The sequence below is a fragment of the Enoplosus armatus genome, chromosome 13, assembly GCF_043641665.1.
Source record: "Enoplosus armatus isolate fEnoArm2 chromosome 13, fEnoArm2.hap1, whole genome shotgun sequence".
NCBI lineage: Eukaryota > Metazoa > Chordata > Actinopteri > Centrarchiformes > Enoplosidae > Enoplosus > Enoplosus armatus.
Window position 1 is genome coordinate 11,444,338 of NC_092192.1, and position 144,179 is coordinate 11,588,516.

Consider the following 144,179-nt stretch of genomic DNA (forward strand, 5'->3'; position numbering starts at 1 on the left):
TAACTAGATGTTACAGCTAATGTTCTACATACATACCTGCTTTACCAGCGGGGAATGTACAAACCTATCCAAAAGGTTATGCCGACTGTCAACGTTACTGCCAACCTTTTTATTTTGAGAAAAAAGGGGAGGGTTGACAGGTATATTGTTATACACCCTAAGGTTGTTGTAATAATTGTCTGTTTCTGCATTAATGTATCTAGTTCATTCCATAATCCACAATCTAACTATTACAAAAAAGTAAAACATGTCGTCATTAATGTGGCTTTACAGTTAAGAGTTTAAATGAAATTGTGATGTCATTCATTCCTATAGCACTTCTACTCCTTCCAGAAAGGGTATAGGAAGCTTAATATCCATAACCAACTCTCCAACTCAGACTTCTACTGTACGTCTCCTGCCATGCACTGAACATCGCGAGAGGCGTTCCTGCCGCTCCACATGGTTATAAATCTGTGAATTAATGTGAGGTTTGAGAGTAAGAATGTCTTTGTAAATGTATTTCACAGGTTCTCGGGAGCTCTCTGCCAGACCAGCCGGTGACATTTAAAATGGGGCCCGAAGTTTTAGCCCCTTTAAGAGAGAGGCACTCATAACAGATGTAATACGTCTACAGTATCTCTCTCACTGCCACCTCTGTTTTTGTCTCACAGCTATTATCCAAGTTTGGTATTATAATGCAAACTGCACGTGCACAAGCATTGGAAAAGATTAAATGATATTTAGTGGGAGTGATGAATGTTAGGTGGCATTTATGAACTGCAGTCATTATGGTTTAACCCCATGGTTTACACATATATGGCAGTAGTTGTAGGTGGTGCACTTGGCAGAGGCCATTTGTTTATTTCACTCTTGACCGCATCAAATGTTATTAAATGATCTTACTGTGAGTCCTGAGCCAAACTATATCCCACACTACAAATCCCTCTGGGAAGAAGGAACAGCTGCTGTTTGTGTTTGGCAGGGTCAGGCCAGTACTTGAAATATCCAAGTATAGTAGAGTTGTTTTTGTCGGGATAGGATTACTGTCCAAATACAGCTGAGCAATATCTTATTATGTACATCATTGTATTCTACTATAGCACCATCATTACACTTTCAAAAATGTTCAATCCACATGCAATTTTAACATAAAAAAACAGTGTGTGTTATAATAAGAGTAATACTCTCTTAATACGCCAAACTAGCGGCTCTGTGAGTGCATCGAGCTAATGCTAACATGCTCACAATGACAATTCTAGCATGCTAAGATTTGCTAATTATCATTAAACGTGCAGCTGAGACTGATGGGAATGTTGTGAATGGTGTTTGCCAATAAACAAAAAAGTTTTGGGCAAATTGAAACTTGGTTGTGGGGCTAAATGAAAAGTCAGGGGATCACGAAAGTTAATAAAATTCATCCTGAGGGGGGCATGAATGTGTCTACCAATTGATATAAAAATTACCCACTTCTGGTGAAAATTGGTGCAGTCCATGACCCAGTTCCCCTCTAAGCCCTCAGGCCTGAACCCTCACAGACTTTGACTAACGTTATCTGTGTGGTCTTTTATCAGCTTAACCGACCTTTCAACTCCAAGGAGACGCATACAGGCTGGTTTTGAGCAGAATAATTGTGTACTGCTGTAGAAATCCCCTGTATGAACATTATATGCCAACAAGCATTTATGATTATGTGTACACCTCAAAAAAAGATGACACACACAGTGAACAAGTATGTCCTATTTGGCAAATGTGTCTCATGGTCCATTGTTACTCTCATTACTCTGTAATTGTGTAATTTCCCCCCGGGATCAATAAACTATTTCTGATTCTGATTCCGATTTTACTTCCCCTCGCTTTATGAATCAGAGAACCTAAAAAGCAGAGAGCTTGTGAGTAGAGTGACATTTCCACTTCAGGCTACAAACATCCTTAATGTGTGAGGTAGCTGAGGTGTGTGATTCTGTAGAGGACTCAGTTCTGTCCTATCAAGACCTGAACTCTGCAGATCCTTCAAGCCTCAAGATATCAGAACTACTGAACACCTGGCAACGGCCTGGTCAGGCACTCATTAAGTGCAGTTGACTTATTTCTCTTCTTTCAGCTATGATTCGCTGCTCCTGCCTTCATTTGGGTTCCCAGGTAGAATTTGTTAATGGAGCCTCTCCCCCTCTGCAACAACCTCCATTTTTAATGTAAAGCACCTCATGGAACAAAATGGCCTCTAAACAAGTCAATTCAGCTGGCTGGAGAATATAATTTGTTAGCTTTTGAAACTTTGTAAATTAATGTGTCATTTATTTTCCTTTCTAAACGTCTATTAACATTGTGCTTTATGACGCACTGAATGTTCAGACAAGTGAAACCTGCCGTCTGTGATACCATCACTAAAAAAGTTTCCTCATTATGTTGACAAAACACAATTCATGTAGCATTATGTTTCTTTCAAAAACAAATCTTCTGTTGCAAATGAGTGGTGTATAACTGTAATTTTGAGGACTACTGGTTGGAGGAGGGAGGCGCACTTGCCGTGGGAGTTGTGAGGAAGTGAAGGACCGCTTAGGACCTTTTATTTTTAACCATGTAGTCTAAATATTTGTAAAACCTGAAGCCTAGAAAAGCTATTTTTTGTGTAAGGTCTATGATACGAGCCCATGGAAAAGGACTCTAATGCTCATGTATCGTGACTTATAGGCCACACTGCAGAGGAGCCAACCAGCAGAAAAAAAGGTTTTTGGGTTTATAGATGGGATTAGCAAGGTTAAAATGAATGGGTGGTCATTTTGCCATACCATATCCAATTCTGCTTATTACATCCATGTGGCATATATTCTCCCCGCAGGGCTGTTTGCAAGTCTGCCTGTAGCTATTAGAGAAGCTAAATGCAGTAATAAGAAATGGTTCAGCCTCCACAGTTTCCTTGCAGAGGAGCAGAAAGTCACATGAAGACAATGGGAAGACATGAGGGGATGCAGGCTGTTTCAAGGCCACATTTAGACGGAGATTAGCGTTGAGTGAAAAACCCAGCACCCTCATTCATTTCAATGAGATCTCTGCATTGGCAAACACAAAGGGCCACGGGCAAAAAAGTTGAACCTGCCTCAACTTTTGCCCCAACGTAATGTGAGGTCATCCAGTAACACCCTGTATTGGCTAATCTTATACATGTACGCACCAATTCCTGGTAGTTTACATTGTAATGTGACAGATGTATTCCTACAGTTAACTTTGCATTGAGGATAAAATGACTGTTGCTGTGATAACTTTACAGAGTTGTAAAATTATGTTTTATAGTATTATAAACTACTTTGCATCTGGATCTATTATTAAAACCAGGCTTCCTGGATTCCTGGAGGATACTCTCGGCGAACCTGTGCAGATGCAGGTGTTATAGGTAACTGTGGGTTACAGAGGCTCGCAGGAGAGCTCAGTGATTAATTCAACTGCAGGTGGGAGGCAGGTTCGAAACAGTGTACCAACAAACGTGTCAAAATATAACAACTAAAATGTGCCCATATGCACTAAATCAAAAATTGGTCACAGATGACCTAAATTAAGAAATTGGTCACAGATTACCTAAATGAAACAATACACCTCATGAGTCGATAGTAACACATAATATAGTAGTTGTATATTTATTCTGAATGAATATCTTACCAGTTTGATATTAATTGAAATTGTTTAATCAAATTCTTGTCACATTATGGGTGAAAGTTTGTCCCTTGAGCTAAACTGCCCCCAAAATTGTTCATGAAAATTGCCACTGGACTGCTACTGCTCCATACTAAACAGCTTTGAATTGATACGCTGCAGGGGAGAAGATCTGGCTGACCTTGAGAGTAGCGTGACATTGTTTCTGCTTCAGAGATTCTGTCCACTCAAGACCTAAACTCTGCAGATCTTTCAAGCCTCAAGATATCAGTACTGACCACCTCGCAACGGCCTGGTCAGGCATTCAATTTTCTTTCTTTCTTTTCGTTGAATGATTTTTCTTTGTTATTTTCTTTCTTTCTTTCATCTATGATGGGCTGCTCCTGCCTTCATTAGGGTTCCCAGGTAGAATTTGTTAATGGGGCCGCTCCCCCTCTGCAACAACAGCTAATATAAAGCACCACATGGAATAAAATGGCCTCAATTCAACCGGCTGAAGAATATCATTTGTTAGCTTTTGAAAATGTGTAAATCAGTGTATCATTTATTTTCCTTTCTAAACTTCTGTTAACCAGAGCATCTCAGGTAAAGTGGTAAGATACTGTGATAGGTAGCGCTTTTCCCTCCCCTTCCCGGTTTAGCCACACCTTTCAATCACCCTGATGCGCAACAACCAGGTGCGACTAATTGCCGGCTCCCTTTTTAAACGTGAGTGAGAGCAACCTGCAGCAGGCTTGCCTCACTCCCTCATGATTGTCTGGAGGATTGATGCTCAATAAGGTATGGGTTTCTGTGTGTATGTGTAGGTATATGTGCATCCTATACTCTTTAATGACATGTACCTCTTGTACTAGGAACAGGAAAAAGATGTCTTCCCCTGCCTGACCTAGATGCTGTGTGTGCAAAGGAGGAGTTTGGGCAATTGCTGTTTTTGTACCTTGTTTAATTTTCTTTGGATATTCTCAGTTACCTGATTTTGTTTTCTTTGTTTCCTTTTTATATGAATTTGTGATCTGTGGTTTTCCTTAGTTGACTTCCTGGATTGATTGATTTTCCCCCTGTATTTAAGTTAAGCAGGGGTTGTATGGTGCGAGGAGGTATTTGTTTTCTTTTGTTTCTTTCTTTATAAAAACCAATATCTGTGAGTTGTTTTTGTTGGGAATTTGTATCATTTTGGGGTTTGTTAGTTTCCAGTACAGGTTGGCTGTTTGGTGCCTACAGGTGGTGAGTCACTAGGTGGAGGGTTTCCCCTCTGGTTTCTTTTGGTTGCATGCTATCTCAAATTCCTGTCTTTTTTTTTTTTTTTTTTTTTTTTTTTTTTTTTTTTTTTTGTAATGCATTGTGTAGATATTTTTTGCATGATTAATTTGCTGTGTATTCTAACGTGTCCTTTTTTTTGTTGCTTTGCAGTGTGTGTGATCCTCTCCCCTCCGTGGTGGTGGTGGTGGTGGTGACTCTCCTTCCCCTCACTCCTGTAGGTTTCCCTGACACCCCTGCCTGTACTGGTACTGACTCTTAGTATGGTGGTATGTTTTAGAGGATTTTAAAATATCTTTTCCTTGTGTAATAAACTGTCTTTTAACTGACCACCCTTTTTGACCGGATTATTAACACCCCAACTAAATTGTCTAAATAAAGGACCATCAATTTTAAACTGGAAACTCATGTCTCTGCTTATCTTATAAGAATCTGTAAAATAAATGATTATTCTCTGGGTGAAATTCCCAGGGTGGTGTTGTCACAATACTTTTGTTTTTACAAAACCCAAAACATACATTTAAAAAAATTTATTATTTGGTACAATCTCATATATTATGTATTATGACACTATTCTGAATGCTCCAGCTGCTATGGAGCCCCGAATCCCACTAAATGTATCAGACAAGTCAAATGCATAAATCAATGAACGAAGCTATGTATTTTTATTTTAACCACCAATCAGTTAATAAAATCAATCAAAACTTTATCTTTCAGTGGCTCATTCTATTTTCTGAGTTGGCATGTATTTATAATTTATCTAGCTGCTCACAAACTCCTTATGAATAAACATTAGCTTACATGTTTTTTTACTTTTTATCTCTAACCAGGAGATTATTACACCTTTGTGGCGCTTTGAGTGCAATGAACCACTTTAGTCTGTGTTTGTGCACATTTGTCCTTCCAAAGATGCAGATGGCAAGGGTTGATCCCTGGTAAAAGTTTATTTGGCTGTTTTCAGAGTCTATGTTAATTCAGCCTTTCGTTGCTTCTCTGGTCTCTTTAGTGCTTCTGAGCCATCTGATGCTTTCACTGATACTGATCAAATACAATGGGTTTTCTAATTGATGAATTCCACCATCTGCTTTCTGCCACCCAGAGGTTTCACTCCATATCTCAAACTGAACGTAATGAAATGTGTGATGTTTTGATGTGTGGTCGAAAACTAAACTTGCGTTGTGATAATGAGTGGTGGGAGAAGTGTTAAGATCTTTTACTTACCACAAGTACCACAACGTAGAAATACTCTGGTAGAAGTAAAGCATCAAAACATACTTAAAGCATCAAAAGTACTTGTTATGCAGAATGTCCCATTTCAGAAAAAAACACATATATTATGTTATTATACTCTATTATAATTATTGCATTAATATGTAAGCATGACTAATCATGCAGCTGGTGAAAGTGGAGCTCATTTTAACTACTTTAAGAAGAGTGTGGGTGTGGACCTATTGTATGTTTGTTTTCATGGGGGCGGATGACGAGGTTAAAGTTCTTGAGCTCTATGATGAGTAAAGGTTTGTCTTTTGAATGTCGTGACTGAAAAAGAGACCGCTTTGTATAGCACTCTTAAATGTGGCTGATTGTCTTTTTAGGCCAGTTAATATGTGGGCAATACAAAACCCCCAAATTCCTTTTATTACACCTTCTGTTTATGTTGCTCTTACTGCTCACAGCTCAGTATTTTGCAGACTTTGTGAATGAGGGCATTCATCCAGTATACTTTCTGATTTGATCTAAAGGTCAGAGGATGTAACAGATGATGAAAGCCACTGATAAGAAGCAGGCCTGTTTAATATATAACCATATTATCCACATCTTTGACTTCAAAGTTCATGACTCATTCGGATTAAAGCTACACCAAGCCATATTTTTATATTAACAATGAGAAAATGGCTACGTGTTGTTTGAAAGGTGTCACTCAGAATGACAAAGCTCCACAGACCCAACCACTGTTACCATTTTACAACCCACAATTATACTGTTTTTATTCACTCTCACCAAAACTCTTAATAACTCCATTTCCAGCTGCAGCTGTTCAGATGTTTTTGGCAAAAAAGAAAAACCTTTGATAAACCCACTTTACACCTGCTCAGCACCACAGAGAGACGGACAACGTTAGCGACTAGTTGCTGAACGTAATGGAGCATTTTGCTGCTAAAGAGCCAAATATTTCCCTCAGGAGAAGCTGCAGACAAAAATGGAGCTGAAAGGAGAGAGAATATAACATTCATCCAAATGAATGTTGCTATGTGTCTGTTGGGTGTGTAAATAGGCAACTGTTTGCAAACATGCTCGCCCTGTCATATCACAAGGTGATAATATGACCATGTTGTGTTTAGAGCTTGTTCTTCTAAACACAAGTGGCCAAAAAAATCACGTCACGCAGGTTTAAGCCTCAAAGCTTAAAATCGTCTTTTGAATCTGATGATCAAATAACACGCGTTCATTTGAACTGTGTGTTGACTTCAGGGGGAAAACACAGATGTCATGGGGTATATATCCATATCCAGGCTGCTTGGTGAGACTGAAAAGAAAAACAGTTGCTCCACAGTATCATCTCAAGAGGAAATATGGAGGGAAATGCTGCACTATGCCAGCTCATTTCTTCCGTATTTGGTAGTACCGCAACACTGTCTCGCCTCCCAACATGCTGCAAGGCCAGCTCGTCTGCAGAACATTCAGACTCAAATTCATGCTTTGTTCTTAAATTGACAAAGTAAATGATAATGAATTAAGAAGAATTAAAAATAAGTCAGAATGAAACATGTTCTAATCCCTGCTTTACGTTTGAATCAAATAAAAATAAAAGGGCAAGTCTCTCTTCATTGTACTTGTATCAGATCCCATTGTCAAAGACCAGTATTTCTTGATGTTTCTTGACACACACACACACACACACACACACACACACACACACACACACACACACACACACACACACACTGATTAAATCAACTAACAAGTAACTTGAAGACTCTCTTTCAGGGACATTGAGTCTCTCATTCTCCTCCTCTACTTTCTGCATTTCTTTGGGACTCAGTTTTGCTTTGCTTACCTGTGCATCAAAGCAACAGCTGCAACTTAGATAACTGAAATGAGAATGACAATTAAAACAACATCACCATATGAGTTTAGAGTCTGCTGTGATATGTGATGAAACTACATAATGTATTCTGGGAAATCAAAGCCTCATCAGGTGATGTCTTTCAGATGAAACTGCCTTTGTGCCACAGAAGGTTGACATGTTTGCCCATCATCCCATCATAGCTTTTTCTATAATTGTGAAGTTTGTGAGTTACGTTTGGTCTGTAAGTTCTTTGAATCTTCCATCATATCTTCCATCATTTAAACTCTGAAACAAGATTGTTTCTGTAAAGCTGCCACTTTAAACAGTAAAGAAAGGTCCTGAAAATGTTTTCAACGTCATTGTGATGTTCTTGGACTCACAGCTGTCGGTTCAAATGGTCGGGGGTGCGGTCTATGAAATTTATAGCCGGGGCTGATTCGGAGGTTCAGTCAGTGTGTAACTTTGAAAAGAAATAAAAAGAAAATTAGGTCAAACACAGCATGCAGTTTTAAACTGAAAAGAGACTGATAGACTTTGTGTGAAGGATAAAGAGAGAAATCACAAAGAATACATCGACAAGGCCAAATACGCTTCTTCTATCTTCATCACAACATGCTGGGAGGCACTCTTGGTCGTGGCCAAATATTTAGACTTTACACTTATAACAAATAATGACTGGCAAGTATATTCATGAGGGACATTTTTTATTTTTTATCTCAAGTCAAGAGGAATATTAAGAGAAAGGAGAAGTCCTTATGTACCTGCATGCATGTCTTTGATTGTGGTCTTGCTTTTGTTGTAGTGATATGTATTTTTTATATATGTGGAGCTTTTTATGTCTAGATATTGTACATTTTCTGCGTGTTTTATTTACTGCCTGGTAACGTAGCACAATGTTGTTTGTTTAGCACAAATTTCTAATAACATTAATATTCTGCACTTGATTACTTTCTGTGCTGTGTGCTGTTTGCTTCTGTGTCGCAGGTTTTGATTAGTACCTGACAATATAGTAAATGACGTCCTTTATGAGATCTTTGCTAACATTAATATTCCCTTTTTATTATTCATCTACATGCGTATTGTCTATTTCAATAGCTGTTTTAATTTTAATTTTATATTCTTTTTAGGGGGACTTTTGTATCTGTCCAGGAACTGCAGGTGAAAAATGCGTAATTTTGGCTCATAAATAGCAATGTTTATTAATGTGCACCGTCCGTTAAATAAACAAAGACAGAAAGCTTGTGAACCATTCCCAGATGAGGCCACCTAGCCAGAGGTAGAGGGGATTTAAAGGGACATCTTAGCTACCAAAGTCCCTTATATATATGAGGAATACGGTGTATACAAAAAAGTATAGTCTTACATGTATCACAAATGGGCACGTTCCCTAAATGGCACGGATCGGATTCAGATTTCATTAGGGTCCCCAAAAGGCCAGCGACAACTGTGGGCCCTCTGGACTCCAAGCAAAACTATGAGCAGCACTGAAATATGTGATCAGTGTTTATACTGACTACAGTTACTGTAATAACTGCTGCTGCTGCTGTCAGACTAACTGCTACGTGTCTTACTTTGTCAGAGGACTCATGAAAACTTTTGGTGAGCACACTTTGCACCATAACACCCGCTCCTTTTGGATGCCTCTGTGCACGCACATCAGTAAATCACTTTTTACCCTCTCGTATGACCCTTTTACTATTTCAATTATTTCCTTTGTGGAACTGGAAATCTGCACACGATATCATCCAACACAGAAATGAAACTTTCTGTGAAACTTGCATTAACATCAGAAATAAAATCTTCAAATGAAATGGAACCAAGTACCTTTCTTTGTCCTTTTTACCCAAAAAGAAGCCAGTGTCAGATTTAGTAATTGCAGTGACATAAATGAGCACAAGTATTTAAAAGGCAAACGTCTCCAATTATATTCAATAAAGCTCAAAACTGGCAGGTTTTCAAAGCATTAATGGCTGAAATCCTCTTTAAAATGTTGTGCTTATGTGGCCAAACTTAACTGTGCTGAGGACGCAGTTATGGTGAAATGTAAGATGTTGTTAACGATCAACTTACAGCATTTTCTGTGTTTTTATTTCACCCAACATATTGTAATTCCCTCTGTGGGTGTGTGAATGTTGTTCTGTCTCCAAGTTCTTCACTGTGAATTAATGTGATCTGTGGCTGAAGTCCCTCTCTGTTTGTCTGAAAATAAGCAGAACTTCATGCTGTATAAGCTGCTTAATGAGTGACCTCTGAAAGGAAACACAACTCAGCGGAGATTTATAGGAATAGTTGGACATTTTGTTCCTAAAACTCCAAACTAAAAATAAAAAAAGCAGCCTACTGTCATATAAGATCACAATAAACTCAATGTAGAATATAAGAGGAATAAGACCAGGCTATTTCTGCTTTACCAGCTCTGGTCCTTTACTTGTAAAACAAAAACGTACTCATGCAGTTTAGCTCCTAGATTGGGAAATCCACCAGATATATAAATCACAGTGAGTGGCTTCCTCTCTGCTGCTGTCATCCCCTCAGACTGAACTCAACCCTCAGAGGAGCCAAACGGGGCTGCAGTCCAGCAGCTTCCGCAACTCCAGATCCACAGGAGCACAGGTGAGTGGGATCAGCACTTCCTTTTATTTCACACTGCTGGGGGCAAGTGCCTGAGCCTCTGCAGGTGTGTGGCACAGACACAATGAGCGAAAACTGAAGTATAAGGCACCAAGAGAGCAGAGGAGGTCTGCAATTAAACAAAGAGACAGACAGAGAGAGAGAGGAGGGGGTGGAAGCGTTTGCGCACAGTGAGACTGTGCGGGTGTTTGCGTGTTTGTGAGTGTGTGTGTGTGTGTGTGTGAGAGAGAGAGAGAGAGAGAGAGAGAGAGAGAGAGAGCATCGGGAGCACAGTGTGGAGAGGATGTGGCTGTGTTTACGCACCAGCTCGGTTTCCACTTTCCGCGCTGCTTCTTCAGCTGATTCATCCGGTGCCTGTAGTTCGTCTTTTCGGGCATTTTTGAATGTCGGGGCATGCTGTAACACATTGGACTGACCGGGACTTCTGCTGGCTTTACCTGTCGACTTTCAGGTTTTCACGGGGAGGGTTGGGTGGGGGGGGGGGACCTGAATTGGGGCATTGCAGCCGGAGCGACAGGAGCGAGCCTCAGGATGGAGGTACCTGTCATCATCTTGCTCATCCACTTGTCCCACACTGAGATCAGAGGTAAAGAAAAATGGAGTGATGAGCACTTGATGATGTGTTTTTGCATCACTGGAGGCTGTCTGTAATATTTGTCTTTATGTCATATTTTATGAATAGGATTATTACAGGTTGCAGCACGTTATTGTTACAGGTCATTTTCCCCTATTTTTACTACAATATATTTTTTGAAGTCGTTCAGGGTGCTTTTGTGAATGAACACATCCACGTTGGAAGAGACAGCTCCGCGGAACATTAGTTACACTCAACACTGTGTTATTGAATCAATATCACAGTAAGCTGATTCGTCTTCATGTTTTAAAGACCTCTGTGGGCAGGGAAACTATTTTGAAAACACTAAATAAGGCCTGCAGTCATTTGAGCTGGACAGAAATCCTGTTTCATTATTTTAAATGACTGCTGTCCTCACAAGGGTAGAAAAAGAAATCCTAAATGCGTTTTAAGGAGCTAATTAGAGATTAAGCATAATTAAGCAACAAGGTGAGAGTATTTAGGGGCCAGTCATTGTATTCAGTGCGTATGAATATATAATGCTTGACATTATGGTGGCATTTCTTTATTCTCTGGTAAAGTGTCACATCTTAATGTTTGTTTTTGATGTTGGCATTTTCCGGACAGTGGGGGGGTTGAGCTGGCAAATATCACAAAATTCAATATCATTCATGTTCTGTATTCATTCATGCCCACTCACACTTCCTCCATCTCCCAGCCAGTGACTCATGGTCAGATCTCCCATTGTGTCAAAATGTTGGGATGAGATTTTTTATGAGTATTTCTTTGACACACAAAGACTGAGGTGTTGTTTTGTTCTCAGCTGTGGTGCAATTTCTGCTGTTCTTCAGTTCATGCAGTGTTTCAAAAGGTGGAGGAAATTCTGTGAAATTAGTTGTGATTGGTGACAAATTGGGATGCACTCAGCACAGTCTTTGATTTTGTTCAGTTTGGTTATTTAAAATTACATTGTACACTTTGTTTATTGCTTCTTTAATAGCACTTGACAGTTACAATGATCATTCAGGATTGATAAGACTGAGAAATATCAAAAGGTTAACTACAGACAACTCACAGAAAGGGACAATAAAAAAGAATCAACGCTACAAATCAACATGCATCAGTCAGTAAACAGCAAACAATAGAGACACGTCAGTGCCTCCCAACTGCATCTCATTTCCTCAGTCAGGAACATTTTCAACTTATTTATATATTTTTCTGAATGAATTTGATGATGCTTTACACAATGAATGAAGTCCATCGTGGTGTCAGAGGACATCTTTAATTCAGCATCAGGGGTGTTTATGCGATTAATCTGAATCAGTCACAGAGAAATCAGAGAAACAATCAAACAACATTTTCTGTGACTCTGGGAGGAATGGCAATGAGGAAGAGGCGCCCTATACATTCAGCTTTTCCACAAACATTTGAGATAATGTATTCAGACAGTGTAATCCCCGTCAGATAACAACAGATGCACACGAGGTGTGCTGACATCTGTCAGACTAATCTTTTCTGTCTTCAGAGACGGGGCAGTTGGCTCAACCTACAGGACAACATGTCCAGGGATGAGACAGCAGATTCCAGTGAAGCAGAGACCATGGAGCAAAGATCAGGGTTCAGTCAACCATCATGTATTTATGAATTTGTGGTTGTACTGGAGACTGGTAGTCTCCAAAGGGATTCAGTATCTTGGGCTGATAATATCATGGCACAATAACAGACGGTAATGTTGATGTGATGACCGTCATTCACAGATGAGACGGCTATGAACATAAAAACCTACTTATTTCAATCTTGCTCATTTTTATCTTTACAGCGTCATACTGCAAAGGAAATTGTTTGATTAAGTTTATACTTTTATTGTCATTGGATTTGTGATTTAAATCAGTTTGACCCACCATCAGTGGGGAGTTGTGATACAAAGCCCAAACGTAAGAGCTGCAAACTGCAAATTCTACAAACAAAACCAATTTTTTAAAGATTTAGACTTTGGTGCATAATCAGCTTGTGTCATTGGTAGCTGAATAAATACAGTTGTGATGAGAACCCAGACGTCATGCAAGCGTCCTCCGGACTGGAGGGCCACAGAGGCTGGCATGATGTCGGTTTCTGTCATTTCTTGGTTTCAGTCTCCACGTGTGAGAGAGCTGCTGTGTCCAACTGAATCTGTTCTTCATGGCTGGGAAAAACTCTTGAGAGGCTTGTACACTGATAGAAAGAGTCTTTTCCATTATTGTCACAGTGTAGGTGGGTGGAAGATTTGCCAGATGATCTAAATAGTTGCCATGTTTCCTTTCATAGAATATGTAGTACCTGATGGACATGGTTATGACTCACAAACTCACAAACCCACCAATTTACATTTAGCAGGCAGCAGAGGGCGAGCCGTTCTGTCAAGACCTGCAGATGTAGATATGGTGATGATGCTGCCTACACACAAATAAAAGAATAGCAGCTGCAATGTTAACACTTGCACCACCTGCAAGCAATCAGTGTTACAGCTACATTTCTTCTTTTTATTAGTTGCTGTTTGCTGTTTGTTTTTCTGATGTCTTACATTCAACACATGTGCCTCCTGCTAGCTAATAAAATGAAAACAAAAGGAAATAATATTACGAAACAACACACAAACACTAACCTCCAGTGGATATTAAAGTAAATAAACAGAAGTTATGTCTACGTTTACCAAAACACATGGTGTGTGTGCAAATGTTTTGAGTGCATTTCCATCCTCATTAAACATTTCCAAAGCAATTAAAAATATATATTTGAAATTGTGCATCATTTACCTCCATGTTTTCTAGCTGGCAGTCTTCCTCACTGCCTTTGTTGGTGCATTGCTACGCTTTTTGGTGTGTTGCCGGCACCAGCTGTTGATCAGCAGAATAGCATGCAAACAATACGGGGACCCACTTGTAAAAACACTGCTCCATTGTGCTACTAGTGGTCAAAAACTCCACATTTGAAACACACAAACTGGGGCTGATAATTGAGAGATATCTCTCTGTCCAACAGAAGAAAACGTTTCCTTATGTGGATCTCTTCTCAATCTTTTTTATCTGTGTATCTGAGTGTGTTTGGACAGTTGGATAGTGAAGTTTTCTTTTTAGATGTTTGGTCTTGTTTCAGTTACGTTTCCTTTTGCATGTGTATGTAATTTGTCTGTTTATCTGAAGATCCATTTTAACCTTTTTATCAGGACTTTCTTTGTCTATCCAGCGTTAAGTGGTGGCCTGAATTTGCCAGACCGATTACCAAATGTGAACCTGCCAGAACAAATAAAACATGAGCTTGCAGATTCGTCTGGTTCCCAGGCTACAGAAGTGGCTCTTCCTGACACCGCTCATAACAACTAAGGAATTGTCACACATTTTCTGTTGTGCTTGCCCTGTTTTCCAGCACATTGGATTTGAAATACAATACTGACTATAGAGTGCTGACTCTCAGTTTTGAGGCTGTTGACCTCCATATTAGGTGAACAGTGTGGCCTACCATTCAAACTAAACGCCAGCACTTTCACCTTGTAGTTTTATTTCAAAACCAGGTGTGCTGGAGTACAGAGCCAAAAGAAAAATGTGTCACATTGTACTTTCAATCACAATTGCACGGTATGCATGAACCATTTCAGATTGACCAAACACCACACTGTTTCTTTGCTCTGGTTCACTGTGCTTTCCCAGTGTGCCTGTTTTCAGCCACGTCTCAGGTCAAATCTCAACACATCTACATTTGAGTGTGTGTTCTGGTCTGCCGTGGATGCCATACAACTGTGATCAATTACAATCTAGACAGTTGTCAGTCACCCCTGTTGTGTTTCTCAATGTGTGTAATTACGTTAGAATGTGTAAAGAATAAAACAAAAATGAACAAGACTGATAGGGAGTCGCTGAGGAAAGAGACTGATAAAAAAGACACAAATCACAGATCAAAGCAGAACATGGAGTCTTTCAAGGTGCTTGAATTAGATGCAGCAACTTATCAGAGGCCTGCTTTGATTCACCAAGAGTGTCCTTTTGAAATGTTATGAGGACTTTGTGTTCAGGGGAACACTGGCTGCGTACTGTGGTCAACACATTACAGAAGGTACTGTTATAACCACTGAGGTCACATAAATCGGAGACAGAAGCTTTTTTCACACATGAAAAAACTGACTTTAAATATCATTGTAATTGATTTTTGGCATTCACACCTACTGTATGTCTCCCATACATTTGATTATATGTTGGCTCTTCACACATGACAGTTCCATGATGGCAGCTCTGCCGGAGAACGATGGTGAGTTTGAAAATTAAATTAAAGGAACAAGTGCACTCTCAGGTCTTGATTAATTTTAAAACTTATTTTGTAGTTAAACGACTGTTTATCCACACAGCTTGATCCACCTGTGACTTATCTCTCCTCTGCCTGCCTTCCCAGCTCCTTCTCATTACCAATTAGTGTCTGACTGCATACAAAAGCATGTCATTCCTGCTAGAGCTGCCTTTTACTTACCTAAAAACATGTTGTCTGCCTCTATTGTGTTTTCCTTTCTTCGTCACCCTTCCTGGGGAGGCTTCAGTCAGGCCAACTGGTGGTTGTTGCCGGTATGAACAAGTGGTGCAGTGCTGATTGATCTGATGGTGATAGTTGCTGTGGATTCCCTAATTTGTTGTGGTTTGTTTGGCGCTGGTGGTGCAGGTTTATAGATACAAATTGCAGCGTTGCACATGCACAAATGGCAGCTTTAAAAGTGCATAAAGATGTGTACTTTCCACACAGTGGTTGTGATTTATAAAAACCAAAACATGACAGTTTGAGAACTTCTACGGGAATCTCAATGTGTTTGCGTTCATATTCTTGAAAGACTGACAAGTGAGACACTTAAAGGCAAAGTATGGCACTGAATTACGTTCTGAATCAACTCTTTATCCTTAATGTCACATTACAAAGAATTACAATAATTATATCCCAGAGAAACATCCAGGGCATAGTATACAAAGACATTCCTACAAATAAAGATAATAAACCATCTGGCCTCCATCCAATAACATTTAAAAATGTCACGCTTGGTCCTCTTTCATTTCTGCATGATTGAAATGAAACATGATTTTTTATTTTTTTTTAACTGGGAAAATGTTTGACGTCATTAGAGAACAGCTCAGTCACTGACGACACAATATTGTTGGCTGATTATAACAAATAAAAAAACAGTACAAGAAAATAGCTTTTAGGTCTGTTCATCAGTAGACGTCAGTAGAAAGGCTATAAGAGGAGAGTAATGCCAATGTTGTGGCCCTTGCAGATTTCAGTAGGACATTTTTGTGTTTGCTGGCAGTCAATAATGAGGGCTTCTCTTACAGGCCAGAGATGCACCAGGATGCAGTAAATGAACCGCAAGAATAAGTCTCTATGCCTGAAGAGTTTTGTGGCTGCTGACTCATGTTGTGGACATAAATTGTGAAGCAGTGGTAAATGTTTAATCTTAAAGGTTTATGTGAAACCTTATTGAAACCAAATGACTGAGAGATGAATTAATTCTCTGTTCAGCCACTTAAGTCAACGACAAGCTTAAGAATAAAAAAAAAAAAATTGACAACCAGTAATTTCTCATCTGGTTGGGAGAGATGGGCTGTGGGACTCAAACAGCACTCCCAAGTTAATATATGTTTATATACATATGCATATAAAGAAGAATATTGTTTCATGTTACTCAATCACTGATGCTTCACAATACAAACACACAAATACTTGTCATTAATCTACTGTATGACATAGGCCTTTTTTCCACTTTATTTTTTCTAAAAATCCCATCATATAGAGTCAGCTGTGGAGTGCCACAGGGCTCCATGCAAGGCCCATTCTTGTAGGCCATTTTCACAGCGGACATTTTGACTTGTTATAGTTGGAAAAGCACAGGTGTTACTAATAACATCAGTGACGGCTCTGCTCTATTCAAGAGTCCCAGTAAGCCATGACAGTGTGACAACACAGCAACATGACTTGCAAAATGTCACTGAGATTTGACACAGAAATAATAGGGAAAGGTGTGACGTGGCAACAAGCCAAACATGGAAAAAACGTTTGACTACTAAAATTTGGTATAATGGTAAGAATGGTCTACATAATCTCACCCTTTTTCCTGCATCTCTCCCTCAGCGCTGCTGGTCAGCAGGGCGGAAGTAGAGGCTGGATGCCCCCTTGGCCAGTTCCCGTGTGGGAACATGAGTGACTGCCTCCCACAGGCTTTGCAGTGTAACGGACACAAAGACTGTCCCAATGGAGCTGACGAGCGGCGCTGCGGTAAGTGTGTGTGTGTGTGTGTGTGTGTGTGTGTGTGTGTGCGTGTGTGAACAAGAGCAGTGGTGGTCAATAAACAAGGAGGCCTCAGAACGTTTGGCTGAGAAAAAAAAAAGATATATAATAACAAAGAAATGTTTTTACAGTAGGTAAAAGATGGAGAATTTGAAAAAAGGTAAATAAGAGTATTTTGAATAGCCTTCTGTTAAACTGGATGAACAACAGGTGAATGTTCACAGTCGTGAAACTTTAGAAATTAATAATAATTATCTACATCAAGTTTTGGATAAAACTGTGAATATAGTAACGTTGCCAAAGCCAGAGCCACAAATCCAAGGTTATTTACAGCCTTAAGTCATAAAAACAAAACAATTTTGACTTGAGAATTTTTTACAAATAAGAAACGATGGCAGAAGTTCTGCACATAGTGGCTTTATACATCAAATACAGTGACAAACACACATTTCAAAGATGCTGGAGACAGTTGCTGTACCTCCCTCCATTCACTAAGGAACAGGCTGCTCGTCAGTGGATTGGTGAGCGCTACACTGTCATCAAAACACAGCTTTCAGCCAATAGCCTAAACCAGCTCCTGCAAGAGCTCATAGACTTCCACCATTCTGACAGGTTATTATAAAGACGCACCACTGGAGTCATTCTGGTCCAAGTGTGAACTACAAAGAATGTCATGATGCAGCAGTGAAGGAGTCGGTACCTTTTAGAAATGCATGTTTGTGTGAAGCTGGCTTCTGAACCATGACAGCGCTGCAACTTCAGTGCTAAACAAGATTAAGACTGGAGGAGAATGACAGACTTGTTGCTTTGATGACATGGTTAGCTGGTGGAGGAAAGAAAAGTATAATACACCACATTCATTCATTTTGAAATGCAAAGACTGTTTGTTTCATTTTGGTATTGCTTGATAAAAGATTTTATTAAATCATTTTGAGACAGCTTTGAAAGTCACTTTGATTCGATCACATTTTGAAAGTCAAGTTAAGTAATATTTAATAACAGTAACAGTTTTATTGAGAGCAAACACAGTTCTTTTATTTTGGTGAAAACACCAGACCAAGGCCTCCGAGACCCTCTGGAGCCTCGCTCTCCTATAAACTCTCAGGATCCTTCTGTAGTATGAGCCACTGGAAGAACATCCTCACCACAATCTGTACTCTCTAAGCCCTGTGAACTAACCGAGCTGCCAATTCAAGAGCCATGTTGAGCATTTCAAAAAGACTACATGTCTTTGCTGATGCCCAGTTTCAGAGAACAGTTCTGTTTCATGTTATTATTCAAGACCAAGCTCCTCATCTATCGGTTGTTGACCACGATTCTAGTGTTGAAGTATCTACTAAACTTTCACATTTTGGGGGGCAAACTTTATTGCTTTCTTGCTGAGAGTTACACAGGAAGAATGGTACCACTCTCTGATTTTATTTGATTGATTTGCTAATGAAAATGTTTGTAACTACAAACTATTCTCAAAGATAGTCATAAATCACACAAGGAGCTTACAGTATTAGTCATGAGATGCAGTAAACATGTTTTTTTCTCCTTAAGTAACACATTAACAGTCAGTGTTCATCTCTCTGATAGAAAAACATTTTTCTAAATTCGTCTCAGTCTGGCGATGGAAAGCACCGCGCCTTCCTGCCAATAACCAGAAACCCATTGTGTGCTGTAGGCTATTACTTCTCCTCTTTCCCATCCTCCTAACCAGGCAGCCTTCTCTCTCTGCCATATTGCTCAACACTGCCGTAATAACAAGAATTTGAGAAAAAAAAAAGCCCAACTAACAATGGGCGCCAGGCCCTTCAGCAGTATGCAATACATCATCTTCACAGCCGTCCTGCTTCATCCTCATTCTCGAAGGTAAACGTTGGCCTGCTGAAAGTCTTGATCAGAGTTCTGCATGCAGCTTGAATGTATAAACACTGCAGCCCTTGTATCTTCTGGGTCTCTGACATGTGAAAATTGAATCCCTGTTTGGCAATTCCTGCAATTTCTACCACAGGGAATTTCATGAAATTGCATGCGTTGGATAAAAGCAACTTACTCAGCATGTTGCCCTCCCTGTCATCTGTAGAACTTCTGGGCAGCTACACCTGATAAATGCCTGTTTAAAGCCAAACTCCCTGCAGTGAGATACAGCTCTTATATTTTAGTCATAGGTGTAGATTTAGGTGCGAACATTTAGGCTTTTGTTGTTGGTTTGTTAAGTTCAGTCCTCCAGGCGCAGCCATGCTCTATAGTGAACAACGCTGTCAGTGGGAATTTAAAAGTAAAGGACAGGTATCGGACCATCAATGGACAATATGTAAGTTAGTGAATTGGTAACAGGCTCAAAGAAAGTCGAAGACTTATTCAGTCATTGCCATAGCATAACATGGTTTCTTTTACACCAATGTGCTGAGGTTGGATTTGTGTCATACAGTAGATCAGCACGCCAGTATCAATATCAGATGGTAAAGGGTGACACAGTTTCATAATTGACATTTATGATTAGCTGTTGAGGAGGAGGAGGTTGCTGTCTCTACTACAAGCCAATTAGTTGCTCAAGTAATAACTTCAGTCAGGAGATAATTCATTGAAAGAGAGGCTTAAAGAGTAATTCACTTGATTTATTTGTAATAGTGTGCATAACAGGAAGAGATTTTTTGAGTTTTTGGTGATTTGAACCCATTGTGACGTCATCATTTTTACATGGGTAGTCACGCCATGGATGTGATGTGGAGCAGGACTTCTGGTGAGTTCAGTGGAAGGACCCAGGGACGCTGGCTCTGATGAAACTGGAGTTGAATGGGGTGGAAGTATGTCGCATTGATCTGACACTGAACTGACAGCTGACAGCAGCAGAGAAAGGAACAGCTGTACAGCAAAAAGATGAATGGCTTACAAGAGGCCGTGGCAAAATCTGATTGACTGAAGTGAAAGTGGGGACATGCTCAGTCAGCTGATTGAGTTGGAAGCGGGAAAAAGAAGAGAGAGAAAGAGAAATGTTAATAGTAAGCATGAAGATAGTCTTCCTGAAGGAACTTTCGCTGAGCTTCATTAGCTGGAAGAATCTTTTATATTTCACCCACACGTTTCAGTGCATGGCCTTCGTCTGGAGGTTGATTAGCTGTTGCAACAGCAATGACAAAAAGTGGAACTAGATGAACAAGGATGGTGGCTGGACAACTGAGCGGGCCATGGCATGAAACTGCTTTGGGGCCAACCGATGCAGTTTAAGATATAAGAGTATCTGCTCTTTGCTTAGGTTAAGGTATCCCAATCCCTATGAATCCCTTTGAATGGTAGCTGACTGTAATCTGCAGTTGGTGCGCACACAGAATGTGCTGGCCTCCTTTCAGAGATGACATGTTCGATAGCAGACTAATACAAAGCCAATTAGTCTGAGATGGTCGTTATAAATCCTTTTCTCTGAGTAGAAAACGTGTGTGTTGCCTTGTTCGTAGTCGTTATAGGTTGCTAGGTTACAGGCATAAAAGGTAAATGATGGAGTGATACTCAAACCGATTATTGACGCTCATTAGAATATCAGTCAGCCAAGCACAATGCAAGGTTTATACAAAGCCCAACTGTGTTATTAAATGTTATTATGTGTGTCAGTTGCTTAGGCAAACAAAGTATAAAATATTTGTGTTTTGCAATAGACGAACCAATAGCCTGGGGCCAACTTGTGTTTTCATAAAACTGATCTCGCTAACACAACGGTTAGATTGTGAAGGTCCCAGTCCAAAACCTTGAGGAAGTCATCCAAGTTGCAAAGATTTGGGTTCCAACACCGCAATGATTTAACAAAAGAGAACGAATGATAATTTATGTTTTCCACTACTGTGCTGTCCACATTTCCTCAGCCAATCGTGTTTCCAGTTAAATCAACTGGTTCAACTGGAAACACAGCTGATTGCTCTTAACTGGATTTTATCTGACTGCACTGTACAGATAACTGTTGTTCCTTGTTTGGCTTTGCAGGGGACAACATCGGATGGGCGGACTTATTTGGACAAATACTACAGAATGCCAATCCCTTGGACCAGTACCTGAACGAGTGTTGTAAGTACGCGTGTATACAGTATTTGTCTCTATATGCATAAATGTGTGTAAGTATTTACATTTTCTGATACCTTAACACAAGATACCTGCCTTTACTGATACCAGTATACAATTCTTTGATAATGAAAATAACCATTAATTGTAGCCCTTATGGCCAACTGAGGTTTCATGTTGTGTCCCAAAGGACCTCTGCTTTCAATTCTAACCACTCTGTAATAATCTTCTGTGTGTGTGTGTGTGTGTGTGTGTGTGTGTGTGTGTGTGTGTGTGTGTGTAGTCTTGCAGGAGTATCCAGAGAGTTGTGACTGCATACAGACAGACGTCGAGTGTGTGGAGGTCAACCTGCAGGATGTTCCTCTACTCTCTCCTAATGTTACCTGGCTGTAAGTAATGACTGTGTGTGTGTGTGTGTGTGTGTGTGTGTGTGTGTGTGTGTGTGTGTGTGTGTGTGTGTGTGTGTTTTTACTTCTATTTTTGTGGCTATCAATTTGACTTCACAGTGAGAAGTCTTCAAAGTACCCATTCCCTCCTTTTTCAGTTCAGGCCAGCTTTAAGGTTTGAATAGATAACACGTGTTCAGGCTGTTGTTTCTATTCTGCCGTTAGCGGCAGAGGAATTGATCATCAAAACATTTGATCATGTTAGACAAACACATATTTTTAACACAAATCTGCATGAGTTGAAATCACCAATATGATTACTGTAATTGGTTAATTATATGTTGTGATTTTGAACAGAGAAATTACCCAAAATAAGCAACAATGTCCAATTACCATGACTGCTCTCGATGAGTAAAAATGTCCTTTTCCCTTTGTTGGATTTGAGCTATTTTTGCATTCTTAGCCAGTATATTACTTCTAGCCATCCTCCTGCTTTTTGACCTGTCTGTGGTACCCGGCATTGGCATCTCTATTTGCTATTTCAAGTCTAAGCCCCAGATTTGACATGCCTGGTCTTGTTTGTAATTTCTGCTCGGAATGAGTTGATTTGAGTGGGTTTCTTTTGTTATTAAAGGAAGGAAGCACATGTCTCTGTGCTGTTTGATCAGCCTGCACTCCCAGAGCTCACTTACAAACGTCTAGAGCCGATCACAACAAAGTTGTAGCTGATATTGACTTAGACACTCGCAAGCTAACAATAGGATGTTTGGGGACTTCAGAGGCATTTCGTTTTGTACTTTCTGCCAGATGTCATGCATACATTTGTCATCATTGTACGATATTTCAGTCTCTTTTAACGTGGTATTTAGATTTTTGTTTAAATTTACATATTCTCCTTAATATGCCAGTTTCCTCTCAAAGGGATACCTTAATTTTATTTTGTCTGGGATTGTCAAACGAAAGAAAGTAAGTCATTTTATTTGTGCTTTTCTTTGCTTTTATACAGGCGGTCAGACGACTTTCTCTATTCTCGCCTCAGCCAGAAATCAGTGTTCAAGCTCCAGTAAGTGCAGGACTGGACGCTGCTGACGGCATCACATTGCTCCTGTTTTATCTTCCCTGCAGGGGCTGCTTTGTAGTTGTAGAATCAATTCCACAGCTTTACTGATTACTTTGAAGGCACTGTCTGGCCTGGCTTTCGATTTCTATTTCAGATTGAAATGTGACTAAGCCCACCACAAGTCAGAGCATAGTTTGAGTTCCTATGGGAACCACCAACTGATTTTCTAAAGTCAGTGATTGCACCCACATCATAGCAAAGGCCCAGCACATATCACATTACTATTTCAAAAAACTGTATTTGTTGTAGTTTTCTTTTCTTCTTTTCCTCTTTCTGTTAGTTTCTTACATACAGTATACAAATGACATACTCTTTTTCTTCTGTTTCAGTAACCTTTCTTTCTTAGTTGGTACGCAATTTAATTTAGTCTTAACAGTCTTTTGTTCTCGGTGGTTGTGAAGCACTTTGTAAAGTTTCCCTATCACATGCTGATCATTATTATCATGAATCCTTCCATTTCTTTTTAGATTTATGTCTCACAAGTCCCCCAACTTTATGTAAGTGCAACATAAAATTGCTGGAGTGACAGTGATTAAAAGCGAAGTTATTGAGGATTTACAGCAGATCATTAAAGGTGGATCAAATTCTTTAATTTCAGCTCCATTAAAAGTTTTGCCAAAACCTGCTTACACTTGTCTGGGTCACAGGCCTTGATATTACGTCTCCCTTAAGCTTCCTATAATCCTAACAATACATAAAAATCTGCATTAGTAACCTTAATATACAATCTTAATAATAAGAAAACGGACTGACTTTGTTTTTGCAGTATATTACCCTTTTATCGCTCTTGATAATGGCTATTGCGTCATTTGCCTGAACTCAATCTGACCTTCAGCAACAACGTACGTTTGGAGACCCTATTTTGTGGAAATGCATCACAAGAAGGTACCTGTCTCCCTGGGACTTTATGTCTCCTCATTAATTCTTCTTTCAAATTTGGTATTCAGCAGGGCTCCATTTTCAGTCTCGTGGTGATGTTGGTTCATCTAGTGTCAGCAGTTTGGCAAATGATCAGCTTTTACACAACTAAAGCTACTGTTACATCTTAGTTTTCTTCAAACGAACGGAATCAAGAGTGAAATTTATATAATTCTTAACTCCAAGCCGCTGCAATCTGATTTGTAAAAATAATCAGAAATTCAAATCTGAACTTTGAGAGGAAGAAACAAAGGCACTTGAAATATGATTTCCCCACCTGGAAATACAGTAGATGGTGAGATGATGATAATGATCTAATTTAATTATCTACTCCTTTTTTTTCTGTTTGGTTTTATCTTTTGTAAAGGCCTTTGTAATGTTTCATTTGAGAAAGTGCTGTACGAATGTGATCCTGGACGTGTATTGAAATGCTCACAGGCTTGTGTCTGAATATGAAAGCCCATTGTTGGATATGAAGAACCTTGCTGCTGTATTTGTTGCCCTCTTCATCTGTCTTGTGCGTAATGAAAGGTTTTTAGATTTTGTTATTGTTCAGATCCATTATGTTGGGTATGTGTGTAACGCAGGCATTATAGCGCTCATTGTTTTTCCCTTTTGATGCTAATGGTGTGACCGGCTGCTGTTGTGTAACAGACACAGTTCAGTCTTCTTAGAGATTCAAACAAAGATGGTTTACTTGAATTCTAATGTGAATTTTGGGAGATCTGAGATGTCTGGTGCCAGCCTTGTATCTGCGTATGTGAGTGTGAAGATGGTTCGGTATATTTAACTTAATGCTAGGCCATTTTTCTTTTCCTGTCCCTGTAGTAACCTTTTCAGATTGCAAGACAGTGGACCTTTTTCAAGTTTTCAAGTCTTTACTGTGCCCACTCTGACAGATGGCACTTCTGTTATTGTTGAAATTTGACTCTGAATAAAATAGCCGTAGTTTGTGTCACTGTTTATTGTGCTTAATGCTTCAGATGTTTTGTCCTTTCTCTCTCTGCGTATCTTAGTGTCTCTGCACTTCAGGGTTTTTTTTAACTGTGGCGTTTCATGGGTTCTGTTATAGGTCGCTGAGGAGCAATAAGATCCGAGTGTTGTCTGACTTTGTTTTCTCAGAATACTCCTCCCTAGAAAGACTGTGAGTATCTTTTATGCTGCTTTCCACACACTCACAATATACACTTTTTGCTGGTTTTACTCATCATTCATGTGTTTCTACATTCAGTGTGCATAACTGTGGCTACTTCCTCAGAATCTGTTAGAGGAGATTGTGGAAGGTGGAAAACATGAATGAATGTTTGAGCAAAAAGCAAAACTATACAACAAATACTGAAAGAATCCCTGAAAGAAGATTCATAACAAGATAGAGGCCAGAAATGGTGTAATTTATTAATTTTAGTTATGAGGCTCAAATGGTAAACCATAGATGGATCAAAGAATTGAAGCTCCAGTCCGGCACCTCCTATTTGTGAGGGTTTTGTCCATGTGCTCTTGTGCTGCATGTGTTAGGGCAGTTTTGTTGTTAAAATAAATAAGTAGATTTCATCAAGCGGGTCTGTCTGCAGAATCCAGAATAACAATAGCTTCTAATTGATGGGACACACATTCACAAACATTTTCACTGTCTTAAACATTTCTAAACTTTAGTCACAGATCAAAGTTCAGTCATTTCTGGCTTGTTGTTCGTGTGTTTTTAAGTGTTATAATTTGTCCCCTGCAGATGACTGTTCTCTGCGTGTTCATGTGGAGTATATGTTGATGAGTGTATTATCCTGTCACTCTTACTGAAGAGATAAAAGGGAAATAAATGGTCGTGCAGTGGATGATAATGATGATATTAATCTAACAACAGGGTATTAATCACTTTTATGTGTATGTGTGCGTGAAATGTGTTTTTATGCATGAGAGAGATCAACGGTAAGTGGTAGAGTTTCAGATGAATTATGTTTTCTGTTCCCAGGTTTCTGCAAAACAACAGCCTCCAGTTCATATCCAAACACGCCTTCAGCGGCCTCCACAGTTTAAAGAGGTTGTAAGTAACCTGACGTTAATCTCTCCTGAAACAACTGCATGGATTTTATTTTCCTTCAGTCCACGTTTTTTTTTCTTACCCTCTTACGGTCATCTCTGACGAGTTTATCCTTCAGGTGTCAAATGTAGAATGGACTGGAAGCAATCAATTCATGGGTTTTGTTTGTTGTATTTATCAACTTAATTAGCATGTTTAATACAACAGAAGGAATTCAAGGAATTCAAGGAATTCAAGGAGCTTCACAGAGCGATTTAAAAGTAAATAATATATAAATCCGTGAGCTCGGGCTGGAATAGTTATTGATTGTTTAGATTATTTGAATTCATGTAGTGACCGTCTTCTACCGAGCAGTTCTCGGTTATCTCATATACAACATACAGAAATTGTGATCAGTTATTTTTTTTGACTCCAAACTGTCTCTGTGACACTGTACAAATTTGAGATAGCACACGCAGGTAATAACAAAAGTATCAAAAAATATCAGAGGTGAACTGCTGCTCATGTTGTCTACATATGCCAATCCAAAACCAGGTTACTTGAATAACTACGTAAAGGTCAGAAAACACAGCTGAGGACGTTTTACAGGTGTTAGCCACAGGGAGAAAATCTTAGATGTAGTTGTCTGTAACTGTGCACTTTCTTCATTAGCCTATCCATTAATCTCCTGGTTATTTCTTCAATGAATCGATTCATTATTTAGTCTATGACAGGTCAAAAAGTTTCAGTTTGCGAGGATTTATGAAGAAGCTGAAGAGAATACTTCTTTTTTTTTTTACCATTATTGCTTGAATTATGACTCAAACGATTAATCGATCATAAAAATACTAAAAATCATTTAAGCTCTTGTGTGTTTACTTTAAAACATTAGGACTGTAGGTAGGGTTTTGTGCACTGTATGGATCTTTGGGAGTCAGAGAAACCTCATCAGAAGATGTATTTTCATCCTCTTTCTCTGCTTCTCGCTCCATCTCTCAGGTTTCTCAGTGAGAACTTGATTTCCTCCCTCAGTCCTGGTGTGTTCAGGGATCTCCATCAGTTAGAGTGGCTGTGAGTAACACACATGCACCTGCGCATGCATGAATATGTGTGTGTGTGTGAGGAGGTTAAAGTGCTGTGTACTCTACTGTGGTTATATATGAATGTAGATGGAAGGACACTGTGTGACTGTTGAAATATACAAAGACACACATAGTATTTCTGGCAGTTATAATGTGTCTGATGCTCCTTTTTTTGTGTTTTCTGATTTTATCTTTAAAGTCTGAGATACAAATGTCTGTTTTATCCATACATGGGCATCCTTGTGTAATTTCCCCCCAGGGATCAATAAATAAAGTATTTCTTATTCTGATCTGGTTGGTTTAGGGGTCCCATCTGGGTTAGCAGAAGGATGGAAAGCTGGCAGAGTTGTATTTATTAGTACCCATAACAAGTCATAAATCGTGTACAGCTGTGTGTATTGAGTCTTATTTTCCCTGTGAAATCGAATTTGAGTCGTGTGCCATGCAACAAAAATGAATTTGTGTTCATCTCATGAGGTCAAGAGCTTAGGGGCTTAGGGAAGTGGATTAGAGTTTGAAACTGTGCCCTTTGCTTTAGGCCTGTAGCAGGCTAGAGGTCTTCTGCATTCAGCTCATCAGCTCTTTCTACCAATATGAAGGAACACATCCAACAACAATGACACTTTGATGCTACCAGCCTCCTTGGCTCCTCAGGGAAAATGCAAATATGTCTACCTATATAACTGAGAAACAGTCAGCTCTGTGTGATTTTTGTGAGGTCCATCTAGTGACATTAAGCGCCCAGCCAGAGAAGAAGTGATCACCAGAAAACATACGTTTGTGTATACTGTAGGTCTCCAGTGAATACATGGTGGCATTTGCATGTGCATGTGTATGTGTGCATGGTACAACTCAGATGAACTGTACTACTTTAAAGGAATAGTTTGACATTTTGTGAAGAACACTTATTTGCTTTCTTGCCGAGAGTTTGATACCACTCTCATGTCTGTCTGCTAAATGTTAAACTAGAGCCAGGAGACAATTTGCATAGCTTAGCCTAATGACTGGAAGCAAGGGGAAACTGCTAGCCTGCCTCTGTGAAATTGTAAAAAAGTATGCCTACCAGCACCTCTCACTTTTACTAACATGTTATATCTTGTTGGCTTGAAGTCTCATCATCACCGCGAAATAGCCAGGCAACAAGCGGAGACTCAAGGAAGTCAATGAGCCCGGCCAAGAAACAGTTACAGCACATAACGCCCCGTAAATCACAGCTTGTCATCTTTAAATATCAGACTGTGTTCAGATTACACAAACAAGATGCACATTTTGAGGTGCTGGTAGGAAGATTTTTTCAACCTTTGGGCAGAGCCAGGCTAGCTGTTTTCCTATTTCCAGTCTTTATGCTAAGCTAAGCTAATCACCTCTAACTTATTATAAATATTTATCGTACAGACATGAGAGTGATATTGATCTTCTCGTCTAATTATTGGTAAGAATGCAAATAAGTCTATTTCCCAAAATGTTGAACTATTCTTTTAATAACAATAAAACATATCTGAATAAAGTTTGGTCATATGATTAAGAATATAACAATTTAACATAATTTAAGAGGTTTGTTTTCTTTGTGCCAGGATATTGGATCATAACCCACTAAGCATCTTGTCCCAGGATACCTTCATTGGGCTCCAGTCTCTCATGTACCTGTGAGTTGCATCGTGTTTCTTAACAATCTTATGTTTTAGAGTTGACTGATCTAATCTAATCTCAGATTCCAAACATTTCTGAGTTCTCTAGGATGAGAAATATGAGGTTTCAGTTGTGCATTTATCTATATGTATTAAAAAAATCTGTATGTAGTTTGAACACCTACTCTTCAAGAATGATTGCTAAACTGAAGGTAATCAATATAGGAAAATAAACATTATAGTCAGTCCACGAAGATACGTTTTTTAGATGTCATTCATGTTTATCATTCAGTGTATTATCTGAGTTTTAAGGTGTGAAGCATGCAGGACCGTTTTCTCCGTTTTCTTTAATCAATTTTCCTGCAATCACTCACAGGAGATCAAGAGCTTTCATGCTTGTCAAATGTCTTTGGCTTTGCTAAGCTGTACTCTGTGAATACTGCACTGCTGAATTTCACTTTATTTCATGCTCAGTCATGAAACTGTGATATAATGGTGAACACTTATTGAGGGAGTCAGTGGAGTTTTGTTTATTTCATAAGTCAAGTCAAATCAAATTGACCAAAGTGTTTCATAGAGAAACAAACAAAACAAAATATTTAAAACAACAAACCCAGTGGATAATTTACATTAGATAATGCACTCAAAAGCTTTTGGTGCCCTTTGTGGTCTGTACTGTAACTCTTTGCTGTATTGAAAAGAGGCTTGAAAATGACCTGGGATAGGTGTTGTTTGGTATCACAGTTGTGAGCTGATATCATTTGATAACACTTTTTCATTAAAAAGTTTACAGATTGGCTGCCAACTTTGAACTCATATATGTTGGATACATCATTACAGAACAGTCCCTGCTGGGAAACTGTGTCATGCCAACATGGTAACCTCAAGCATGTTTAAAGTCTCTCAAAGTTGGTTTTCATTCTGTAGTGAAATTAAAGGAAACCAACTTCAAAAATTGGTTGAAATTTGCAATAATATTCATTCAACTAGTTTTTAAATGTTTTTTATGAAATCAGCTCAATTATGCACTACTGTTCTTAGATGCTTTTGTTCTATTTCTACAGGACAATGGTTGAATGACATTTGTGTATTTTCATTTGCAGCATCAGTGCTTGAAGTAAATAGAATTAGATATTAGTTCAATATGTTCTTGCAGAGAGATCAGCCATTTATACATGACTGAAATTTAATTTCCTGCTTTCTAACACATTAGTCATTGTGTTTCTGTTGCAGTAGTGTTCTAATTTTGGTCAATTATCGCCATATTATTTCTCTCTTTTTCCAAAACAAGTACCAGATCTTTTGTTTCCAGGTATACGAGTTAAAATGAGAGTACCTCTGCTCTGTAATGGTGGGAAATCCTGCTGTGTAGAGTTTAAACTCTGTTCTGTTTTTCCTTCTTTTGTCAGATCCATGGTGGACACCTCGCTGCAGCATCTTCCTCACCCGAGCTTCTGCCAACACATGCCTGCCTTGGACTGGCTGTGAGTCTGCTCTGACAATGTACTTGTGTGTGCGTGTGTGTATATGTGTGTGATTCAGTAGATGTCTGTGCTCTAATTAATTTACCAGACAGACGGATGTGTGTGTGTGTGTGTGTGTGTGTGTGTGTGTGTGTGTGTGTGTGTGTGTATATGTGTGTGATTCAGTAGATGTCTGTGCACTAATTAATTTACCAGACAGACGGATGTGTGTGTGTGTGTGTGTGTGTGTGTGTGTGTTTGCGTTTGTGCTTGTGTGCTATCTGTAGCTTTTATGACCCTCAAACACCAGACAAATGTTCTGTTTTATTCCTACTTTTACACTCATTTAGATTCTACTTTAGTAGACATAAAAGTTAATCAAATGGACTCACCAGCACTATTCACATATTTACATGTGAACACCACCCCTATCTCTTAAGTGTACACGCTATGTTCTGCCTCCCCTTTTCTTTCTGCTCTCAGAGATCTGGAGGGAAACCAGATTCAAACTCTCAACTACTCTATCTTGAAGACCTGCAGCAAGCTTGAGGTTCTGTGAGTATCCCACTTTAAAGCTTAATAGAAGCTAAAATGCTTGAAACACAACCCCTTTCAGGGGTTTACAAGAGTTATAAGGCATGTTTCTGTTCCATTTTCGGAGCAATTTTGGATGTTTCCCAAAAAGATACACAACTACAAATTAGGTGCATTTGCATCAGCTGGGTTTGAAGCACATGAATAGCTTTCACTAGCAAGGACCACACCACAACAATGTCATTTACGGGTTTAATGAACATTCTAGTATTGAATGTCATAGACTGATGAATGAATGTAAAGGGGAGGGGTGGAGGTGGAAGAAAGATGTCGTCTGTTAGGCTGGTCTGGGAGGTCGTAGTGAAGACCAGGACGGAGGGAGACTCAGGGTGGGGGTTCCGTCTCGATGTGTTTTCCACCCGAGCTGATTACAGCCCCCAGACGGTACCAAGAATGAGACGTGAGAGAAGTGTGCATCGGATTGAAAGGGAAGGGATGAGGGGAGGATGGAAGAGAGGATGAAGGGATGATTAAGTCAAAAAGTTTCCATTTACATTCAGCTTTATTCAATATAATACATTTTTTTCACTGTTTCCAACGGTTTAAATTTCAAATGAATCAATTTTTCAAAAAATCTAATTCAGGTAATTTGTTAAAGAGTTGGACAAGTCAGACATCTGGCAGACTGTGATTCTTCTTCTTTCATAATAAACCATTGCTTCTTTAGGACCATGACCCACACTAACTAACTAAAGTATTAGAATTAATAGAATTTGATTGTAGTTGCGTACTGACCCTGTGAAGCTTGTGCTTGTGCTAGTCCTGAAGACTCAGTGGTGCATAAAAACAATCTGGTTTTCATTTTCTCCTTTTCTAACTTTTCATCAACTCTACTTCATCGTGCGGAGTTTGGCCTGTTTGGTGTTCCATGCATTACTATCAGTTGGAGTAATAATGACTAAAACAAACTAATTAAATTTGAATTGTGAATTCTTAAGAGATTAGAAAGTTAATTTAACATTTTTTTCTGAATCCTTAAAAACGTCTTCTCCACTTTATTCCCAGTTCAGTTTTCCTCTCTCTCACACACACCAGACACACTTGTCCACTTTTATTAATTTCATTAATTAACATCAACAAAAACATGGCAGCGTGCCCTGTTCCATCACATTACTAAGAAGTGGGTCACACAGCGAATAGCAAATAGCTGCATCTGCTCAAAATGTGTTTACATCCATTAACTGCAGGCACAGAGATCTGCAAACTCTTTGGCACCAATCAATGATTAATATGATAATATTTATTCATGTAGGCACATTTCAAAACAAGGCTAAACAGTTTGCTTTGCAAGGACAGAGGTAAACTCTGATAAAAAAAGAAGTCACAACTGGGTGTTCATATTGAATTGAGTTTGATTGAAAAGAAGGCACTGACCTTACAAGCCTGAGGTGATGACCACCAGAAGGGTCCTGCCGCAGGAGCTCAAATAGTGATGAGGCTCAGACGGGGTTGAGATGTAGACAGGAGTATAATCACTTTTAAAGGCAGACAGAGAAGGGTAGCATGGGTTGGTGTACTGGCAGCAGCTTTTTGCACTATAGCAGACTGGAGATGTTTTTCCCCAAAGCCAGAGAGTAAGGAGAATAACAGTAATCAAAGTTTGTTACAAATAGATGCACCAGTGACATTTTCAAGCTCCTCAAATGACAAAGGAACCTGATTTTAACACCATGCCTTGACATGATTGCACAACCTTGTCACAATGAATATCAAAGGAAAAGTCAGAATGTAAAAGTTACAGACATCAGACCGAGGAAAAGGTATCCGTCATTCAACTGACAACATGCAAAGACATCCAGCTCTTGATGTCTGACAGACATGACAAGGTAGAGGACGAACTTTACCTCGACTGTCAAACATGAATACTGCCTCACTGCTTTGATGTCCAAGCAGTGTGACAGCATTAATAAGTGTAGGAGGAAGAATCTCTATCTGCTGTTTTCATGTCGTCCAGTGCTGTTTTTGTGCTGTGTCTCTTTATTGGAGACATTTCTAAGGTCAACAGTTTGACTCAATGAAGTAAAAGAAATGCGCTCATTGGTCCCACATTGGCACTGTTAAGATGAGCAAGGCATTTATCTGTCATCTGGGTGTGAATGTGTACAAGAGGAGGTTTAGAAAGTTCTATGTACAACACAGAAACTCCCGTTTGAGTCAGCATTAACAGAAGCAGCATTGTGGGAATCGGGAGCCATATGTTCAGATACTACAACAAATGAGGTTGCATCCAGTCCCAGCAGGGATCCACCACAGGGGATTGAAGCACCACTTTGCAGACTGTTTCTGACAGCAGCTCTGTCCTGTTCAGATTACTGATGGACAACAGGATCAGAAGACTTCCTGAAAACACCTTCCAGTCTCTGTGGAAACTGGCTGAACTGTGAGTCAATTTGTCTGTATCCTTATCTTTGTGTTCACATAATCAATTCACTTTATATCAGCTGACATTAGATAATAATAAGAGGTGGTTAGTGTGACCAGATACTGGGTTTATGTGGAGTCTGAAATGTCTATTTGAGAATATTTAAATGCTCTGGCGGTGATGGAGTTTCTTCACAGTCTGACTCAAATTTAAGTCATTTCTAACTCATCAGCAGATCTTTGTCAGCTCTTTTAAAAGACCCAATCATGAACACATGATACAATAAAACATTGCTTTAAGCCATTTATTTAAAATAGAATGGTGAACAATGAGAACAGCCATTCATTGTCACTTAGGTTGGTTCGGATGAAACAGTTTCAGAAATCTTAGTGAAATCTGAACACTCAGAATAATATGTTATTACAATAAGATCACATTATGTTTGAACTGGTGGATTATGTAAATAACATTTCACTGTTTGTTTTTTTAAATTCATGATTATGTTGATCCTTGGATGAATCTTCTAATGACTACCTATCTGTGTTCAGTGAAAAAAGCAGTTTGTTTAACTCACACCAAAAGTAGTATAATGTTCTGATGAACAACAATTAGGATGAATTAACCACAAGAGATGACATATAACTTCACAGTAATGTAAACACAATAAAGATCAATAAAATGATACACAAGAAGTAAAGGAGTAAGCATGCAAGAATTCACATAAAAGTCCTTAAAAACTGTCTTAAAATTAAGGTATAATGGATAGAGATTCAGTGGAAGCGGTGTTAGAAAATCAACAGTTTTGTAAAGAATTGCTCAATTGATTTTCAGTGGTCGGTATTTATTAATTATATTTTCTGCTAGTTATTTAAAAAAAGTAGTAATGCAGATCAAGAACTTCGGTTAATTTCATGTAAACATGAAATACATGTTGGTTTAAAGAGAGTTAAGTACGCTTTCAACTATCCATGTTTTGTAGTGAATGAGTAAATTACGAAAGGAGGTGAATCTGAATGTTTCTTAACGTACTTTTGTCCATAGAATTGACGTTTCCTTTTAATTTCCCCGTCTAATTTTTCTGTCTTTCACTGTGTTTAGGAATCTGTCCAGCAACAGGATAAGGGAGCTGCCGAAAAACACTTTCAAGAGCCTCTCCAAGTCCCTCCTTAAACTGTGAGTCGCTCATAGTCTCACTGCGAGGGCAGACATGCTTCTTTATGTGAATATTAAAGGAGGTGAAATATTAAGTATAAAAACACTTGATAACAATTAATAATAAAGAAACTCCAAAAATGAAAGGGAGTGTTATGCAGAGACAAAAGGTTTTAGTCTTGTGGTTGGTCCTGCTGTCCGGGATGTTATTGTAGTGCAAGAAGTTGGTGCACCAAGCAATATTTAAAAAGCCTTTGAGAATTGGCCTTCAGTGTCGTGTCACACTGGGATGAAATAATGAGTACAATTTGTTCCATTTTGGGGTCAGAGTCAGGTTAATAATTCTAGCTGTGTGCAAATTCTACATGCTCCATAAAAGCTGCAATGTTACAAATGTATCATGTGAAATTTACTCTAATACTGTAACTGTAACTATAAATTTGTGGTACTTTTACTCTACTTTATTTCCATTCTACTTCACTACATATTGGAGGGAAATTACTCCACCACTTATTTTAAGATATGATGCATTGTTATAGATTAAATTCACCAACCGTATATAAAGGTCTCCACCTTGACCTACGACAACAATAAAACGCTGCTTACACATCAGTAATAATTCAATAATATAATATATAATGTTATAACCATTTGTCTGCATAAAAAGTACTTTTACTTCTGAAAGCACCCATAAATAATGTTATTACATAACAGCGAGTTGCTGCAGTCAAATTTGTAAGTCATATGCCCATGTGACGTACTAATGACAATGGTACTTTCATATACACTACCATTATAATAGAAACAGCTGTAATACAATGAAGAGAAATTGCTGAACTCCACAAACACTAACAAATTGTTCTTTGTATTATGTTTGAGCTACTGGGCTGAAAAATAAATAAATTGATTAATTAATTAATTAATTAAGAGCTGTATCAGTATATTTGTGCTATTCATGTGTGTTACCAGCTCAGCCAGAAAAGGACTCTAATGCACATGTGCAAAGGAGTCGAAAACATTCAGAGGCATAAGGAACTCTTTTGACATACATGTTACTTACACTTGTGTTTTTACTGCTTATGACAAGTCAAAATGTCTTTTGTGTAAAATATGCTGGTTCTCTTATTCAGTATGTCCTCTGGAAATGACAAGGCACATGGGACAGTTATGGGACAGTTATGGTCTTTTAGTGATCATATACACACTTAAAATGTCCGACCACTTTGTATGCACATGCTAACCTTTCACCCATTAAAATCTTCCTGCAAAGTTCGCTGACAGCAACATTTCTGTACTGTTACTTTTCAGTATAAAGATTAAGACACAGCTGCTTGTGAACAGCTGTTGTTTCAGTGCAAGGGGGGGGGGGGGGGGGGGGGGGCAGGACCCGCGATACTGCCAGTCAGAGCACTGGCTGATGAATAATGCTAAAATAAAGTCTCTCTCTTTGGTGGTGAGCCTGATGCATTGAGAAATACAAATTAATCAGTTAATTAAATGTCAGAGATGTGTTTTATAGGGTAGTTACAGTAGTTTGTCATTAAAGTGGGAAAACTCTCACACTTAAAATCAAGCTGAAATCAGTTTCACACAAAGTTTGAAGTAGTTTTTTTTTAGTTTGTCATTATGTGTTTGCATGTGGTTTGTTCAGCTGATACATGGTGCTAAAGAGTGTTGGTGGATTGGATGTGTGCTTTCTGATTGGACGGTGGCCAGAGTTAACAACTGTGCCGCGGTCTGTTTCAGCCTACTCTAAAATTGCACTGTTACTCTTGCATTAAATTACATTTTTAAAATCAGGGATAGCGGGTAAATGTGTAGGATAAGTAAAATTATTCAGAAACTTACAGCAATGCCAACCAAAAGTATCCATACATACTGTATATTGTTGGTTAATGTAGGCATAGTTATACAGGTATAACTCCATCTCATGTAATGTAGAGTTTGAACATAGTGAAATTTGAGTGTGAAAATATGTAAATATGTAATGCATTCTGTATCCAGTGTGAAGTAGGATTAAACACAGGAAGTGGTCGGCCTGTTTTCCAGTTTAAAAAGGCATCTGGATTTTACTGCTATACGTTACATTTCACCCAGGCAGGCTTTATTGACCTTTTATTGAGTTGTCATCTGTTTCACGTTGCAGAAATATTTCCCACAATCCCCTTCTTCAAATTCACCCCAGCCACTTCAACCACCTGATCCAGCTTCAGTCTCTGTGAGTACACAAACACACACACACAAAGAAAGTGCTCCGCTGCAGCCTGAGCGGTGGTGAATCATGCTCTGTTTTCTACAGGGCGCTGGAGGGTATAGAGATCCCAGATATTCAAATGAAGATGTTCCTGCCTATGAAGAACCTCTCCCATATGTACGAGCAATCCTACACAACTATCACAATCCTCACACCTGTCTGTCACCACTGAATAACCAATGACGATGTCTCTTTATCTTTTTATCTCCTCTGTGTGTCATTGTTTGTCTCTTTCTCCCTTATTTATTCTGGTACCACCTTCCATTTCTATTTGTTCTTTCTCTCTGCCAGCTACTTTAAGAAGTTCCAGTACTGCTCCTATGCACCTCATGTCAGGTCCTGTAAGCCCAACACAGATGGCATCTCTTCCTTTGAGGACCTGCTGGCTAACATGGTGCTGCGGGTGTCTGTGTGGGTCATGGCCTTCATCACCTGCTTCGGTAACCTCTTAGTCATCGGCATGAGGTCACTGATACGAGCAGAGAACAACCTGCATGCTGTCTGCATCAAAGTCCTCTGTTGTGAGTAACCACACGCTACACTCTCACAAAACAAAGGTATACTATGTGCAGATGCAGAAATACATCCGACTGTGCACATAAGGGTAGCAAATACGTTTAAATTGAAGGGAGGGCTGTTTTAGAGTCATGAGTAGGTCAACTACAACTTCAAAAGCTAACAGAGGAACAGGAATCTAATGGATTTGCAAGGCAATAAAAGTGCTGTTGTCCAGACTGATGTAAGATCAAACAAATCATGTCCGTCTGAAACGAAACACATTGAAACCATTCTCAAGCTGTCGCGGCTGATAATCAGTTGTGAAATGAGGCACCAGGTGAAGCAAACTGTACCATTTTGCTGGATGTGTGCTGTAGCATTGCAATAATCGGGGCTAGAAAAAAGGACTAAGCCTAATGCTCGAGGACATCTAGACCCGGCTTTGTAAACAGTGGTCACACTACCGCCTGTTGACAAATTATTTCAAATGTGCAGCAGAGTGATCTGCTCATAGTGTGCTGTAAATGGAGGCCAATGGATCTCCTTTTTTGGGGAAAGATTTCATGCGTGATGTTATATGTGAAACATCCCGCAGTGAGACTTCAATTCTACATGTGAGAAATACCTCTGAAAAAACTGACCAGGTGAGATGATACCAGAAGGAGAAGATCATTTGAATAAAATAAAAACCTGAGGTTGTGAGCTTTTGCAGTGATTATCCCAAGTATGAATATTCCTCTTCTATTCTTAGCAGCAGTATTATGATTGAGACGAAGGCAGTGAACGTGTTCCTCATAGTTTCGGCTTCCTGCAGTTTATTTTTATGCTCTGTATTTGTATCCAGAGGCATCTTTTGGCTCAGTGAATCCTCTTAGTTTTATTTGGGTAAAAAAACACAGAACAACATGTCAGCCGGAGACATGCAGAGTTTAGTGGCTTTAGCGGCTCATACACCTTCCTCTGCTCTCTTTGACTGACTTTCCCTTCCAGACCAAATAGATTGTGTTATTGTTGTAGCTGCCCTGTTATTCTTGTAACCATTGTTATTATTACATGTTTAATTGAGTCACTGTCTGTCAAAATGGCTATACACATTGTTCTTCTATTTGGAGTAGCAGATGGAGTTCAGGCAAGAGCAACATGTCTCATGATAAAAACGGAGGGAATTATCAAACAAGATTAATTTAATTCCAATTTTGTTTCTCATGGATGTCGCCATGTCTTATCATTCAGGTGCAGACTGCCTCATGGGTGTGTACCTGTTCTTTGTTGGAGTGTTCGATGTAAAGTTTCGCGGGCAGTACAATCGTAACGCCCTGCTCTGGATGGAGAGCGTGGAGTGTCGGACCATTGGATTCCTGGCCATGCTCTCCTCGGAGGTAACTTAATATGGATTAATGTCCCACTCACAGACACACATACACAAATATGCATGCAGACAGACACACACACTCATCTGCTGTGTGAAATGGAGCCTGTGGCACACAATAAACTGTATTCACTGCAACACATATCCAAGATTTATCCATATTCTTTTGAAGCTGTCGATTGCACTTACACTCTCTTATTCTGCAGATGCTGCTTTTTCACTGATCCCATATCAGCCACTGTTGCTATTGCTGCTTCCAGCATTTTATTAGCACAGCATGCAGCTCTGACTTTTCCTGAGGGAGAACTGGATTATCATCCGTTTTTGCTCATAATGCTGTGATCTATGTCTGCAGGGAGAGGCACTTTCAGAGCTTATACTTGCTAAATCTAACCCTTTGCATACCACTATTTATTCAGTTTTACTGGTGTTGCTGTTTTCTGACTCACACTATGGATGAATCCATCTTATGTTTTCTCTCTGGACAACGATTCCAATACCTCAATTCAGGGTATCTGAGGACCTGATTCCAGCTCTCTCTTTTTCCTCACTGCATGGAGCTCACTGGAATCATATTTTTATGTAATGTGACATTAGGCATTGGTATGGCGCCACAAACTGAGTTGGCGGGCCGCCATGACTGTATTTAAAGGTGGCAGTAACATGCAAAGAATTGTAGCAACAAAGGCTGCGAGCGAGCAAACAACGGATGTAAACAGTGTGCAATTTAAAATGTAATAAATATTTTGTTGAAGGAAATGCACTCAACACGTTTGTTAGACTTTGATGATAAACACTGACTCTAAACTTTACTTTTGTAAATTTATTTTGTGACTATAAAACATGTAATAGTGAGTGTTTTCTCTCAGGTGTCTGTTCTCCTCCTGACCTACCTAACTCTGGAGAAGTTCCTGGTTATTGTCTTCCCCTTCAGCAATCTGCGGCCAGGAAAACTTCAGACTGGGGTGAGCTATAGTACTAATACAGGAAGTTGATTGTTGAATGTCTTTATTTTCATATGAATTTAATTGGATGTTTTTTGTTGTTTGTGATGTTTTATATAGGACATCTTTAAAGAAACAACACCAGAGTTTACTGCTCACTTCAGTTGTTTGGTGTGTAAAATAGTCATACATCCTTTTGCTGTGACAACATTGGATTTGCTCTGCTGTAGTTTTTTAATTTTTTTTTGCTTTTATGGTTTTAGTGTGCTGCTGAGCGCTCAGCCAGTGCACTTAGTACACTCTGTGTCCTTTGCTGTAGCTACGTGTAGAAATAGACAAATTGTATTGCAGAGCAGATCCTAATTACAGCAGGGTACAGCCAGAAAAGCTGTTTAAAGTGTGAAGGTGAAGCCTTTCAGCTTTGGGTCACAGAGGGTTCGCAGCACCAGCTTTATTGCAACTTCAAAAATCTATATAAATGACACAGCAATAATTTTGCTTTACAACTAAGCCACAGAAACATGCCGTCAGTTGACTCACCTTGTGTGTGTGAAAACGCCTAATTAGGAATTCTTTATCAACACTGAAATTCTCATTAAAACAGTTGTTAATTTTTGACACTTTTACCCTTCGGTAGTACTTCTTTAGTTTAGCTCAACTTCTTAAATGCTGAGTTGAAAAACTTAATGACCATGACATGAAGATTACAAATGATAAACTAAAAAAGTAAAACAAATTTTTAAAAAAAAAGACATATGAAGACAAAGTATGAATCCATGTTTAAAGCATAGCAATAGTTCAGGCAGAACAGCTGTGTATGCTTTTACAATCACTGCCTCATTCACAGCTGTGTCAGCTGACCAGAAACGTCCAATTATATTCATGCCGGTGCAGAATGTTGACATTATAATCTGACACTTCTGACTATTAGTCTACTGATATCCTCATGCCAAAGCATGACCCCAAGCTCCTCTTTATGTGCTATATTTTTGTTATAGTTGATTTAACTAAGATCTAATGTTCATGTTTGTTTTGAGGAATTACTTCTCTAGCAGAATCCCATTTGAGAGCTCCCTCAAAGAGCAGTGCACTTTCAGCCAAATGTAACTGTATAACTATTTACTATAAATGCTCCTGCATCCTTGATTTAAGTCAGACTGAGAGACGGTCTCTGTGCTCTGTGATAAAGCTCTGCCACCTACTGTTTTCTTTATCTAGAGTCTAGATGGAGGAAGAGCCTGAAACGACTTGTTAGTCAAGAGGAGATAAACTAGATTGAACTGAATGTTTGGAGTAAGCTCCGGTTAATTAAATGGCAGTGAAAGTGTGGAGATCCAATGAGTCATCAATTAGTTTAAATCATTTTTCATTGTGGGCTTGAAGAGTACCCAAGAGTATCAGAAATCCTAACAGCATGTTTGTCGTCCCGCTGTAAGGTGGTCCTGGCCTCTATCTGGCTACTGGGGTTCATTATTGCTGCCGTGCCCCTAATGAACGAGGACGTGTTTGGAAACTACTATGGACGTAATGGGGTCTGCTTTCCCCTGCACTCTGACAGGCAAGAAAAACCCACAGCCAGAGGATATTCCACAGGGATTTTTCTGGGTAAATTGAAGAAAATAATGTTTTTTTCCGCTATATATTACACTAAATGAAGGTTAAGAAATTGCACGATTTGTATGTAAGGATGTACAGGTGAATTTGATGCAACTTTGAAAGTTTCAAGAGCAATCTGATCCCATTTTAAGTTGCATCGTTGCACAACCAACTAACAGAACAGGGAACAGTGTTACACCTTAGATGGCTATTACACAGCAAACATCATGGCTCCATCAACAATGCATGATTAGTCTGGGTTCTTATTACTCAATGTTCTCACAGAGGACCAGTGGAGGTCTGGCAACAGTGATTAATAAATTACAGGGAAATTCTGTCTAAACGGGTGCCAGCATTTACATCACAAGGCTGTTAAAAGAGGAATCCTGTGAATTAATTCATGAGGTGCCACAGTTTGTTGTTCATCACTAGCTCTTCTTTCTGAGTGCATGCTCACATGAAAATCTGTGTATAAGTGCATGCGTGTGTATTTGAGGAAGTGTACTGTACATACTGTACCTGCCTATCTGTGTTGTATGCACGCTCATGCAGTGGTGGAAAGTAACTAAGGAGATTTATTCAGGTCTTTACTTAAGAACAATTTTGAGGTACTTGTAGTTCACTTCAATGTATTTATATATCATTATATCTCTACTTTAGATTCACATTTTACATTTAAAAAAACACACATTTAGTCTGACAGTCAGCAGTTCCACCAAAGAGACATTTCTCCTCTAAACCTCTCAGAAGGTTTCATATATACAATTGGCCCAAATTGGCCCAAAGAGGTACAATTATCCATTATGTCACAAAATGAATCAAAGATAAGAAAAAAAAGGCCTAAAAATGACTTTCCTGCCACATTAATCATCTCACAACCTCACAGATTTATCAGTATGTGCTCGACCTGTAGGTTGGGAACCACTGGACTAAACTTTCTAACTGTATAGGAAGTAATAAAAAGTAGCTCCACATCAACCAGCTACAACAGTAATGCTTTGATGCATCAGTATTAACAATTTAATAGTGTCATGTATAATAATATCAGTGTCAGTTTTAAGTACATTTTGCTACTAATACTTTTACTTTACTCTACTGCAGGATTTGGAATGCAGGACTTTTACTTGTCATGAAGTATTTTTGCATTGATGTATTGGTACTTTTACATAAATAAAGGATCTGAATACTTTTTCCACCACTGCATTTATGTGTGTGAATAGCATGTGCATTTCTTTAGGTCTAAACCTGGTGGCATTCCTGGTGATCGTCTTCTCCTACTCCAGCATGTTCTACTCCATCTATAAAACTGGCATCAATGCGACAGACTTGAGGAGCCGACTGCACAGAGACGTGGCTGTGGCCAACAGGTTTTTCTTCATAGTGTTCTCTGATGCCCTCTGCTGGATTCCCATATTTTTGGTGAAAGTCCTCTCACTATTGGAGGTGGAGATACCTGGTAAGAAATGAAACAGCCCTTGTCACCCTGCCACACATCAGTGTTCTACTGTTTGAACCCTTTACTTATGGAATAACATAAAAAGCATCCACAGACACGTATTGCTTAAAAATGTGGACATCTTTGCTCCTGTTCTCCTTTAGGCACCATCTCCAGCTGGGTCGTCATCTTCATCCTTCCCATCAACAGCGCCTTGAACCCCATCCTGTACACCTTGACCACCAGCTTCTTCAGAGAGCAGGTGGAACTCTTACTCTGTCGTTGGCAGAGAAGACACACCTTGAAAAAAGACAGCAAAAGCCTCACCTCCTCCACATTCTTCATGGAGACGCAAAGGGCTCATTGCTACCAGCTACCAGCCTACCTCCAGCGGGTGTCCCTAACCGCCGCAGATCCCCGCTACGCCTGAGGGAGGCAGGAACTTACCTGGCACTTTGTAAACTACGGGTCGAGGGCCTACTGCTGGTTATATCTTTAGTCTCCTACATGTACACTGCCGTGTTTTAACGAGAGTGACCTCCCGATGGAGCAAGATTAACCATCACTGAGCTGTCTCATCATGCTCTGATACATTTGATGACCACAATTAGGCGCTTTTGTCCAAAGCAGTTTACATTTTTTCCCCTCACGTATCCACACAGGGAGTGGATGACCCTGCGTACCACTTGAGCTACAGTGACCCCCATGCTTGCATGCATATGTGGCCATACATTTGATATTGTTCCAGATGAGGTAAAGTGAAAATAGGAGTAAAAAAGAAGAGGAGACGAATGAAAGGATAAATACCACCATATACTGTACAGCTCACAGGCACAGGACGATCACAGTGGATGTCTTAAGTCAAGCAAGAAAAGTGCTTATTGTCCCACATACACCCCTTGGTCAGATTTTGGAGCTGGAGCAGGCGAGGGCGCTGAGAGACAAGCAGCCAAATATATCTCTTATCTCACAGAAACTGTTTTTCTCCGGAGTGACTAAAGGATGATGCTCATCAGACGCTGAGCTGAGAAATGGATTCAAGGATAAATGATTTCAGTCTCAACAAAAACAAGGAATGAGTCATGAAACTGCATAAAATGTAGCACTCGAACATGGTTTATGGAATTATAATGCTGGCAAAATACAAATGAAAATGCAAATTCAGCTTATATTTGTTTTCATTTAATGTGCACAAAAACACATATTTGATATTCAAATGCCAAAATCCAGCTTGCATTTTTTATTTCATCTACCAATTAAAATGCAAATGCAAAATCAGTTTTACATGTAATTTTAATGTCTTCTATGACAATTTAAATCAGAGTTAATAAGACAATTTAAGCATTTATTATGCTATCCAAGCAATTCATGACATTTATCGTGCTCTCTGCTTCATCCCTCTGAATTTCTGCTCCCTGTTTTTGCTTTTACTGTCTTCTCCTGATTAGCTTTCTTGATCAGATTTCCTTATGTAATACCATTACATGATGTGTGATCATGCAAAATTATTATATAAATTCCACAAATGTTATTTAATTCATGTAACAAATCTGAAAATAAAATGTTTAATGGCACATTAAATGATCATTTTTGACACAAATCATGATATTACGACTTATAAAGTCATATTCCTTTAATTAACTTTTTGACAGGTTTATTGACTGGAACCTATATTAAATGTCATGTGGTGAACGTAAAATTGTCAACATAAACTGGGCTTTTGCATTTGAATTATGTGACAATGAAATGTAATTGCCAATGTGACCTTTATTAACTTAAGGTAGGAGTATGATTACATGTACAAGGCACTTAAAATATATGAGAGAAACCAGTAAATGGGAGAAAAACATGAGAGAAAGAGACGTGACCGTTGACAATCACTGAATGTCGAGCATCAGTTATGTGTAACAGCAGTTAACTTCCTGTTCCCCACTGACTGTAAACTGATGCCCATTTTTGCCATATTTTATATGTTGTTCTGCTATAATGGGTGTTATCAAAATGTTTTCCTTACTTGTTTGTTACATGCCATTTTCTACAGTACACCCCATCAGCATGTACAGTATGTGCTCTCACTAATCATGAATCTGAACTAATATGCTGCAGAATCTTGATACCGTTGAATCATACTTTTTGTTTTGTTTTGTGTTACTGACCTGGACTGGATTAAAACGTTTGGTTAAAGACTGCCACATTACATTTAATTCACTTATCCACACATGAGGAATTTAGTTTAATTCAGATCTGTTGTCACTGTGCTTGTCAGATGTCAGCCAGGACTGTTTAACTTTGGTTCATGTTTCTATTTATACTTTTTTTTATACTGATATATAATATGCCTTTTGTTTTTGCTGCCTTTTAACAGTTGCTTTAATTTAATGACAATCATCAATAACCGAATAATGGCGAAAGAGGAACGAAACAAGGAAAGTTATACAGGTGAAGGGAAGTGATCTCTGCAAAGCATACCGAACAGTGGAACCCCATCTGATGAAATAAGGACTAGCATTTCCTACTGTGCTGTGCAGATGTGCATATGTTTATTTTTGTTGTATAATATTTGGTACAGGAAACTGTTCTCTGTGTATGTTCTGTATATCATTGTGTTTGTTGGAGTTGGGTCGGTTAACTTGTGTTTATTGGTTTCCCCACAGAAATGCCTCTTTGACTAAAATAATAAAAAGACAAGAACAAACCCGACAAACATTTCGCCCTTTTGTGTGAGCAGTCCATTAAGGCTACCTGTACACTAAAGGGAACACAGCAAAAAGAAAAAGCAAGCGTTGGTATACTTTCAAAGGAACAAAGCTGACTAATATAACACCAGCATATGCACACAATGTGCTGCGTAAGCAGTCCTGTTATATAATTATCAAAGCTCCATAAATGTATCCAATAGAGAACTGAAGCACTGACCCACTTCCCAGTTCTTCCATCTGTTTTCTGAAAAGCTGAAACATGATGGCAGAGTTTTCTATTTATGTCCAAGCTAAATGGACATCTACTAGTGTACAGCACGGTAAAACATTTTAGTTCAGATAAAACTCACCATTTTGTTATCATTCAACACAACTATTTCCCATGAGCTTTCAAAACCTCATTAGAGCTGCTTAGTGCTGCCATATGGACATATGCAAATGGAAACGTATCAATGAAGTATACTCCAATGAGTTATGGTTTATTAAACTGAGAGGTTTCTCAAGGAACATCAGTAGCATAAGTTAAATTAACTGGGTTGAGAAATTTGAATAATTTGAAAATATAAATAAGTGACAGAAGTTACATAAAAAACACTGTTTTAAAAAAAGAAGTGTTCAGCTCATGTAATAAAGTGCTGATTTGGATGTATGCATAGTGAGCCTATTAAATATTCTATTTAATGATATACAAAACTCAAATAGTCAACAAGAGAAGCTGATTATTTGATGTCATTTGTTTGTGCAGCTGCCTACGGTAAACGCGTCTGTGGTCAGGCTACAACATGTCTTTTACATTTTTTCTACAGCTCTTTCATCAGTTGATTTGACCGCACCTGCGGCGCTCAGCATCCTTCCGTAGCAGGTGTCCTGCCCTTGGACCGAGGTGCGCCCCTAGCGACAGGATGATTGACACAGCCACAAACCAATGGGAAACGTGCCTAGCCTCAGTTTCCAGAACCTCGGCTTCTGATTGGTTGCTAGGGGCGGGGCGCTGTCATCGCGAGCAGTAGTGCTGTCAGCCGGGGCGGCACGACTCCTGGAGGAGAGAGACGAGACGGATTGATGAAAACAAGCCATTAAATCACATAAACAAAGAAGCCGTGCCAGGAAATGATCCTTTAGTCGCCAAGGTCGACGCAGAAAAGGTACTGTTCAGTTTAATGTCGCATTAGTGCTGTGTCTGGTGGCGTTTAATGGCCCTGCGTTGACTACAAAGGCAACCGGGCAGTGTCTTGATATAACATCGATATAACTACCACAGGGGCTTCTACTAGCTCGTTGGCTACCGAGTTAGCCACAGGCATAGCTGGTTATAGTAGTCGACACCCATTATATGAAAGAAAAATGTAAACACGCTTCCACGTTTCCTTAGTAGCTCCCATTCAACGAACAATGCCGCGCTGCTTTGTGAGGCAGATTAGCTAAGCAACAGTCTTTATGTTAACAGCGACCATTGATTGTAAATACACACTTCGTGATGGCGGTGAGAGATAATATGCTACCCTGCTTGTTAGCTAACGGCTAGGTAGCTTACGTTAAAGTCACCATTGCTAGTTGCTAACGAGCACAGTGTGTGGGGCATAAATAAAGTATATACCATCTCGTAGTGTAACATAACATAACACATGGATGTCTGGCTGTTGTGGAGCCTGTCTGATACCATGTCTGAGCCTTGGGACCACTCACTGATGTGATGTTTTTCCTCATGGTGAAGATGATAACATAGTTGTGAGTTGTGGATTAAAATACAGCCTTCAAATTGTGAAACTTAAATTGGTTATGGTCCAGTGGCAAGCATCATCCCACCTGAGTAGCTGTGTGCTTTATTATTCTACAGCTGAGATGTTCAGGAGTCAGCTTGAACATTTTGTGAGAGAAAGCCGGTGTTACAGCATGTATTATTCACATGCACTCATACTGTATACAGCGAGATAGCAGCCTTATTGTGGTCTCCTTCGTTTCTTGTCATCTGGCATAATGGTATCATACATATTGATTTATATCTATATTTTTGATTGTGTTAGGATAAATAGCCACGTACTGTATTGAGTTTGCTGTGAAGTAGGTATCAGGATGATCATACCCCTCGCCTTTGCCTAGTTTTCCTCCCCAGCCTGGTCTGTTCATGCTCCTATTTCAGGCCCATTCCTCCTTATTCCTCACCCTCCCTCCCCTCCTTCCTCATGACTCAATAATACTCCCCCCCTCCATCTCTCCAGCTGTTTGGCACAGCCAGTCGGCAACGGCGACCCAGTTAACTCCATTGTTCTGTGGCTGGACTTACGCTACAAGTAACACACACAGACAGCATGTCATGTGTGTCACAGCGCTGTGCTTCTGTGACGTTCCTCCCCACTCATACATATCTGTGCACAATTTATAGGGGTTATGGGATATCTCTCCTCTTCACTGGCCTATTCTTTTCCTCATCTTTAACTTAAGGCACTGCCATTACACATAAGTATTATCATAAAGCTTTCACTGATTGATTTAAGGTAGCAGGAATAACTACAGCAAGAATTCAGTGGAGCCACATAAAGTGTTTTAAAGAATCTGAGGAATTAGGATTTACTACTGACTTTAATCTTTTCTAATCAGATGTATGTCGGAAAGCATGTGGACATATATTATAATACACTGGACCGGCCACTGGCCCGCCATAGCTAGTACAATATGTATACCACACCACTAGAAGGTATTCATTTATTATTTTTCAATACCATCATGTCACGATAAAATCCGATAAGAAACAAATTGAAAAAACATCAGTTTTGCAGTTCAGCGTAATGGACATCAGATGGATTAATCAACACTTCAACACACATTGATGCTGTGTCAAAAATCTTTTAAAAATGTATTTGATTTTTATATAAACCACCATGCATTTTATGGTTTATCCAGTGGGGCTTTTAAAGGGTCAGAGCGTTTTCATAACCCATATAATCCTTTAAGTGAAAAAAACAAATCAAAGCACTAAGCATTAAGAGTTCCTCCAGTTTTACAAAAAGGGCCTTCTTAATGTCTGTGTCTGTGTGGCAGTGGTTGAGCTTCCTCGAGTTGTACCATGCATTCCTGAGTGGCCAGTGTATATGTACAATTGCTAGTCCATTGAATTCCAGAGTATGATGGTTTTCAAAAAATATTTTTTACATGGCAGGCCTATACTAAAATTGCATATTATTCCACACTATTCCACACCCGATTCTGGAAGTTCAATTATGGTGGTACTGTGTGGTCGCAGCAGTTCCAGTCTTCCAGTCTGTATGTGCACCAGTGTGTGATAAAACACTAGTTCCATTTTCAGTCTGCAAGAAACAAAGTCGCCCAACCATCTAATCAGGTGTGACATGACCATAATTCCTACTAGAGTATATTCATATTTTATATTTGGGGCATTTTGTCTCTAGTAGGTAGCTGACAGTAGAGAGTGACAAGAGATAGGGGAGAGACATCATCTTTAGCTGAAAGCAGGGACGCTGTAGTTTAATAGTTTAATATGTGTTGTTATATATGTGGGTCACGGTTCAAGATCATGGTCTCTTTGGGTTTCACCCAGTAACACAGTGCACTATTTTAGCTCTGTGGCTCAGTGGCCACTTATTACTGAGTTCGCTGTAAAGATGTCATTGAGCTTCATCAGCATGTGGGAAAGGGGCAGCAGACTCCAGACTGGTGAACCTCAGTCAGCCGGTGAACCATCTATCTTTCCTCGCTGTCATCGTTTCCATAGATACCACCAGGCACCTCACTCCCACTGGATTACATAACCTTGTGTTTCTGCCAGGCACACAGTCTGCACATATATCGGTACACACACGCACACACGCACACACACACACACACACACACACACTCACATTCCTTACCATCACACTCCCTATCTGATTTTGCCTCAGGTCCTGTTGCATTAGAGATTAGCGCTTATTTTATAGGCGAGCTCTTCTCCTGAATATTGCTTAGAGAGTAACTTTAAATGATCTGATAAGCCTGTTTGAGCCTTGTGTTGGTACAATTATATAGAGTTTTTGTAGAGAATGAATTACTTTGACTTGTGTGTTTTGCTTGTTTGATTTAGGACTTGAGATAATTGGTCAGGGAATGTTGTTTTACTGCTGTTAGATTTGATGGAGCTCTGAGGCTGTTTGCTGATGCATTAGTCTGCACATTAGAGACCCCAGAGATAGTGTTACATAATACAACTCTATATCCTATGTGTGAAAAGGCCGATGGGCATACTGTAGTGTGTGTTTGTATACGCACATCCATGGCTAATAGCATGAATTAATGAATGTGGTGCTGCATATTCTCCCTCCTTCCTTACAGAATTCCCAGTAATGGACAGGTTTTTAATGTCTCTTTGAGTTTCTAAACTAAGGTCCTTCATTCTAGACAAACAAATGTATTTTATCTCTTTTATCTTCTCAGAGCTGCCTTTCCCAGCTCCAGTGAACTTATGTATTGCAGTCAAGAGAGAGTTTAAGCAGTCTTTGCTCAGGGAAGGCAAAACAAAAAGATGATTTTCCTTTACAAAATAACAGTTAAGTCTAAAAACAAACAATGTCTGAAAGTGTCTTCAAAACTGACCTAAATCAGATATGTGACTAATTGCATCAGCAGAATTATTATTTCTGGGCTCCAGGGGGCACCATTGTAGAGCCAGTGTGTAGGCCTGATGATGACAGGAGATAAAACAAAGATGAAGGACATCTGACTGTTATTATTGTTACTGCTACTATGATCAGTTGTGTCAGCAGTGGCAGTAATCATAGTTTTAGCAGTTGTGCTATGACTACAATGTATGATAGTATTTGTGTTGTAAACATTTAAACATTTCTTATGAGATGCTACATGTGAAAGTGTTTTCATATTACCTGACTCTGCTGCCCAAGCCTGGTTTTAGACCTCTGAATTGCTGTCCACAATCATCTCGTTTGTTTAGAGAGTCAAATTAAGAAAAAAGGAAATGGCAATTCAGTCTGATAATCAGTCTACAGCTGCCCTTGTACCTGCTAATGGTGATCACACAGCTTTAGAGGGCCTCTGTAGGCTCCAAAACATGTCAAGAAGGATGTTGCAAACAAGTAAAAGAAATAATTTTAAAGAGAAGTTTTACTTGCATTAGTGCACAGTCGTCGGTGTCATGCCAGTGAAAACATGCAGTAAACATACACTCAGTTACTGTGCCTGTTTTAGGAATGCACCAATTAATGTTTATTGACCAAAAACCAATGCTAGATCAATAATTTATAATGTCATAAGGTAATTACAGGCTGTTAAATAATAGGCTGCTCAGGCATTGTTACTTGGTACGTGCTTTAACCAACACAGCAACCAAGATGTCCCACTAAATATAGTCTCAGTGAATCTTAGTAAATATAGTATTGGTGCTGGTGTTGTCAAATACTCAAAATATGTACTTGATATGTACTCTGAATAAATCTCAGGCTAAAACTGGAAACAAAAATGTTTGTGATGCAAAGCTGCATTGTTTGTTACCAACAGATTGATTCTTGCGGCAAGGCACTCCTATCATTCATTTTACCCTTCATCCCAGTGAACCCCTGAACTGGAGTCATGCTGAAGTGCATAAGCCAAAAGTAAACTTGTTTATGCCCTCAGTTCTCCTGTTAGACCGGGTTGCCGAGCATCTGACGCAATCGGGGCAACGGTTAACGTGACAACATATTTGAGTGACAGGAGAAATAAAAGGTTTTCCAGAGTAACAGAGATCTCAGAGGAAGGATGATAGTCAGAGAAGAAGTGGTTCATGTGGTGAGGTTCCAAGTCAATATTAAAGGAAGATAAAAGAACAAGACACACAAAGGTGTGTGGGATCTACTGACAGCATCTTGTGTTGTATGTTTAAAGGCACAATTCCTGACCCAAATATGAACCATTTAATACACAAACTAATGCCAGATAATAACTACGTCAATGGGTGATGAAGTACAAAAGTATGAGTAGGTGAAGAAGCAAACGAGACTGATAATTATAAGCACCAAAAAGTGATCGTGGCACATTCCTGGTGGCGTCCGAGACCATTTCTGTGTGGGAGAGGAAATTGTTTTGTATTTCAGGCAGTATGTAAGGGTGGTTGGCAGAGACATAAACAAGGAGACCATCAGATATGCATGAGTATTGACTGATGTGATGAGAGGAAAAGTTGGGGTCTGGACAAAGAAAGAAATGCATGATGGATAGGGGTGCTGAGGCAGGGGAGAAATCATAGTTATTAAGATGGAGTTACTGTTTACCCAGCTTTTCAGGCTAAAAACAGGCCATGACCCTGTGGTTTGTGTGTCTGTTTGGGTGTGTTTGGTTGTCCCAGTCAACCAAAGCATGTCTGTACAGTGGGTGGAAGGTGACGCTTTGCTCATAATTGATATTCAGGCTGATTTATGTGTAACATCTGCATCCTAACCCAAGAAAAACAAAGTTAAGATAATAAAAAAGGAATTATTATGACTGTCAGTGATGTATGTGGCATGAGAATTGACCTCCGGGTCATTTATTAGAAGGGATTTATTAGACTTCCTGCCCTCCTATCTTGTCAGCAAAGCACCTACTGTAATGTTATCTACTGTCTACTCATACACCTTTGAACCCATGTAAGAACAATCAAGAGACTAATTTACATTACAGAGTTAAAAAGAGTGCAAAGGGAAGAATAGATGGGATTATCATGGATGTATGAAGAATGAGATGGACAGCATTTGGCTCACTGAGTATGAACACAACTGACTAATCAGGTCAAGCAAACAAGAGAGCGACAAACCTGAGTAGCTTGTCAGAGAACCCCAGTGGAGTCCATTATCATCCATCAACCGCTGTGCAACCAGGGCCAGATCAAAACATCTCAAATGTAATGTCATATTGTAGATTAACAGATTATCGATGTAAATCTATAGTAGACAAAATGTGGTTCAATAGATGTGTGTATTTTGTCATGGTCGCTGTCTTACCCACTATCACCACCCCTGCACCCTACTTTTCCTTTGTCAACACATTCCTGGAGATGATTGGTTAACCTGTTTGTTGTCTTTGATTGGCTGGCTAGAGTTGTCAGTTAATGAAAGGACAAAAACAATCTCCTGTATGTGTGTGTGTAAGACTGAGTCTGTCTTAATACTTGGCTGTTGTATTCCCCTAGGGGATGGCACGCCTCTCTAACTGACTTTGGCACCGTGCCTCCCTGTGCTTGTTTGCCACCTTTAACTATTTCCTTGACAGACGGTTGATGGTGAAACATGTTTTAATAAACTGTGGCAAACTGTTCAAAGTGTCAATTTAAAAATCTCACTCACAGTTGTATCTTTCTCTAAAGAAGTGAGAAAAATATCTCTAATATTCTTCATGTTAAGGGATATTTATTTTAAGCCAGTGAAACTACATTGCAAGAAAGTGAAAGTACCTAATCCTCCAGCCAGATTTTTTCACATGCTTTAAGAAAACTACAGATTAAGATTTTAAGGCTGATCAAATGTTGTGTTCATATGTTTTTCTGTGCTGTTCACGTGCTGTAGCCCCGATCACAGCATAGACACACTGTCATGTTATTTACTATATTTACTTAAACTTCTGTCTTTTAAAAAAGGATATGAAAGTTGTGTTGTTTTCACACCTTCACGCATGAGCTCTCGGGTGAAGTTTTTAATGGAGCTGATGTCATGACAATAGTGGTATAAACAGCAGGAAGTCACCTCAGGGTAGGTATCTCCTGAGAGATACTACCTCCCCTACCTACAGAGAAAGAGAGTAAAATACGGGATGAACTTAAGTGTATTTATGAGAACCAAGCGAGGGTTAAAGAAGAGATACAAATGACTGGCTTTGTTGTTTAAGAACACTGAATAATTTATACTGCTTTAGTGTCAGTTTTGTATGTAAAAGGGCTCCTATTTACTTTTTTGAAAACGGTTGTATGGAAGATGTTACAACAGACTTTTGTTAAGCAATATTTGTTTAGTAAAATTGCTTTTAAAGAGGGAGTGGGTCCATGTCTTATTTTAGCATTGAGAGTGAAGATTGCCTGATTTTGCCAGCATTACAGGACCACATGTAATTAGGGCTAGACCATAACAGTACACTGTATTTCCTGTCAGATTTGTTTTTGGTAGATAAGAGGCAGGGAGGTAATTTGGGTTTTGAGACCTTGGTTAATTCCTGGTCCCTTTTCAGGATCAGACCTAGAACGTGTTTGCCCTAAAGAATGACTTTTACTTTTACTATTTACACCATGACATTGTATATGGACAGCAGTTCCATACATGCAGTTGTCACTGTTTTTTTTAACCAGCTCCTCAGTAAGACAGATGAGTATTTAAATGCATACTTGTCTAGCTGTGGGGGCAGATTTGAAACTGCTTGACAATGCCACTTCAAATTAATCTTTAAAATACATCTGCTAACAGACAACTTTCACAAAAACACTCTCTGTCCCTGTGTGTAGGATTCTTCCTGTTTGTGTTTGGCTTTGTTTCCCCCTTCTGTAAAGGGGTGTGTCTGCCCTCAGTAATCCTACACCATTAACACATTGAGGTTACTGTAACTGGCTAAACAGCCTCGACCAGTGAGTACAGGGACTCTAACTCTTACTCACACCCACATGCCATGTGTTGACTGTCTGAATCAAGTAGGTGCATGCCATTCTATCGTGCTTTACTACCATGTGAGACGGAAAGGATGAAACAAGAGGAAGGAAACAGGTGTGCGAGCGAGGACACGAAAAAGAAATAATTTTCTCATTGCCAAACAGTCCGTAGTGACAGGAGGGGGGTAGTTGGAAAAACCCCCAGGGAGAGAAAAAAGAGAGAAAGAAGACGGTGAGAGGGAGAGGGAATAAGAGAACCACCCAAACTTCCCAAACCAACCAATCAAGCTGCGTTGTTGGAATTGGATCCCTCCCTTGTTCACCACCTGAGAGTGGAGAAACAGAGCTGTGCCTCAGAGACTCAGAGGAGTGAAAAAGACACAGAGAGACCGAAACAAAGAACAGGTGAGAGCAAAAACAGGGCATATAAGGAGAAGACAGCTGTACTTTTACAGAAAATAAAATTGCCTCTCAAACAAAAGAAGACACAGAGATTGTTTTTTTTTATCTGAAGCAAGAGAGTGAGAAACGTGCTCTCAAGAGGAGAACCTGAACTCTCAGGAGAGCTGTGTGTCTGTAACAACAAAGCAATGAGCTCACTGTCTCTGGATTGAATGAACTCGACAAAAGAGAAGAAACCCTTGAGAAGAAATTGGATACCAAAATGTGGGCAAAAAGGAGATGAAGAAAATGAAAACAGGGATTTTAGGACTGCCTGAACAGTCTGTTTAAATCTTTTTTTTCTAAGTGTTGCTTTTCTGGAACAAGTTTTTTTCGTTTTTTTCCTGCTGAGTCTACTGTCAAATCATCATGTAGTGTCTCCTTGCTAGCTCCAAGGAGGGCCAGGTTTTGACAGTAGACTACACGGAGGGGGTTGCGCTCCTGCGGCTCGTGGATAGTGGAGACATGTCTCTAGAAGATGTAGGAAGCACTACCAGCCTTGGGGCTGAAAGTGGCGCTTCAGACCACTGCGATGGCCACTCTCTGAGCCAAGGTCAGGACCAGGATCTGGAGAACCAGAGCCAAGGCCAAGATGGGATAGTTCTGGAGCGTATTGCCTCTCTGTCGTTGGACATGTTTGACCCCAGTGACTTCACCGGGAGGTTTACTAAGATCCAGTCTAGGTCCAGAAAGAGGACAAGGATCCTTGGAGGTACGTGCAAACAAGCTTGGGATCTTTTGTTTTTGTTTTTAAGAGCCAATATTAGAGTGGCGATGAGAAGAGTAGACAAGGAGAGAACAATTATCCAAGGAGTCAGTGAAACGCAAACAATTTGGTTCTTAAATAATCCTGATTTGTTTGAATGTGAATGCTAATATGCAATGACCTGAGGGTTTTCTCAGGCTGGAAATGGTAGAAAGGCTGGTTGAACATCCAGCCGAAATAATGACCCTCAACTCCCCTGGAATGTGGGCTGGGTTTTTATCCGACCTGGGATTTGAAAAAGTTTTAGATCTCTTACTACCTGTTTAGACACCCTCCGTCTCTCCATGTATGCCATAACAAGGTTCTTCTTTGCTGTGACTTGAGGACTCGACTTGACAAGTGTCTTTGTTGTGGCTTTTGTAGACCCCATGAAAAGTGATACCTTCTGTGTTTTGAGAAAACACCATAAGATTACTCCACTAATCCTTATACTACAGAACGAAGAAGACATGCCTGTGTGGTTCTGGAGTCAGATGTGAGAGCAGTATTTTTTGCCCAAACCACTCACTCTTTCTCAGCTTACCTTAACTTCTGGGAATTTCATGTCCAAACACTTCCAACTGTCGGGGAACGCCAAGACCTTAAGTTGTCAGTCAAAGTATGATAGAACAGGGCGTGTGGTTAAATTCAATTGAGATATTACTGATTTTACATTAAAATACCTATATGTATACACAACATTTTAGCTGACTTGTGTATTGTTGCAGGATGACCTGTTTATCTGTGACACTTGACCTTTGTCCTTGTCCACTCTGTAAAAAATTACAATAGTATCAGTTGTTCTCTCAACGGACAAACAGATCTAGTGTTTCTGTCTATTCTTGGAAAGCAGTCAGGTCAAAATCAAAAGGAGGCCTTACACTTTCAGTACATTTTCACATTCATTAACCTAGCTAATGGTGTTATCCAGAGTGAGTAATCCTTTATTCCTCGGTCACCAACATTACAACCAATAATAGTGAGGAAGGAGTTGAAAGGAAAGACTAAAGAGTTCAAGGCTAAGTGTCTTTACAATGAACCTTTGACACCAAAAGGATCATGTTAGAGAGACGTGTAACGAAAAGTCAGGAGAATTGACTTTTCAGATAATAGCATATCAAGGCAAGCAGAGCAGAAAGGTTTTGGGAGTCGTTTTGTATCTGACTATACATATTTCAGTGAGATTTGGCCGAACTTCAAAAGAAGAGAGAAAAGTGGGCGTACAGTGAAAGGGGAAATCTGGAGTGAGGTAGTGCCTGTGTAACCAAGTACCACCTGCACAAACATGTCTTTCAGGAGCAATTAACAGCGACTTCTCAATAAGTGAGCACATAGATCATAAAGGTGAAATTGTCGACACAAGACATGCCACTAAATTGAATATCATGGGACTTCTATGCTGTGATAATGTGCATGACTGAGGTTTTGATGTTGGGGAGACAGGTATGCCTGGCATGAAAACCAACCACTGACAAACACACATTCTTCCCAAGAGTTATCTATTTGATTAACCCAGCTGTGTCAAGGAGACACCACTGTGTGAACTGTGAACCTCAAACAGTCCCTCTGGGGTTGTGTGTGGCTATTTTGTGTGTGTGTGTGTGTGTGTGTGTGTGTGTGTGTGTGTGTGTGTACTCATCTGCTGTGCTATGATGGACCAGCTAACACCCACAACCACATGTCAGATGAACATATGTGAAAGACGGATGAGTGGCACATGTGTAGTAATGTTGTCTTGTTTAACTGAAATTGACTGACAGAAATGTAATCTTGAACTATTTTGACAATCGATTGATTGTTAAATTATTTTTTAAGATAACACACTAAACATTTCCCAGTTACAGCTTCTCCAGTGTGAGGATTTGCTGCTTTTCTTTGACATATGTGATTGTAAGCTGACTGTCTTTGGTTTTTGGTCAGTTTATGACATCTCATTGAGCCTTATGAAACCATGATGAGCACCATTTTCACCATTTTCTGACATCTTATATACCCAAATGATTAATTGAATAATCAAGAAACCAATCAGAAGCTTAATCAATCAATATAGGCTTTTTGGCAAATATAGCACGCACTGGGGAATTTTTTGCTTCAACTGACTACATTTACCATCAACACTGAGTGGACATCCACATAAATAAAAAATTCTCTTTGAGTACAGCTGGTGTCTAGTGCATATCCAGAAAGGCCAGACATGATTCCTTGCCCTCAATGTGTGTGTGTGTGTGTGTGTGTGTGTGTGACCACATGTGTGTTGTCTTTGGTCAATACATTTTTACTTATGCGACTGCTTAAAATGCCTTCAAAAGAAAGATTAAACACGTCTTTAATTTCAGGTTAAATGAGATGCAATGCAATGTAAATGTTGTGCGCTTGTCTGTGTGCGTGTATGAATATATGTACATATGTGTGCATGTATGGCTGTGTGTGTGTGTGTGTGTGTGTGTGTGTGTGTGTGTGTGTGTGCGCGCTGTGTGTGTGTGTGGAGGAGTCACATTCCAACAGCTGGCATGCCCAGGCCCCTGCTCAGAATGTGAGGAATCCTAGGAGCTCCATAAGGGTGTGTGTGTGTGTGTGTGTGTGTGTGTGTGTGTGTGTGTGTGTCTTTATGTCCAGGATTTTTATTCGTAAGCTGAATGAATGTCACTCTGTGGCAAGTGTGCCCATATTGTCATCGTAGGTCATGAATTTGAATACATTTTCATATCTTGGACATGAGTTGCACTCCACTCGCACGTTTCTCTGCCCAACCGAGCAGCTGCACCTTCTTCATAGAGAGATCTCATTTACATTTAGAGAATAAAGAGACAAACTGCTCCTTAATTTGGACATTTCTGTTTCTCTTGATTTTGCCATTTAATCTCTCAAGAAATGTTGGCCTCGCCCGCAGCTTTCCCTCTCACACAAAAACTGCATGTGTCATGTTTAGTTTGCCCATACATAACAACTGAAACCTCCCATAGTCCCACAGCTGGCACTCTTAACTTTTTAACCTAATGAGAAATGTGAGGGATAGGGTCAACAAACTGTAATCCTTGGCATGTTCATACCCCTCTTGAGTAAGAAGACACGGAGATGAGGTCACAGTGAGGTTGAGATAACACAGAACAGAGCTCGGCTAAATATTGTTTAGTAGTCATCTTTGACTTCAGCTGCTTGGTGCATCAGCAAGTGGAGTTTATACACAGAAACTTACATGGGACGTTAGGACAGTTGCAGGAGAACACGTTGAAAATCATATTTTGTTTGCTTTTCTGCGATTGTCAACTTGGCTTGATTGGATGAATCAGTAAGCAGGTCAACACAAAGGCATACATTGTTATTTGCTGATACTGTTGGCCCAATAATGACAGTAATGGAGTAAGCAGAAGTTGCAGACAGGAATAGGTCTGCAGTGGTTCTCTGGCTATATTTCTCCTCCTTTGAGATTAGACTGTAATTGTCTGTTAATGTGAACCAGGCCATCTTGTGCTTGGTAGCTCTCCTGTGAGTTTGCAGCTTTGCATGATACTGTATCTTATGCACTTTTTACTCCCACCCTCCCCTCACTCTCATTTTCCTGCCTCGGTTCTCCCTCCCCTCACCCGTTCACATGTCCTGTGGCACTTCCGCAGTTCGTCCAGGGAATTACATGATGACCCTAATTATCCACTTGTACTTCCACTCTTACTCACCCAACCATAGCATCATTGCCAGGATGGCCATCATACCTTTCTGCTTAGACAGATGATTGAGGGAATATGTGACTGTTTAAAGCGGAGGGAGAGAATTCAGTCAGAAACGTTACTTAATCTCTATTAAATAATCTGTTAAGAATTTAACCACAGCAGTAGGGAGGAAGGTTAATATCAGCCATAAGTGAAGTGATGGTAAGTGTTGGTGTTGGCCTACAAAGTTACAGAAAAAATAGGATTTGTTGGTTGCAGTTTGTAAACATTCAAAGTTGGCCTGTCCTTACTGTTTTTTTCGGTTCTGTGCTCACAATCTGGCAACTGGTCGCCATGTTTTTATAGTTCCGCCCTCACACCCTGCGTGCTGTTATTGGCTGGGGGCAACACATCCACCGCCCAAAGGTTGATGCCCAGAAACGTCCCAAACACAGCAAAATAAAAAATATAGACAGAGAGCAGGGTCTCTGCAGATGCAGACACCGCCACACACCTCTATTAGGTCATAATTGATGATTGAGAGGGATTATTTTTGGATGAGTCTATACATTGTGTTTTAGGGAAATCCAATTTATTTGACCTTTCAAGGAGGGACGTAACAAATTAAAAACCGAGTGGGGTGGTAAACCAGTGAAATGGTAAAGGATGTTTCATCAAGCAAGCCCACTAACTGATTTATTTTACTCACTAAAATCCCGCAAGCTAGGATAAGCAAATGGTAGGGCAACACTAGCTGACTGTTTTGCTTCAATTGATTTCTTAGGCTACATTTCACACCATGTCTCTGTCTACTCTTTGACATTACACAACGCAAAACAGCAGAGATGGCAAGTTGGCACTTGGCAGCATTAAATATTGATTGTTTGAAAACAGAGCAGCCAGCTTCATGCATCAGGTGCCATACCTGGAATGAATCCAAAACATTAATTTACTTGTTAATTTAGCTAAGCAGGTTGGCAAAGCATTAACATTGTATTGAAATGCAAGTGACACAAACAAGTTAATTATATGTGCAGTGACACCCCATGTTACTGCTGTCATCACCTAAATCATCATCATCATCATGTATTCCTGCTGTTGGTTTAAAGCAAATGTTCTGGTTAGAGCTAGACAGATAAATCGTCCAGATATTAGCTTATTGCAGATATATGTGTATTATAAGTAAAAATAAATTACATTACAGAAATGCCAAACTAGGTTTGAGGTAATTTAGAAACATTGTCAGCTTTTGCTAAATTTGGTCCACTGACTGATTTTTCATCAGAAAATGTCCACAATTTTTAAAAGAAAAACAAATCTAAGGGAACCATATCAAGATTGTTGTTTATGTCATGTTTTGAAAAATTACTATCCCCAATATCTCATATCAGTACCGGCCTCAAAACTCCAGTATCGTACTAGTATAGTACTGGTTACACAGACATCCTTAAGATCTTTAGTACACAATTTGAAGCATTGTGAGTACTTTGACTTTAAAGGCCAAACAGCAGAAAGTCTTTTCTGTCAACTTCTGAGAGTCAGAAACGGCAGTGGCTTAAAAACTAATTTCCCTTTCACTTTTCTACACATTTCGTTTTTCCCAGCCAGATTCAACCTCCCAAACCCGTTCCAAAAACTTAAAATGTAGCAGATTGATACTACAGACCGACAGACAGTCCCCAGGTGGAAACCATTAGTTCCCATTAGAGCACGCCTGTTACAGTTGTTCATTGTGCACGAGTACTTCCAGAGTATTTCCAATCTTATGTCTCCAAACTGCCTTTTGGATATCTCACATGGCTCAGTATCAAACAGTCTTTGATATAGTCTCCGATACTGTCCAACACATAAAGCCCAATGGATTGGGGCGTGTAAAATACAATCTCTTCTGGGCTTTTAGACTTTTACTCAGTGAGTTGTTCAGATATACCTGGATAAACATACTATAAAAATTCACACACATTGGCTGGAGACAAACCAATGGACTACCTCAGGAAATAAACTTCTGGCTGACCTGGTTATACACTATGTACTAATCTGCATAGCACACTGTTTTTGCAGGAAATATGTAAATTAATTGTTTTCTCTGAAGAGGAAATGATACAAGATGCGCTCTAGAAGATTTAAAGTCAAATTTGGAAACAAAGGAAAGCAAAAGGTTTCCCAAAAGGTTGTTATGCTCTTGGAGCTGTGTCAACATGATCCATAATTAATTTTATGGCTGTGTCCGAAACCACTCCCTCAATCACTCCCTCACTGCTCTCTATATAATAAAAGCTTAATAGTGTACTCAGTAAATTTCGGACACTTAGGAATCATTGTCATCATTGACAGGTGTGGAGTTACACAATGGTCATTATTGCATCCATAAAATGTGGCTCATTGCATTGTGGGATTGTTGGCAGAAAGTGTTTTGTCCCATTGTTGAATTTTTCAGAGCACTATAATAAAGGGCGTAGGTTTGGTTTTATTAGAAACTACCATTTCCAATGTCTACAATGAGCCTTTAAACTCAGTAGATAATGTTTTATTTCTATCTTCATTACAAAGAGCACTGTCTTTTACTGCATTGTCTTTGGTTGATGATCAGTTTTAGTGTCTCTTTAGGAGTATTATCTTTAAATAGAAACAGCTATATTTTTTACTGGAAAATGCAGAGGAGTTGACACTCTTTGTGAGCCCTGAGTATTGTCTGCAGGTCCTCCTCTCAAGCTGCATACAGCCTCAACAGTCTTCATAAAGAACGTAGGGCACCTTGTAATGTATGTTGCAAGAAAAAATTCTGGACACAGAAATGACAGACAAAAAATAAAACTGAGACAGCTCCAGGAACATGAAAAAGGATCAGATCTCTTCTCAGTTTTTATTGTGCATTGCATTGTGGGACAATAGTGTCCAACACACTCATGTTATGTGCAGTATGGACTCGGGCACGTGTGAGGCAGTGATGCTATTGACCAGTTATTATTCCTGGCTATTCATTGGTGCTGACTGCTTGTCAATGCTTCTCTTGGCTCTCATTGGCCGAGGTGGGCTTGCAGCATGCTAACTCAGCACTTCTTGTGAGACAGAACTGGAAACCAGCAATCAGGAAACATTACGTTGCTGCCCTTTTCTTTCATCTTAATTACAACAGTATCCCTCCTTCCACTGTCTCGTCATTGTCCCTCACTCAGTAATTTCCTCCTTCCCATCTTCTCTACCTCTATTAACTGCGATCCCTCTGTGCAGTGCTATTGACTGCCCCCCCCACCCCCCGTGTTTCCTCTAAGAGGATTGGCTGCTTGCGTCTACCAACATCTGTGTATCACTGTCCTGAGAGAGCAAAACAGAGAGGGGATGGGGGGGTGTTAGCCAGCAAGATAGCAACACAGAGCGAACCAAGGCTGAGTGCCGCTCTCTTTTTATTTCTCTTTGACACACACACACACACACACACACACACACACACACACACTCTTTCTTGTGCACGCACACACACACTCAGCAGCAGACAGCTGCAACATCCGCATCGCTGACTGCCCACCCGCATCCCTCTCTCCTTCTCTCTCGGAGCGCACTCCTCTTTCTCTCACTTGCTCTGTCCGCAACGCCTCATCCTGCCGTCCTGTCCCCCCTCTGCTGTCTGTCACCGTGGCGACATAGCCTCTGCAGCCATGGCGACCAGCCAGCAGGATTCAGGCTTCTTTGACATCAGCATCAAGTCTCTGCTCAAGTCCTTGGGAGGGAGTGAGTACAGCTAGCGCATCACAGTTGTTGTTGCTGGTATGCCAAACAAATGCGATGTGTAGCAGACCGACGAGTCGTCAGTAGATCCTGCAGTGTACAGACTATGCTTCGTTTGTGTATCTGTGTGTGTGTGTTAAGCGTGGATGAGACTGAAAAACAGGCAGCATACAGCATGATCCACACTGTCAATATTTGGCAATGTTACGTAATGGAGTTATGGAGGGCAAGGGGTTGAGAGAGAGAGAGACCTGCTCCAGGGGTTAGTTGAGGGTAAATCTGGCTCCTCAGCAGTTTTCTATATGAATTATACAGCACATTACTCAGCAAAAGAAGAAGTCTTGACTTTGTTATAATCTTTGTACCAGAAACACAGCTCAACCAAAATTATAAAACAGATCTGTACCGTATGTTTACATGTGTTATCACGTCAACCCTACTTCATGTGCTGTTTACAGCCCGAAAGTCAGTGTTTACCAAGCAGAACATGAAGCTACTGTATGTCACTCACAGACTGGGATGTCTGGGATGAATGCCCAGCAGCATCATCCCCGACTGTCGCCAACTGGACATACTGTACTTTCCCCCACTTTCAGCAGTGGGCTCATAAACCTGAGACGTTACAGTAAGCAGAAAGCACTGCTATCTTATTTCACCAATGGGACTCTAATATAGCCATCACCTTGCTGCCTGTACTTTACCTTTACTGTAACATCAATGTTTTTCTGTTTGATGTAGAGGATGCAGAGATCAGCCAGCGGGCTCTCCTATTGTTGTGCCTCTGTGATTTTCATATATTGACTGAACACTTCCTGTGTTTCATTTTGTGCATGTATACATGTATGTATGGGTAGTTTTCTGTGATTAGTTTAAGCAGAAGCCTCTGTGTGCTCTGTTGCTAAATGTTCTTCGTGTTGTACATGTCCCTTTCATTAGATACCTTAAAAACGTTTTGGTGTGTGTGTGTGTGTGTGTGTGTGTATGTGTGTATGGTTAGCAGGGCAGCTGTGTGGAGCTCATATATTAGGGGTGTGCTGAAGGTTACTGTCAGCAGGTGTTATGTTGATGTAAGGGTTACAGAGGAATTGCAGGGGATGTGTTGATGGCTCCCCCTCAGCCATTTATGATGAAGTCATAAAGAAATAAATCACAGGGACCGTGATGAGATGAGTATTTGTTTCCTCATTTCATCTCCACCTTCTTTCAGCTATAGGACCTAATTCAGTCGTGTAGGTTTGTCTCATCCAAGGTCATGATAATGATGGCAGTCAGAAGGCAAGAGAGCATAACCAAGAAACAGATAAGTTCATGTTAGGTTTATGCTTTAAGCATAAGTCACTGTTTGATAGAGCTGACCTCATCAAGTTGAACTTGTTCCATCCCATGCCAGCCGTACTGAAATAATCATGTGTTGGCCTGTATCAACACACGCATAACTGCAACAAGATAACTCAACGAGATTTTATTAGTTTTTTATTTTTATTTTCCAGTGTTTAGTTTTCATTCTTTCGTGGTATTGATGGGTAAAAGAAATGTAAACAAAGGGATCACCCCACTATCAAAGTGGAAACGGTAATGTAACCTGTCAGCTAAATCTAAGTTATGATCATTTTCTTATGCTCTAAAGGGTTTGTTTACATCTGTAATGTTTGTAAGCATATGAGTAGAGGAGGCCCTATATTTTGAATTATACTTAACACTTAAACATAATTTATATTTTTCAGTTATATGTCAAATCCTTTAATTGTATATGCATGTGATTCAAGTACAGATTTACCTTTGCTGCAGCTCTCATATTTAACTGACTATGGGTCAGTTAGTTAAAATGCAACCAACAGTAACTCAATGAAAATGCTGGAACATATTAATCACACAATGAGAGTTTGTCAGCTGCCTCCTCTGACAACATACAGGTTTGGTTCTGCTAGGTCTTGTAGAGGACAGTCAGTGTGTTTTTGTGGTAATTGTCTGTGCTTTTAAAAGTGACTCATCTTACTTAGACACTGGCAACAAAACTTACAAGCAGTACAGGATTGATTTGTCTTTTTACAATCCAAGAAAAAAGAAATGCCTACCAACCCAAGTTAACATCTTGGCCTTAATTTCAACCTCTATATGACGACTTATGTTTGATAGCTGCGTTCTTGATGCGTCAGGGTGTGTACATGTGTGTTATCATTCTGCCTCACAATGCATGTTAGTCATGATTCATCGCTTCAGTATGCTTGTTTGTCTGTATGACGTAATGGACGATGGTAAACCTGAATCTACATGTAAACTCGTCTCTCTACTAGGACTGTAACTAACGGCTACTTTCAATACTGGTTAATCTGATGATTATTGTCTCGATTGATTAATTTTGTTGTCTGTAAAATGTCAGAAAATACTCATCTTGCTTCTTTCTTTCTTTGTCTCAGTCTTGCTCACACAGTATGTTAAATAAACCTTTTAGGATATAAAATGTGATTAAACCAAGTTGTATTGACTAGACACAACAGATTTCTGCTGATTCATCTCTTAAAATGCTGAGTCAGGCAAGTGTCTGCGAGGGTCCTGGGAAGTGCTCTGGTGTGTTATATTGACATCTCTATCTGGCACGTTAGGTCTTCCTACTCTCCTCTCTTTCCCCACCCACATGCATATGGCTCACACAAACACATGCATGTACACATACACGCACCCCTTAAATTCATGTCACTGAGAAGCTGTAACATATTATCTCTGTTAAGAGTCAACCTTGTATTCACTAAATTAGATCAGTGCCATTTGCTTTGTAGTTTAATCACATTACTGAGTTTTCCTGATTTGTCACTGCCTGCCCCGGAAAATTGTCGCGTACGTGTGTATGTTTGTGTGTGTTTGTGTGTACTTGTGTATGAGTAGGGGTCAGTGGGAGTGGTGGGTATGTAAGAGAGTGACCTCCAGTGGTCTATATATAGCGCCTCCCTCCTCCCCTTGCCTCTCTCTCGGGGCAGTGTTGAAATTCCAACCCAACTCTTCTGGTCAGACCTCCACAAGGAGCAGACTTTACTTAACTGCTACTGACAACTAGCCTAAAGGACAGCCACAAAACCACTCTGAAAGAAGTACTTCATTTCAACACAACTTTCCAATGCACGGATTCCAAGGTCACGGGAGCTGTCGTACGGAGAAGTGATGGCAGGCCGGAGGCGGAGCAGAAGCTGTTGAAGTTGAAGTTGAAACTGATAGTTGGTTAACCGGCTCATATAGCTCTCAAGCATGAGGCCCTACGCAGCGTCTGATCTACCTAAGTCTCTGCTGGAGCAGCACAGTGGAATATTTCTTGATCCCTGTTGGTAGAGTTCACTCGAGACGGATTAAGTTGGTTGTCTTGTCTGTTATTTTGAGAAGACACCTACTCTTCCTCTGTGATTGCAACACTGGCAGCTCTGAGGCGTTAAGTCGTCTTCACTTGGGCAGCTTTACCCTGGCCATGGCTCTTCTGGTCTGTGGATACAGCATATCTTCCTGTTTCATTTGGATTGAATGTGGGATACAGCTGTCATGAGAGTTTTATTTCTCGCCTCAGGCACACGTCTTGCACTTTACCTGCCTATCATTTTCTGAAGGATGGAGCTTCACAGCTTTGGTTAAACCTGCCCAGTGCCTGAGCCAGACATTATTCTGATGTCTGTAGTTACCGTCATGGCGGAATAGTTGGATGTTAAAGACTTAAAAACGTCTGTGCCGCTAATCTCCTGCGAGGAATTACTTTTATTTGTCAGTCATGGGTGCTGTATTTTACACCTTGTAAACCACTCAGCTTCCCCTCCTCAGCTTCCTACCCTCTCCCAGTGTTCCATTCCTCCTCCATCCCACTGTTTCTACCCATTTTACCCACCTCCACCCACTGTACCCTTGTCTCTCTGTCTGGCTGTCTGCACCATGGAAGTGCCAACTAAATGGAGCAGGGCTAGTGTCATCAGCTTCATCAAGGGCCTTGGTAAGCGTGCAGGGTTGTGTGTTCATGTGCACGCATCTTCGCACCATTTGAGTGCTCAGGTTTCACACAAATAGGTTGTTGTCTATGAGGCCTGGGGGCCTGTCCTGCCCGGGAATTAGTATTTACATCTCGCCTCTCCAGTCAGGTCAGGTCACGTGGTCATGAAAGGTCAGTTAGACCCGACAAGAGTTGTTAACTCACACACACTGACCACTTCTGGGAAAGTCTCAGGTGCTTTGTTTCACCTTGTGGGAAAAAAAAGTATTTTACGCACCTTATTCTTCTCAACATGTTAAGGGAATCAATCCTGCTCCAGTCACACAAGCCTCCTTTATTGGCTACTGCTGCAGCCATTGCTAATACTCTACTTAAGTGTGTGCTTGGGTTTTTTCGTTAACTGTATTGTTTGATTTATGACTCACTGTCAGTAACAATAGTCCATAGTGCAACATGCACGTTTTCCACAAAGTCTTGCTTAAGCTCTTATAGTGCATAGTCACTGACGCCGTGGAAATGTGTGAGTGCTGACTTTGTTCTATTTTAAGGGGATGTCAATATTCATATAGATGCATGACAGGAAATGCCCTCTCCCTCCTTCTTTCTGTCTGTCCGTCCGTCCATCTCTTGTCTGTCTCTCACTCAGACCCCTTCTAGAGACACTCCCTGTCTATCTCTCTCTGTCTGTTTATCAGTATGTCTTGCAAAAATTAATAGTTCCCAGTCTCCCTAATGATGTAATCAGAAGGGAGAAATGAAAACATAGATTGCCCAGCAAGTGTGTGTGTGTGCCTGGAAAGTGTATACTACTCAACATGTATTAGTCATGGCTGAGGAGTTTTATCTTTGCAGAAAGAAATAATAAAATTGTGTTATTCGACGTGGACAAACAAATTCTATTCGTTAATCAAAGTATGAGGTTTGACAAGCGCCTGGAGAGACAGCATGAGGGTCTGTGTCTCAGTTGTTGCAGAGAGGTCCTTATATGAAGATAGTATCATGGTCATAGAACAAGGTGAAGAATGTATTGCCGTATGTTAGAAAAGCATAAGAGGTGTCAGTACGTGACCCTTGACCTGTGAGGTGGGAGAGTGGAAAGTGGAAGGGGTCTCGGAGGGACAAAGACGAAGATATTGTGTGAAGTGAAAGGGACAGGTGCATGCTAGTTTTCTAAAAACAACTTGAGGTTAGTTATTGTATTTTGGCCCATTGATTTGTCTGCTTATCAACACGGTCAGCAGTAGTAGCAGCAGCTCATGGAGGCAGTTAAGGTGCTTTAAAACCCTTAGTGCCCGCTTGCAGCAATTCACAAAGAATGATGCACATATTTTTAGATTGAGTGTGACTTTCTGAGGATATCATCTCGATGTTCATCGTGAATAAACGTCTATAAATCCACTTAGAAATCATTGAAAAAAGACGCTCCTTATAACTCCAGAACATGCCTGAGAATCATCATGTTTTTTTCAGTATTAAAGTAACCCAGTGATAGTTGTCTGTACATCCATGGGCATATTGCAAACAGGAACTGCTAATAGATAATTTGGCATACTTTTAATGGTGCCAATTTGCCAAAATGTAATCAAATATAGGCAAAAAAAGGGCGCTCAAGTTGTAACCCACAGCTAACTAACTGAATCAATGGCAACATTTGAATTCCTGCTTTCATCCCCCAACACCCCCAAATTGTGGGAGCCATAGTTCCACAACTTAGAGCATGATTATTGGCATTTCGGTAGGGGCTCATTAATCTAGACTTTGTCTGAGGGAGGGGCTACAGCGTCAGACTTTGAAAACTCCTGCTGTAGACTTGTAGACTAACTGACCGGTCCTGACTCTCCCCAGCCTCTCCAGTGGGACTAAAGCCACCCCTCCCGCCAGTCAGTGGAACCTTGGGAGAGAGGAAGGGTCCTGTCGTCATGGCGCCTGTCAACGTGGACCCTGAGAGTAAGCCGGGCGAGTTCGTCCTAAAAAGCTTGTTTGCCAACTTCACCTTGCTCTCCGAACGCAAGATTCGCATCATCATGGCCGAACCACTGGTGAGTGACTTTGCATTGATATCTTGTCTTGTTTTTGTCTCTCAGGTTACAGCATCTTTTGGAAATACATTTTGGACATTTTATCTGATTGTGTTATTCAGAGTGGCTTTTTCTGACAGTATATATTGACTAATCTTTTTTGTGCTGAGGAAGTGATGCCTCCAATGTGCCTCACTGATAAATAGTATACCCTAGCATCCAGGGCAGGGAACAATCCAGCACAACACAAACACAAAGGATAAAACACTCACACCTGCAGTATTTTACCTGAGCTGGAAACCTACGCAAACCTTCCACACGGAAGGACCTAGACCAATATCTGAACCTAGGACCTTTGAAATGTACTTAATTTGGCTTTCCAAATGAATCCAAATGTCTGAGCACAATCCATAATGTATGGTGGTGTGAAGAGGTTTGGCCTTTTATCTCAGGGTTTTTGTATGTTTATGGCACTTAGGTCTGAACAACTGATATGTTTTATGAAAGGAACATAACAAGGTTAGTACCTAAGCACCTAGTCTGATACTAAGTAATGAAATCAGTTCTGGGCTTCAAATGTTGAAAGTTACGTCTTTGTTTGAGGCACTTAGCCAATGATCACATTTTCATTTTGATGGAAATGCAGCAGCAACATAGGTTTAAATGTCTTATACAGGCGTCTGTGGAGCAATTTACAAACCTGCTCTTGTCTTCTGACATGAATGTTTTCCCTTCTGTCTGTTGTTATCTCACAGGAGAAGCCACTCAACAAATCTCTACAGAGAGGAGAGGACCCACAGTTCGACCAGGTGTGTGAACACATCATCAGCAATATGTGCTGCCCTTTATTTTTCCTCTGTCATCCAAATCTAGCTATAGCATTGTCTTATTTTGGGAATGAGATTAACCTCTCACTCTCTGCTCTCTCTCTCTCTCTCTCTCTCTCTCTCTCTCTCTCTCTCTCTCTCTCTCTCTCTCTCGCTCACCCACAGTTGATCAGCTCTATGAGTTCTCTAGCAGAGTACTGCCTGCCGTCTATCCTGAGGACTCTGTTTGACTGGTACAAGAGGCAGAACGGCCTGGAAGACGAGTCCCATGAATATCGACCCAGGGCCAACACCAAGTCAAAAAAGTGAGAGGATGCAAACAGAACACACAGCACGTTTTAATTGGTAAACTCTTCTCTGCACCCACATGGAAGCTGGAATAGATTTGGAGGACTAAGTTGTTGCATACACAAAAAGATACATGGTCAAAAAACCACAAAAACACAGAAAAACAAATCACCACATGTCAAATGGACAGGACTTCACTACATTTCTATGAAAGATTTTATTTATTCATCCTGGCTCAGTTTTTTAACAAACCGTAACCATGAATGTCTTTCAAGACACTACTTACATTACCTTTAGAGGTAATTGACAATAAGCAGTACTGTTGTAGTCCCACAAACCAGCCACACAAACAAAACATTAGAAAACTAATGCTTATACCAATACTTGCACTGAAAAAACACACAAATAAATTGCAGAAGCTTGTTTCCAAATCTCAAACAAACTGCACACTGAGTACACACAGTTACATAGTGGACCAGATGGTGCCTACAATTAATTAATTAATTGACGGAAATTTAATAAAAGCAGACTCTCACATGTGACACATTTGCACGTCAAGTACAAAGGCAAGAATAGGAGCAAGTAGTCAATGTGACAAATAATGTTTCTGTCTGTCTGTCTGTCTGTCTGCCTGTCTGTCTGTCTCAGTGATGAGCAACAGAAGGACTACTTATTGGAGCGGAGGGATCTGGCAATAGACTTCATCTTTTCTCTAGTGCTTATAGAAGTTTTGAAGCAGGTGAGTCTCAGTCAGTATCAGTATCAATCATCATGTATGTCTCCTCAAACTTAATAGCATGAGTGGGTTTAACTTTTAAAAGGGAAAAGTCTGTCTTCAAACAGTATTTCAGTCACTGGAAACACAGACACACTGGTAGTAAAGTACAGTTTGCCTTTGTTTAATACAGATGCCTGCATAATACTGTTGAATGGTTTAAACTATGACAGGGAAAAAATGAATATTTAACACACTCCTCTTTGATTAACAACTTACTTGACATCAGTTGTCCAGATGCAGTATTTCCCACCCCACTCATGTGAAACTGAGTTAAAACAAATACAAAGAGTAATTAGCATATTCTTGATCTAGTCGGATTTGGGAAAATATATTGCACACCAAGCTCCCCAGACTGTGAGCAGAATAGGAGAAAATGGCTAACTTTATTTGGACATACTGAATTCAGATTAAAATGACAACTTTTTTCTCTCAATCCAGATCCCCCTCCATCCTCTTTTGGATGGACTCATCCAAGAAGTTATAAACCTGACCTTCAAGCACTTCAAATACAAGGAAGGGTAAGAAGGATTACACATACAAAACAAGCTCGGTTTAGAGTTTCAGTGCATTACTGTCTTCACTTTCTGGCCAACTGCCACATATTCACATATACCGTATTTTTCGGACTATAAGGCGCACTTAAAATCCTTTAATTTTCTCAAAAATCGACAGTGCGCCTTATAATCCGGTGCGCTTTATGTATTAATTCTGGTTGTGCTTACTGACCTCGAACCGATTTTATGTGGTACACGATTCTCAAAAATCTGTCAAAATGTTTTAGTACGACTTTGGTAAGCTACGAAGCCGCACCGCTTGATGGATTGTCGGAGCATTACGGCTACCGTAGTCAGGAGCCTCGCGGAGTAATACGTACTGTGCTTCAACAGGTAAGGACCCCAAAGTGGCACCTGTTAAGAGACATGCTTACGAAGCGGATTTCAAGCTCAAGGCTATCAGTCACGCAGTAGAACATGGGAATATGTTTATTTATGTGTTACAACTGAACAATGTTGGGAGCTATTGTGAATGAGTTGAATAAAGTTTGACTTATCTGACTGTTTTGTTTCGCTTATTGCGCTTTATAATCCGGTGCGCCTTATGTATGAAAATAGACCCGTTCATTGATATTGCGCCTTATAATCCGGCGCGCTTTATGGTCCGAAAAATACGGTAGTTATAACACCCACATGCATTTGTGCACAGCTCTTACAAATATAATACATGTGTGTATTGTACTGTACATGGTTAATATTAATTATTGTTTACTTCTTAGGTATCTGGGACCCAACACAGGCAACATGCACATAGTGGCTGACCTCTATGCTGAAGTAGTGGGAGTTGTAGCTCAGTCCAGGTACTGTTACAAATTAATGTTTATACTGTTTGTGTGTGCATACACATTAAATGTTTGTATATCTACAGATAGTTAATTGTGTCTGTTGACATTACGCTTTTTAAAAAACCTAGTGGTTTGTTTGGTGTAAATTTGTTGAGATAATCTCCAATTTACCACATACCCATATACGGGAAAATCTTGTTGTTTCACAAGGCATGTTTAGCAAGCACTTAAATATCTGCATTTCAGTTTGTTTTAAATGTGGATTTATTTATTTATTTTTACAGTTAAAATAAATTCTTCTTGTCTTTACTCTCAGTAAAGGCAGATAATCCAGGTCATGTTGCAGCTGTGGGCTGATTTGTCAGGTTGTAATGAAATTTGAATGTGTAGTTTCAGTGGCTACCTGTCCTCCTCTTGACCCCATTTTCAGAAGAAACAGCAATTACTAATGCTGTCCCTCTGTCTTCAACACAAGCAAGGAAAAGAAACAAATGCCTGCACTTCCCTGTGTGCTAGTAGTTTGGTAGTGTGTGTGTGTTGGTAAATACACGTGTGTGTGTGTGTGTGTGTGTGTGTGTGTGTGTGTGTGTGATGGCAACTGAGGATAATGACACCCCAGATGATGGTCCTCTGTCTGTTTAATGTTGTGTGTGATGAGAGATGAGCACTGTTCCCTTTTTCCAGGAGGTTATTACTGTGATGGAGGAGGCGTAGGTTCACAGGGCAGCTCAGTCACTGCTATCACACACACACACACACACACACACACACACTCATTTAACACAGTCATCGATCTAATAATGGATCAAAGTCAATACTTGGAGATCTAGCTCAGCAAGTAGAATGTCTTCAGTGTGGATGTTGGGTTTTCCACTTCATTAAGCTTCTAAGTTGATTTCTAACACCCTTTTCACTGTTATTTATTTGTAGTACATTATTTACACACAGGGCTATGAAAAGGTTGAATACACACAGGTTTAAACAATCTGAGCACATACTTTATTCTTGGCATTATCTGTGTGTTTTTCCAGCTCGGTTTATGGCTGTGTTTATGTGTATCTTATTTAAACACTCAGCACTAAACAGAAGGCTGATGACTCTTCCACTTACTTAACTGCTGTGGCAACCCCCGTGAAGCATGCAAAAGCACACGCAAAAAGACGCAGACGCCCGAACACACACGCGCGTACACATTCCCTCCACATCACCCCCTCCAGATGCCATTCTAAATATAGGCCTGCAGTGCCCTGTCGGTAAAATCTGGATGGTGGGAACACACACACACAAGCACACACACCTATGCGCACATGCAAAAAACAGGTGCATGGAGGAGTAAGAGTTAGAATCTACACATGACACAATATTAGCAAATAAAGTAGTACTAATTAGTTCTTGTAGTAATTCCACTAACCATACCACCACTCAGCTGAGACCTGGATATAAAAACATTTACTAAAAGAGGATAAAGCGACTGTTCACATCTGGTCTCCGTTTCCTCGGCAGGTTCCCAGCAGTGAGGAAGAAGTTCATCTCTGAGCTGAAGGAGCTGAGGCAGAAGGAGCAGAGCCCCTACGTCATCCAGTCCACCATCAGCCTCATCATGGGACTCAAGTTCTTCCGCATCAAAATGTATCCGGTGGAAGACTTTGAGGCCTCCTTCCAGTTCATGCAGGTAGACTGATCTGACATCATTTGGTATCTTCCTTGTTATTTACATGTCAACAAATTGTAAAGAGGCTCTGGTTTAGGAATTTCAGGGAGTGTTCACAGGACAGACGTACTCTTTCTCTGCATACATTCATGTCTGGGAGCAGTTAAGTGCTATCATAGAACTATCCTATAGGCTTAAGTTCCACTGAAGTAATTAGAGGTTAAGAGCCTTGTTTATTGGCCCTTTGATGGTAATTGCAGTGGTGAGAATGTTTCTCATTTCCTTCCATCGCATTCACAGAATCATGATGTACATACGTTGTTCCTCTCACTGTCTCTGACTCGCTCTCTGTCCCTTTTTATGTCTTTAGGAGTGTGCACAGTATTTCTTGGAAGTGAAGGATAAAGACATTAAACACTCATTAGCCGGACTCTTTGTGGAGATACTTGTACCTGTAGCTGCTGTAAGTGCATTTCATCTTGCTGCTCAGTGCCCTTTTGCTTTTTTGGATTAATTTGTGTCAGACTGAAGTTATTGTTTGTTGTACGTCTGCTCTACAGTATGTGTTTATATCTTGACAATAATATAAATCTTAAGCTCATGAATATAGTGTCTTGCCTGTTTCTGCAAAACGTAAAGTAGAACACATTGGGCAGTCATTGGGATCTGATTATAATCGATTTACAACTTCTGCTTTATTTGTCCTCCAGACTGTGAAGAATGAGGTAAACGTGCCGTGTCTACGAAATTTCGTAGAGAGTTTGTACGATACCACACTGGACCTGTCCTCTAGGAAGAAACACTCTCTGGTAAGTTTCTACCCATATTTTGTTTCATCACTGCTCATCTCTCTTCATTTCCTCTCCATTAACAGCAATTGGTGAAAGCACTTACTGTAACTCTCCAACATGTGGGCTTTTATCTCTCCACGGGAAGGAGACTGGAGAGCAGTATGCAGCACACAGGCTAGTTTTTGAAGCAGTGCCAGATGGGCATTATTTGCCCACAGCAGGGAAACAGACAGGAGAATCAGCAAATTAGATGCAGTACACCTCCCTTATTAAAATAGTGGTCTCACACAAAAAAGCACGCCATAAAACTATAAAATAAATCATTTTAATTGTCAAGACTGGTATGAAAATCCAGTTGCCACAGCCTCAACGTTTTAACTATGAATGTAAAAGAAATTATAGAATAGGCAACAACCTATGACACAGGATTACCACAGTTTAGCTAAAGTCTTTGCTGGTAACAAGACGTTTCCTCCTAAGTCATTTTAGTCTGTAATTTAGCACTATTTTATAAGTGAAAAAACCTGCCATTTCAGTACGATTTTTTAACATGTTTCCAAAGTAAATCGACTTCTTTCAGGAATTTCCAAACTCATGTTTAATTTTTGTGCCGTATCCTCCCTAAATCTGTCTTGTTTTTATGATACAGGCGTTTCTAGAGAAGATTCTTCAAAAAAGTTTATTTAAATTGGAAACAAGCTGAAATATTCGTATTACACTAAATTACAAGAAAGGTAAGGTAAGAAAGGTTTTTATGGCTTGATAAGACAAAGGTTTTTTTGTAGTCCAGCGCAGCAATGTTTGCTAAGGCAATGTTTCCTTTTAGTTCTCTCCTAAATGTTGCCCTGCCTTTGTGCCATTTGATAAACAAATTGACTAACAAAACATGGCATCAGGCTGCTGTGTTGCAGTATTGCTGGTTGCTGTTGATGTGCTGTTCGTGATATGTGCACGGGTGTCCTCGTAAGAGACTTGTGTCCTCAGGGCTACAGACATGTCACTCAGCCAGTATGCATGTTCCCCTTTGATAGATTCTCCAAATTCTCCAAGCAACCCATGCATTCAAGACTTGACGCATCTTTCTGCACACATACTGTATGTGTTTTCACTTTTTTCTGTATGAACAGTGCGCAGGCATGCACACAAGCAAACAATAACCTGAAATGTCAGAGCAGAATGGACAGACACGATAGGAATGACAGTAATGTGGTGCATTTCCATAATAGTTATTCTTTTACCTTCTGAGTGCCTGAGAGACACTGAAATGGGGGGTAGATCACAGATAACAAATACGCACTTTGATAAAGAGTGACAGGTAAATAATGCACTCCTCAAACCGAGCATTTCCATAAGCATTCATGACAAGAGTGTACCTGGACTCACACCGGTCATTTGCAAGGCATTCATGTTTAAGAATGATCTGCATGCAGACTTACATGTCCTTATCAGATGACTGAACAGACTTGACACCATGTTCACATTCCTGCATGTGAACTTTATCTTGAAAAGGTTCATATATTGGTCTCTTCTATAATCTTGTAATGGTATTGTTGACACTGTTGTTGCTTTGATTCTGTCCATGAACCTTGTAAACAGAAATGAACTAAACATCAGACTCACCTGCTCTTCTTAGGAAACTAACTGGCAAGATAAAGCTCAGAGAAAGAAGTGTTTTGTTTAGTTAAGTTGACTTAAATCCAGAGAGGAAGACATAGACATGAGTAAAACCTTTGAGTGTGTGGTCAATGTGCTCCTGAGGACATAATTCAGGACTGTTTGTGCCTATTCATTTTGAAAGAGTAACAGCCAATGGGGAAACTCAAACACTCGACCAACCTGTGGTGTAACTTCACTCACTCACTCAGTAAGTCAGGGACAGACGTTTGCGTTTATAGGGCTGGCCCCGCTTTACTGTGGTCCAGCCAAAAACAGATTAAAGAGGGATTTATAAGGCCGGACCAAGTGGAACATGGTTGTGAAAAAAAGTTAAGCTTAATCTCATATAATTGAATTGCCTGTTGTTATTAGATGATACAGCAAGAGCTCAGAAATGTGCTTGAAATAAATGATTCTCAGACCTTTTTTGACTGACATCAAAAGATGTCTAAAAACTGTTTAAATGACACTGGTGATGAAGACAGTCTGAGTCCTTTATTTTATATTTACATGAATGAACTTTGAATCTGATGTGCCTGATGCAAATGTGTCCCATCTGTCTTCTCTCTCCACACCAGGCTCTGTATCCTCTGGTCACCTGCCTGCTGTGTGTCAGTCAGAAGCAGTTCTTCCTCAGCCGCTGGCACATTTTCCTTAACAACTGCCTCTCAAACCTCAAGGTCAGTCCGTCTACACCATGCAAATGCAAGCATTATCAGTGTTTTACTTGCACACGAATGTTATGCAGTCCATGCAATAAATTTATGATTTTGACAGTGACATACAGTACATGCACACGACACTGAACTTCACACAACAAACTGCTGCACTAGCACTACTACCTCTTTCAAATCAGCCTTCAGTATGTATTGCCTAGAGGGAAACTGGTTCAGAACATAGTGATTGACGGGGGCTAATAAAGACTTCTGTACAAGTTTGATTCATGATGACACTGTAGATGCTGAGAAAGAAGTGTATGTTGCGCATGCAGAAAATGATCACATGTCTTCAAAGGGTAATTCTGGTATTTTTAATCCTGGGCCCAACTTTTATAAAATTTGAGGTCTAAATGACTAATAGTTTCCAAACATTTTGGAATTGGTTGCAGTGGAATCCTTGTGGGCAATTGACCCTGTCAATAGGATGCCCACTAAAAGTGCTTGTTTTTGCCAGTTAAAGCTTTAAAAGGTTTAAAAATACCGGAATTACCCTTTAACGTACTGAGGTCTCAGAAACTTTGTTTGTCTTTTTGGCTGAGAGGAAACTCTATGAAACACATTTGTTAGATGGAGTTATGTGAAATACTGTACCTGATGAAAGACAATACATTTTTGTCTGCCTCTGTATGAATGCAGAATAAAGACCCCAAGATGGCTCGTGTGGCTCTAGAATCACTCTACCGCCTGCTGTGGGTCTACATGATCCGAATAAAGTGCGAGAGCAACACTGGAACACAGAGGTAATAGCCACATGTTGTTATATTTCTCACCAACAAAATGTAAACTTAAATTTGAACTTAAGTTTTAGCAGTTTATGCTTCTTCTTTTGTGCTGTAACATTTGCAATGTAAGGCTTTTTCAGCAAATTTCCTTCAAAACACAACCCAGTTATAAACTCAGTGAAATGCAGAGCAGATGTTGTCACTCTTTCTGTTGTTTTGTTGTTTAGTTTGGTAATAATACAATGATGTGGAAATGATTTATTATCATTAAAAAGATAAGAAGATAATGATTTTACTGAGGTTTTTAACTTGTGTCTCAACACTTTCTCCTCCCTTTCTGCATATGTCTCCTCTCTCTGGTCTCTCCTTCTTCCCCCAGTCGTCTGACGTCCATCACCTCCACTCTGTTCCCCAAAGGGAGTCGTAGCGTTGTGCCCAGAGACATGCCACTCAATATTTTTGTCAAGATCATCCAGTTCATTGCACAGGTGTGTTTGACACTTGCACACACTCTCATGCACAAACTCACATGAAGTCTTAGATGTGGCTTGTTACTCTCAGCACATGAGAAATGAAGTGGGGTTTGTTGTTTTTTGTGTGGAGCCAACAATTTATTCTGTGCTTCTCTCTGCTATCACTAAGAAACACAAACACTGGTTAATCCAAAATTCTTAGTTGACAGATTTGCAGAAATGGGTCAAAAGCTAAATAAAATATTATTTCAGTGCCTACTCCCGCTGTTGCTCTGATAATACAGGATTACCAATAGTGTATCAGATATTTTTTACATTTCACCAGAGTCCATTATCAAAATTGAATAAATTTCAATGGCTGTATGAGAGGCTGTGGAAACTCACTGAAACATCTTTAAAGTGTATGCACTCCTGGCTCAGTGGATGCTGCTGTCACCAAACAACATATATGACATTTAGTGTAAATAACTCTATATATATATAGATAAATAGATATAGATAAATACGACTTATTATGTCATACGTCGTACATTTTCTTGTCCTTACATGTCTTGTTTTGTCTATCAGTTATGTAATAACATTGGTGACATACAGTAGATGTACTAGCTGCCTCACACCACATTAACTCTGAAATCCTGTAACACCGGTATGTTTGTGCTCTGTTCAGGAGAGACTGGATTTCGCCATGAAGGAGATCATATTTGACCTGCTGAGTGTTGGGAAACCTGCCAAAGCCTTCAGTCTCAACCCAGAGGTAAAAAGAGCAGACGCAGACATTCAATCATGTGCACACAATCGCACACAGATCAACAGTGTATCCCCTGGCCACATAACAAGGATGAGCATTCCAATTTTTATTTGCAGTCTTCAGTCAGCGAGGAAGGTGAAGAACAGTATGCTCTCTGTTGGAGCTTTGGAATTAAATGCACCACCAGGATGATGTGAACAGAAACAAATCATTAAAATCACTGCAGTTAAAAGGTGAACTGCGTATGTGAAAAAGTTGAACAAAGCCTTTTGTGGCTCCAGGGGGAGCTGTGTTAAGTCTGACAAATTGCCTCAAATGTCACTTGAGTCAGCGTCAGTTGGGTCTGAAGACTACAAGTTTGAAAATGTGAAAAATCTGGAAATGTTGAGTTAGAAAGATCTGAGGTTGCCATACATCTGTAGCCCACTCCTCAGCTCTGCTGGAGGCTTGTGGCTCGAGGCTACATTAGCTGCTGCTTGCATAACTCACCTGAAACTCCTACAAAACTGTAGGTGGTCAAGTTGCATCGTGGGTAATGTAGACGCCAGGTTAAGACAAGGAAGAAGAATGCGTGGGATAAAAGATATCTCTGGTTCTGCTGCATCAATTTTGATCTTTCTTCTTTTTAAACTGTCCATTGTGAGTCCAATAATGTTATAGGAGTGCAATGCTAAATGTGTGGAGTACTATTGTAACCCAGGTAAAGATATTATAAACACACATGCTTTGGATAATTCAGAAATATTTAAAATTACGGTAAGACATTATAAGATCACAATATATAAACCATTATAAACCATCATATACATGGTTGTAGTAATAAATTACAGACTGTAAGATCACTTCTTAATAGAAAAACAAATCCCTTATTGAGCAGCACTGAATTATTGAATATGTTTTAAAAATAATCACCCCAAATAAACATTTATATACAGTAGTAAAGACTACTGTGACTTCCAGCATATGAATTTTGCTCGTCAAACTGTAAGCACTGCCTGGTGATGTGCGTTTACTCAATCCCTGCTATATATTTGCCATTGCTCATGTAGTAAGGATGCTGTGCTTTATCTGTGTTCCAGCGTATGAACATTGGTCTGCGGGCGTTCCTGGTGATAGCAGATGCTCTGCAACAGAAGGACGGAGAGCCTCCTATGCCCAACACAGGAGCCACTCTGCCCTCTGGAAACTCTCTGAAGAAGAAGAAAACTTATCTCAGCAAGACGCTTACTGAAGAGGAAGCCAAACTAATAGGTCTGTGTGTGTCTGTAGGCATTCAAGCCGGTGTACTTTGAATGTGGTCTCTAACTCTCTTTATGTCCTCCACAGGCATGTCCTTGTACTACTCCCAGGTGCGAAAGGCTCTAGACAACATCCTGAGACACTTGGACAAGGAGGTGGGTCGTTGTATGATGCTCACCAGCGTCCAGATGCTCAACAAAGAACCAGAGGACATGATCACGTATGTAACAACGTGCAGCAACTAAACTGTTTTTAGATTTTCAGCCTTTTAGTGCTGAGGGTTATTCTGTTAATGATGCTATGATTAAAGCCCCTATTAATTGATTGAAAAATGAGACAGAGAAATATGAACATTTGCAAGTAAAACACTGATGCCCCTATTTGAAATTATGCCACTTTTGTGACTGAGGTTTTGGTACAAGGCCTGACAAATGGTGGTATGTGATAAATATGTTTTTCATGTTTATAGGAAATAAATTGTTAACTTTTGCAAACATGACCTACCTTTTTTGAGTTAAGAAAGTTGGCTGCCTTAAGGACGTGTTGGTGTCCTCCTCTATCTTCCACAGTGGTGAAAGGAAGCCTAAAATCGACCTGTTCAGGACATGTGTGGCTGCTATTCCTCGTATCCTTCCTGATGCCATGTCCAAACCTGAGCTCATTGACCTGCTCTCACGGTGAGTTATAGACAAGACTTAATGTCTGGTTGGCTAACATGTTACTACATGCTAATTATATACAAAACACATATGTCTCTTTTAGATCTATCCTGTAGAGTTATCACTGATCATTTGTACATCTTTTCATACATTTTGAAATCATTTGAGTTTGAACCCCTCTGAAGAGACAGTCCTCTTTTTTTTTGTTAGGTTGCAAAACTTCATCAATTTAGTTTCTATTAGTCTCGATTAATTCTATCTTTTCAGCGAGATCATCTTCATTCAACTTTGTTCTGATGTTGTCATCTATCCCCCAGACTTACAGTGCACATGGACGACGAGCTTCGTCTTATTTCCCAGAACTCCCTGCAGAGCCTGTTACTCGATTTCTCTGACTGGAGGGAAGACGTCCTGTTCGGTTACACACATTTCCTTTTGCGTGAGGTATAACGGCACTGCAAAGAAGCCTGCACTTTTCTAGACAGTAAAAGATTATATCCTGCATTTGCATTGGTTGTACTTCCTTTACACATGTATTTACACTGAAAAAACACAACTAGAGTGAGAGTCTAGAGTTTGACTGGAGGCCAAAGGCATTTTCCTTTCTAAATGATCAATATCATGATATATTGACATTGGCAGCCCTTCTATAAATGTCCCTTTCCAAACTGTTGCAGGTCCAAGACACCCATCAGGGTCTGCAGGATGCATCTGTGAAGCTCCTTCTCCAGCTGCTCACACAGTGGAGGTTAGCTCTGCAGCTTCAGGGGAAGACGCGAGGTGGAGTTGAGGTTTGTACAGCTGAAATGATGGGGATGAGCTGAGGGGGGATTGGGATGCTTCAAATTTGTCAATTTCACCATGTCAAGTGCCGTAACTACAGTCATATTTGTTACTCTTTACTGACTCTCTCTTTGTCTTCCCTCTCCATCAGTCCAGCCCCAGACTGCCAGACCGAAGCCCTCATTGCTCAGTGCTCCATGCGGTGGAGGGCCTGGCTCTGCTGCTCCTCTGCTCGTGTCAGATCAGCACGAGGAAGCTGGCAGTCGGTGTGTTAAGAGAAATACGCTGCCTCTTCACAGCTCTGGGACATGCTGAGGTACAGTACAGGAAACTCACATCTTCACCAAACAAACATTTTAAAAGTCTGTATAGATTTTAAGTGCCAAAACAGATGAATTACCAACATGTATCAGGCAGCTGGTTTCTACTGAAGAGAGAGAAGGGACATGGAGATAGCAGGATGGAAGGAGAGCCATCTGACTGTAGCTGTGATTAGATATGCAGCATATGCAGCCCGTGAATTCTCTCACATTGTATGACGCTGTTGTAAAAATAGCTGATTCTATAAATGTCTTCCCCTCCAGGACGACGACAAACCCATGATAGAGGTCATGGACCAGCTGAGCCCAGCTGTAATGGACAGCTTTGTTCACGTGGCCGTCTCTGACTCGGTAAGTGTTATCAGCACATCAGATAAATTATTTATAACACAATCTTGCAAATTACTTCCTTTGATGCTGTGTATCATTCTTAAATTCCTCCTGGTCCCCTCCCTCAGTCCACCTTGCCTCTCAGCCACCATGTTGACCTCCAGTGGCTGGTGGAGTGGACGGCTCGACTGGTTAGCAGTTCCTACGACGTGAAGAGCCCCAGCCATGTCTGGATCTTTGCCCAGTGTCTGAAGGACCCGTGGGTGCTCTGCCTTCACATCTTCTTGCGGCAGGAGCACCTGCCCAAACACTGCCCCATCGCCCTGGGATACGCCTGGCCCTACGCCTTCACACGGCTACAGCTGCTACTGCCACTGGTTGACCCCAAGTACAAGAACACACATTTATTATATTGTACTTTTCAGGCGTTTAGCTGTTACTTGGATAACCAAAATAACAACCAATAGCAAGGAGCGCCCTGCAAAATGTCTGTGACCATAGAATGATCACGTATCTCATACAAGAAATAATCCATGTCTGTGAAAGATTAAGATATATGACCACCTGCCTGCTCTCCTTTTTTCTTTCTGCAGCAGTCCAGTCAATGCGAAGAAGACCAGCACGGCTGGCTCCAGTGACAACTACATTTCTCTGTGGCGGAACTACCTGATCCTGTGTCTGGGTGTGGCCAAGCCGAGTATCATGTCCCCCGGTCACCTCAGAGCTTCCACACCAGAGATCACTGCCACCACGCCGGACGGCAGCGTCACCTACGACAACAAGGTGTGTGCTTGTGCTGAAAAAAGATACCAGTTCTTAGGAAATCTAGAAATGTTTGGGATTATTTAATCATTTCCAGGTCCTGAAAAGCTTTGGAATTCCACAGATAGTTAGGTAAAAGAGGCCTGCAACTAACTATTATATTCATTATTGATTATTCTGCTTTATTATTCTCTTTTTTTTGATTGATTCATCGTTTAGTCTCTAAAATGTCAGAAAATAGAAAAAAAATTCCCAGAACCCAAGGTGATGAAAATATTCAATTGATAATGATATAAAGCAGAGAAAAGCAACAAATCCTCACATTGGAGGAGCAGGAACCAGAGAATAATTGTTATTTTGGCTTGAAAAATGACTTAAAAGATTGATTATCAAAATAGTTAATTTACTTTTGACTCTTAGTTTTTTGAATAATCGCTTCAGGTCTAATGGGAAATATTGAATGCATTGTTGCTCTGACCCAATACACTGATGAATGAATGAATAATCTTCATATAGAGAGCCTTTTTTACATTTTCATACTGGAATTGTCGTCATTAATCCTGTTCAAGAAAAAAGTATTGAAAATCTTCCATTGTAAAATGTTAAATAGGTGAAACTCATCAATAATGATAGTATAAAAGTGACTGATGCATGTTTGTGTACTTGTTTTTGTCTCTCAGGTGATAGGCACTCCCTCAGTAGCCTGGCTTTTAAAGCAGCTCGTCCCGCTGATGAGAGCTGAGAGTTTGGAGATCACAGAGTCTCTGGTGCTGGGGTTTGGATGCACAAATGCTCTGGTCTTCAGGTACTAGAACAGGAACTTGTACACCGACAATACACACACAGCTCGCGTCATACACAGATGGCTCAGATGGCTGTTCATGAATCATAAAACTGCTATTGTTATGTGATCCAGGCTTGTTGTTCTTTGGTGTGAGCTTTTGCTTTTGCAGAGAATAAACACTCAAATCCTGAATGGAAGGAATGACACTGGACAGATTTAGATCGCCATAGAAAATGGATGATGTGCTAGATTTGATCCTTATCTCTTGCATAAGAAAATCTTTTTACGCTCCCTTCGTCTATTAGTTATTCCCATCTGTCATAACTGAGATGAGCTGCATGCCTCTGAGGCATGCAGAGAAGAAGAAAAACTGCGTCACTGATGTAAAAGAGAATTGTTAGCGGGACAGAGATGTATCATAAGGACAGAGGTTCCATTGTAAAAGGGAGGTATTTCATTTCAAAAGAGATCATCTATTTTTACCCTGCAATGTTTTCCAAAAGGGCGCTCATTGTTATTAAAGAGATTAAGGTCTCCCCAGACAAATTTGTCTAACATTACTGTGTTTGAGGATTAGTGGTTTTAGGGCATGTGACATTTGGGTTGCACAAGATGGATATCTGTTACAGACACCATTCTGTTCCCTTGAATCAGACCGAACTCGCTCAGTCTCATTTAGCAACAATGCCATCAATTGATGTTTGCTCTCTCTGATCCTGTGTGTTCATAGGGAGCTAGTCGAAGAACTCCATCCACTGATGAAGGAAGCACTGGAGCGTAGGCCTGAGGTAACACACACACACACAAAACACAAGGACGGCACTGAAACAGGATTAGATTAACTTTATTGATCCCAGACAGAAAATCATGAAAATATACTCTCGATTTTATAAATGGCACTTAATAAAAGTGTAGAAGCATATCTTTCATGTTGTGTATAGTGTATGCTCATAGCTATTAGAGATGTTATCCATAAGTCAATAATTTATTATTTATGAAAATGGATTCATGGCTGCTAATGTAAAGTTAAAAAACAATTATCCCAGTATAAACTAAACAATGGACGTATATTAACATACAATGTTGAAATTTCAACTGCAGAATTGACATTGTTTGTTTGAAGACTTGAAGATGTGGTGTACGAGTTGTGATCATACTTCCCAGTACAGCAGTAAATTGAAAACCTTTCTGTGCTTTCAGAACAAGAAGCGCAGAGAGAGGAGGGATCTTCTCAGGCTGCAGCTGCTGAGGATCTTTGAACTGTTGGCTAATGCAGGAGTTATCAGTGACAGGTAGCACACACATCTAGTCTACTGAGTGCTCTCTAGTTGTTTTTCTTTTGTTCTGTGCTTGGGCTCACGCAACTTAGGTGTAATCATCCTTGCTTTTTCCCATGTCTATGATTACCAAAGTTAGATTTCCTTCTCCTCCTCTGTAGCACCAATGGAGCACTGGAGCGTGACTCCCTGGCACTGGGTGCCTTGTTCCTTGAATATGTGGATCTAACCCGGATGCTTCTGGAGGCAGAGAATGAAAAGGAGCTGGACGTGCTTAAAGACATCAGAGCCCATTTCAGCGGGATGGTGGCTAATCTCATCCAGTGTGTCCCTGGTAAATCATTTCATTACCTTTTTATGCTATTATATACCATAATACATTGGTCTTGCGGTAGTAGTAGATGTAGTAGCCGTGGCTTCAGCAGTGTTCTGTAGCCATAGACTAAATAGTCATGCCAGTCAGTAAAAATGCTCATACATTAAAAATGTAAGTGGAAGATTGACCCTCCATGTCTCCCTCTCTCTCTCTTACCGTAACCCTCACATCTGCGCAGTCCACCACAGGCGCTTTCTCTTCCCTCAGCAGTCTCTGAGACACCATCTCTTCATCCTCTTCAGCCAATGGGCTGGACCCTTCAGCGTCATGTTCACTCCCCTCGATCGTTACAGTGACCGCAACCACCAGATCACTCGCTACCAGTACTGTGCTCTCAAGGTAAGCAATACCACCCTGTCATGTATTTACAGAAACCCTTTTACAGAAAAGTTAGCATTAACTCAACTCAACTTTTGTCGCCTAGGCCATGTCAGCAGTTCTGTGTTGTGGTCCAGTGTTTGACAATGTGGGTCTCTCTACTGACGGCTATCTCTACAAATGGCTCGACAACATCTTGGCCTGCCATGACATACGGGTAGGTCAACTCTGGGATCAACTGTTGCCTTTAACTTGTTGCTCAGGAGCTTTTTATATGTTTCTTTATTTTTATACTCTGGTCAGAACACCTTAAGAGGATTGTATAATTCTAGTCTCTCCGCACAATACATACATAATACAATACATGTTTGCCCCAGGTGCACCGCCTGGGGTGTGAGGTGGTCATCCTGCTCTTAGAACTGAACCCAGACCAAATCAATCTGTTCAACTGGGCCGTGGACCGCTGCTTCACTGGATCTTACCAGCTGGCATCCGGCTGCTTCAAAGCCATCGCCACTGTCTGCGGTAACAGGTGGGGAATCATGCATTTGTCACTTTTGTTAGAATCTGCACTGCTGACGTTTTGTCTCTGAAGACACTGAAGATTCACCAGCTCCAGGGAAACGGCTCAGAAATAGCTTCTGACCTCCCTGCTCGAGAGTTTAATGGGGATCAATAAATTATCACATTATTATTATTATTATTTTTATTAAAAGAACATATTTAGAACGACTTTTATGCATCATGCGAATACTTTTTTTTTTAGAATAATGTACTAGCAATGTACTTTGCAAAAACATCCAGCAAAATATATGTATATATGTATTCTTTATGGGAGTTATTAGCTTGTACAGCTTAACCAATATGAGATCGTACTACATTCGTACATTGTATTGTATATTTTGTTAAAATGTAATTTCCCACACTGCACGCAACTGTCTGATAACGTTCATTGAGTTTTCAGTGTAACCAGAAACTAATGACCATGTCTCCGTACTTTTCCAGGAATTACCCATGTGACCTTGTGACCTTGCTCAATCTGGTGTTGTTCAAGGCCTCAGACACCAGCAGGGAAATATATGAGATCTCCATGCAGCTGATGCAGGTACATACAGCACACAGAAGAGTAAAAGTTCCAATGTTAAATATTTATTAATTGCAGGTGGGAAAGAGAACACAAGCATAAAGCCAAAACCTGACAATGAATTTTGACTGTAAAAGATAAATAATCTGTCTTCCTGCAGGTGCTGGAGTCTAAGCTGTGTGCATACTCTAAGAGGATGGTGGAGCAGAAGCCTGGTAATATTTTGTATGGGACACACGGCCCCCTGCCTCCCCTGTACAGCGTCAACCTGTCTCAACTCTCCATCCAGCTGGCCAGCATGTACCCAGAGCTCACTCTGCCTCTTTTCTCAGGTACATTTCTGTCTAAAACTGTAATCCTATTATACTTATTTTGTAGAGAACAGCACACCATAACTGCAGGCGTAAATTAAAACCCCACTCCACTCTCCACCCTGTAATGTCTCACTACACTATCATGTAAAAACAGCAAACACTGCATATCAGATTCAGGAAACAGAGGTGCTCCCAAAATGCTCACCCTGACATTCAAAACTCCTAAGAGGCCATTATTCTCTCTGAGACCATTGTTAAATTTGCTCCCAGTGTGTTTCTCCTGTTATTGATCACCAAGCCCCTCAAAGCACTTATAACATTAATTCCTCTGAGATATTTTTTCCCTGTGCAGAGGTGAGCCAGCGTTTCTCAACCACCCACCCCAACGGCAGACAGATCATGCTATCCTACCTGCTACCCTGGCTTAGTAACATTGAGCTAGTGGACACAGGGCTCCTACCCCCAGCCTCAAGCCCCTGCACACCAGAAGAAGAACCTCACGGTCAGGGGCAGGGTCTGTCCCCCAGTCTGAGAGGCAACGGCTGGGGTTCCCTGCAGGCGACCTCGCTGGTGCTCAACAACCTCATGTTCATGACTGCTAAGGTAGGAAGTCGTGTTTGTGAAATGACTCTCCCCTTTCAAATGAAATCTCCTGCCTTTCAACTGGATTTTTTTTCTTTACATTATCAGTATGGAGACGAGGTTCCTGGCCCAGAGATTGAGAATGCCTGGAACGCTCTGGTGTCCAACGAGAGGTGGAGCAACAACTTACGGATCACCCTGCAGTTCCTTATCAGCTTGTGTGGAGTCAGCAGTGATACCACGCTGTTGCCTTATGTAAGTGTTGTCTGAACACACCGACACACTACTCTAAAGTAAAAGTCATGAAAACTGAAACCCACTGCATGAAAGCCCCTGTTGAAACTGCCAGTTATCAAAGTGATTTATTGTCAAATCTAATTAAATGTAAATGATTGCCACAAAGATACTGTGTCGTGTATTCCATTTTATGATGATAACGACTACCATAACAAATACGCAGCGATAATGTGAGGTAAACCAATGAATACTGTGTATTTGTATCTGTTTTAGATCAAGAAGGTGGTGATCTACCTTTGTCGCAACAATACCATCCAGACCATGGAGGAGCTCCTGTTTGAGCTGCAGCAGACTGACCCAGTCAACCCTGTGGTCCTGCACTGTGACAACCCTCCCTTTTATCGCTTTGCTGCCAGCAACAAAGCCTCCACCTCACAGACAGGTGAGAGGAGAAGTTCCTGTCATTGTTCTATGATGTCAAATAATATTTTCATCTCAACATTGACTTTTTATGTGACAGATGGTTGACTGTACATTTCTGAAGAATATCTCTCAAATGTCTCTTGTGTAGGCACCACGTCCAGCAGTAACACTGTGGTGGCTGGTCAGGACAACCTGCCAGACACAGATGAGAACAAGCTGGTCAGAGAGAGCGAAGAGCGGTTAGTATTAATAAAAATTTTTATATACTTGTATTGTCTAGGCTTTGGCAAAAAATAGCTGAATCTGCTCATTGAGACTCTGTTTCATTCAAAGATCAACACTCTCTCAACAGGCTTGTGCAAGTAGATACAATATGTCAAGCATGTTAGCATCATATCAGTTACCCAGTGATATTAACTTTTCAGTCACGGAATAAGACTGTATACACTGAATTTAACTTTGAATGTCATGCATTCATTTCAGCAGGGCCAGGGCTCACAACAGACTGGAGTCTCGCTACAGCAACAGCTCCGGAGGCTCCTACGAGGATGAAAAGAGTGAGTTGTCTTGGTTCTCATGAGAATGGATATACAAACTTGCTGGCCTTGTTTAATGTGTGCTCAAACACAGCCCATGGGGACTCACAGCTGCCTGTTATTTAGAAAGAGCTGCAGGACATGGATTCTTCCTGTCAGTCCATAATGTTTGTCACTTAAATCTAAGACCTTAACGCTAATTGTCACCAATCCCCTCCATACAGACATAAATGTACAGACTGACAGCAGATAGTTTTTTTAAGGTGATGAGGCAGTGCACCAGGAATAAATACCTGAAACAAACACAGATGTACTGTTATGGCAAGGCTGAAATCTGGCCTCCTTCACAGCATTTAAAGTTCTGTTGTTTATGTTATAGTACAAGAGTGGGTTTGTTTTTCAAAACCTGGACCTTTCATGTCTGAACTGGGGACACTTTCACCAAGCCAGAGTTTGACCTGATTTATTTTGCACTAAACAATGACAATTAGGTATCGTTTAATGATGTCAAGCACTTTAAGTATATATGTTTTCCTTTTTAAAAAGACTCGACCGTTTTCTTGCCAAAAAACAAACAAGATGACAAATGGCCATTTTACAAAATCGCTGGTTAGGTTATGTGCCGAACTGTGTCTTGGCTGGGACCTGTAACTTCCTGGAGTCTCAGCCGCTCCGCATCATAAAGTTAATACAGTGAAAGATTTTTTTCTCCCTAATTTCAATTCTACATGGGTAACCTTGAAAACTGATTATGTTTAGACTTGTCCAAAGAGAATAAAATATTTTATTTGTCCTCCAGGTCATCGGGTGTCACCAGGGGCAAACCTTTAAATGTAAATTACATTGTCAGCAGCTGAAAAACATGCCAATTAACCACTTTGTTATTGAAATACCTGAAATACTACGACTTAGCTCATGTTTGAAATTCCACAGTTTTTGAATGGTATATTATTTACCTGTCACATCAGCTGTTTGTCACTGCTTTGATGTTCACGTGGGAAAACGTTTTTGTGCTTGACGGTCTATGGTCTATGGTTTCAGAGAAACAGCATTTGAAGTATATATTTGAAATAAATCTTGGTATCGGTCTGTTTTTGTAGCTGACCCACTACCGCCGTATGCTGGTTGGCTGCTGGGTGTTCTGGAGACCAACCATCCTCAGCCGTTACCCATGCCTGTTAACGGAGGCTGCTGGGCTCCTCTGGTTGACTACCTTCCAGAAACCATCACACCTAGAGGACCACTGCATAGGTATACACAAACAAACATGGACGCACACTGTACAGACAAGCTACTCTGAAACAACTGCAAAAATCACACACAGAAAATAGATTCAGAGTTGGAACAGTGGCATTGCTATCAGCAAAGCATCAGCAGAGTCAGCAAAGCAAGGTATTCTCTCACACAGACAAGTTCCACCTTCTCACAGATGGCAGATAACCTCCAGCACAGAATGAAACCTAGCCAGCTTGTTCTGTCTCTGCTATGTGGAGAATGAATATTAGAAAGGATTTACTGATTTATCTTCTCCATCTCTCTTAACACCTCAAAAACCCTTACTTAAAATGAGAGAGCATACTGTTATGTTGTATTAATGGGCCTTGGTATTCAGGCAAATACAGTTTCTGTACTTGCAGTTTTACATGTTAATTATAATTCAGTTCTCAGAGAAGCCTCAAATATACACACAAAACCAGTTTCTGGGATAAGACTTGAATGATGATGTGCACTGAGTGACAGATACACCTGCCTAAAAAACTTCCTGGAAATCTTTTTGTTTTTGCACAATCTGTGTCTCAAACTCATTCCTTAACTTGCTAATACAGATCCTCTTTATGACTGAAGTAAATTTAAGAGGTAAAACCAATAAGGAATACAGATTTTCTCTTGAATGAAATCAATGTGGAGCTTTTTTTCTGTGCTGATTTCATTTAGAGCTGAAACCATTAATCGATTAATCCATTAGTTGACTTAGAATTTTCTTATCAGCAACTTATTTATGTAAGTCATTAAGTGCCAAAAAATCACAGGTTCAGATTGCTCAAATCCACTAGTCCACTATGATAGTAAATTGAATATCTTTGGTTTTAGACTGTTGTTGTAAAAATACAAGCAAGATTCTACCTTGAACTCTAAAACATAGGGATTTTTCCCTATTTTCTAAGATGTTATAGATAAAATGATTGATCAAGAAAATAATCAGCAAATGAATCGTTTATGAAATAATCGTTGGCTGCAGCCCTAATTTGATTGAAGGACAGAATTCTTGTCTTATAGTTTCTTTATACTGAATAACAGAAGTGTTATCAGAGCTGAATGTTCAGGATCATTTCTCCAGGACACTGCATGTAGGCTAACTGATGTCACATAAACTTGAACTCAAGCCTTGAGTGATGGTCACACTACACAGCCCATCGAAGAAGCAAGTATTGTTGATATTTTGTGCACTCACTAGATTTGTGTGTGTGTGTATGTGTGTGTTGGTCCTCAGGTGTAACATCGCAGTGATCTTTATGACTGAAATGGTGGTGGACCACAGCGTGAGAGAAGACTGGGCTTTACACCTGCCCCTGCTGCTACATGCCCTCTTCTTGGGTAGGTGTACACAACACACACACTCACATAACTCAACTTTGGATCTACATTTCTCTTGGTACAAGTCTAGTCTTTAGCTCATTAATCTTGGAAAGACAAAGAGGAACATTTAAACAAAGGAAACAGTAAAAAGAAAACACACAGCCTAAATGTCATGCATCAAATACATAATCTGTCTTGTCAATTTTTGACCAGATGCTTTTTGGAGAGTTGGACTTAAAGGAACTTGAACTAAAAAGATAAAATCAAGAATCATCTTTCACTGGGTGTGAACAGGGTGTTTACACACATACACACAAAAATAACCTTGAGGTGTGCAGGTATTTCTTGTGACGTCCAATAAGCTCATAGCGTGACAGTGTGAAGTTTTATCTCCATCCCAGACATGCTTTTCAGTACAGACTATTCTCTTGTCACTGCAGACACAGACACATTCCCCAGAACGTGCATTTCTCACCAACACCATATCACCAACACGTGCACACATACCTACTGTCAGCTGTGCAGAAATGTATTATTATGCACTCAAGTTCAGGCTTTTCATTATCATGTGTTACTGTGTGCATGAAGCTGTCTTTTTTTACTGTGAATTGGGAAGCACAATAAGCCCTTGTACAAGTGGGCTTTTAAGAAACTGTGCACCAACATTTCTGGGCACAGCAACAGTATCTAGGAATATATTTAAATTATCTTACTATATTTTACCCTCATAACAATTCCTAACAATTTATGAAAAATGATTTTGCTGTGTTCTCCTTCTTTGTATGTATCTGTACCCGCCTGTTATAGTCAAGTTTAGTCATCTTAATCCTGCAGTTGTCTTACTGGATGTGTATTTTATTGTCCAGGTCTGGACCACTATAGACCAGAGGTCTATGAACACAGCAAACGTCTCCTTCTCCACCTCCTCATTGCCCTCTCCTGCAACAACAACTTCCAGGTCAGAGTGGGATCCTAATACTTGTTATTATTATGTTGTCTTAGTCTGAGTTAACATTGCATTGCATATAGTGGCAATGTAAAGTTATTCAGTCAAAAATGAATTCATTTCAATAGTCACTGAAGAACCCTCCTTTTTGTGTTTCCAGGTAATAGCTTCAGTTCTGATGCTGACGAGAGAGATCAGTGACAACAAGACCCTCACCATTAAGTCCAGCTACCACACGGAGTACCAGCAGTCACGTAAGAAGAAAATACTCAACATGCATACACACCTGTGTTTATAAATCCTGTGACATTTACCGCTGTATAGAAATGATTGCTCGATCAGTTTTCACATGGGAGAACCGATAAAAACATGTACATAACAATATGATAAAGCTGGGCAATATATTAATAATGCATTTAATTCTATAATGTTTCCTTAGATGCACCCGACTTCCTGCGAGAGTGGCAGACGTCTCCAGTGGTGGACTCCGGCCTCAGCTCCACCTCCAACTCTTCCTCTGCCAGTCTGGGTGGCGGCAGCACTGCAGGCAGTGTTGGAAATTTGCCCCTGGTGACACCCGATGACCTGGAGGACCTTGAAGATACGCCCAATGAAACCGACGAGAAGACAAACAAACTCATTGAGTTCCTCTCCACCAGGTACGCACACCTCCAGTGATGTTTTGTGCAGTCGTAGAAGCGCCACTGCTGCAGTTTGGTATACAAATGTTCGAGCAGGTGCGTTTATGAAGTGTGTGTGTGTGAAAATGTCACTGTAGTGCACACTGTGTGCACTGTGCACATGTTTAAGTGCTTGTGTAACATGTATGTGGTGCTACTGGTGGTGGGTATACAGTGCCTGGAGTACTGTGTTGTTGTTGCTCAGAGCGTTTGGTCCGCTGTGGGTGCACGAGGACATCACACCAAAGAACCCCAACTCCAAGAGCACGGAGCAGCTCTCCAACTTCCTACGCCACGTCGTCTCTGTCTTCAAGGAGTCCAAATCAGGTGATGTCATGTTAATGTCGTATGTCTTTCAATGAATAACAGAAATATCAGGGCTCACCTACTACTTCGTGATTCACGTGTAGCATTTCTGAAAATTCATATTCTATTTTCAAATGAGCCCTCTTCTGTGTTTTGCCATGAGGCAATCCACCAGACTTCATGCAAAATCCAACACATTGTCACAAAATACATAATAAAGTCAAATAGAGACTGCCAATATTCTCAACAATTATGTAATTTGCTAAAAGCAATACCCCTTATCTCCAAAAATGTAGCAAAACTTGATTCATAAACCTGCATGTGTGTTTGTCCCCATGTGTTTATACAGACTTCCACCTGGAGCACCAGCTGAGCGACGTGGCTTTACAGACGGCTCTGTGCAGCTCCTCACGTCACTATGCTGGACGCTCTTTCCAGATCTTCAGAGCCCTCAAACAGCCAATCAACAACCATGCTGTCTCTGACCTGGTCTCACGCCTCGTTGAGGTGGTGGGAGAACACGGGGACGAGGTGCAGGTGAGAAAGTGCAAGAACGAATGATTGTCGGGTTAGAGACAGAACTGTATTTAAGAGAACTACTCCAGACTCTCTTTACTCTGCAAATGAGCGTGCATGTTAGTGCTGATGCTTGTTTAATTCAACAACGTGTGTTTCAGGGCTATGTGATGGAAGTGCTGTTGACGCTGGAGTCGGTGGTGGTGAATCTAGCAGAATGTCTGAAAAACAGCGACCTTATGGCAGCTCTAACCAGGTAGGCCTTTGCTCGTCTTCGTAGGGATTTGATACAAGGACACCACATTCAACATATGTAACCATATTCAATTATACTCACTTTTACTGTGTTTTATTCGCAGGACGTCCTCGCCAGACTTCGTGACTAGTGACAAACTGATGAACAGGAAGAGCACAGGTCAGTTGAACTTCCCTGGCCCGGGATTTGTTGGTCTGTCATCACAACGCCACCAGCGCTCCTACTCGGTCCCCAAGAAGTTTGGCGAGTGTGGCCACCAGTCGAGTGATCCTCCTCGCAGTGCAACTCTGGATCGCATACAGGCAAGAAAGGAAGATTCTTGTTTAGAGTAACATTAATGCTGGAGCAGACTTGTTGAACACAGCACATCTCACTAATTCAGTGTTATATCAATCTACAGGCCTGCAACAGTCATGGCCTCGCCCGAACTGGAAGAAGCCCCGGGTCCTGCACATCGTCAACCAATCGTATTGATCCGAGTGTTCTATCAGATCCTGCCCATGTTTCCCATCCGTCATCAATACTGGCCACAGTCTTCTGGGTGGCGGTGTCACTCATGGAGTCAGACTTTGAGTTTGAATATCAGATGTCACTTCGCCTTGTTCACAAGTTGCTGTCAAAGGTAGAGGAGATGAAACGTACTGATCTTAGTGGGGAAGTTATGTAATTGTAGAAACAAAAGTTAGGACAGAGATAAAACTAGGAGCAGACAAGTGCAAGCAATTTCTGAAAGCTGTGATGCCCTTTACTACCAACTTGACCAAGTCCGAAGAAGGGCTAGAAGGGCTAAAAACCTTACCTTATCTTTTATTATACTTTTAAATGAAAGCTTCCTGTCCTATAAGTATGTCAGCACTGTACCGAAGTGCAAGCTACTGGCTATGAAATTAAAAACAAATGCCTCAGTTTTGTCAGAATGCATTTCAGGAGGATACTAAATAATACTACCAACTTCCAGTTTCAGTTAAACCAAACAACTTATTTTTTTTCCCAGGTTCCCTTAGACAGAGCAGAGAACCGCGAACGCCTAGAGAAGCTGCAGGCTCAGCTGAGGTGGAGCGGGTTCTCTGGGATTCAGCAGCTTTTGCTGAAGGGTTTTACCTCCCAGGCCACTTCTGACCTCACCTTGCAGCTCTTCTGCCAGCTCACCCCTGTCTCCCGCGTGCCTGTTGTTGACAGTTCACAGTCTATAGGTAGGTAACTGTCATCCTGTTTCATTTTATTAGCTCAGTCACTGACAAAGTATATGGTCTATTTATGCTGTGGTGGTGTTGGAAGTTCAACCATATCTCTCTGTGCAGGTTTCCCTCTGAATGTGCTGTGTCTGCTGCCTCACCTGGTGCAGCACTTTGGCCACCCGACTCAGTTTTGTAAGGAGAGCGCCGAGAGGATCGCACAGGTACAATTCTTCCCTTGAGTCTAGTCTAGTTTACTATAGTTTGCTTTTGCTTTACTTCAGTTTCCTTTAGGTTAGGTGAGGGTTTATTAGGCGTTGAAGCAAGTTTGTCTAAAAAAAAAAAGGCACAAGAAAAAAACATGCAGTTTAATGCATGCAGGAGAGACGAAAAGCCAAAGTTGCCCATGAAAACATTGCAGTTTAAGAGTCTGTGTCTCTCTCATGCTCTGTCTTCCCCTCTTTTAGGTGTGTTTGGAGGAGAAGCACACAAAGCTGTCCCATTTGGCCCATGTGATGACTCTCTACAAGACACGTTCCTACACACGGGACCCTTTCTCCTGGGTCAGTGTGGTTTGCCGTTACCTGCATGAGGCTTTCTCCGACATCACACTCAACATGGTCACCTATATGGCTGAGGTGAGTGCTGATAAATATGCATTGCATACCTTATTTCTAGGTTTACATGGTTAGGTTTCTCCCAGTGGCTACAAGGATATACTACAAGTCAAGCAAGGACAGTTAGTAAGGGATCCATTTCTCCATTCAGGTGCAGAATGGGTTTATGATATTTTGCTTTTCAGTAATCTGCCAGTTGGTAATGGATAATCCAATCACCTACAGTCTAGTATTATATTGGCCATATACCCATCGACTTTGCCCCTAAGCAAGATACATTTTTTGGTTGCACGCTTTGTCACACACTGAATGCCTCTCTTTTTCTGTCAGCTGCTGGATAAGGGCCTCCCCAGTATGCAGCAGTCTCTCCTCCAGATCATCTACTGTCTGCTCAGCCACATGGACCTGACCGCTGTACAAGTCAAACAGTTCAACGCTGATGTCACGAAGACCATTGAGAAGTTTGTCCAGGTAACTGTCCTACAGTACTTTGAGTTACCTGCTGCTTATTACACTACTACTATGTGTGGTATTGTGTGATATAAAGTATGCACTGCTGTCTCTTTTATAATGTGTGCTGTGTTTGTGATTCTATAGACGGTACACTGGAAGGATGCCTTAAACATCTTGAAACTGGTGGTGTCACGCTCTGCCAGCCTAGTTCATCCAGTGTATGGCCACACGCAGGGTGACCTGTCCAACCTAGAGGTCAGCAGGGTGTGGGACGGTTCAGCCAAGGCTCTGCCGGGAAAAACACTGGACTTCACCTTTGACATCTCTGAGGTGAGGAAGTTTGAAGTGCCCACCACACACTTACACTTACAATACTCTGCATTTTCCAACACGTTGAGAGAGAAAAAAGAGGACTACATGTCGTAACTGTATTGAAACATTTTCATGAGGACCTGCCTCCCCATTTTCTATACAGACTCCAGTGATTGGGCGTCGGTTTGACGAGCTCCAGGGTTCGGGGGGTAGAGAGGGGAAGGCCAGAGCCATGGCTGTAACACGCAGTACTTCCTCCACCTCCTCTGGATCCAATTCCAACACCATCCTGGTGCCCGTCAGCTGGAGGCGACCACAATCCTCTCAGGTAGAGTTAGATCCTACCACACCAAGATATCACCATGTCAACATTTTAGATCTGTCAGTTTATGTACATTTCTTTATGTACAGTGCATCCGGAAAGTATTCACAGCGCTTCACTTTTTCCACATTTTGTTATGTTGCAGCCTTATACCAAAATGGATTAAATTTATTTTTTTCCTCAAAATTCTACACACAACACCCCATAATGACAACGTGAAAAAAGTTTATTTGAGATTTTTGCAAATTTATTAAAAATAAAAAACCTGAGAAATCACATGTACATAAGTATTCACAGCCTTTGCTCAATACTTTGTTGATGCACCTTTGGCAGCAATTACAGCCTCAAGTCTTTTTGAATATGATGCCACAAGCTTGGCACACCTATCTTTGGGCAGTTTCACCCATTCCTCTTTGCAGCACCTCTCAAGCTCCATCAGGTTGGATGGGAAGCGTCGGTGCACAGCCATTTTCAGATCTCTCCAGAGATGTTCAATCGGATTCAAGTCTGGGCTCTGGCTGGGCCACTCAAGGACATTCACAGAGTTGTCCTGAAGCCACTCCTTTGATATCTTGGCTGTGTGCTTAGGGTCGTTGTCCTGCTGAAAGATAAACCGTCGCCCCAGTCTGAGGTCAAGAGCGCTCTGGAGCAGGTTTTCATCCAGGATGTCTCTGTACTTTGCTGCATTCATCTTTCCCTCTATCCTGACTAGTCTCCCAGTTCCTGCCGCTGAAAAACATCCCCACAGCATGATGCTGCCACCACCATGCTTCACTGTAGGGATGGTATTGGCCTGGTGATGAGCGGTGCCTGGTTTCCTCCAAACGTGACGCCTGGCATTCACACCAAAGAGTTCAATCTTTGTCTCATCAGACCAGAGAATTTTGTTTCTCATGGTCTGAGAGTCCTTCAGGTGCCTTTTGGCAAACTCCAGGCGGGCTGCTATGTGCCTTTTACTAAGGAGTGGCTTCCGTCTGGCCACTCTACCATACAGGCCTGATTGGTGGATTGCTGCAGAGATGGTTGTCCTTCTGGAAGGTTCTCCTCTCTCCACAGAGGAACTCTGGAGCTCTGACAGAGTGACCATCGGGTTCTTGGTCACCTCCCTGACTAAGGCCCTTCTCCCCCGATTACTCAGTTTAGATGGCCGGCCAGCTCTAGGAAGAGTCCTGGTGGTTCCGAACTTCTTCCACTTACGGATGATGGAGGCCACTGTGCTCATTGGGACCTTCAAAGCAGCAGAAATTTTTCTGTAACCTTCCCCAGATTTGTGCCTCGAGACAATCCTGTCTCAGAGGTCTACAGACAATTCCTTTGACTTCATGCTTGGTTTGTGCTCTGACATGCACTGTCAACTGTGGGACCTTATATAGACAGGTGTGTGCCTTTCCAAATCATGTCCAATCAACTGAATTTACCACAGGTGGACTCCAATTAAGCTGCAGAAACATCTCAAGGATGATCAGTGGAAACAGGATGCACCGGAGCTCAATTTTGAGCTTCATGGCAAAGGCTGTGAATACTTATGTACATGTGATTTCTTAGTTTTTTATTTTTAATAAATTTGCAAAAATTTAAAAAAAACTTTTTTCACATTGTCATTATGGGGTGTTGTGTGTAGAATTTTGAGGAAAAAAATTAATTTAATCCATTTTGGAATAAGGGTGTAACATAACAAAATGTGGAAAAAGTGAAGCGCCGTGAATACTTTCCGGATGCACTGTAGTCTTTGGCGTGGCATCTCATTGCTGCTTGGTATTGTAACACCAGTAACAAACAGTCAAATAGAGAATTGCCACTACTTGATATACCCACTGACACTCTGGCTCACCGTTCTTTGTTTGGACATTAAAGTCATATTTCTCTGCAGGTGCTTGCTTTAGTTTAATAGCACCTGCTTTGGTATGGACTTTGTATATATGTAAATGATAAATTCATGGAAGCACTGGGCTCAACTGATTTATTGTTCATTTAAACATCTGAAGCATCAAGCCAAGAAAGAGGAAAGGAACAATCTCTAGTATAATAGAGTTTATGTCCATTCCCCTTTGATTAATACTCTTTTATTTCTTGCTGTCTTTCTCCTACACACAGAAACGAACCAGAGAGAAGCTGGTGAACGTTTTGTCTCTTTGCGGACAAGAAGTTGGACTCACCAAGAACCCATCTGTAAGCTCCTCCAATCATTCCAGAAATGTATGGAGAATAAAGCCTCTATTGTTCCTAAGGAAGTTTTGACCTTCAACAGCTGTCTGTGACGAGTGTAAATACCTTTTTTGTTCCATCTCGTCAGGTGATCTTCTCATCGTGTGGCGACTTGGACATGATGGAGGTGCGGGAGAGTGGTGTGTCATCAGAGGAGGGCGGAACCAGAGAGGACACGTTAGACGACACTGCCAGCGAGCAGCAGTTCAGGGTTTTCCGAGACTTTGACTTCCTGGATGTGGAGCTGGAGGACGGAGAGGTGATTCATATTTTACTGTATTTTACCCATGGTCACTTTGAGTGCATAACTTACATCACTTGTTTTAAAGTGTAGATAGTAAAGTATCTGTCTCTTTCCTTCCCTTTTACCTTTTAATGCATGTTTAATTTTATCCACCTGTCTTTCTTTAACATCAATATATTTGAAATGTATTTCTCTGTCCCTCCTCCTTGTCTGTCTCTCTCTCTAACTCTGTGTCTCTCTCTCTTCCCCTCGCTGCCTAGGAGCTCCAGGTAAGGTCTCTCACACTGAGCACTTACATTAGCTTCTGTCAGCGCTGTGGTGTTGCTGGCTCCTTTGTTTCTCACTGAAAAAAACAAAGGACGATTGTGCTTCATTTTGCTCTCACAGCTTGGTTGCAGAACTGCCTTTCTGATAATAGTGCTACTTGTCATAATGGAGATAAATATTGTAAAGTCTTTATGGGAAAAGATTTTCATATTGAATGCAAACAGCCTGTCCAGCATATTTTCATGCCATGAATAACAGTTCATTTTGCATCTTGTGCTTGTCATCAGATGCTCTTAGACAGCAACAATTCATTATCTTGTAGGTTAACATGAAACGTAATTGCTACCATTGCCTCTGCCCTTGTCTTCCAATGTGTATGTGTGTGTTTTATGTAGGGCGAGACCGTCGATAACTTTAATTGGGGCGTGCGTCGGCGATCTCTGGACAGCACAGAGCTGGGTGACTTGTTGGAGGAGAGCCAGCACTCAGGCAGCACCCCCAGTCTGGGTCACGAGGACCCCCACGATTCAGACGAGTCCTCAGAGGAAGAGGAGTCTTCAACCAGCCAGAGCCTCTCTCACTCTCAGCTTGTGCGTAGCCTTAACTGTTGGATCAATACAACATGAACATCCACCGAAGCCTGAAAAACGTTACTGTCTGTAATTGTAATGACCCAATTTCATAGAATAAGTCAATGACATTTATATATTTATACTAAGTATTATTATAATAATCATGATATGTGATTTCTTGTTTGCCGTCTTGTTCCAGACTAACCCTTCTCCATCAGAGGAAACCAATCACACTGATTCTCTGTCTACTTCTTACGACACATCTGCCGACCCACAATCCTTCACCGCCACCACACCGGGCCAGGGAGTGCTCCATGATGATCACAGTGGCCTACATGTGAGGAATAATTGACATAAACGTATACATACATATGCACATTTGTAGAGATATATTTGTTATCAGGAAAATGTAATGTCTTTGTGTCCTCAGGGGAGGGTGTGTGGAGATGATGAGGACACTCAGGCCCAGGATGACGACCTGTCACTGAGCGCCAACGAGCTCCCTCACGGCTCAGACTGCGGCGAGAGCTTCACCCTGGAGTTGCCGGGGCAACCTCAGGATCAGCCACGCAATCTGGACCACAGCCTCAACCCAGACTACTGCCAACCACCGCTGGACTTTCTAGACCCCAACTGTCTGCCCAGGTGAATGTGCCAGACAGGAGTAAAAGAACAGGAAACAATATGGAGTATTGTTTCACTGGAACTTTTTATCAACCGGCAGATTGACTGACAATGGGACTAAACCTTGGTTAAACTGCAGTCTAAGCGCTTATTTTAATCTGTCACGTCTGTGTTTGTATATACAGCATTGGGACAGATCAGGTCATTTATCATAAGCTGTCATTCACAATGTATACTGTAAATACTTTTCTGAGACATCCAATTTTCTGGCATTTATCTGTGCGTACATGCAAACTACAGTTAAAATGCTTCATGAAAATAGACTTTGAACCTTGTGTAAGTAAAAACATTGCTACATACATGGGTAACGTTAGGTTGCATGCAAATTGACAATACTTCTCAACCCCCTATATGCTGTATATGTTACATCCCTGCTTGTTAGATTCAGCATGTGACCATTGTTTTTCTTTGTTTCCGCAGTTTGTGTTATATATTGTCGCGATTTTCCTAATTTTCTCATGACATATTAAATTATTCCTATTAGATAATTCCTATTAATCCTGACCCATGGGGTGTAGGCATTATATTTTCTGCCGCTTGTATATTAGGCTAGCTGTAAAAAAAGGCCAATAATTTTTTTCAAAATACTACTTGAATCAGTTCCAAATGGCACAGAGGCAAGTGCATTATCCAGTTCATATAATCCCATGACGTAGCTGGGTACTTGATTTTGTTTAGGGGAAGGTATCAAAACCTTTTTTCTCTGTACCCCCATTTCTTTCCCATTTCCATGGCGACAGCTTACGTGATGATGTAGATGACTTGGAAGACCTTGGTTTTCCTCCTCCCCCCTCTCCATTTTTCTCCGCCATCTTGGCAGCCTTCCAACCCACAGTGTGTGACGATGCTGAGGAAGCGTGGCGTTGTCATATCAACCAGCTTGTCACCGACTCAGATGGGTCCTGTGCCGTCCACACTTTTCAAGTCTTCTCATCTCTCTTTAAGGTAAACGGCAGTAAGGATTCGTTGAAATCAGTCGTAATTCATCACACTGTATGTTTAGGTTTCTCCCTGTGTTTGTGACTATGATGCTCTTTTTTTCCTCTTCAAGCAGACTCTCATATCCAGCAGGATTTACATGCACTTATGTGCAACAGTGCAATAATTCCTCAAACTTTCTTTCTTTCCCAGAACATCCAGGGTAAATTCTGCGTCCTGACAACTGATGTTGCCACTTACCTTGGAGAGGGCTTAAGGGGCATCGGATCAAAGTTCCTCAGGTCCTCGCAGATGCTAACCACATGCTCAGATTGTCCCACAATCTACATCGATGCTGACACGGTGAGCGTTGCTGGCAGACATAATTGACTTGGCGTTGATTAGAGCATGTTGGATCAGCCCATGGTAGCCTGCACACAGAGGGAAATGGGACGGGGGAAATGTTGGATTAGTCCGGCAAGTCTAATGCACTGAAGTCATTTTTCACCTCCTCCTTTCTTCTTGTTTGTCTTTCCAGATCATGTCCTATGGTCTCCTTGAAAAGATGAAGTTCAGTGCGCTGGAGCTGCAAGAGTACTTGGATACCTACAACACGAGAGAGGATGCTGCTGTATCGGTAACTCAACCTCCACACGTTATTGATAAATCTGTTTTCTTACTGCAAATATGCGACTAACTCTCTAACGCTCTTGTTACGTTTTTTTTCTTCAGTGGCTGAGGAACTGTAAGGACACGTTTCCCAGGTGCCCCGGCGACAGTGTGGTTACCTGCCAGCCTGGAGACTCAGAGGAGAAGGTACGGGCAACTTGTTTACAAATTATAGAGTTTACAGGCAAACACACTCAACATATGGGTAACTTCTTCATCTGTGCTTTGCATTTCTATTTCTCTTTGCTCCTCTGTGATTTTGTCACACTGAAATGTTTGCATGTTCGCTGTGTGTTATCTATTTTATAGCCTTAGCCACTGAGAACTACGACTAAAAGTTGCTGGGTTTTATACACTGTTGACTAATTCTTGGTAGCTTGACTGTGAATAGCTGTGGTTTATACTGTGCTGTGCATGTGTTTGATTGACGCTTTGTCTTCCTCTCACCTCACTCTGACGCCCTAACATGCTCTCTCGCTGTCTAGCAAATGGAGTCTCTTGCAGTAAGTTCTCTTACAAGTTTCTTCACTTCACTGCCTTAGATTCATCTCAAATAAACTGCTTAATTTACTTTGCACAAGACAATCAGCTAGTCGTGTTATTGTGTGTTTGTATTCCTTTGCATGTTTGTATATATGTGGTGTGTCTTTTGAGAATGTGCGACTGTGTTATTGTCTGTTCTGTTTCTCTACTACTGATGAATCTGACCCTGTTTTCATCTTTGATGTCTTCTAGCAACTGGAGCTTTGTCAGAGGCTCTACAAACTGCACTTCCAGCTCCTCCTACTCTTCCAGTCCTACTGCACGCTTATTGGTCAAGTTCATGCCATCAGCTCTGTGCCTGAGGTGAACCCAATCATAATTCATAAAGACATCATTCACAGTTTTAACACAGCAAGCTCTTTTATTGGCTCTCTTATTTATGCCTACATGAGAAGATTCACTATACAAGTAATCTGTGGTCAGAATCAGACATTAAATATGAATGCTGTAGATGCTGGATGTGAAAAGATGTGTTCCATGATTATCAGCTAAACGTAAAATGTAAATTTAGATAGATATCCATCATCTGAAACCTAATCTGAAGTTCTTGGTCAGTGTGATTAATAGCAACTAGAGCTCGACTGACGCTGGATTTTTCAGATAGATACTGATATTTGTGAGTTTTTGAATCCCAAAACTCATTCATTTTAAACATAAAATTTTTTGATAAGGATCAAAGAATTGTGACCAAGACATGTACTGAGCTCACTGGTGGACATGTCAATGTATGTGGACAGTGTCACTTTCTTGTTACATATCAGCCATCATACTGTATAGTAAAATGTCTGTGACATACTGTATATACCTGTGATATATGTGATAATATCTGCTTTAACAATGACAAATTACTGTACCAGTATGTCCATGAAGGGAAAATACAACTACAACTATACAACTAGGAAGCAGCATCATATAAAAATAACAATCTTTATTATACAAAAATATTATTTTGTTGGCTAAAAAAAGGAGAAGCTCACATATACACTGTTCAGGGAGCTCAAATCTAATTATTTCATTTTCTTCACGGAGGAGAATAAAACCTGCGGCTCGCCAACAAGTGCAATGAATTACAGGTCCGGCCAGACCAACTGCCCCCAATGTCAGTTCCACCTGGCTACATCATGACATAGTTTGCTCTTCCAAAATAAAAAAAATTAATAGTTTTAGATTTAAAGAATCTTGAGTATTGAATCAAATGGTATAAACGTTCCTTCTGTGATGACTTTAAAAGCTCACACACACACCAACACTCAACCACCATCTGTTTCCCTCCCACCTCATAGCTGATGAACATGTCCCGAGAACTCACTGATCTGAAGACCAGCCTGCAGGCAGCAGAGGCAGCTGTAGCCAGCGACCTGGAACACAAACACTTGGCCCACACTCACGCGCACGCCACCCAGGTGGCAGCCATGGTTGTGCCCATCTTCCCCACCTCAGAGGCAGCTGTGCAGGCCATACTGGAGTGCCTTAAGAACCATGAGTTCACCAAAGCTGTGCGCTACATCCAGGAGTGCAGGTAACTGCTACACGAGATAATAGTTGCCTGATGACATCAACATTCATCAGTTTGTACTGACATTTGATGTCGATAAATATGAATATTTTGATGTCCCAGTATCACTTTCTTTCAACATTTTCTTGGAGTAGAAAAGAGTCTGAAAGATCGGTTAGACTGTATTGAAACCAGTACTCTTGAAGTGTTTTCAGTAATAGCGGCAAAACATTAGTTTATATAGGTGCAACACTGCTGTTATTGGAAATGAAAAGCTCAACATTGGACCTAATCAAATACCATCACATCATGCCTTCTTTTTTTGTCTCGTTTTCAGGAGGCAGTGGCCCAACGGAGTGTTTGGTGGCAGCTCAGAGAGCGAGGTTCAGACTCTGCTCAATGTCTACTTTCGCCACCAGACGCTGGGCCAGACGGGCACCATCGCCCTGGTTGGTTCCCGCCAGGACCTCAGCCTGATCTGCTCCAAGCTGCTGGAGCTCAACGGGGAGATCCGCGACATGATCCGCCGCGCCCAGGGTTACCGGGTTGTCACAACCTACCTCCCCGACTCCAGCGCCTCCGGGACAAGTCTCTGACAGGAGCTCAGGAGCCCCCCACCCCCTCCTTCTCCGCCCTTGCCTCCCCCGTCACTGCAATCATTGACCCTTCCAAAACCATCTCCACATCCCTCGTTGCCATCTCAGCCTGCTCTTACAGAGGAGGCCCAGCACCCACATACCTGGCCCCTGCCTCCTCCTGTGTGTCTGTTGCCCCGGCTGCACAGCTTCAGACAGATACCCGCCTACCCTCCTGCCCAACACCAGAACCATATTTAGACCATGACCCAAACCTTTCTCTGCTGTCCTCATCCTCATCCACTTTAGACTCTGATACCTCTTTGCTTGATTTTCCCAAACCCCCAGACCTGTTCTCATCGCACAGCTGCTCAAACACACCAGGCCAACCAGATTTTACACTGCCACACACACAAGAGCCCAGGAGGAGTTATTTCGATGAGAACACTAGCATTTATTGTCCCTTCAGAGGACATTCATCACACAGTTCACCACTGTTACATTTACACGGCAGCAAACATTTGAAATCCTCTCTGACATCCAACATGCTCCCGACTGTAGCCTCAGAACCCACGTTGCTCACACACTCTGACTCAAACGCATCCCCCATTCCACCTCAGGGCTCACATCTCCCCCATTTCCCGCACTCTCCATACAAACACTCAAGCCAACACCCGATTCTCCACCCGGGCCATGACACAGTCTTAACCCACGGCCCTGCTCCGTCTTCATCCCTTCTCCCTCCCCCTCCTCCCCCTCCTCCCCCTCCCTGCCCCACCAGCCCAGGAGAGGCTGCAGCATGGGGTTGTTGTTGCTCCCTCAGTGGCACTGCTACGCCCTTGTCTCGCTACCTGGGGAAGGTGGGGCACACCGCCCTGCCCCTATTGAAAGTAGGGGGGCTCCTGAATGCCGAACCGTCCGACGTCCAGACCTGAGATGTAAACTTACAATGCCAGAGGACCTAAAGAGCTTAGACTCCTATGAATCCAAATGCCTGAAACCAACTATTCCTGAGCAGATCTTTGTATCTGAGAAGGAGAAGATGACTTCCCAGAGATACTTTACACTTTAAGAATCATGTCCCAGACATAATGGGATGTATCACTGAACCCACTAGATACTACAGATTGCTGCTTGCTGATAAAGATGATCTGATCTTAGCTTGGATTTCTAACTTGCTTCCCAGAGGAACTCAAGACCTGAATGAACTTGATTGACTGTTGCTGCCTCCTTCAGGAAGGATGTAGTTTGCTGGTAGTATCACCAGAGACAGTGAGGAAACTACCCGTGACACTACGTAACATCACTGGTAGAGTTTTCGCTATTGCACTAAATGATGTTTTGGTATTAGTTTTTAAAAAAAGATGTTACAGAAAGGAGGTTATGTTACTGTTTGTTTTGTTACTGTGAGAGAAAAGGCTGTCACTTCGCTGAGAAGGAAAAACGCTGGATTAATTTTTCTCTCCTGTTGTGTCTACTGTTTCGAGATCTCCTTTGGAGGAAATTGTGCAATGCATGACCCAGTTGAATGCTTTCTACTGTACTAGTGTCCCTTTTGCTCCCTAAAAGTCTGACCTCTCCAGACTGACTGAAAGACTGATCGACAAAGAGCGGATGCAGAATATTCAAGCGTAATTCCTCATGCTGCCCCTGCTCTGTTTATATTCTGTACCAGTGAACCAGCTTGTCTCCTGATTACTGTTGTAAACATTGGTAGACTAATCATGCCATTATCTGTGCACTCCTGTGGCTAGTCGTAGCATCATTAGCGAGTGTACACACTGTATATTTCTCACTGTCCTACACTGCAACACGTTGACCTTATGTGTTCACATGCCAAGAGGATGGTGCATGTATACACAAATATTTTGTCTTTTTGTCTGTATACTGTTTCTAGTTATGGGCACACAACCATTGTAGCATATGTTTGTGTGTAGTAGTTGCCTTACACGTTAAGGGAAATGCTGACATTCAGCACTAATTGTTGATGTTCAAAACAAAAACTGTGCTACTACTGAAGTCAAACACTTCCTGTCGTCAGCCCTTTTTTTGTGACTCTCCCTCGTCTCCACTCTAGAAGTTATTTGCTGTACAAATATCTTTTTCCTATTTATATCTGATCAGCTATAAATCACTCATTTGACTTAGGTTTTATATCGATGTTTGTTCTCTCAAATCAAACTGCCATGCATGCATCTTCTGTGTACTGTATGGAGTGTTTGAAATATTTATTAACAAAATCATATTTTATCTGAAAGATATGTTTGTATGAGGTACAAAAGGGAGCTTTAAGCTCATGCGGGTATGTTTTTTTTTCCTGTGTGTGGGAGAACATGTGTGTGCATGCCAAACAAGAAATTGCACATTTTTAAAAGCTTTTTAGATTAAGACTGTAGATGGGGTTTTTCTTTTTCCACCTTGTAAATACTTTTACAGCCTTTGTGAAGTTGTTTTGAGTTGATGCTCTGTACAAGTCAGTGTCAAAGTAAAAGACATGAAAATTATCTTGTGTGTGTCACTTAAAAAAACAAACCCTTGCATCACACATTTAAATGAATTTAGATATATGCATTTTAATATTAACATACTGCACAGTTTAAAGTTAGGGCTGCTCATTTGTTGTAACGCATTTAACTACGCACTGTTCAGCCTCAGCGCTGATCTTGCTTATTGACAGTACTGAACATTATTTTGTTGATTAGGAAGTTGAATGGATTCTGTGCTGCCAGAGCTCTAAAATAATGTGTTATAGTTATAAAGATCAAGGTTTATGAAAGAGTGCAAATTCAATATAATCTACAAGAATTTCTCAACTTTTGAGATGCAATGTTTATTTTATAAACTTTATTTCTTCTTACAAAAATATTTTTCATGTTTTGTTACACACCAGGTTTAATGAAGGGGCACAAAGACAACCTCTGAGAAGTTGTTTCAAATAAACAACCAAAGCAGAGATTCATCTACTCGCTGGTAGGAGAATAAAAGAATCTCTTCAAGTCCGTTACTGGAGGCAACTTCCATTTGAGGTACTAGATGGCTGCTGATGTGACCCTGAAGGCAAGTGCCATCAGATCTGCATGAAGAAAGGGTGAGACCAGACCAGACCAGAACACGGCTGCGGCTCAGACAATGTATTTGAAGCTGTAGGTGGCGTCACAGGACAGCCTTGTGCCCTTGCAGCGACAGCACAGGTCCTGGCGGTGAGGCCTCTTCATGTTAATGTGCCTCTGCTTCTTCTCACAGCTGCAGCAGGTCTGAGAGCAACCCTGAGATGGAGGAGGCAGTTTTAAGAAACTGAAAGAACTGATACTAAAATCAAAATCATGCACTTATGTCAATCATCATCATCATCAGGTGGACATTTGGAAAGCAGGAAAAATCACACTGTGCCATTCACAATTCAAATTCTCTCACATCTGACAGGGTGCTGAAGAAAACATTGTCGGTACACAATCTACTTGTTGGAATTTAATACCAAACCCAAGTGATTAAATTATCTTGCTTCATGTCCTCTTTGAACAAGACAAGTAAATGTACCTTGCAGAGGATGGACTCCACTCTGTAGGGGTTAAACCCCACCTGACACTTCCGGCAGAGCTGCTTGTAGTACACCTGACAAGATTTAAAAAAATAATAATAATAAATAAAAATTTAATCTGAATTCTTATTATGAATGCAGGTTTTGCCAAGATGGCAACAGACATCTTACCTTACTGGTTCCAGAGATGCACCACACATAAGCACTCTCCCACCGGATGTTACACTTTTTGCAGTGGAAAAAGCCATACCTCTGCTCCAGGAACTAAGACAAAAACAAAACACTGAAATCATTTGTGCACAGAGACATTACACACAATTATGCTGTGATGAAGGTAGGTCCATCTGTATGGCATACTGAGAGAAAACGTTCCTGCAGGAAACAAACACTAGGCCTGATCCAAGGCCTCAAAAAACATGTGCCTTTTATGAAGTCTAACCATTCATTTCTTGCACTGCACTTTTATGTTTATTCTGTTTTATTCAGTTTTAGTTTAACCCTCTTAAATTCTATTTATGTGTCATTTTATAATAGCTTGAGTTTCTTTTACATCTTAGTGACTTTTATGTCTTATTTAAAGCACTTTTAATGGCTCACTGTATCAAACTACCATACAGTAATTCTAGGCCCCAGTAGTACTCCAGTGTAGAGTAAATGTGTATAATGCACATAGTAGTTGGAGGAAGGGGGGGGGGGGGGGGGGGGCTTCATTGGGACTCAGCAGCTCATTATGTTCCTAATTGGAAAGTAGAATTAATTATCAGTGGAAATGTGTGAATCCAAGGAGAGTTCGTTCCCTTCAGGGTTTCTTGACACAGAAACCCACCTGAAAGTTGGACCCCTTTGAAGAAGACCGGTGGAAAGTTGTCTTGAAGTCCTTCACTGTGTCCTCCTCGCCGCTTTGATCCGTCTCAGCATCCCTGTCGGACTCGGCTTGCTCGGCGGCTTCAGTTTCTCCTTCGCTTCCATCGTCATCGCAGAGTTTCTTCATGAAGATCCTGCGGTCAAACACCGGCGAGTAGATGGAGACCGGCCTCAGGAAGCGCAGGTTGCTCACTGGCGGCGTGTTGTACGGCGCCTTCAGGTCCGGTTTCAACAGATCCGGGCTCTTTGGGGACTTTGAGGACGCGGGGTGGTCGCCCTCCAAGCAGAACAGCGTCTTGGGACCCAGTGAGCATTGGACGATTTTATCCACTTTGGCGTTTACCTGCACGCCGCACTCTTTGGTGTTCGCCTTCTTGAGCGGAGGAGGCACACTGGGGTGGACTTGAGACAGGATGACCTTGCAGAGCTCCAGGTAGTTGAGGCCCTGCGGGGTCATGAAGCGGCCCTCTCTCTTTCCCCAGCTGCTGTCCGGAGCTGGGGGAGCGCAGACCGGGTTATCGCAGACATTGTGGGGTGGAAACGTGGACAGGAACCCCTCCATCCTGGAGCCATGAAACCAGTCCAAGTCCTTCCTGCTGGGATTTAAACGGTTGCCTTGTTGCAGCACTGATTGGTTGATTGAGAACAAGGGCGTGCAGGAGCTAATTGAGCTGCTATATACTGAAATATTTAGAATCCAGGTTTAAAGATGTTAATAACAAAAGAGATATAACAAGCTCACTAAATAGTACACATTCAGAGGCATAGCTCCACATTTTATGGTCCATCTTAAAGAGTTAATGTTAATTAATGTAATGTCTTAAATGTTAAGATTCAATAATTATACATAATTGTAATTTCAAGTAATTGAATTTCATTCAAATGATTTTATTCTGATGTTCACGGGGCTAAGGTCTGTGTTATTTAAATGCAACGTCTGTTTTTCTCCAGACTGAAATGATATTGGATTATCCATTCAGCAGCAACAGTTCACTATACTGAAAACAGAGACAAAGCTATGGAAAAATATGCTTTCAAGCTAACCCTTCAAACTCATTACTCTCGCACTGTGCAAAATGTGAATGTGTTTTATCATTTTCTGCAGTAGAGTGCTTTAGATTTGAGGGGTGCAAAAATTATATTGGAGCTCCCCCTATAGTTCATATTGGCCAGAGACCCATCACAGACAGACAAAGCAAGCAGCTGATCTTTGAGACATCTATTCATTTTAGTTTGAGGTTCTGTAAACCAGAATGGCAAGACCTTTCTAATAGTCTAGTAGTGTGTTGATTTCTTAGGAGAAATCAGCAATTAGCTCCCTAAAATAACAAGTGTAACCAAAGTAAATGCACTTATAATGTACATATGAATGCCATATGGATGAATAGGTTAGCAGGGCAAGGAAAGGGGGAAAAAGTGATGGCTCCATAGTAGCTTGAAATGTATCTGAGAAAAGGCTGCATGACTAGAGGAACACTGACTTGATAAAATGCCCTTTAATAAGCAGGGATGCTTTTAAAATGTGAATAGCACCATTGAGCAGCAGCTAAATGGATTGTAAATACAAGAAATATGAATGACCCCTAATGAGAACATTGTGTTTATTGTGACTCTGTCTTATTTATGAGATCATTTTCACACAAACAAAAAACCTAATTTGAAACGCTGTCTGTTGGTGCATTCAAGTGCTGTCGGAATACTGGGGTTTCAACATTAGAGCGAAGGAACCGAACCCAACGAGGCAGTAAAGGCAACTGTCAAAACGTAAGATGTGTTTGTTTGGCATTGTTTATCACCATTGTAGTCTGTTTAACTTGTCTAACTGTTGCACATTTTTACATAAATAATTAAAACATTAATTAAGGCATTTTACTTTCTCCTTATTTCCTGGTAATAGGTTACAACACACACACACACACACACACACACACACACACACACACACACACACTATGATCCACATTCTGAACAACTCTGGGTAAACAAAATCCTCTTTACATGCTATGTAACAATAAAACTCTGATATGTCATTCTCCCTCAATATCAAATTGTCCATTCTCTATAATATATTTATTAGTGTGAGAATAATCTTTACGGTGAGAACTGTCTAATACATTATAGCTGCGATCCAGTACGTGAAATGTGAATTTGGATGATCAATAATCTTAAAAAGGACGCATTTGTAATAATTTTCATCACGTGAAAAGATAATACGAGCATCACCTAAAGGACCCAGTAGACCTACATGGACTCGCTCTATAGGTGGCGCTACACACTCATTGATGGTTTGTTCTGTTTGTACTCATGGGCACTGAATCTATACATATTGGCGCCATTTTGGAGCTAGGAGGGGGAAGAGAGCTGCAGAGGAGGACACGATTGATCACAATTCACCGTAACAGGTAAGAAAATGCACAAATATGCGACTCTTTTTTATTGAAACGTAGCAATATGTTCATCTGCTGCTGCGAAAAATGAAGTATAACCCAGGATGTGTCCGTGGAGTAGCCGGGTTTCTGGCGCTAATAGGTGGAGCGCAGCCCGCCTTGCTCGCCTGTGTTCTCGGCAGCCGTGTCCGATTCACAGCGCTGGTTGACCTGGTCCTGCGGCGCAAAATGGTTAGCCAGTGAAATACTAGCCCATTTGCTAGGCTCAATATCACAGCAGCACGAGCAAACAATGACTGGACTTGGTTGTATGACTGGGGTCGGGATATCGATAACGATATAACGGTAGTTAGCCGGGGTGTTTTGTTCAGTGAAACGTTACAAACGCTATCTGTCCGCCCTCTGTCACTGAGATTGCTGCTGCTGCTAACGTTAGCTTGGCTACGCTAGCTAGTGTAGTCGCTAGCGAGATGTGCATACCAGCTAGCTAACGGCAGCTAACTAGATTAGCCCACGGTCAACATTACAGCAACAAGGCAGTCTGGCTATACCATAGTCCCTGGCCTTGTCATGCAGTTGTACCATAACAATAAGCACCTCTATTCTTAAATTGTGTTCCTCTCTGTCCATAACTTAAATGTGGTAATAACAACCTAACCCGGTGGCTGTTCAACGCAAAATTATTTTCGTTGTGACTCTGTGATTTTTATGAGTTACTTGTTCAAGGCGCGTTGCTTTTTAGAGCGTAAATGGTTTATTTAGCGGTTGATCGGCTGCATAATTGATAGATTTAATATCTTATCTTTCTGATGAGGACTGATTGAAATCAGCACACATACTCTCGTCAACACTTATTGATATAACGTTAACAAACAACAAAAGGTTTTTAGCGAAGGAGTAGCGGTTTGTAGAAACCTCAAAGACATGAGGAGTTATTTATAAAATTGGACACCGCATGTTATTTTATAAACTGAGTGAGGACAGACACCTCCAGGGTGCTGCAGTGCATTTGTTTTGACAGCTATCAGCCTGTGATTATTGAATCGTGTCACAACCAACAGCGGATCACGGGTTGTAAGAGGTCTCTGAAATATATCATTATATGGCCAATACATAGTCGTTTCATTGGAATTTGTTACCATATAACACTTATAACCAGTACTGTTTAAGGTTCCTTTCCTAAAAAGCCAAGTTGGAATTTAATGTACACATGTTTTGTTGCTTGTTACCTACTTAAAATGGCTTTACGTAAAACCACATGGACTAGTGTTTAATCAGAAACCACTTTGTAGCAGAGTTAATTTTAGTTTTTGGTAATTCGTTCATCCCCCTTTCTAGATCTAATGCAGGCTGCAGCCCGTCAACTTGATTTTTCCCCAACTAAAAGGAAAACTGAGCAAAATTATGTTTGGTTTGCTCTGCAAAGCCACAATGGCAGTTTGTTTCTCTGTAATGGTTTGCTTGTGTTCAACATAGGAGGAAAAATGTCTGCACTGCCTGGTGACCTCTGTCTATAGATGTCGTGTCATATGGCTTCCCTTGCAGTTTGGCTTCTTCGAGGGTTTACTCCAACCTTGTCTCATTCCCATAAGCTTTGGACCAATTTCAATCCCTCCTTCTCTTCTTCGTTGTTGTTTCTGGGCGGCCTTCACTGGTTCAGATTTGATGGAGACATGCTCAGTTTAGAAAATGTCTATTTGATTTAATTTCAGCCGGGGAAACCTAAATTCTTTGACAGTCCTTCCCTGTTCAGCCGGTTTCCCTCACTTGGTGTTTGAGTGAGTGCCCATGTGGAGGTCGTTGAGTTCACTCTTAAAACCAACTGGTGTCCAGTCCTTCTGTTTGCTGACAGTCGCTCTCTTCCCTGTGATCACCCACAGGGTTTAAACAAAGGATGCCTGAAGGTTCAGATTAGGTTAGGAGAACTGCTCTGAGTCTTCACATTTCTGCTGGCAGCTGTGTTAAAGGGCTAAAGTGGGGAGAGCAGAAGCAGCGGACAGATATAAAACCTTGGTGGGGGGCTAAATGTGTTTTACTGTGATAAACCAATAATGAGCTGAAAGTAGCCCATGTTCAAGAGGTTTAGTGTAGAGTAAAGCGTGCCCCATGTGTGATTATTTACTGCCGCTTGTTATTCAAAGTGAAATATTCCCTGGTGGATGGTACCCAGACAGACCCCCCAGCTCGAGAAATGCTCTACTCTGATTGGCTGCCAGAGCTCTGTGTGTGTGTCAGTGTGGTAGACCGAGAGAGAGATGGACTCAAATTTGGCAGCAGCTGTGGGGTGAAAAAGAAGGTCAGAATCGAGCGATTTGGCAGCCAGCCAGTGTCCAGTGTGTGCGTTTTTTGGTCCTGCTTGCATGTGTGTGCGCATGTGTGTTTACAAAAGCTCATGTGCAGCTGCAGAACATTGTTTGGTGGTTATTCAAAACTCTAAATCAAACCCAGCAAGTGCTTTTGTCAGACGGTAGACCTACTGACCCAGACTGCTTCATAATAATCAATTCTCCTTCAGTGATAAAAGCAACATTGCAATCGTGAGAAGTCCCAAACAAGACAGTAGTTACAGAAGAAAAGTTATGTCCATTCATTTAATGCTTTTAGTAACAGTATATATGCAGTGATTCTATTTTGTTTTGAACGGTAGTAAAAACTTGTTTTGCTGAGTCCCCTGGGAGAGGTGGTGGTTGTGGAATTGAAGCAGAACAGGAAAACATACTTTTACATCCAGCAGCCACAAATGCTGGTTCATACCACATTTCAGACAACTTTGGTATTTTACCAGTGAAGGCAGGTAGTATAGCTGACAAAGTGAAAATGAGACTAAATCTACCTTGGGGCAAGTGCTGCCTTTGCTCTGTTGTTCTGAATGCCTGAAGAGAAATGTGGGAAAGGCCTATAGATCAGACTTTGTCCAATATCTGTCTTTTCATTTGTCTTAACTCTCCCCCATCTGTCATTCAGGAAATATAACAGACACCATCAATTTTGACCATACTTGGAGAAGTCATTCATTCCACCACTACTTTTTGGCTTTCTATGAAGTTACACAGATTGCCCTCTATACAGCACTATACTACAGACATATCACAGGGGTCAAAGTGAGATGACGTGTTTGTTACTGATTGAAATGGAAGAGGGCTGCTGGTCATGGAGGAGGTCATGTTTGTCGCTTACTTGTTTGAAATATAGCAGATTGCATGGATTGCACATATTTGTATTAACAAAGTGCAGAGTTTTTTTAGTCAAATACTGAGCATGACAGTTGGACAAAGAAGTAAAGCGATGTAGGCCTGCAACCCCCTATTTTTATTTATATTTTCATTACTGATTAATTTTCAGATTCAGTAAAATGGAAAATGCTTGTTATAATTTCCTGCAGCCCAAGATGACATCAAATTGTGCTACCAACAGTCCAAAACCCAAAGACATCAGTTTACTATCATGTATGACAAAGAAAAGCATCAAATCCTCACATTTGAGAATCTGTAACCAGCAAATATTTGACAGTTTGGCTTAGTAGTTGCCAATTCACTTGTTGATCGACTAATCGATTAATCAGTTTATTGCTGCAGCTCTACAGTGAGGTGTATCTCTATGGATGTTTTGACAAGGCAACAAGGGGGACTTTTTAGGTGGTTTTCTTTTCTATTTGAACCATTGCCTCCAAATCTAAATTTAAACAAGTGATGCTATAATTTCACAACTAAAGCTGTGTAATTTTCCCATAATCTAAAAAGAACACAGAGTAACTTGAGTCTACAATGAGCTTTTTTCCACCGCATATTTTTTTAAAAGAAGAAACTGAAACTCTAAGACTCATTAAATTATTACAGAAACGGAGCTGCTTAACAATCTGGAAATGGAAGAGGCAAGGTGCACAAATACCTGTGTTAAAAAAAACTACAACCCACTAAATACCATGAGGTTGGAATTTGTTGGAAGTTGTTTTTAACTTTTAGTCGTGGCCCGCCAAAAGTAATAAATGTATCTTAACACATTCTTTCCACATGTTTAGCCAAGAAGTGTCCAAAGCCCTGATTGTAAACAGCACATGCTCAATGTTTTTTTTTGTGTGATGCACCTTCATCAGCCTCGCAAAGACAAAGTAACAGTGCAAGCTCAGTTTTGGGGAGATGCTTTACACCCCAGCTAACCAATTTCCTGTGGGAAATCCCTGCAGTCTGTGTCACATTACAGTTACTCAATGTTGACGCTTTTACAATAAAGTTTCTGCTTACGACTCACTGATTAATCAGCCTTCTGATTTCACCACTGATGATGTTGTAAGTTTCTGGTGGATTTTGTGATATAATGATAATGATGACTTGACTCAAAGAAATAAAACACAATATTTATTTAGTCTATGAAATGTGAAATTTGCCCATCAGTTTCTCTGAGCCGACTTGCTTGTTTTGTCCAACTAACAGCTCAAAACCCAACGATATACAGTTTACTGGCATATATGACAATAAAAGCAGGAGATCATCACTTTTGTTTTTTATATGACTGAAAGTTGTTTTAGTTTTTGTGACATTTGATAAACAATTTATCATTTAATAAAAAAAAAAGAATCAGCATAAAAATAATTGTTAGTTGCAGCCCTTCTTAAAATATTGATATGATATGCATAAAAGTTTAACAAGGAGATTCTCCTCCCGCCCATGTGCTGAAATGTTCTTGGGGAAGACACTGAACCCCAAATTGATATTGGGGTTCAGTGTCTTTCAGTGTCTTGCCTTGCATATAGCAGATAACAAAGACAAGCTTAATTTTAGCTTTGTGGAATTAATGTTAATTAGCATCAACTGATATTAGGGTTTGGTGATGTATTGAATTAATTAGAAATTTTGTTTTGTGTAAAAATTGTGTTAGTTATTACAACATGCATAAAATAGTTATTTTCAGTCAAACAAAGGATAGATGATAGCCGGCTTCAGTCCTGTGAACTGTGAAGTTACTAGTTGAGGAAACTATCATGAAAAGAGATCAAGACATGAGGCTCTGATTGAGCAGATATGTCTGAGGCAATTTTATAGATTGTAGGCTTCTAATTTATTGGTCACAAAACATCAGACTCTTGAACTCAAAACTGCTGGGAAGTACCCTCAACATCGACTCTTTTTTTTTCTTGAAACATTACGGGCACACCTCACCCTGCAGACTATTTGTATATTCATGAACTATGAGTCAGGCTTTAGTTTGTCTGACAAAGGGGGGCGTAGGTAAGTTGTAGGAGTAAAAATGAAGTCATACTCCTGGGTGGACACATTTCTGCATTTTTAATATCTTTAATGGACAAAAATCAGTGGCAAGGTGAGATGGGTCGGTTTAGTAGCCGTTGCCAAAGAGCAGTGTAAAGTGCAGTGTGACTAATGTGGCCATGAGCAGTGCACTAAATTGAAAGTCAAAGCACATTTTGCGTCATGTGAATGCCCCAAACATGAATTGGGTGTAATCCTTGACAGGCTGGTGGCCGTGGTAATGAAACGTGGAGCACAATGGTAGCAGCAGTTTACAGTGAAAAGTCAGCCTGCTCTCTGAATGCAGCAATTTCATCATTCATTCAGCTTGTAGAAAGCTATTACTGTGCTGTGAATACCTCGCTGAATATTTCAGAGGTCTCGATTGCAGACTTCTTTCAAAGCTTTGAAGTATTAAAAAGATTTGCCTTGGGTTCCAAATAGTTAACAATGTGCCTTTTCTCACTGGTTTTAGTTGAGGTTCTTCAATTCTTCAAGACTTTAGGTTTTTAGTGCCCTCTTTCTGTTTTCTCCGTCGCGCCTTCTTACTCTAATTTATTATAAACATTATTCTGTCTTTCCCCAGGCAGTGAAGAGCTAAAGAGGATGGCTCACTCTAAAGCTCGAGTCACAGATGGGAAGGTGACCTACCCCCCGGGGGTCAAGGAGATCTCTGACAAAATCTCCAAAGAGGAAATGGTCCGCAGACTCAAGGTCAGTGTCTTTCTCCCTTTCTGTTGCAGCCACAGCTCCTCTGTTTACTATGTGGTTGCACAGATTAGGGAGGAAATGCCAGGGTTATGTAATATGATATGATATGATATATAGTAGAATATAATATCACATTGCTTTGATCTGTGTGTGTAGTTTGCTGGAAGTAATTACAGATGCATTAATGAAAGGTTTATTGTTCCAAGTTTGATTTTTGAGTTTATATGGTGTAACTGAACAAATTGACTGCAACAGAGGGACTTAAAACCTTATTGTCTTGAAATGATTGCACACCTTCTCTCCACTCTATCTATTCAATTCAAAAGGCTTCATTGGCATGAAAGTTTCAAAAACAATGTTGTCAAAGCATCAAAATACAATTTGTCCAAATATCTGGACAGTACACAATAACAGTACCCCCCACCCGTCTTCCAGATGGTTGTGAAGACCTTCATGGACATGGACCAGGACTCTGAGGAAGAGAAGGAGCTGTACCTGAACCTGGCCCTCCACCTGGCCTCAGACTTCTTCCTGAAACACCCAGACAAGGACGTGCGTCTTCTGGTGGCCTGCTGTCTGGCAGACATATTCAGGATTTACGCCCCAGAGGCGCCCTACACCTCCCCAGATAAACTCAAGGTACAGTGATGAAGACTTTGCTCAGACACATAAAACAAAATAGTGCAAAGTGATATCACTCCGCTCCACCAGAGTTACTCACTGTTTTAATTACATAACCCTGTTGCATCCTCTCTGGAGTATTCCCATAACATCCACTGACAAATTGATTTGTATTTTCATTTGCCAACTTTTTTGGAAGTTGGCATGAAATTTGTGCAGCAGTTGGCTTGAGACTTGACACAACTCACACACCTTACAGAGCTTCTAAACACAAGCTGTTTATTAGACAGGCACATATCAGCATTCAGTAACAAGTCTATACATGATGCCTTCTTTTGGTGTGTTAAACTTTGCAGTTTTAATGTTTGTGTGGGAGGCTCTCTTGCTAATCGTTCTGAACATTTTGGCTGAAAACATTTCTAGGTTTGTTGTCTTGTGGCTGTTTTTAATAGTTGTAGTTTTAACTTTGTTGTGCTGCACCAATCGTACCTTAGATTAGCTAATGACTACACCTGTGTGTTTCTTTCTTGTCTTTCTTGTCTCCAGGACATTTTCATGTTCATCACAAGACAGCTCAAAGGACTGGAGGACACTAAAAGCGCGCAGTTCAACAGATACTTCTACCTGCTTGAGGTGTGTGACTGTATGGATCAGTGGGAGGGTTGAGGTTTGATCACATTTTATCGAATTTGAAACCAGTATTGAACCTGAATCCTTTTAGAATCCCTCATCAAATCTAATCTGGTTTGCCGTTCAACACTTTTATATATACAACGTGAAAATGAGACGAGCAGCAGAGGGTTTGCTTTCATACACTGTATTTTTGAAAAGTTTAATTTTAGCTGTTTCTGAATTTGCGGTAATTAGCAACAGCTAACACAATCTGCCACCAGTGATATTTGCTATTGTACCTGGTGTAAGCTACAGTTAGCGGTGGCTAAAATGTGAAGCCTACTACCCAAATGTTTTCTACATTGCTCATTGCTACTAAAAGGAACGTTGAGAGATTAAAAGGTTCAGTAAGAGATTTGTTAGAGCTGGACCTTTAACAAATCTGGGTATTTTGCCAGCTGGGAAATGGCTATTGGAACCCAACCTTAATCAGTGGATACAGTTATATGCACAGAGAGAGGAAATTTGAAGCCTCCAGTGCACCAGAGAATGTGTCCAGCTGTTAAGTTTTTGAAATGAACAATATTTGACTATTTATAGATTGAAGAAGGAGGAGGCGGAGGAGTAAATGTTATTTCAAAAAAGTTATGTGCAGAATTGAACTTATTATATAACAGATTATTATTTCAAGCAGTCATTTTATATGTCTTGTCTGTAGGGGATCTTTAACCATGAGGTGAAGCTAAGTCTGAAATGTTAAGGATAAGTTTCCATGGTAACTTAGGCCAGACTTAAACTTCCTTTATGAAACAGAATTTCCTGAAAAGTAAGCCAGGCTTAACTGGTGATCTTTATGAAAAACCCCTCTGGATGAAGCCACCTGGTGTTGGGGTGGATGCTGTTTGTTACGGGTTATTTTGGCATGTAAACATTTCTATACTTTTGTTTTTCACTGTCAACAAACAGTACACTTGCACTGTTGATGAAACTTTTGATGGTCTTATCCACTGTATATCAGTCAGGAAAGAGAAGCTCTTTTTTGTACTTTTTTGCTGGTTGAATTATATTTCATTTAATAGTTTATAAATGACAACTAGGATACTTATTCACAAGGTTAATGTGAACAACTTAACCTGTGCAGGACTTCAGTCGGTGTATGGTTTGTTGACCTAATGGCTCATTCTGTGCATATATGCATTGTCAGTGAATTTGAATTTCTCATATTTGGCCTTTGGTCTTCTGAATGTGCTTGTGTGTATTCAAGATCTTATGTAACCGTATCATTTTAATTAAATGATGCTGAAGGCGAGTGTAGAGGAGGAAGCAGCGGTGACAGAATGACATGCACTCTCTCCTGTGAAATAGAAGCGAAACATGTATCCATATCTGCAGCGATCTGGTAGTTTTTGTTGTTCATCACCTTCAGGCTTCAGGAGACACTCTGTCTGAACTCCTTTAAAACACTAAGTCAAAATAGATGATGAAAAATGTCTTCATGTTATTCTCATGGTCTTCATTAATTGTTTGTTTGCTTTTCAGTCTTCTTGCTTGTGTGTTTTCAGTTTGCTTTCAAAGTGCTTTTGATTCATTCATGGGATTTTGCAATGAGAACCATTTCCTGATGAAATTATAGGACAAGTTGAGTCTAATCGGAAGTAAATATCTGTGGTTTGCAACTTGATTATTATTAAGATTAAAAAGACAGTGTTATAAAAGGGACATAATTAGACAATCTGTTGCAATTGCAGTTTTAGTGATATTAATTGCTTTACACTTCATTCACACCGTGAAATCCAAATTATTTGCCACAGTAGCCATGAAAGAGTATAGAGTTGTTTCATTTAACATGGAATGGAAACTTCAACTTATTCCGAAGAAAACCATGTAAACTATCATGATCCTCTCTGAAAACAGACAGCATAATGACATGCTAACAGAGCTTGTTTACTCCAGTTCATTTAAAGGGGCTACAATCGATATTTATTTGTAATAACAATATATCAAATGACTGTGTAATGGGAGTAGCGTCACTACAGAGAATCACCACCCAATTGTGTAGTTCCCCTCAGCTTTATAGTGAGTTTCTGCCCATTCTTTAGCTGTCTGGGCCACAACTTTACTGTTTTTGTTTGCTCTCACTGCTCTCATAGCGTTATTTTTGGCAAAAACCTCTAAAACCCTCCTGGACACTACCTGCTCAGCACCAGACACAGTTAGCGACTAGCTGGTGAACACAGTGGAGCATTTAGCAGCTAAAAAGTCAGCTGTTTCCCTCAGGAGTTGGTAGAGACCAAAAACGAAGCTAAAAGGGGATGAATATTGAATATTTGAATACTGAAATTCGCTAGGGGACACGAACATGTCTCCAGATCAATGATAATGTTGCTCCATAACTGCTGGATGTGTGAATAGGCAACTGTTTAACAACTAACAAGTTCACCATATCAGCTTAAAAGATGATGGTATGTCAATGTTGTGTTTAAAGGAAAATGTATTTGTTTTAGTTTTTGGAAGATTATTATTGAAAGTTAACCAATAAGCCTTCATGCCCCTTACCACATTCTTCTTTCACCTTCCTAGTTTGCGTCTCCATTGTCACTAACGTCCTGTCTCCTCTCTTTTTGTTCAGAACATAGCATGGGTGAAGTCCTACAATATTTGCTTTGAGCTTGAAGACAGCAATGAGATATTCACCCAGCTTTACAGAACGCTCTTCCAGGTCATCAAGTAAGTCCTTTTTTATCAAAGCCCACCTCAGTGTAATATGTGTGTGTCCATGTTCATTGTGGTGCGTTATGTGGGCCCAGCTTTAATTTTTCCACATTCCCTCCTTTTTTTTTGGCTGCGGCAGTCCTTAATGACAGAAATGAGCCCTCGTGGCCCTCTCTAACATCTCAGTCTGTCTCTGCTGCTACACCATGAAATCGCACAGTAGCAGTCCAGTTGTTTCTCTTTGATTGCCCTCCCAGCTCTCCTCTCTTTCCTCCTAACCCCGCTCTCAATTTCACTCTGCTGAACACAACCTTGAGGGCTGAATTCTGCAGCATAGAATTTGGCTCTTTGCCATTTGAACAAAATTGTGGTTGTGAGTCAAGGTTGTGCCAGCACATTGCTTTTTCTTTTACACAGGAAGAATCTAAAGAGCTCTGCTTTCCATTTGAGATATTTGCAGTGAGCTAGAAGGTGTAGGGGAATGTAGCCCTCATGTTCGTGTGTGTAAGTGACTCTCAGTGAATTGGAGGTAATGAGACTAGTAATGCCTGGCAGCGTTGAGGAGTCACTGAGATACAAATCTAGGTAATAAGCTTTACCTCCCGCTGTCATGCACATCATTATGAGCAAGCACACCCACCGTCTGTGTGATCAGTGCATCGCAGTCTGTTTGTGTGAGGCCAGTTTGTTTTCAAAATGAGAGATCCAGCTAGTGAAAAACATGAATCCACACAAAATACCTGCAAAGTAACTCTCAGCCATGGTGCACAAAGAAGTTACAGATTCTTGTGCTGAATGGGTGATGTACCTACTACCTATATTTTACATTTTCAAACCCAGGCAATTTTAAGTTGCTTATCTTTGACTCTTCTTGCTTATCTTTGACTCTTCTTGCCTTGTTTCCCTAGCAACGGCCACAACCAGAAGGTGCACATGCATATGGTGGACCTGATGAGCTCCATCATCTGCGAGGGCGACACTGTATCGCAGGAGCTGTTGGACACCGTGTTGGTCAACCTGGTGCCAGCACACAAGGTATGTGCACAGTGTGTGGATGGACGTGCACTCTGCAGGCATGATCACACAAAAAGCACACAGTCATATATAGTCCCACCATGAATGGCGGTACAAGTAGAAACGGCTCAGTAACAGACAGTCTGAAGTGAGTTGATATTGTCAGTAGACTAGGGCCATTCATTTTCCATACCCTGTAATTCAGTGAGACCCCTGCAGGCCAGAAGAGGTAAAGCAGCTTAAGAGTTTGTGCACAAACATCTGCGGACATCTGTGCCTGCTGCAAGCATCCTAAAGGGATTCTTCTGAGTGAAAAGCAAAGAATGATGGACTACACCCTTGTTTTTAACATTATTTGTAATGTTTTTGTCACCCGCACATCTGTCTGAACATGTTCTCTGACCTGCAGTTTTATTCACCAATTGTTTTTCTGTCTTTCTAGAATTTGAATAAACAAGCATATGACCTGGCCAAAGCTCTGCTGAAGAGGACTGCTCAGGCTATTGAACCCTACATCACCAATGTAAGATTAAATCTTTGACACACTTAATCTTGTATATCTATGGCTGGATGGAGATTGCTTTTTTCTGCATTAACACTGGGAAACTTGTAGTTATGTACATCCTGTAATAGATGTAATTATACTTTTCAGAGTTGCAACAGTTATTGCTGAAACGGTCCATACCTTTGCTTCAAAGTTTGTCTCATGTAGCCTAACAGAATATTTGAACCATGCTAGAAATGTCTTGGCACTACAAGAAATTCATGTCTGAGCAGTTGATGAAGGCAAGTGAGCTGTTGAACATAAAGCATTTGATGCATCCAAATATTTGTGCTGAGGCATGCATTGTATCCATGCAGCTTCAGTGTTGTAAATTCAGATTTAATTGAGGTTACTGGAATATACCATAAAGGATGAGAAGGAAACAAGAGAAGATGAAAAAGAACAGTTTGAGTTGTAGGACCATGTAGGATGTGTTATCAGTAACCCTTCTTCCACCTCTGTCTTCTTCATCAGTTCTTCAACCAGGTGCTGATGCTGGGAAAGACCTCAGTCAGCGATCTCTCCGAACACGTTTTTGACCTCATCTTGGAGCTTTACAACATAGACAGCCACCTGCTGCTCTCAGTGCTGCCGCAGCTGGAGTTTAAACTCAAGGTATAAAATCTTTCAGTTAAACATTGAGGCACCAAACTGCTTTGTGGATTTTCAGATTTTCAGTTAGTATAGTTGTTTTGTGCCATACACCTCGCTGCACTTTATTAGGACATTTGACAGATAAATTACATTATTATACGTTATTATTATTAGTATTATTATTATTATTATTATTATTATTAGTTTGTTGTAATATTAATAGCAGTTATATAGATGGAAGCAGCAAGTGTGTGTGTCTTAATATTATGAGTTATCCACACACCAGACTGAAACCACAAATTCTCTGACCTATTACCCACACAATAGCACATTTTCACTTTCTCTTTTGTTGATTCATATTAGAAAGATAAAGCAGTCAGCCAGTCAGCATAATGTTGCCTCTGCAGTGTCTCATAAAGGCTTCCTGCTGATGGATAACACTCATTAACTGTTCAGAGGGAGTGTAGATCACTGCTGTCTCCTCAAAATAATAGCTGCGATAAAATCTCTCCCCCACAGACTATACACTCTCTCTCTCTCTGTCTCTCTTATGCTCGCTCATTCTTTGTCTCACCCTCTCTCTTTTCACCTTTTTCTCTCCTTGCTTGTTTTCTCTTCTTTCTCTCTTACTCCTTCCCTCTTCCTTTGTCTTTACTTTGTGTCTGCTGTTCCTCTTCCTCACGGCTCATTGTAAAACAAGATTGATACCAAAGAAACTGCTGCCTTTGTGTGTTTATGAAAATGGTAATGTTGCCAGTGTAGTTAATGTAAATGACTTGCAGTGTCTGTCCATTCAACACAGCCAATTTTTGTGCACCATTTCTCTCTCTGCCTCTCTCCTTCCCTCTGTCTCTGCAGAGTAATGATAATGACGAGAGGCTGCAGGTGGTGAAGCTGCTGGCTAAGATGTTTGGAGCCAAGGACTCTGAGTTGGCAGCGCAGAACAAACCACTCTGGCAGTGTTACCTGGGCAGGTGGGTTTAGGGCATCCACACATTCTTGGAAAGTCTGAAAGTATCTAATATGGGTACTTTAAGACAGCCTAAAATGTGTACAGACCTTAATTTTTCAACATACAATTATTGTTTTGTTTTTTTATTGTTGGTGGTTCTTTCTTGGATTCGTACTACAACAAACATAATGTAACAACATCATCACATTTGCTTTGCTAAACAAAGTTTTCATTCATGCTCTTTAATAGTCAATACCCTTGTCTTAATTTGTCAAGCATGCACTACTTGCTAGTTTCAGAACTCATTTCTGCTATATTTAGTTTGAAATAAGCTTGTTTTGTGAGATTTGTCTCTTGGTTTTGTTGACTTTTGCATTACTTAAACATGGCTTCCTGAGACACACAGTCTATGCATGCAACATATACCTGCTGGGTTATTTATGTTTTAGCAGGGTGTGTGTGTGCCACCTTTGTAGAGTTGCTGACATTAATGTTCATTTATTTCCCCAAAAGGTTTAATGACATCCATGTGCCTATCAGACTGGAGTGTGTTAAGTTTGCCAGTCATTGTCTCATGAACCACCCAGACCTGGCCAAAGACCTCACAGGTAAGTCAGCTAAAATGCACAGATTGCTAAGCAGATACATTATTTTGGAAACCTGCTCTCGTATGACAAGAAGTTTATCAGCATTAAACCCTTTGTGATCAGTGTTGTCATTTTGTTACTATATACAAGCTCCTAATAATAAGTTACCAGTGTTAATTGTTCCTTTTCAAGTGTGTAATGAAGAAGAAATGAGAAGCATTTGTCTGGTATTTTCTCTACGTTAGAGGTGGCCGGTTCTCTCACATCCCACTCATTTGTTCCTGTTTTCTTTCCCAGAATACTTGAGGGTCAGATCACATGACCCAGAGGAGGCCATCCGCCATGATGTCATCGTTTCTATAGTAACTGCAGCCAAGAAAGACTTGTCTTTAGTCAATGATGCATTGCTCAATTTTGTAAAAGAGAGGACCTTGGACAAGAGAGTAAGTGTGCAAATGTTGTATGTTTGGAAGTGTCAATATGTTCTCATACTGTCTTTCAGTGTGTTGTATGTAGACCTGGGCGATGTGGTGAATTATATAATCACAGTAAATATTGATATTTATCACGATATAAATGAAGTCACTATTTTTGTCAAGCTTAAAGATTTACTAGTCGTAGATTCAGAACCTGAAAAATTACCAACAAAGTATGAGCTGCAAATAGAAATGTATTTATATATATATATTTATTTCTATATTTTATTTTTATATTTATATAAAGATAAACAAAAAAATTCTAAATCCTTGTGAATCATGCAGTGTGAAATGTTAAATCACAAATATTCCATTTCTTTTGGTATTTAAAAAAGCATTGGCATCTGTGATGTGTCTATTAACTGGGGGGAAAGTACATAGTTATGTTACGGTTTGTTATTGAGGTGTCTCTGCGAGAGCTCTGCAGCTCCTTCCAGGGGATGGGTCTAATTGCTGGTGAGAGTGTAAGTGCTTGCACTCTGTGTGCTTTATTAGATGGTGATGCTTCAGGCAGGTGATGCATGTAGATTGTGGTAATTCCCATATTTGTTGGCACATGTTTTTGGCTTAGGTAACATTATACATCACCTATCTGTTTCTTGTGGGACTTAAAGTAGCTTTAGCCTAGCCGCATTTGGGACTGTCTCATCCACTTTGCAGCCAAACAGGGATTTAAGTAGCCAAAGAATCTCCACACCAAAACAGCATGTGGTGTCTTTAGCTAACTCAGCCAACTCCGCTGTGCCTATTTTTGAAAGAAGGCTGTCCGTTCCTAAATGACTGCAATATGTTTGGCTAGTAATGGCTTTGTTTCTGGGATTTGATTGTGTATATCAGAGTTTCTCGTTTTCTTATTGAGAACATTTCCTATCGCGATCAGTGTTTATATCTTTTGTATCACCCAGCCCTAGCTGTATGGCAACTTTTCTTTTGGGGACCATAGCTGCTGTAGCTTCTCATGAAATTCTCATTTAACTAGTTGTCACAATCTCTCTTTATCTCTTCCTATCCTTGTTCATCAGTGGCGTGTACGGAAGGAGGCCATGATGGGCCTGGCATCGATCTACAGGAAGTACTCGCTGCAAGGAGAGGGAGGGAGGGAGGCCTCTAAACAGATTTCCTGGATCAAAGACAAGCTGCTCCATATCTACTACCAGAACAGCATCGATGACAGGTTTGTGGTCATGTGTTCCTGTCTGTTCTGTTTAAAACGTAGGACAATAAAAACACCTTAATTAATTTCAATAAAGCGTTTAATACCTGGGGTTAAGTGTTTAAAAGGTAGGGCATTTAAATCCAAAAAGATGCTGATTAGACTCTGAGTTCCTTAAATCATTTGCTCCACCACAGCTCTCATGTGCCTTGAGCTGTTAGCAAAGTACTGTGGATTTCTGCACATGAATTTATCTTGTTCCATGGATAACGGGCTGGAAGTAGATAATGACATTGCATTGAGATACTCTACAGCAGACATTTTTCACCCGTCTCAAACACAAGCGGTAATATCGGGTTTTTTCAGTCCTTCAGAATCCAAAGAGCAAAGGCTTCTCTCTAGACTCAAAACTATTTGTCACTGCAGTTTGACAGTCATACGGGGAGAAATATCATGGAAGAAGGTTACCTACAGCAGCCTCAGGTCACCGTTATGTAAAGCAGTCACAGCTATTTTCATAAGCACATGAAAAACCTCTTTTTTGAGCAGCCTGACAGCACACTGCAGCATCACTCACTTCACTTTGAGCAGGAAACTTTGATGTGTTATTGTTTCTCCACCTGCACATGCAACATGGAGAGCCTACAGTACCTCTTTGGGGGTTGTTGAAAGTCATTCTGCAGAATGTCACTGGCTTAAGTAGAAAGTAGAGGAGCTAGTGTAGTGGGAAAATACAACACATCCCTTTCACATCCTTAACACGACACTATGTTGAGACAAAGTGGGCACCTCTGGATAAAAGCCTAAATGACAAATCAACACAAGTCCACTAAACAACATGGCCTCGGATCTAACTGCAGAGCAGTGTCTGAGGGTGCAGTTAGCCTCTGAATCTCTCTGCTGCAGTGGAGCTGCTTAGCTGCCAACAGGAAAAGTCTGTATTGTAACAGGCAGTTCCTGAGTGTGTGAATGTGTGGTACTGTATGAAAGTTAAGCAGGGCTGCATTGAAATACTCAGCAGATTCTCCCTTTATAACCTCTGAAATTTGATTATCCAAAATGTAAGGTCATAAAGTATCTATTTTTATAATGAGAGGTATTAGAATTTGAGATTAAGCTTGGACCGATGATGAATCCTATCAATCTATTTAATTAAACAGTCTCTGGTATGTTTCGTTAGAAACTGCCAGTGGCCAGTGAGAGACTTTAATCTCATCCATGCATAAATATTTGATCATGAGAAGGGAACTTATAAATATTGATTTAAATTTTCTTTTTCTTATTTTTTCAAGGGTATTCCCAAAATCTCAACGCCACTTTGTCCCAAGCTGCTTTAATTTCTGACCCTGGTGAAGATAATCTTATTAAATGAATCTAATGGAAGGTTAATGACTGTCAGGAATCTCAAACCCTTAAAGAGGAGAAACAAACAGTGTTAGTTTCTGAGGATATTCTTCATTTTAATATATATTTCTCCTTGTATTTTTCCCTCTGTGTGCACAGGTTGCTGGTGGAGCGGGTCTTTGCCCAGTACATGGTTCCTCACAACCTGGAAACCACTGAGAGGATGAAGTGTCTTTACTACTTGTACGCCACCCTTGACACAAATGCCGTTAAGTAAGTCTTTCTCACAGATGTAAGATCAAGAAAACGGCAAAACATGACTTGCTTTATACTGTCTGGAAGACATGTTCAGCAGGAAGGCCTATATTTTCCTCCTCATCACGTGTTTCCCTCTCCATCCTTTGACTCCTCCTCCTCTTCTGTGCCTCTCAGGGCTTTGAATGAGATGTGGAAGTGCCAGAATCTGCTGAGACACAATGTCAAAGACCTGCTGGACTTGGTCAAAAAACCCAAGGTAACTCTGACTTAAGCACGCTACAAAAAGCTGATTAATATAACCCCATCTCATGTTTTTAAACAATTTTATTCCTGTTTTGTTTGTGTATTTGTTGTAGTCTGAAGCATCGAGCAAGGCTGTATTCGCCAAAGTCATGGTGATCACAAGTAAGTGATCACACACACAATTTACATCTATTTGTTTGAATTACTAACCTGTACTGCTAAGCAGATCTTTCCACTCCGAATTGCTTAAGTAAGGTAAAAGAACAAAAGTTCTAATGAAATTGCTGAAACAGGATGACCTAACCACCCTCGTTTCAAATCTATGCCTCATAAACATCAGTTTTTAATTCTCTGCGTCTCCAGGGAACCTGCCAGACCCGGGCAAGGCTCAGGATTTTGTGAAGAAGCTGGCTCAGGTCCTGGATGATGACGAGCGGATCAGAGATCAGTTGGAAACTTTGGTCAGCCCCACCTGCTCCTGCAAGCAAGCTGAAGTCTGTGTGGTGAGTATTGACGTTTCTGTTCAAGTTCATAGTGTGGTGTCCTCATTTTTAAAGGCTGACATCCCTTAAAGTTATGAAATAATTAAATAGTAACCTTAAATTTGTTGGACTCAAACATTTTCTCAAATTGACATATTTTACTTTGGATTAAAGCACTAGTGAGGAAAACCTCTAAACTTGAATACTTTTTAGTTTTGTCGCTGCATCAGTGTTTTGCGTTATAAAAGATTGTTCAAGTTGGTACAAATTGTGAATTGGCCTTCAGTAATCTCTTAAACGCATCTCGTCTATCTTTTGAAACAACTCAGACTGTGCAGACTTGAAGGTGACTGTAAAACTGGTTTAATTGTTCATGAAAGCACAGTGGCAGCTTGGATTCATGGCGGTTACAGAGGATTCCAGTGACCATCTGGTTTCAAAAAGTATCAACACACTTCAAGCCAAGCCCCACTCTGTTGTCTGTCTTTATGCTTGTCATGTTCCTAACACTCATAAGCCCTTTACAGAAATACGCAACATAGCTGGCTTCATCTATCTGTTATAGTCATGGCATTTTATTATTCAAGTATAGGTGAGTTTAACGTAAATGTTCCTCACGGCTTCATTCCATTAAAAATGTTATGAAAGTGGGGATGAGTTTGGATGAGATGGATTTTAAAATGTATTTTGCTGTTGAAGCCTTGATGACCATCCTGAGCACTCATCCCCGCTTCTGAAAGTGAATCTACTGATACATTTTAACGTCAGTTTTACAGTTTCATCATTCAATGTTATTTGATAGCGAATTTTGCCACCTGGGCACAAACTTTGAATGACAGCACGTTAAGTTGGGAGTAACTCCTGTTTACTCACATGCTGTATATAAAGACTTTTACTGGATATTCATTTATTCATCCACTGTTGGCATGAAGGAACACTGGAAATACACGGAGATACTGCTGGTCAGATTATTGTATGCTTTTAACCTCCCTCAATTGTACCATGAGGGGAAAATAGTTTTTATAGACTGATCTGATGTGAGAAGATTGATTTCTTCAACGCCTTTTTAAAATTGGCTCTCTCCCACCGTTTCCTATTTTATTAAACTGGTTTTGTGTAGAAAAGATGATGAAAGAGATAAATCTATTACAGTGGCGTGCATCTCTCTCTGTCTTTCTGCTGCTTTGTTTCACCTTGTGCAGCCTTTACGATGATCTGACTGCATTCACTTCAGACTTGTGCAGTGTTGAAAGTGATTTGGAAATGTTACTACGTCCGACATAGTAACATTGACTACCAATGGAGAAGTGTGCATAACTAATCTTGGACTTTATTACACTGACGTTGTGACTTTTAAGTAAAAGACTTGTTCAGACATGAGACCAGCATGTCATTATTTGTTTGTCACCTTTTCAGCGAGACATCACTAAAAAGCTCGGCAGCCCCAAACAGCCCAGCAATCCATTCCTGGAAATGGTCAAGTTCCTCCTGGAGAGAATTGCTCCTGTACACATCGACACAGAGTCCATCAGGTATTTTAACACAAGCTCACATTAATACAAAGCAAATGTCTGTGATATTTGATTCAGGTGGGCCTTTTTTTAATCTCTCTTTCATCTCTACCATCGTCCATCAGTGCTTTGGTAAAACAGGTAAACAAATCTATAGACGGAACAGCTGACGATGAAGAGGAGGGCGTCCCCACTGAGGAGGCCATCAGAGCAGGACTGGAACTACTGAAGGTAAAAACCAGAGAGAAAGCTGGGTTGTTCCACTCTGGATATCTGCATCTATCTACAAAATGAGATGATGAACAGTAGGGTTGTCATTTCATTATCTCATGCTGATGCGCTATTAAACAAAACGCTTGTCGGAAAAAACTCTAAATCATAGGCTCTACACTCTTATCAGTTGTGCTGCCGGGGTGTCGGTGGGAATTGCTGCAAATGGGAAACACGAACATTCAGTGATTGATAATGCCCCTCCTGCAGTTTATGCCTGGAGGTGGGGCTGGCAGCAGCATTACTACAATGATACAAACAGCACATTAATAATGATGACATAAATACTTTTCATGGCTTTCAAGTGAGTTTGTATTTTCCCCCCTGATGATTTCAGTGATTATTGCTGAAAAATATTTATTAGACGTTGTTTGACCCTTTCTGTTTTTCATGCCACGCAGGTGCTGTCGTTCACACACCCGGTGTCCTTCCACTCTGCAGAGACGTTTGAGTCTCTGCTGGGTTGTCTGAAGATGGATGATGAGAAGGTGGCAGAGGCTGCGCTGCAGATCTTCAAGAACACAGGCGGCAAGTTGGAAGAGAGTTTTCCTCACATCAAATCGTACGTTTCATTCGTTCTCTAGCTTAGAGCTGGATGTTTGCATGTATTGCATGTATATTTATTCTTCCATAGAAATCACACTCGCTGAGCATGCTGCACTCTTTAAGACTTATGGCAATACTTTCTATGGTTTGTAATGGTGTTGTCCTGCCTGCTCCCCCAAGTGTTTTGCTGCCGGTACTGCAGGCCAAAGCCAAGAGAGGCCCCCCTCGCCAGGCCAAGTATGCCATCCACTGCATCAATGCCATGTTCACCAACAGAGACACACATTTCGCCCAGATCTTTGAGGTCAGTAGGTCCATCTCTTTGGTTTTATACTTTTTTACACGAAGAAAAAAACTCCATACACAAATCATGTTTATCTCCTGTAGGTGCACTTTGCAAAGCCTTTACATTTGTTGTTTTCTTTCAGTTGAATTTGACTTTTCTCATTTTATGCAGAGAATCAGATTAGATTGATAAATTTGCATAAAATATTTGGAACTCAGTATTCACTTCAACTACATTAAGTACATGATGGAAATGAAATGATGAAACAGTGATGCATCTGAATCTTACTCTGGCACTAAAACAGGTATGAAACCTGAACAACTTGTCAGATGTAATGTAATGTGATGTGTCCATGTTTTTGTCCACCAGTAGGTCTGTCAATGAAATGTTTTGTGTGTCTCCAGCCTCTGCACAAAGGCCTGGATCCTGCTAACCTGGAGCAGCTCATCACTCCTCTGACCACCCTGGGTCACCTGGCTCAGCTGGCCCCAGAACAGTTTGCTGCACCACTCAAATCTCTAGTCGCCAACTTCATTGTGAAGGATCTGCTCATGAACGACCGGGTACACACATCATATATACATACAAAATGTTTTGTTTTGTTTTAGAAAAGAATCTACTGAAAATAAGTGCCACTTTTTTTCCTTTTTATTATTGTTTATTTATTCTATCAGTACTTAACATGTTTACTAATAAAGTCCTGGTGGGAAACCCTGAAACAGTACTGCTCCAAGGTCCCAAAAACTGTTCATCACAGCTCTAGGATCTGTACATTTGCTGTCTGTTCATATCTTGTGATTTGTGTTGTCTGTAGATCCCAGGCAAGAAGACAACCAAACTTTGGGTCCCCGATGATGAAGTGTCCCCGGAGACTCTGGCCAAGGTCAGCAGTGATCCCTCGTGCATCTCTGTTCAGTCTACTGCTGTGTTTTTCTTTTTAATGTGAAGAATAGTTTCAGAAACGGAATTCAGACGTCACGTTAATTATCGTATCACAATCTTGCTTTATTTATTTACCTTAACAAGTAAATGAGGAGACATCTCCCCTGATTCAGAATGTTGTAACTCCAGTGATCATTTTTCTGACCCTCCACCCTCCTCCATTCAGATCCAGGGCATAAAGCTGATGGTTAGGTGGTTACTGGGAGTGAAGAACAACCAGAGTAAATCAGGCAACTCCACCCTGAGGATGCTGACTGCTATTCTGCACAGTGATGGAGACCTAACCGAGCAGGGCAGGATGGGGTAAACAACAAAGCCTATACTTGTTTATTAGACAAACTTAAGGTCCTGTATGAGAGAGCTTTTGTGGATCCTTGAGGATATTAGGCATTAAACACATTTGAAGACATATAAAGAAGTCCTTGTTTACTCTTGTCTCCTTTGCCTTCTTCCCCTCATCCCACAGTAAACCTGACATGTCGAGGCTGCGGCTGGCAGCGGCATGTGCCCTGCTGAAGCTGGCACAGGAGCCCTGTTATCACGAAATCATCACACTGGAGCAATATCAGCTGTGTGCTCTCGTCATCAATGTAAGATCCGCCACAAGCCTCCTCTTTTCATGCGAAGCCTGTGCTCGTCTTAGGGCTCTGCATGGTATTTTTGGTTTTCATGGTTTTGATTTTATATTGTTTTGAAATGATGCACTTCCATCTGGTACAATTTTCTCAGCCCAACTCTACCTCTCCATTCCCTCCCCATATTTATCTAAGCCATTTCATCATCTCTCGCCTCCTCCTAATTATTGTCACTGTTTTCTGTGCGTCTTTCTCTTTGTTCTCTAGGATGAGTGCTACCAGGTGCGACAGTGTTTTTCCCAGAAGCTCCACCGGGGCCTGTGCCGCCTTCGTCTGCCTCTGGAATACATGGCAGTGTTCGCTTTGTGTGCCAAGGACCCTGTTAAGGAGAGGAGGGCTCACGCTCGCCAGTGTTTGGTGAAAAACGTCAACATACGCCGAGAGTACCTCAAACAGCACGCCGCCATCAGTGGTAAAGACACTGAACTAAATCTGACAATCGTTTTATTTATTTTTAAAAGCAGCTAGAAAAAGACTGTAGCATGAAACAAGTCCTCCATTATTTAATTTGTAACTTCCACAGTATGTATCTCTAAAACCAGAACATTTGAAAGGTAAGGATAAAAATAAGTCATATGACTGTAAAGAGGAAATAATAGAGAAATTGGTCAGGGGAAAAGGAACCAATAAGATCGTTTGCTTTCCTTATAGTGCGCCGCAGTGCTTATGGCAACAATCATTAGAACTGTTGTGATGAGGTAGTATTGGTGTAATATTTACCTTGTGTGTGCCAACAGACAAGCTGTTCTCTCTGCTGCCGGAGTATGTGGTGCCCTACACCATCCACCTGCTGGCACATGACCCAGACTACGTCAAAGTACAGGACATCGAGCAGCTCAAAGAAATTAAAGAGTAAGTGGTGTGTGGGGAAGCTGATGATAGAAGAATACTTTATAAAAATCAGAAATACACTTTTTGCAGATTGAATGCCAACTCTTAGATCAGTGTGGTATATTACGACCTGGTGCTTGCGTCATGTTTTTGGGGAACATGCAGCTATGTTGGCACTAAGCACTGAATAATATAAATCTCCACCACACAGAGAATACTCGAATGCAATTACTATTTTATTATTTGCATTACTCATAAATTGCATCTGCAGCATCCAAATAATTTTAGCTCCATGTCCAAGAACTTGATAGGAAAATGCTTCAAAATGTCTAGAATTCAAAGTTTTGTATGCTGATGTCAAACTTCCCCTCCTTGTTAGGGCTCTGTGGTTTGTCCTTGAGATCATCATGGCCAAGAATGAGAACAACAGCCACGCCTTCATAAGGAAAATGGTGGAAAATATCAAACAGACAAAAGATGCCCAGTCCCCCAACGATCCCAAAACCAATGAGGTAGTACATATTCATTTACCTCCACCGCTCTTACTGCCATCCTGAGTATCATCCTGCTTACCAGACTTTTATGTCTTCCCTGTACAGAAACTCTACACGGTGTGCGACGTAGCCATGAACATTATCATGTCAAAGAGCACCACCTACAGCCTGGAGTCCCCAAAAGACCCCGTGCTGCCCTCATGCTTCTTCACCAAACCAGACAAGGTTGATGCCTGCACCCCAAAGCATTTTCCAGAAAATCTTAAATCTTTTTCTTTCATGTTCTTCATGTATATTAATGGGAAAAGCTGAGCTGCAAATCTTATCTTTTACTTATTAAATGATGGTCCATAGTGAACGGGTACGAATGCACCTCTTTGGAAAGTGCACATACAAAAGTGTTAATTAAAAGATAAACACAGATTAATCATATGTTCCAATTTGCGGTAGATGGTAGTAGCCTGGTTTATAGTGTCTGCTCCCCAGTTTTTTGTGTGAACATGGGTTCATTTCAAAAGGAATTATCATGCTCTCTGACACATGATTTGTCTCTTTCAGAACTTCAGCAACACAAAAAATTATCTCCCAGCAGAGATGAAGGCATTCTTCACACCAGGAAAGGTGAGCTTAATCAAACCTCTGAAATGGTAATGTTGGCTTTTCTGTCTCCTTTCTTTCTTTTGTTGGACGGAACACATATTCAACTCAGACTCTTGTCATCTCTTGCTCCTCAAGCCCAAGTCGGCTAACGTTTTGGGTGCAGTGAACAAGCCGCTGTCGTCGGCGGGGAAACAGCTCCAGAGTAAAGCTTCTCGTATGGAGACTGCCAGCAACGACGACTCCTCGTCCAACCCGGGCTCCCCACAACGCAGCAAGACCAGGTACAAGACAAGACATGTAATGCACATACACACACTCTGTGTTTGTATATAAAATAGCAACAATAACTGCTTTGTTTCAGACATGACAGCACAGAGATGGATCACAGTGAAAACGAGGACATCAGCCTAAAGAGAGCAGACAGCACCGACAAGGTATTAAAAACCTCTTTTATATACAGATATAATATCTTCTGTAACGTGAGACTGGTGATTATTATATATAGCAGCTTCAATATGGTCAATGTGGTTTTAAGCTGTTTGGTCTTAATCATTTAAAGTTATTTGTGCGTTTTTATCAGAATGAAAATTAACATCTGCTTGGTCATCATATCCACATTACTAACAAGAGTTTCTCAGACTGTAAATATCGTATATTGCGTATTTTGTTTCAAACCGTTGACGATCTTTTGTCGTCAGAATCTCCCAGTCATAATCCTCTTGAAAATGTTCCTCCAGTTGGAATGATTTTTGGGATTGTTCTTTTTATCATATTTGCACAACCTTATTTCTAGGAACTGAAGCTTGATTTCCTTCTTATTACTGTAATTTAGATTTTATAAGAGCACACATGACACCAATAGGATAAACAGACAAAAATAAAAAATCTTTAATAAAGAATGTGACATCATTGGCAAATTTGGAGAAACTTAAGTATTATAAATAATGAAAAATAGTTTATATAGTTTGAATGCACAAATAATCCAAAAACATTATCTGAAGTGACAGAGTAGCCAGTAGAAATGTGTGTTGCTGAGATCCAGTTAAGTGTTTCCAGTCATAAACCCTTGTGTTCCTGTGTTATGATTCTACTGTGCAAACACCTGCTGGATTTAAGTCAAGATAGGACACGCTGTGTAAACTGTCAGCCTCCAGACCTACTGCATACATCATTTTGTATTTGTTTAGTTCAGAATAAATACAGTTTAGCAATTCTCTCTTCTCCAAAGAGTCAAAATATAGTTTTTTTTATCAAAAGATATCAATGTTACATAGATCTCAAATATTTCATAGGAATGTACTAGTATTTTTTTTTTATTTGTTTTTATTTGTTTCTCACATTAATTTAAGCAAAACTGGAGATTACAACTTTCCTGGGGAGAAAAATCATCATCAAAACCCGTCAGCTCTCGTCAACCGTTTGTTCTTTTTTTTCTTTTCTTTTTTTTCTTTTTTTTTTTTACAGGATATTGAAAAGCCCCGCGGTCGCAAACGTGCCGTGGCGTCCAGTGACGATCAGGACAGCAAGCCAAAGCGTGGACGCAAAAAGGCGGCAGCCAACACGACTGCAGTGCCAGAGTCCGAGGACCAGTGGGACGAAGACAATCGGCCAGAGGACGAACAGAACAGCCCGCCGAAAAAAGGACGCAGGGGCCGGCCGCCAAAGTCTGCTACTCCCAGTCAGGACACACCTGCCAAGGGGAAGAGGGGGCGTAAGAAGGCAGCCCCTCCACCAGAGGATGAGGAAGAGGAGGATGAAGAGGAGAGGGGGGAGGAGGAAGCAGAGGATGAGGAGGAAGAGGACGACGCGAGCAGTGAAAATATGGAGTTGAAGACCAAGGGAGGGAGGCAAGTCAGGGCGCCGCGGCGATCACAAGGGTAAGAGACAGAAAAAACCTCCCTGTGTGCAGTAAATGCTTACAGAGAAGTTGGATTGGCTTCACTAATAACATCTGCTGAGATTTCTGTCAGCAAGTTTCATTTTTGTCTCAAACTCTGGTGTCGTTTGCATTTTGTCTTGGTTCAACAGCTCGGAGTCAGCAGAGTCCACACCGCAGAAGAGGAGAGGACGGCCACCCAAATCAGCTCAGCCACCTGCCAAGAAACCAGCGTAAGACGCACACGAGCTCTGTGATCTTCAGGCTTCTGCATAAACTCCAGAACACATTTTCTAATTCATAGTGAGGGTTTGTGTGTCATGACATTTAAGTTATTTCTCACCTGCCACTGTAATGTAATTGCAGTGGACCAGCCTAGCATCATTATTCTTCTGACTTACTGGAAATGTTCAGATTAACACAATTTTTCTTAATTAAAACACATTTTTCAGATACAACACATTCTCATCGTAGCTTGTATTAAATTCTATGAAAAGCTCAAAACTTCCTGTCATATCGTCTCAGTAATGAAACTACAAATTTGTAAATGAATCTATATATTTACTACCATTTATTTTGTTTAGTTTTTGGTTACATTTTGTTGGCCTACCTCGGGTGAGTGTACTTCAGTTGAAATTGTATGCGTGAGATTACACAGTTTTCATGTTATGCAAGTTATCGATTCCTTGTTGTACAAATAATTACTAATTAGCTGTGAAATCAAGCTCAAATATGTCGCCATACATGGACGGATTCATTTGGTTCATCGTGAAGTGCAACAGAATCTAGATTACAAGTGAGCATTTTAAAGCATGTACTGTATCTTACTGGTCAGTGAGGTGTGTGTGACTTACTGATTTATCTGCCAAAGATGCTTCTTATCAACATCTGGCGTCTGGGTGATATTTTGAGACACTTAAAGCAAGAAAATTCAGAGACTCTGTGTTGAGTTCAGGCTGCAGCTTTGTGCTTCAGTGGGTGGTTGGTGATGTGTTGTTGTGTCATGTTTTAACATTTACTAATGTCTTCCTGTCACACCTTGAGGCATTCTGAGTCAGTGTGTGTCTCCTCTGTGGTATCCAGGCGTGGTGGGCGATCGAAGGCAGCTGCTGCTAAAGAAGACTCTGAGGAAGAAGATGAAGAAGAGGAGGAGGAGCAGGAGGACGAGCCAACACCGAAGGTACTAAAAGTGTTACATGAATCATATGTGTTTTTAGACTTTAAGAAGAAGCTCCTGTCCAGAGTTTTCACCCCTCTGTTGTTGTTTTTTTTAGGGTCGTAAGAAGCCAGCAGGGCGAAGAAGATGAGCTAAAAAAAAATGACGGGGGACAAAAACGGCGTGTCTATTCCTAAAGTTGTGGAGGAAGGACGTAGGAAAGAAAATATGGACACTGAACTTTTTAAACTTTTCATACGCCGACGCTCCTACTGTTACACAAATTCACACTCTTGCATATACCACATGCACACTACATCAGTACATCCGTATCATCAGCTGTGGGTTGTTGCATTGTGATGATGTTCGCCACATTAAGTAGAAATAATTTTAACAGAAAAACAAAAAAAAGATCACTCTTGTAAATAGTCTCTTATGTCTGTTTCATGTTCTGTTGTTGTGTTTGATGCTGACTGGGGGGATGCTGTAAAGCCTTTACCCGCCGATATTATTATTATTATTAAAGTGCTCCCATAAAGCAATATTGCTTATCAATCATTCCCTCTGTGTCACACTTTTAATAACTGAAAGAGATTAACCATTATCTTTTTTTTTTTGTGACGTTAATTGTGTCATTTTACTTTAAAAGAAAACATGCGTTTATGTTTACAGTTCTGTATATTAATACCTTTTTTACCATGTATTGAAAAATTAAAAAAATGTCAGAAACCTGTCCAAATGTAGAGTTGCCTCTGGGAAAGATTGTAGTGTGTGTCTCATTTTTAGGTTTGTACTTACTGGTAGATGGAAGTCCTGAGCAGCTGTGGTTGTAGTGTTTGTCACTGCTGATTAACTTGGCCTCACATCCACCCAGTCAGATCCTCCGTTGTATCAATATAATTCTCTATAAAACCTGACATGCTCGATTTCTCTTTATTTCACTTTCTTGGGCAGAGCACTTTGTTTTTCCTCCACTACATAATCAGCTGTGATGCCTTCAGGTGTAACGGAAATCAGCCCGAAGAACAGAACGGCTCAAATGATTGAGCCTGTTTGGGCACAAGTGGAGTAACATTCATCTTTTCAAAATATCTATGGTTGAGCCTTTTTAAGGCATCGCCAGCCCTACATACAATGTATTTGACACTGTTTCCAGGTAAGTAAGGGTTAATACGTTAATACATCCTCCTTAAGACATCCATGGTTAATACCTGACAGGTTGTATGCTCCCTGAGTGAAGTGGTTGACGCAGGGGCTTGTTTTGTTTTTGTTTTTTTTCACCTCTGCAATCAGACAGCAGCCACTGATTTATATTATTATTTTAGTCTATATAGAAAAATCAGGAGAAATCAGCATAGCTGCAGTATCACTATATTAAATTTCTCATATAAAAAGTGTAGGTTTTTCTTTTTAATGACATTAACATTTGGTCTTTCGTCATATTGTACCTTTCCTTTGATAGACACGGAAAAAAGTTCAAAACCTCCACAATCACAGTCTTTATTGCAAACACCTTGTCTTGTTGCAGTGTGGAATAACTAAATCAACAACTTCATGATTTAAAAAAAACATTTTTTTCTTCACTAACACAGTGATGGAAAGTAACTACATTTATTCAAGTACTGTACTTCAGTACAAATTTGAGGTACTTGTACTTTACTTGAGTCTTTTCTTTTCATGCCACTTTCTACTTCTATTCCACTACAATGACTTGACAGCTTCAGTTACTTTGCAATTTCGATTTTTTCATACAAACCATATGAAGTTATAAAATATGATGTTTTGTTATAAATTTAACTACCCAAAAATATATACGGCTGAAACAATTAGTTGACTGATCAATTAGTCGACTGGCAGAAAATGAATTGGCAACTGTTTTAATGATCGTTTGTCATTTTTCATGCAAAAACATTTCATGATTTCAGCTTCACAAATGTGAGGATTGGTTGCTTTTTCTTTTAATTATTTAATGATTTTAATGTATTGATAATAATGCGGTTTGGACTATTGGTTGGACAGACAAGCATTGTGAAGATGTCACTTTGGGTCACAGGGGTTACTCCCCTGGTAACTTAAGTCTCCGCCTTGGACTGATGGAGTCCCCCTCCAAGCTGAAATACTTCCAGGTGTATTGTCCAGCAGTCAGCAGGTGGTCCTTTGGCTGACCCAGCATGTATGTTTGATGTGGATGAAAACTGATCAACCGGCTGAATAATTAAACTTCTCAGTAGTCTTGAGAATAGTTTTACCCAACTTAAAGTTTGGATTTCTGATGAACTGTGCAAATTCTTCCATAGAGCAACAATTGCTGCCATTTATAAGAGAATTGATTACACAACACAAATGCTCTTTGGTTTTACATTTTGTTGTGTAAATTTGAAGCTCCTCATCTTTTCTGACTGTTTTTCACTAGTTTTGCATTTGGCTAGGGTCAGTGTCACTACTGGTAGCATGAGGCGACACCTGGACCCTACAGAGGTTGCACAGGCAGTCCAACTCCTTGCCATTGCCAGAAGGTTTGCTGTGTTTCCCAGCACAGTCTCAAGAGCATGGAGGAGATTCCAGGAGACAGGCAGTTACTCTAGGAGAGCTGGACAGGGCCGTAGAAGATCCTTAACCCATCAGCAGGACCGGTATCTGCTCCTTTGTGCAAGGAGGAACAGGATGAGCATTGCCAGAGCCCTACAAAATGACCTCCAGCAGGCCACTAGTGTGAACGTCTCTGACCAAACAATCAGAAACAGACTTCATGAGGGTGGCCTGAGGGCCCGATGTCCTCTAGTGGGCCCTGTGCTCACTGCACGGCACCGTGGAGCTCGATTGGCATTTGCCATAGAACACCAGAATTGGCCGGTCCGCCACTGGCGCCCTGTGCTTTTCACAGATGAGAGCAGGTTCACCCTGAGCACATGTGACGTGAAAGGGTCTGGAGAAGCCGTGGAGAACGTTATGCTGCCTGTAACATCGTTCAGCATGACTGGTTTGGTGGTGGCTCAGTGATGCTCTGGGGAGGCATATCCATGGAGGGACGCACTACAGGCTAGACAACGGCACCCTGACTGCCATTAGGTATCGGGATGAAATCCTTGGACCCATTGTCAGACCCTACGCTGGTGCAGTGGGTCCTGGGTTCCTCCTGGTGCACGACAATGCCCGGCCTCATGTGGCGAGAGTATGCAGGCAGTTCCTGGAGGATGAAGGAATTGATACCATTGACTGGCCCTCATGCTCACCTGACCTGAATCCAACAGAACACCTCTGGGACATTATGTTTCGGTCCATCCGACACCGCCAGGTTGCACCTCAGACTGTCCAGGAGCTCAGTGATGCCCTGGTCCAGATCTGGGAGGAGATACCCCAGGACACCATCCGTCGTCTCATTAGGAGCATGCCCCAACGTTGTCAGGCATGCTTACAAGCACATGGGGGCAATTCACAGTACTGAGTACCATTTTGAGTTGCTGCAATGGAATTTCAGCAAAATGGACTAGCCTGCCGCATCATTTTTTCACTTAGATTTTCGGGGTGTCTTTGAATTCAGCCCTCTGTAGGTTGATAATTTTCATTTCCATCAAACGATGTGGCATCCTTTCGTTCCTAACACATTACACAGTCCATATCATTATAGATATCCAGCATGATTTTTTTCCCATTGAGATCTGATGTGTTTTCAAAGTGTTTGAGCAGTGTACTACGGGTTAGCACGTCAGACACCTCTCACCTTTGTCCACATCTTCAAGGCCAGAATCATCAGTCCTGTGTTTGAATTGACTCTGATGTCATTATTTGCAGTGTGTCCAGCGTTGAGTTTAACCACACAGACCGCACTGTCAAACAGTTTGTGCTCTCTGGCTGCTAAGCATCACTCGATGGTGTTCTTCCTGTGTTAAATATGGAGACTGGCAGGACTCGACATTGCTTATGCATGTACACTTGAGATTGGAACTTTCCAATGCAGCTCAGCTCGGTGGAAAAACACACACACACACACACACACACACACACACCGTGTTCTGCTCCTGGTTATGATCCATGACCGGCCATAATCGCATGCTGCCCGTCTGCCAGGTGAGTCTGTTTTCCTGCATCAGATAAACCACCTGCCCCTTCAAGGCAAACACAATGAATGACTGCATTCTTCACCTCTGTCACTTGCTAAATGTACAACACTGAGAAGCAGCGTAATGTTCCTGTTCAAAGTCACTGAACTGAGTCCGCACAACAGTCTCTAAAAAGGTGCACACACATTTGATTGTACAATAATGATGTACTTGCTTAAATCTATGAAGAGCTGGTTTATTGAAGAACTCTCTCCCACCTTTAAAGTCATTAGTCTGGGCTTCAGCAAGAGACCTTTCAGCTTTTTCAAAATTTTAACTCTGAGAAACTGAATCCTTGTCATTTTGTTTCTTGGCAAGAACATTAACAAATACTGTCTGACACTTGAGATTGAAAATGTAAATATAGGTATCAGTAATTAGCCAGATTACTGGTTGAACCCTGACAGGAGGTCACTGGAAGGATGCAAGGACACTTTAATTTGTGCCGTCAAAGGCAGCTAAATCAATAAATACCTGAACTATGGAGCACAGGGGGCACAAACCAAGAGGTTCAACTCACAACCAAACTGTCTGGCCTGAAAACAACCATTTCTCTTTCATCCCATCAGTATTAAACTTGATTGGAAAAAAATGATATGGCTGCGATTTATTTTCATAATTGTTTACATTTTCAATGCATTTGGACGACAGACCGGGTGAAGGGCCCAGCCTGCACAGGTCGCCAGGATTTCATTTGTTCTATAACAGAACTTTTGTTCACAATTAATCGCATTTTGATAAATATTCTAAATTACTTTTAAGCTGTTGTTGAAAAACTTAATTTATGAAACGTATGGATGTAAAATACTATAGACTTAATATCTCAAAGCTTACCTGTCCAGAAAATGTCCATTTTGACCCGGCATATCACGCCTCCAACTGAGAGCTGACACACACACACACACACACATACACACACACACACACACACACCATCCAACAGATATTTATGCAGGTACCATATGGACCAAGATGGCCAGCAGTAAGCCGAGTTTCCAAGCAACCAGCTGAACACAGGAAGATAAGGAAGTAATATGACCATGGTGCAGCAGGGTGCACTGACTCTGCTGTTTGCATACCCCCCCCCCCCCCCCCCCCGCCCCATCACCCTCTTCCTGCACGCGCTCTTGACTGCACTTGATCCGGTGAGAAATGTAGATGAGTGTTTTGTGCTCTTGACATGTGACATTTAAACGGAATTATGAGATGATCTGCCTGCGGAGGATGTATGATAATGGCGCCGTTACTGAGATCACATTAAGGCTGTTGCACCTGGGTCACTCTCCTGTTCAGTCCTCTGCAGGTTCTCATCAGATTCAGGTACAAACTGCTCATTTTGAAGAAAAAGCTAAACTGAGGCCTCACTTAAACTGAAAAAAACCCGAAATGACTTTACCAGAAGCACTCGTCGTGTGTCCCTTCAGTTACTGCTGAAACTAATGTGTCCCTGCTTTGCAAAAGATTGATCATTTGGACCTCTTAACATCATGTTGTGCCTGGAGACCTTGGTGCGTCAGGTACTTTGGCTAATAATTGATAGATTTGGAGAGGCGGCGTGTGGTGGGTTCACAGCTGGCTGGCTGCACTCCACAGCCCGCTGTTTGGTCTCTGAACGCCTCCGAGCATGGTCAAATGAAGATTAGAGCCAAAAACTGGACACCCGAAGCCAGAGTCGACAGGCGCCATGAGTGCTTTGCTCGCCCTTTCGACATTTCTCGCCTTCACCTCTGCGGCCGCAAAGCCCAACGCTGGTTTGAAAACGTGGAGGCGTTTCAGTAAACTGCCCTATCCAGGAGACAAGGCTTTCCTCTACCACACCTTCCCCAAAGACTTCATATGGGCGGTGGGCACGGCGGCGTACCAGGTGGAGGGCGCGTTTGAGAAGGACGGCAAGGGGCTCTCCATCTGGGACACCTTTACGCGCGGTGGGAACCGGATGGCCACCGGGGACGTCGGCAGCGACAGCTATCACAACATCCACGCCGACATCCGAGCCATCAGGCAGCTCGGGGTCAGCCACTACAGGTTCTCCCTGTCCTGGTCCAGGATATTTCCCAATGGCACCCGCGGGAGTTACAACGAAATCGGCACCAACTACTACCGGAGCCTCATC

The 144,179-nt window shown here is 40.8% G+C and overlaps 5 protein-coding genes across 6 annotated transcripts in view; 4 read left to right on the plus strand and 1 right to left on the minus strand.

The window, feature by feature from the left end:
- The first annotated feature begins 6,071 nt into the window (after positions 1–6,071).
- rxfp2a (relaxin family peptide receptor 2a) lies at positions 6,072–42,739 on the plus strand. 2 transcript variants are annotated; one of them, XM_070917269.1, is made up of 21 exons: positions 6,072–6,087; positions 11,106–11,174; positions 17,301–17,444; positions 21,420–21,500; positions 21,778–21,883; positions 24,991–25,062; positions 25,885–25,956; positions 26,932–27,003; positions 28,589–28,660; positions 30,052–30,126; positions 30,589–30,660; positions 33,008–33,079; positions 34,160–34,234; positions 36,360–36,431; positions 36,513–36,584; positions 36,759–36,988; positions 38,199–38,344; positions 39,204–39,299; positions 40,715–40,883; positions 42,112–42,330; positions 42,474–42,739. In XM_070917269.1, the coding sequence occupies exons 1-21, from the start codon at positions 6,072–6,074 to the stop codon at positions 42,737–42,739; spliced, it is 2,268 nt and encodes a 755-aa protein (XP_070773370.1). The 2 variants fall into 2 exon arrangements, with proteins under 2 accessions (XP_070773370.1, XP_070773371.1); XM_070917270.1 differs by lacking the exon at positions 6,072–6,087 and having other exon boundaries at positions 11,093–11,174.
- An 11,765-nt stretch (positions 42,740–54,504) lies between these two features.
- On the plus strand, positions 54,505–106,988 carry fryb (furry homolog b (Drosophila)). Its single transcript, XM_070916687.1, has 67 exons — positions 54,505–54,751; positions 67,964–68,157; positions 68,892–68,945; positions 69,129–69,268; positions 69,900–69,990; positions 70,468–70,547; positions 71,303–71,383; positions 72,872–73,040; positions 73,390–73,482; positions 73,730–73,828; positions 76,045–76,146; positions 76,822–76,925; positions 77,287–77,395; positions 78,048–78,134; positions 79,208–79,379; positions 79,455–79,587; positions 79,937–80,044; positions 80,344–80,470; positions 80,704–80,817; positions 80,961–81,125; positions 81,394–81,480; positions 81,588–81,847; positions 82,053–82,242; positions 82,902–83,026; positions 83,736–83,793; positions 84,206–84,297; positions 84,444–84,616; positions 84,837–84,997; positions 85,083–85,193; positions 85,354–85,508; positions 85,982–86,081; positions 86,221–86,392; positions 86,727–86,977; positions 87,065–87,211; positions 87,467–87,635; positions 87,765–87,855; positions 88,100–88,173; positions 89,253–89,403; positions 90,644–90,747; positions 91,596–91,687; positions 91,836–91,929; positions 92,115–92,334; positions 92,531–92,682; positions 93,011–93,198; positions 93,339–93,433; positions 93,537–93,735; positions 93,834–94,055; positions 94,428–94,626; positions 94,735–94,832; positions 95,076–95,246; positions 95,556–95,696; positions 95,823–96,008; positions 96,154–96,318; positions 98,407–98,481; positions 98,606–98,776; positions 99,022–99,030; positions 99,424–99,618; positions 99,800–99,937; positions 100,031–100,245; positions 101,025–101,229; positions 101,416–101,565; positions 101,741–101,839; positions 101,935–102,018; positions 102,357–102,374; positions 102,607–102,717; positions 103,698–103,933; positions 104,247–106,988. Exons 1-67 carry the CDS (start codon positions 54,505–54,507, stop codon positions 104,503–104,505), a joined length of 9,327 nt encoding a protein of 3,108 aa, XP_070772788.1. The 3' UTR covers positions 104,506–106,988.
- Positions 106,989–107,606: 618 nt separating this feature from the next.
- On the minus strand, positions 107,607–109,448 carry zar1l (zygote arrest 1-like). Its single transcript, XM_070918055.1, has 4 exons — positions 108,849–109,448; positions 108,194–108,286; positions 108,022–108,096; positions 107,607–107,750 (listed from the first exon to the last, which is right to left on the minus strand). The coding sequence occupies exons 1-4, from the start codon at positions 109,446–109,448 to the stop codon at positions 107,607–107,609; spliced, it is 912 nt and encodes a 303-aa protein (XP_070774156.1).
- A 7,674-nt stretch (positions 109,449–117,122) lies between these two features.
- On the plus strand, positions 117,123–138,883 carry pds5b (PDS5 cohesin associated factor B). Its single transcript, XM_070916778.1, has 34 exons — positions 117,123–117,230; positions 117,663–117,866; positions 118,395–118,481; positions 121,090–121,187; positions 122,081–122,207; positions 122,629–122,709; positions 123,205–123,345; positions 124,183–124,298; positions 124,790–124,884; positions 125,161–125,306; positions 126,362–126,513; positions 127,996–128,109; positions 128,269–128,350; positions 128,451–128,499; positions 128,701–128,840; positions 130,236–130,351; positions 130,456–130,561; positions 131,002–131,162; positions 131,327–131,450; positions 131,837–131,995; positions 132,247–132,315; positions 132,541–132,677; positions 132,841–132,964; positions 133,217–133,421; positions 133,747–133,861; positions 134,220–134,352; positions 134,440–134,559; positions 134,893–134,955; positions 135,070–135,215; positions 135,296–135,368; positions 136,399–136,811; positions 136,963–137,043; positions 137,894–137,990; positions 138,085–138,883. Exons 1-34 carry the CDS (start codon positions 117,123–117,125, stop codon positions 138,115–138,117), a joined length of 4,215 nt encoding a protein of 1,404 aa, XP_070772879.1. The 3' UTR covers positions 138,118–138,883.
- A 4,867-nt stretch (positions 138,884–143,750) lies between these two features.
- Positions 143,751–144,179, plus strand: part of kl (klotho) — an 8,130-nt gene continuing 7,701 nt past the window's right edge. The window contains exon 1 of the mRNA XM_070917473.1: positions 143,751–144,179. This exon is cut by the window's right edge and continues 288 nt beyond it. Within this exon, the coding sequence (XP_070773574.1) occupies positions 143,751–144,179 (429 nt within the window).

Bases quoted from the DNA above. Each gene is read 5' to 3' on its own strand.
- rxfp2a (XM_070917269.1), top strand. The intron at 30,661-33,007 runs GTGAGTATCCCA...TGTCCTGTTCAG, and splicing joins TGCAGCAAGCTTGAGGTTCT to ATTACTGATGGACAACAGGA. The intron at 36,989-38,198 runs GTGAGTAACCAC...CTTATCATTCAG, and splicing joins CTGCATCAAAGTCCTCTGTT to GTGCAGACTGCCTCATGGGT.
- fryb (XM_070916687.1), top strand. From the start codon at position 54,505: ATGTCTCTAGAAGATGTAGGAAGCACTACCAGCCTTGGGGCTGAAAGT. The intron at 84,617-84,836 runs GTAAATCATTTC...ACATCTGCGCAG, and splicing joins TCTCATCCAGTGTGTCCCTG to TCCACCACAGGCGCTTTCTC. The intron at 92,683-93,010 runs GTGATGTCATGT...GTGTTTATACAG, and splicing joins CTTCAAGGAGTCCAAATCAG to ACTTCCACCTGGAGCACCAG.
- pds5b (XM_070916778.1), top strand. From the start codon at position 117,123: ATGGCTCACTCTAAAGCTCGAGTCACAGATGGGAAGGTGACCTACCCC. The intron at 130,352-130,455 runs GTATTTTAACAC...ATCGTCCATCAG, and splicing joins ATCGACACAGAGTCCATCAG to TGCTTTGGTAAAACAGGTAA. The intron at 137,044-137,893 runs GTAAGACGCACA...TGTGGTATCCAG, and splicing joins CCACCTGCCAAGAAACCAGC to GCGTGGTGGGCGATCGAAGG.
- zar1l (XM_070918055.1), bottom strand. From the start codon at position 109,448: ATGGAGGGGTTCCTGTCCACGTTTCCACCCCACAATGTCTGCGATAAC. The intron at 108,287-108,848 runs GTGGGTTTCTGT...TTTTTGTCTTAG, and splicing joins CAAAGGGGTCCAACTTTCAG to TTCCTGGAGCAGAGGTATGG. The intron at 108,097-108,193 runs GTAAGATGTCTG...AAATCTTGTCAG, and splicing joins GCATCTCTGGAACCAGTAAG to GTGTACTACAAGCAGCTCTG.